Raw genomic sequence first — 144,179 nt, forward strand, 5'->3', positions numbered from 1 at the left:
TTTACAATAATACATTACCATTCTCAATCTAATCATTGACACTAAGAAATTACCATTCTCAATCTAATCATTGACACTAAGACATTACCATTCTTACTGTCATAATTGGCACTATGACATTACCATTCCCAATGTAAACATTGACTATAAGACATTACCATTCTCACTGTTATCATTGACACTAAGACATTACCATTCTTAATATAATCATTGATACTAAGACATTACCAGTGTCAATGAAATAATTGACAATAAGAAATTACAATTCTCAATCTAATCATTGACACTAAGACAATACTATTCTCAATCTAATGATTGACACAAACACATTACCATTCTCAATCTAATCATTGACACTAAGACATTTTCATTCTCAATCTAATCATTGACACTAAGACATTACCATTCTCAATGTAATCATTGACACTAACACATTACCATTTTCAAAGTCATCATTGACACTAAAACTTTACCATTCTTTATCTAATCATTGACACTAACACATTATAATTCTCTATCTAAATATTGACACTAAGACATTACCATTCTCAATCTAATCATTGACACTAAGACATTACCATTCTCAATGTAATCATTGACACTAACACATTACCATTTTCAAAGTCATCATTGACACTAAAACTTTACCATTCATAATCTTTTCATTGACACTAACACATTATAATTCTCAATCTAAACATTGACACTAAGACATTACCATTCTCAATCTAATCATTGACACTAAGACATTACCATTCTCAATGTAATCATTGACACTAACACATTACCATTTTCAAAGTCATCATTGACACTAAAACTTTACCATTCATAATCTTTTCATTGACACTAACACATTATAATTCTCAATCTAATTATTGACACTAAGACATTACCATTCTCAATGTAATCATTGACACTAAAACATTACCATTTTCAAAGTCATCATTGACACTAAAACTTTACCATTCTTAATCTAATCATTGACACTAGGTCATTACCATTTTTAATCTAATCATTGACTTAACATTCTTAATGTAATCATTGATACTAAGACAATACCATTCTCATTCTAATCATTGACACTAGGTCATTACCATTCTTAATCTAATCATTGACACTAAGACATTACCATTCTCAATCTAATCATTGACACTAAGACATTACCATTCTCAATCTAATCATTGACACTAACACATTACCATTCTCAAAAAAATCATTGACATAGCATTCTCAATGTAATCATTTCATTTCAATGTTATCATTGACACTAAGTCATTACCATTCTTAATCAAATCATGACACTAAGACATTACCATTCTCAATCTAATTATTGACGCTAAGGCATTACCATTCTCAATCTAATCATTGACAATAATAAATTACCATTCTTAATCTAATCATTGATATAACATTATTAATGTAATTGTTGACACTAAGACATTACCATTCTAAAGTCATCATTGACACTTAAATATTACCATTCTCAATCTCATCATTGACACTAAAACATTACCATTCTCAATCTAATCATTGACACTAAGATATTATTATTTTCAATCAAATCATTTACAATAATACATTACCATTCTCAATGTAATCATTGACACTAAGTAATTACCATTCTCAATCTAATCATTGACACTAAGAAATTACCATTCTCAATCTAATCATTGACACTAAAACATTACCATTCTTACTGTCATAATTGGCACTATGACATTACCATTCCCAATGTAAACATTGACTATAAGACATTACCATTCTCACTGTTATCATTGACACTAAGACATTACCATTCTTAATATAATCATTGATACTAAGACATTACCAGTGTCAATGAAATAATTGACAATAAGAAATTACAATTCTCAATCTAATCATTGAAACTAAGACAATACTATTCTCAATCTAATGATTGACACAAACACATTACCATTCTCAATCTAATCATTGACACTAAGACATTTTCATTCTCAATCTAATCATTGACACTAAGACATTACCATTCTCAATGTAATCATTGACACTAACACATTACCATTTTCAAAGTTATCATTGACACTAAAACTTTACCATTCATAATCTTTTCATTGACACTAACACATTATAATTCTCAATCTAATCATTGACACTAAGACATTACTATTCTCAATCTAATCATTGACACTAACACATTATCATTCTCAGTCTAATCATTTATACTAACACAATACCATTCTCAATCTTATTATTGACACAAACACATTACCATTCATAATCTTTTCATTGACACTAACACATTAAAATTCTCAATCTAATTATTGACACTAAGACATTACCATTTTCAATGTAATCATTGACACTAACACATTACCATTCTCAAAGTAATCATTGACATAGCATTCTTAATGTATTCATTGACAATAAGACGTTACCATTCTCAATGTAATCGTTCACACTAAAACATTACCATTCTCAATGTAATCATTGACACTTAGTCATTACCATTCTTAATCTAATCATTGACATATTATTCTTAATGTAATCATTGTCACTTAGACATTACCATTGTCAATGTAATAATTGACACTAAGTCATTACTATTCTCAATCTAATTATTGACACTAAAACAATACCATTCTCAATCTCATCATTGACACTAAAACATTACCATTCTAAATCTAATCATAGACACTAAGTCATTACCATTTTCAATCTTATCATTGAATTTAACACATTACCATTCTCAATATAATCATTGACACTAAATTATTACTATTCTCAATGTAATTATTGACACTTAAACATTACCATTCTTAATCTAATCATTGACACAAAGACATTACCATTCTCAATCTACTCATTGACACTAAGACATTACCATTCTTACTGTCATTATTGGCACTATGACATTACCATTCCCAATGTAAACATTGACTATAAGACATTACCATTCTCACTGTTATCATTGACACTAAGACATTACCATTCTTAATATAATCATTGACACTAGGTCATTACCATTTTTAATCTAATCATTGACATATTATTCTTAATGTAATCATTGTCACTTAGACATTACCATTGTCAATGTAATAATTGACACTAAGTCATTACCATTCTCAATCTAATTATTGAAACTAAAACATTACCATTCTCAATCTCATCATTGACACTAAAACATTACCATTCTCAATGTAATCATTGACACTAAAACATTACCATTCTTAATCTAATCCATGACACTTAGACATTACCATTCTCAATGTAATCTCTGACAAAATGACATTACCATTCTCAATGTAATCATTGACACTAAATCATTACCATTCTTAATCTAATCATTGACATAACATTCTTAATGTAATCATTGTCACTTAGACATTACCATTGTCAATGTAATAATTGATACTAAGTCATTACCATTCTCAATCTAATTATTGACACTAAAACATTACCATTCTCAATCTCATCATTGACACTAAAACATTACCATTCTCAATGTAATCATTGACACTAAGTCATTACCATTCTTAATCTAATCATTGACTTAACATTCTTAATGTAATCATTGACACTAAGACATTACCATTCTCAATCTAATCATTGACACTAGGTCATTACCATTCTTAATCTAATCATTGACAGTAAGACATTACCATTCTCAAAGTAATCATTGACATAGCATTCTCAATGTAATCATTGACACTAACACATTACTATTCTCAAAGTCATCATTGACACTAAGACATTACCATTCTCAATCTAATCATTGACACTAAGACATTACCATTCTCACTGTCATCATTGGCACTAAGACATTACTATTTTCAATGTAATCATTGACACTAAGACATTACCATTCTCAATCTAATCATTGACACTAGGTCATTACCATTCTTAATCTAATCATTGACACTAAGACATTACCATTCTCACTGTCATCATTGGCACTAAGACATTACTATTCTCAATGTAATCATTGACACTAAGACATTACCATTCTCAATGTAATTATTGACAATAAAACATTAACATTCTTAATCTTATCATTGACATAAAATTCTCAACATAACCATTGACACTTAGACATTACCATTCTTAATGTAATCATTGATACTAAGACATTAACAGTGTCAATGAAATAATTGACAATAAGAAATTACCATTCTCAATCTAATCATTGACACTAAGACAATACTATTCTTAATCTAATGATTGACACAAACACATTACCATTCTCAATCTAATCATTGACACTAAGACATTTTCATTATCAATCTAATCATTGACACTAAGACATTACCATTCTCAATGTAATCATTGACACTAACACATTACCATTTTCAAAGTCATCATTGACACTAAAACTTTACCATTCTTAATCTAATCATTGATACTAACACATTATAATTCTCTATCTAAAAATTGACACTAAAACATTACCATTCTCAATCTAATCATTGACACTAAGACATTACTATTCTCATTGTAATCATTGACACTAACACATTACCATTTTCAAAGTCATCATTGACACTAAAACTTTACCATTCATAATCTTTTCATTGACACTAACACATTATAATTCTCAATCTAATTATTGACACTAAGACATTACCATTCTCAATGTAATCATTGACACTAACACATTACCATTTTCAAAGTCATCATTGACACTAAAACTTTACCATTCTTAATCTAATCATTGACACTAGGTCATTACCATTTTTAATCTAATCATTGACTTAACATTCTTAATGTAATTATTGACACTAAGACATTACCATTCTCATTCTAATCATTGACACTAGGTCATTACCATTCTTAATCTAATCATTGACACTAAGACATTATCATTCTCAATCTAATCATTGACACTAAGACATTACCATTCTCAATCTAATTATTGACGCTAAGGCATTACCATTCTCAATCTAATCATTGACAATAATAAATTACCATTCTTAATCTAATCATTGATATAACATTATTAATGTAATTGTTGACACTAAGACATTACCATTCTAAAGTCATCATTGACACTTAAATATTACCATTCTCAATCTCATCATTGACACTAAAACATTACCATTCTCAATCTAATCATTGACACTAAGATATTATTATTTTCAATCAAATCATTTACAATAATACATTACCATTCTCAATGTTATCATTGACACTAAGTAATTACCATTCATAATCTTTTCATTGACACTAACACATTATAATTCTCAATCTAATTATTGACACTAAGACATTACCATTCTCAATGTAATCATTGACACTAAGACATTACCATTCTCAATGTAATCATTGACACTAACACATTACCATTTTCAAAGTCATCATTGACACTAAAACTTTACCATTCTTAATCTAATCATTGATACTAACACATTATAATTCTCTATCTAAAAATTGACACTAAAACATTACCATTCTCAATCTAATCATTGACACTAAGACATTACTATTCTCATTGTAATCATTGACACTAACACATTACCATTTTCAAAGTCATCATTGACACTAAAACTTTACCATTCATAATCTTTTCATTGACACTAACACATTATAATTCTCAATCTAATTATTGACACTAAGACATTACCATTCTTAATCAAATCATGACACTAAGACATTACCATTCTCAATCTAATTATTGACGCTAAGGCATTACCATTCTCAATCTAATCATTGACAATAATAAATTACCATTCTTAATCTAATCATTGATATAACATTATTAATGTAATTGTTGACACTAAGACATTACCATTCTAAAGTCATCATTGACACTTAAATATTACCATTCTCAATCTCATCATTGACACTAAAACATTACCATTCTCAATCTAATCATTGACACTAAGATATTATTATTTTCAATCAAATCATTTACAATAATACATTACCATTCTCAATGTTATCATTGACACTAAGTAATTACCATTCCTAATGTAATCATTGACACTAAAACATTACCATTCTCAATCTAATCATTGACACTAACACATTTCCATTTTCAATGTTATCATTGACACTAAGTCATTACCATTCTTAATCAAATCATGACTCTAAGACATTACCATTCTCAATCTAATTATTGACGCTAAGGCATTACCATTCTCAATCTAATCATTGACAATAATAAATTACCATTCTTAATCTAATCATTGATATAACATTATTAATGTAATTGTTGACACTAAGACATTACCATTCTAAAGTCATCATTGACACTTAAATATTACCATTCTCAATCTCATCATTGACACTAAAACATTACCATTCTCAATCTAATCATTGACACTAAGATATTATTATTTTCAATCAAATCATTTACAATAATACATTACCATTCTCAATGTTATCATTGACACTAAGTAATTACCATTCCTAATGTAATCATTGACACTAAAACATTACCATTCTCAATCTAATCATTGACACTAACACATTTCCATTTTCAATGTTATCATTGACACTAAGTCATTACCATTCTTAATCAAATCATGACACTAAGACATTACCATTCTCAATCTAATTATTGACGCTAAGGCATTACCATTCTCAATCTAATCATTGACAATAATAAATTACCATTCTTAATCTAATCATTGATATAACATTATTAATGTAATTGTTGACACTAAGACATTACCATTCTAAAGTCATCATTGACACTTAAATATTACCATTCTCAATCTCATCATTGACACTAAAACATTACCATTCTCAATCTAATCATTGACACTAAGATATTATTATTTTCAATCAAATCATTTACAATAATACATTACCATTCTCAATGTTATCATTGACACTAAGTAATTACCATTCCTAATGTAATCATTGACACTAAAACATTACCATTCTCAATCTAATCATTGACACTAACACATTTCCATTTTCAATGTTATCATTGACACTAAGTCATTACCATTCTTAATCAAATCATGACACTAAGACATTACCATTCTCAATCTAATTATTGACGCTAAGGCATTACCATTCTCAATCTAATCATTGACAATAATAAATTACCATTCTTAATCTAATCATTGATATAACATTATTAATGTAATTGTTGACACTAAGACATTACCATTCTAAAGTCATCATTGACACTTAAATATTACCATTCTCAATCTCATCATTGACACTAAAACATTACCATTCTCAATCTAATCATTGACACTAAGATATTATTATTTTCAATCAAATCATTTACAATAATACATTACCATTCTCAATGTTATCATTGACACTAAGTAATTACCATTCTCAATCTAATCATTGACACTAACAAATTACCATTCTCAATCTAATCATTGACACTAAGACATTACCATTCTTACTGTCATAATTGGCACTATGACATTACCATTCCCAATGTAAACATTGACTATAAGACATTACCATTCTCACTGTTATCATTGACACTAAGACATTACCATTCTTAATATAATCATTGATACTAAGACATTACCAGTGTCAATGAAATAATTGACAATAAGAAATTACAATTCTCAATCTAATCATTGACACTAAGACAATACTATTCTCAATCTAATGATTGACACAAACACATTACCATTCATAATCTTTTCATTGACACTAACACATTAAAATTCTCAATCTAATCATTGACACTAAGACATTACCATTCTTAATATAATCATTGATACTAAGACATTACCAGTGTCAATGAAATAATTGACACTAACACATTATCATTCTCAGTCTAATCATTTACACTAACACAATACCATTCTCAATCTTATTATTGACACAAACACATTACCATTCATAATCTTTTCATTGACACTAACACATTAAAATTCTCAATCTAATCATTGACACCAAGACATTACCATTCTCAATGTAATCATTGACACTAACACATTACCATTCTCAAAGTAATCATTGACATAGCATTCTTAATGTATTCATTGACAATAAGACGTTACCATTCTCAATGTAATCGTTCACACTAAAACATTACCATTCTCAATGTAATCATTGACACTTAGTCATTACCATTCTTAATCTAATCATTGACATATTATTCTTAATGTAATCATTGTCACTTAGACATTACCATTGTCAATGTAATAATTGACACTAAGTCATTACCATTCTCAATCTAATTATTGACACTAAGACATTACCATTCTCAATCTCATCATTGACACTAAAACATTACCATTCTAAATCTAATCATAGACACTAAGTCCTTACCATTTTCAATCTTATCATTAAATTTAACACATTACCATTCTCAATATAATCATTGACACTAAATTATTACTATTCTCAATGTAATCATTGACACTAAAACATTACCATTCTTAATCTAATCATTGACACAAAGACATTACCATTCTCAATCTACTCATTGACACTAAGACATTACCATTCTTACTGTCATTATTGGCACTATGACATTACCATTCCCAATGTAAACATTGACTATAAGACATTACCATTCTCACTGTTATCATTGACACTAAGACATTACCATTCTTAATATAATCATTGATACTAAGACATTACCAGTGTCAATGAAATAATTGACAATAAGAAATTACAATTTTAATCTAATCATTTACACTAAGACAATACTATTCTGAATCTAATGATTATCACACACATTACCATTCTCAATCTAATCATTGACACTAAGACATTACCATTCTCAATGTAATCATTGACACTAACACATTACCATTTTCAATGTAATCATTGACACTAAGTCATTACCATTCTCAATCTAATTATTGACACTAAAACATTACCATTCTCAATCTCATCATTGACACTAAAACTTTACCATTCTCAATGTAATCATTGACACTAAGTCATTACCATTCTTAATCTAATCATTGACTTAACATTCTTAATGTAATCATTGACACTAAGACATTACCATTCTCAATCTAATCATTGACACTAGGTCATTACCATTCTTAATCTAATCATTGACAGTAAGACATTACCATTCTCAATCTAATCATTGACACTAAGACATTACCATTCTCAAAGTAATCATTGACATAGCATTCTTAATGTAATCATTGACACTAACACATTACTATTCTCAAAGTCATCATTGACACTAAACATTACCATTCTCAATCTAATCATTGACACTAACACATTACCATTCTCAAAGTAATCATTGACATAGCATTCTCAATGTAATCATTGACAATAAGACATTAACATTCTCAATGTAATCATTGACACTAAAACATTACCATTCTCAATCTAATCATTGACACTAACACATTACCATTCTCAAAGTAATCATTGACATAGCATTCTCAATGTAATCATTGACAATAAGACATTAACATTCTCAATGTAATCATTGACACTAAAACATTACCATTCTTAATCAAATCATGACACTAAGACATTACCATTCTCAATCTAATCATTGACGCTAAGGCATTACCATTCTCAATCTAATCATTGACAATAATAAATTACCATTCTTAATCTAATCATTGATATAACATTATTAATGTAATTGTTGACACTAAGACATTACCATTCTAAAGTCATCATTGACACTTAAATATTACCATTCTCAATCTCATCATTGACACTAAAACATTACCATCTCAATCTAATCATTGACACTAAGATATTATTATTTTCAATCAAATCATTTACAATAATACATTACCATTCTCAATGTAATCATTGACACTAAGTAATTACCATTCTCAATCTAATCATTGACACTAAGAAATTACCATTCTCAATCTAATCATTGACACTAAGACATTACCATTCTTACTGTCATAATTGGCACTATGACATTACCATTCCCAATGTAAACATTGACTATAAGACATTACCATTCTCACTGTTATCATTGACACTAAGACATTACCATTCTTAATATAATCATTGATACTAAGACATTACCAGTGTCAATGAAATAATTGACAATAAGAAATTACAATTCTCAATCTAATCATTGACACTAAGACAATACTATTCTCAATCTAATGATTGACACAAACACATTACCATTCTCAATCTAATCATTGACACTAAGACATTTTCATTCTCAATCTAATCATTGACACTAAGACATTACCATTCTCAATGTAATCATTGACACTAACACATTACCATTTTCAAAGTCATCATTGACACTAAAACTTTACCATTCTTAATCTAATCATTGACACTAACACATTATAATTCTCTATCTAAACATTGACACTAAGACATTACCATTCTCAATCTAATCATTGACACTAAGACATTACCATTCTCAATGTAATCATTGACACTAACACATTACCATTTTCAAAGTCATCATTGACACTAAAACTTTACCATTCATAATCTTTTCATTGACACTAACACATTATAATTCTCAATCTAATTATTGACACTAAGACATTACCATTCTCAATGTAATCATTGACACTAAAACATTACCATTTTCAAAGTCATCATTGACACTAAAACTTTACCATTCTTAATCTAATCATTGACACTAGGTCATTACCATTTTTAATCTAATCATTGACTTAACATTCTTAATGTAATCATTGACACTAAGACATTACCATTCTCATTCTAATCATTGACACTAGGTCATTACCATTCTTAATCTAATCATTGACACTAAGACATTACCATTCTCAATCTAATCATTGACACTAACACATTACCATTCTCAAAGTAATCATTGACATAGCATTCTCAATGTAATCATTGACAATAAGACATTAACATTCTCAATGTAATCATTGACACTAAAACATTACCATCTCAATCTAATCATTGACACTAAGATATTATTATTTTCAATCAAATCATTTACAATAATACATTACCATTCTCAATGTTATCATTGACACTAAGTAATTACCATTCTCAATCTAATCATTGACACTAAGAAATTACCATTCTCAATCTAATCATTGACACTAAGACATTACCATTCTTACTGTCATAATTGGCACTATGACATTACCATTCCCAATGTAAACATTGACTATAAGACATTACCATTCTCACTGTTATCATTGACACTAAGACATTGCCATTCTTAATATAATCATTGATACTAAGACATTACCAGTGTCAATGAAATAATTGACAATAAGAAATTACAATTCTCAATCTAATCATTGACACTAAGACAATACTATTCTCAATCTAATGATTGACACAAACACATTACCATTCATAATCTTTTCATTGACACTAACACATTAAAATTCTCAATCTAATCATTGACACTAAGACATTACCATTCTTAATATAATCATTGATACTAAGACATTACCAGTGTCAATGAAATAATTGACAATAAGAAATTACAATTCTCAATCTAATCATTGACACTAAGACAATACTATTCTCAATCTAATGATTGACACAAACACATTACCATTCATAATCTTTTCATTGACACTAACACATTAAAATTCTCAATCTAATCATTGACACTAAGACATTACCATTCTTAATATAATCATTGATACTAAGACATTACCAGTGTCAATGAAATAATTGACAATAAGAAATTACAATTCTCAATCTAATCATTGACACTAAGACAATACTATTCTCAATCTAATGATTGACACAAACACATTACCATTCTCAATCTAATCATTGACACTAAAACATTTTCATTCTCAATCTAATCATTGACACTAAGACATTACCATTCTCAATGTAATCATTGACACTAACACATTACCATTTTCAAAGTCATCATTGACACTAAAATTTACCATTCTTAATCTAATCATTGACACTAACACATTATAATTCTCTATCTAAACATTGACACTAAGACATTACCATTCTCAATCTAATCATTGACACTAAGACATTACCATTCTCAATGTAATCATTGACACTAACACATTACCATTTTCAAAGTCATCATTGACACTAAAACTTTACCATTCATAATCTTTTCATTGACACTAACACATTATAATTCTCAATCTAATTATTGACACTAAGACATTACCATTCTCAATGTAATCATTGACACTAAAACATTACCATTTTCAAAGTCATCATTGACACTAAAACTTTACCATTCTTAATCTAATCATTGACACTAGGTCATTACCATTTTTAATCTAATCATTGACTTAACATTCTTAATGTAATCATTGACACTAAGACATTACCATTCTCATTCTAATCATTGACACTAGGTCATTACCATTCTTAATCTAATCATTGACACTAAGACATTACCATTCTCAATCTAATCATTGACACTAAGACATTACCATTCAAAATGTAATCATTGACACTAACACATTACCATTCTCAAAGTCATCATTGACACTAAAACTTTACCATTCTCAATCTAATCATTGACACTAACACATTACCATTCTCAGTCTAATCATTTACACTAACACAATACCATTCTCAATCTTATTATTTACACAAACACATTACCATTCATAATCTTATCATTGACACTAACACATTATAATTCTCAATCTAATCATTGACACTAACACATTACCATTCTCAATATAATCATTGACACTAAGTCATTACCATTCTCAATCTAATCATTGACACTAAGACATTACCATTCTCAATCTAATCATTGACACTAACTCATTACCATTTTCAATGTTTTCATTGACATAAGTCATTACCATGCTCAATCTAATCATTGACACTAAGACATTACCATTCTCAATCTAATCATTGACACTAAGACATTACCATTCAAAATGTAATCATTGACACTAAAACTTTACCATTCTTAATCCAATCATTGACACTAACACATTACCATTCTCAGTCTAATCATTTACACTAACACAATACCATTCTCAATGTAATCATTGACACTAACACATTACCATTCTCAAAGTAATCATTGACATAGCATTCTCAATGTAATCATTGACAAAAAGACATTACCATTCTGAATGTAATCATTGACACTAAAACATTACCATTCTCAATCTAATCATTGACACTAACACATTTCCATTTTCAATGTTATCATTGACACTAAGTCATTACCATTCTTAATCTAATCATTGACACTAAGTCATTATCATTCTTAATCTAATCATTGACATAACATTCTCAATGTATTTATTGACACTTAGACATTACCATTCTCAATGTAATCATTGACACTAAAACATTACCATTCTCAATGTAATCATTGACACTAAAACATTACCATTCTTAATCTAATCATTGACACTAAGACATTACCATTCTCAATGTAATCACTGACAAAAAGACATTACCATTCTCAATGTAATCATTGACACTAAGTCATTACCATTCTTAATCTAATCATTGACATATTATTCTTAATGTAAGCATTGTCTTTTAGACATTACCATTCTCAATCTAATCATTGACACTAAGTCATTACCATTCTTAATCTAATCATTGACATATTATTCTTAATCTAATCTTTGACACTAAGACATTACCATTCTCAATGTAATCATAGACAATAAGACATTACCATTCTCAATGTAATCATTTACACTAAGTCATTAACATTCTTAATCTAATCATTGACATAACATTCTCAATGTAATTATTGACACTTAGACATTACCATTCTCAATGTAATCATTGATACTAAAACATTACCAGTGTCAATGACATAATTGACAATAAGAAACTACCATTCTTAATCTAATCATTAACACTAAGACATTACCATTCTCAAAGTAATCATTGACATTACCATTCTGAATGTAATCATTGACACTAAAACATTACCATTCTCAATCTAATCATTGACACTAACACATTTCCATTTGCAATGTTATCATTGACACTAAGTTATTACCATTCTTAATCTAATCATTGACACTAAGTCATTACCATTCTTAATCTAATCATTGACATAACATTCTCAATGTATTTATTGACATATAGACATTACCAGATGTCTGTAATATCAGACCTATAAAATAGAAGAATGTCTATTGTATTAATATAAAAAATAAGGTTTAGTAACTAAATATATTACAAAATGCATTTTCTAGTGTGTGAAATGGACAGCTTACATGGATAATCATGAAATCAGAAAGGCTAATTTAGCACATTGCAATGACTTAGTGAGGAGATTTAAGTTGTTTTAGTGAGCTTAACTTTTTATATTAGAGATATTTTTAAAAAGAATGCTTAAATGTGTAATAATTAGTAAACTTTATCATTAATATTTTATATTCAATGCTTTGAGTCAGTTTATGGAATAGGCTTGCAACAGTAATAACCAAGCCAGATTGCATTATACAATCATATTTAAATAATGAGCAATGTATTATATTTTTATAAAGTCTTACATACTAGAACAAAAGTTTGGGTTTCCAAAGTATTGCAAAAAAAATTATTCAGTTTCTATATACAAGGTGGCCCAAGAGTAGGTTTACAGGTTTACCACCCCAAACTACCTAGTGTTTTTTTTATATACTATACTACATAAACTACTATTTGTTTATCAATCATACTACTGCTACAAGTGTTGATATTTACTTGCTACACTACTTGCTATTATTTACAACAGATACTAGTATTTGACCTATTGTATCTTTCATCATTTCATGCCTTATTCTAACTAAATACATTGTAATAAGAATTAAAGTAACACTGTAGAGAAACCTAAAACAAGGCTTTATTAAGCTAGAATGACACATGAACTGATGAAAGATACTAAGACAATAACACATTAAAACACATTCTCACAATGTTACACCAACATAAACAAGTATCAACTATTTTATCACAATGTAGCTATCATAGCTATCATGTTTACAATTAAAACTGATAATTTATACTCTGAGGAATGTTTTTATTGGTATTACTAAGCAAGTAGCTTCCACCATATGAAAGGTAGTTTAATAACTGTAAACTTATTTTTGGGTCACCCTGTATATCAACATCTGTAACAAGTCTTTCTGTAAAGCTTGCTAACCTGCTATTTCTATTATGTTTGGCTTTTATAGTAAAGATTTCAAGATTTGAACACTATACATGTATTTCTACTTAACATTGGTTTAAAGTACCGGTATATATATAATCCTTACCTGTGCAGTCTTGTGTTGCAATTGGTCTGTAATACCCAGTTTGGCATGAACATGAATAACTTCCTGGTGTGTTAACACACTTTTCATTCTTCAGACTATTGCAGCTACTGGTATTTGTACACTCATCTACATCATCATCACATGTTGGACCAGTCCATCCCTTGTTACAGAGACAAGTTCCATTTGTTTTGTCACAAGTTGAATGAAAGCTGTTACAGTTACACTGTTGGCTACAGTCTTTACCATAGAAGTTGTCACTGCAAGCTGTGGAGATACATATGAATCTTGTCACTAGTAATATTAATTGTGACAATTATTTAATCACTATTTCGAAGTCCGATTTCGAAGCTATACTAAAGAGCCAACAAGAAGCTTTTTAACACAAAACATTTAGTATAAACTTAGTAAAATAAAATAGATATGTTCTTGTACATATATTAATTTTTTAAAATAGCTTTTATATAGGCCCACATTCATGCTAATATGATGCTCGGAGTATTCATTTTTGGATCAGTGGGGAAGAGGGGATATGGGAGATGGTTTTCTGTGCTGCCTTTAGGCACTCAGTAAACACAGCTCAACTCGAGTTGGGTATCAAACCTCTAGCTCCTTTGCTATGTAGCTAAGCCAAGCTCTAGCTTACTTAGCCTCTTGTTTAAATATCCCACACTGAAATGTATTTAATCAAAATATAAATCATGTTAGTATTTAAATCTTTAATTCAATAATATACTAAATTCAACAGGATAATCACTATAAGTATGCACAGTGACCAGATTGCAATACTTTTGGTATTGAGACCAAATATAGTATCAGTACAACTCCTATGTTCAGCTCAAATGAAATGTTCATGTCAGGTATAAATATATATAGTTCGTCCATCGTGGTTCTATGATGATCACTTTGTCATCCAGGGGGCTGAGGGCTTTGCACAGGGGTTTTATGCTTCCTCATGTGGCTGGTGTGTCCTATGTGAGCCTGGAATGTTCAGCTGCACACTGGGTAGGTTTTTATCAAAATTGGTCTAACGGTTTTGATTTCTATTTGGGACATACATATATACATACGCCTTACTTTCTGCTTCATATTATAGATAGGCTATATAAGTAGTTATATTATAATAATTTATTCATTGTTATTAAAATTTTAAGGACGTGACAACTGTCTATAAATATTATTCTAAAATAAAGAAAATACTTTAAGAGACTATATGATACACTTACACTGGCAAATAATTCCATTGGCAGCCAAAGATTTACCAGGAGGGCAGGAACATATAACACTTGTATTGTCAGGTGTTTCACTGCACAGATCACTACAGGAACTAGAGCTGCACAAGTCTACATCTGATACAAATAATACAATTTCTATATAAAGACATCACTAAATATGAAATGAAAAAAAGAAATATATTAGAAACAAAAATAGTAAAACATTATTTAAACCTAAGCCTCAATCATTTTGCAGAAAATATTAAAAAAAAAAAAAAAACCTCTACAGGTTCTCAAATCACTGTTTAAAGCTTGTCCTTTAGGACAGAAACAAGTTTCATTGCCATTGACATTAATACACTGGTACTGACAAAGTGAACTGTTGGTGCACACACTGGTCACTGTGAACAAAAAAAGATTACCATCAGAATGAAACTCAAATTTTAAAATGACCTATCAATAAAGATGAATGGACAAGATATCCATTTTTAAAAATTGAGGTAATTATGATAAAAACCAAGAAAAAGTTCCCTTTAGAGATCTAATATCATAAAGATTAGAATATGTAGAGCTCATGGATTATCTGTGGTTGACAGTTAATGAAGTGGCCTGATCAGCACAATGATTCTTTTCTTCTCTTTCCCTAACATATCATGCACATCCTTTAGAACTCAAACTCAGTACAGTCTAAAAACCTGATTTAATGTATTTCTAAAGCAAGACTCATATTACAGATAAAAGCAGAGTGTTTTAGCTATTATCCATCGCATTTCCAAATCAATTACAATAATTAATAACATTCTTCATTTTGTAATTGCATATAAATGTTTAAAGGAATCAGTACTATTTCTTTTTTCAACTTCACTGCTACTAAGGAGCCAACATCTCATTCAAAGTCTCAACTATTATCTAATAAAAGCCAGCAAAATCGATTGTTTTTCACAAATAAGATAATCTTACCATCACATGTATATCCATCTCTGTTGAGGACATAGCCAGGTGTGCATGAACACCTGTAGTTGCCCAATGTGTTGATACATCTGTCTATTTGTCGAGCACATTCATTGATATCTGAGTACCAAAATACAGAAACACTAGATTAGATGCATGTTATCTTTTAGAGGATCTACTAACATAGATCATTATTAGACAAAAAAAAGTTACATTTTTCAAAACTAAACTAAACTTAACTAGTGAGTGTGCTGAACCACACTTCTTATAAATTACCAATCAAATTAAAACAAAGGCTATAAAATAAAAGGTATTTCCTACCATCACATGTGTTAGTTGATGCATTATAAGCAAATCCTTTATAACAGCCACAGCTGTAGCTACCAACAGAGTTCTGACATGTCTGCTGACAAGTGTTTAACCTTGGATCCAAACATTCATTGACATCTAAAGAGTTCAAGAAACATTTATGACATATCACACATAAAGTTACGGTACACTAAATAAATAAATAAAGGAACAATATGTTAATTAATTAATACAATTTGTTGAATGAACATTTAGGAAAAGTTTTCAAACATTCATAATAAGAGTTAACTACAATTATTATTATTTTTTTATGAAATGACATTGAACTATCTGTGGTATCTTACAACTAGATAAAAATTTGTTTTGATAATTTCTCTTAAATCTTTTTTTTAAGAAACAGTTCTTGTAAGAAAAAGTTCATATCAATTATTTTGTTTACTGACCTTCACACAATGTGCCATTAAGTCTGTAACCAGATTTGCAAACACATGAATCAGGACCTATAGGACTCACACAATCCTGTCTGTCATTACACTATAATTCCCCATTGGTACACTGGTTCACATCCACATCACAGAAAACTCCTAGGGTTGGGAAATAAGATGGAATAATTAGATCTAGTTCTTGGTAGATTTATTTAGTCGCATTTTAAGTGTTTTCTTGTGAGAAAAAAGTATTATTTATATGTTCATTAAATCTGATTTTACATTCATAACAATAAATAAAGGACAATAAAAAATACAATGAATCTTACATCACAATGTCATTGATTTGTTTTACAAGTTTTGGATGTTCCTTCAGATTTGAATATAATTACATCCTAGCCTAAACTCTTACAGAAATAAATAAGAATTTCTATCCAGAGCACAGAGTTAACATAGTATTATAATCTTGTATATACCTGTATATCCAGGTCTACAAATACATTCACTAACATTATCACATCTTAATGCTCCAGTAGAACAAGAACAAGATCTTGAACAATTGACTCCCCAAGTTGTGCTACTACAGTCTGTAAGCAGGAAACATTGGAATCAATGTCTTGAAACATTAAACACAACAAATTTATTTTATTTAAACAAGAAAATATATTTATATTACTTAAAAAAAAAAACCAAGCTTATATTAAGCATAGGTTTATCAATTAGTTTGGGTCAGTCATGTAATTAAAATCGTAATAGATCTAGACTAACAATAAAAAAGCATTTATAAAAAAAAAAGGAAAGGAGGAGAAGATGGAACTCATGGCTCAAGCCAACATGATAACCATTCTGCTAGTGGAGAGCTTATGAACACAAAAAATGTATAGTTATCTATTGTTTCTATAGTCTCGACCTATTTTTCAGGTTTGTGTTCACTCAGGCAATGACCTACAAAGTAGACTAATTCAGCTTATAACACCCCTTCAGCCAATTACAATTTATTTCCCTTGTTTGAGATACAAAACAAAATAATTAATTACCCATAGTTAATTAACTAATCGGTTAATTTTTTAAATTGATTCTTGTGTTGTCAGGTAAAAGAAATAAGCTTGATCCGAGATTGGGTATGGGAGAAATAACTTTTTACCAGAAAGACAGACAGAATGAGTTGATATAAGCTTTGTAAAAAAAATCAATATAACATAACAAGAAATGAAACATTTCTATTTAAAAAATCTCACAGATCACCAAAAAAAGCATTTGAAAGCATTTCCATAAGAGTTTTTAACCATTGTTTTATAAATAGTATTTAAGATTTGTTATACTATTGCAGTTGCGTCCATCATTGTCCAAACTTGACCCAGGGGGACATGAACAGCTGTATCCTGGTACTCTGTTAACACATCCAGACTTGAAGCTGCACAAGTTCTTTGTTGATACTTCACATTCATTGATGTCTGTAACCAAATTGTGACAGTGAATGTTAATTTCATTTTAAAACTTCCTATCCTAGAAAAGATTCCAGTTATACACTAATGTCATAATTAAGATAAACCTTACCTTCACATGTGTCTTTGCCAACTAGATTGTAACCATCAGCACAAAAACAATATGAAGTGTTCTGTTTAAAGTCTACTGTGCATCCTTGAGAGCAGTTCAGTTTCTCAAAATCACTGCATACATCTTTCACTGGAAGTGTCAAAAAAATTCATTAGCTTTTTATTTGAACATTATAATACTTAAAGTAACTATTTAAAAAAATAAAAGAAAAAAATGCAAGGTCAATGACACTAGCTCCAGCTTGAATAACCTGCCCAGTGTGCAGCCGAACATTATGGGCTCACATTGGTCTCACCAGCCACATGAGGAGGCAAAAAAAAAAAACCAGTGCAAAGCCCTCAGCCCCCCCCCCCCCCCCACCTGGATGACAAAAGTGGTCATCATCAAACCACAATGGACGAACTATATAAACAGAGAGAGAGAGAGAGAGAAAAAGAAAGTTGGAGTAGAGAAAGAGAGAGTCAGGGATAGATATACTTAATAATTACCTAGTAGACATGTTAGCCTATCATCATTTAATCTATACCCGTAGTTACAATCACAGTTGTATTTTCCAGGCACATCAACACAGATTTGTTGACATTGATGGTCCCCATTAGCACATTCATTGATATCTGAGGAGATTGTAACAGAGCAACTTGAGTTTTTTTTTTTTGGATTCAATGATTTCTAAAACATTTTATTAGCTCTAGAATTAATGTCTAAATTGATAATGAAGTTTATCAAGAAAATAAATCTGTGTCAATTATTTGATGTGGAACATACTAATGTAGTCCCCTTTATCATTTCTTGCATATCCAGGCTTACAGTTGCAGACATGACTACCAAAGTTATTGACACAATCTTCAATAAGTGGGTTGCAGTTGTTTAGGGCAGGATCAACACATTCATTTATATCTAAAACAAAATAGAATAGAAACAAATATAGCATTTTTAGGCAGTAGTGATAAATGTATACGTTGTTATATTTTTATAGTATTTGAGGAGATGAGACGTTGTTCCAGGAATGAGAAAAGAATTTTCTGTTCAACATAACTTTATAAGTTTCAGATGTTCCATCGGGCATTAAGATTATTATGTCTTAGTCCAAACCTCCTGCAGGATGGCGACAAGCAAATTTCGCACCTATGGCCATCATAACGACAATCCTAAACACATGCTACATACCAAGGCAGCCATCATCCTGGCTGATTATGTTAAGTGAAAGTAATCTCTTTAGATATACCTAAAGAATAGGGGTTAAAAAATGCTCTATTTTCTTTTGATTAATTTTCTGGATAGTAGTGACATGGGATAATGAGCTCAAGACAAGAATTTTTATGATTTAGGCATGTTATAATTTAAATTTCATGAAAATATTAATATCTATCATAATAATACTTTTTTTTTAATTTGGATTTTAAAATATCAACTACATATTGTCTAGATCTACTTCATTTTTAAATTCTATAATCAAAAAGGTTTTCTAAACATTAATTTGTTTTAAATAAAAATGGCATGCATTCACTTCTCTATCAAACAAAACATTTTCTGACAACAAACAAAAAAGTAATTGAAGTTTAATTATAACAGGGTAGTGAAATACTAATGAACAAAATGGATAATTTCAGCAAAATGTGAAAAATAATTACAAAGAGAAAGAGTTAAAGGAAGTATCAACAAATCTGTTTAAAGAAATAATTCATACAGCCCTAAATGACTTTTAAAAAAAAGGGAAAAAAAGCTTAAAAGACAACATCATTAGTAATGTAGTATTAGTAGTCAAAAGTACTGACCTTGACAAGTTCCATTTCTAACATATCCAATAGGGCAAACACAGGAATAGCTTCCCAAAGCATTAACACAAACATCACCAATCAAACAGTTGTCTGTCCTTAGTGTACACTCATCAATATCATTGTTGCAGTTGACTCCCTCCCAGCCTATGTCACATACACAGCCTCTGACAGGATCACATGTCCCGTGCCCACTACACTGACAGGATTGATTGCAGTTGACACCATAGAAGGACTTCTCACAAGCTGAAATGTGTAGACCTTTCTTATTAAGTAAAAAGCTTGACAGAAAAAAAAAAGCAATTTATTATCCTTGGATTTCAATGGAGTTAGCATGTAAGTTACTATTCATTAATATTTTGTTTGGTTAAAACCACACAGTTACTTTGAACATTTCCAGAAAACAGTGCTTGCCAACATCATCATAAATGTGTATTTTTATAGCAATTATAAATTTTACATTTTAAACACAGCATTTATCATGGGATGATAGCATTAATAAATGACTTTTATAAGACATTAGAGAACACTTATTGCAAATGTAAATAATTCTTCAAATTGAATTTTAAAAGCTTTTTTTTTTCTTTCCCAATAAAATGAAGAAAAAAAACAAACTTCAGAACAAATGGAAAGAGTGTTTTTATTTCTGCCAATATATTTGACTATTAATGTACTAAAATAAATGCCAACCTGTACAAGAAGTTCTATCTGCTCCTAGTTTAAAACCAGCATAACAGGAACAAGTAAATCTGCCATAAGTGTCTGTACAAATTTGACTACAGGGCTTCTTGGCAAGACTGCATTCATCTATATCTGAAGAGGAAGAGAGCTTTTTATTTTGTAATTGCAGTAAAGAATTCCAAATAATTTATTATCAATTTTGCAACATATAACATTGATCTTAAAAATATTCCTAAATTATTTTATGATGCTTACAAAAAGATAATATAAAGAAAAAGATGTATAAACCCTACATAAAACAAATTAAGAAATCAGAAATTACACTTAGTCTAATATATAAGAAAAGATCATATAAGAAATACATTTCTGATTGTTTTGTCATCTAATTTTGTATAATGCAAGAAAACTTATAATTGTATTTTATATTTACTTGTGCATGTTTTGTTATCTCCCTGAAGTGCAAACCCCACTTGACAATCACACCTTGCTATACCATTGTTAACAAAACATAGCTGGGAACAATTCAGGGCTTGGCACAGCTCTACATTACTTGAATCTGTAATTATTTTAGGTTGAGCAATATTAACAAGCAACTACAAGTATTATTCAATAATATATATATATATATATATATATATATATATATATATATATATATATAATGAATGTTTTTAATATGAAAGAATAAAATTACATTTGCAGTTAAATTTTGTTTTCTCTCTTTATCTTAGAAAGAATGCTTAGAATTATCGTAATAATGAAATGCTGAGCATTTTGTTAGTGGTGTGAAAATATGCACAAACATGTACATGCATGTTATAATATAAGACAAGTTAAGTTTGCCAAGTTTTTGAAGATCACAATAGATGTGAGCAACTCAAAATACAATATATTAGGGCCTTGAAGTTTTCAAAATTAGTACAAATCAATAAGCATCAAAAGAAAAAAAATATTTTATCTTCAGCTTACTTTTTTCACAAACTCCACTTTGGAGAGTATATCCATTGAAACAATTACAAGAGTAACTTCCAATTGCATTGACACAAGTTTGTGAGCAGTCATCTATGTTCTCTTCACATTCATTGATATCTAGCACAGAAAAAAATCAAACAGCCAAAATATGTGGTCCAAATAGATCTAGTTTACAATTTTACCACTATTAATTCATAGAAATAGAAAACAATACAAATGTTACCATCACAAATGCTTGTGTTGAGTGTATTCAATCTGAAACCAATGTTACAGCTACAAATGTAGGATCCAACAGTGTTTTCACATCCTTGTGGACATGTCAAATTATCTTTACATTCATTGATGTCTAAGAAACAGAATGTCAGAAATAGTAAAAACAATCATCATTTTCTTTCTATGAAAATTTTAAAAGCCCATAAATTTAATTACATGTTAGTTTGATTAATACAAATATTTGTCTTATAAACTTCCAGATTGTCAGAGTAGACCATCCATGTTTTTTTTAAAGATAACTACAAGGTACAAAAATTAGTTTATGTTTTAAAAATCATGTAAATGAATTAATTTTATATTTTAAGTTGATCACCGTCAAATTTCATTAGTGTGTTTGAGAGACTTAAAACCTCTCTTCCAAAAGCACTGGACATTTCCTGCAGTTGTGCACAGTGATAATAATAATCTTTATTATCCATAAGGAATTTTGTCTTACAAATTGAGCATTACACACAAAACATTATAACTATAGAAAACAAAATATACATTTTGTGAAATATTTTTATCAGATAGTTGAAATGTATTTAATGATTTGAATGCAAGGAGTTTTTGTGTCTGTTTGTCTTTGTAATGAGTGTCTCGTGATGGTAAAATGACAAAATCCTGACTCTAGGGTGCTTTTTATTTCTAAAATGTTTTTTCTTTCTTATGAATGTTTTTCACAAACAGATGCCCAAGTGTTGTTTTTTTTTTACCATTAACTTTACTAGCAGCATGCACATATATCAACATACAGGTAAAGAACATGTGGCTTCACAGACTTGTCATGTTTTAAGTTGATAACGTACTATTTAATCATTTAACACACGACATTTAACAAACAAAATTATAACTTAATATTATTGTTTCAAATTTTTAATAAGGGTAACAGATTACATAGAATTAAAACAAACATTTATCCCCCCCACACACAAAATACACATTTACTTATTTACAGATCATTATGATGGATTTAACAATTAGTGAAACTATTACACAAGACAAGTTCTACAAGAAAAAGAAGTATATAAATGGTGTTGATCACTTACCTATACATCTGCCCCCTTGCTCTTCAAATCCAACTGGACAAGGTCCACACACATAGCCTGTCTGATTCATACCTTGTTGTTCCGGTGTCAGGTCTGTACAGCTTTGACCCACAGCACAAGGATTAGCTCTACAGGCATTATAGTTCTCACTACAAAAATCTCCTGAAAACATATTTTTGAACAAGCATTAAGAAACCTGCAACTTCTTTCTCCTCTATAAGCAAAGGGATTTATTCTCTGCCCAGGTGGCTAGCATGTGTCCTGAGCTATCAAGTCTTTGTTTTTCCTGCACTTGGCATGACTTCACTTCTCCAGCCATACTTGTGGACCAATCATATCCATCCTGCATTTCCTCCTTCAACACTCTCCTACCACCATATTACACTTTATCTCCCTTTGTTTCCTTTGCAGCAATATCTCCTACTACCTTCATCTCCCAAACTACCAACCCAATTTTGCAACTCCTCCTTCCAATAACCTTTTCCCTTCCCTATCAAACCTTTCACCAGAAGAAGAGACAATATAATCCCATCAAACCTTTCACAAGAAGAAGAGACAATATAATCCCATCAAACCTTTCACAAGAAGAAGAGACAATATAATCCCATCAAACCTTTCACAAGAAGAAGAGACAATATAATCCCATCAAACCTTTCACCAGAAGAAGAGACAATATAATCCCATCAAACCTTTCACAAGAAGAGACAATAACACTAATTGCATCTCTCGATCAGTATATGTAAAGACAGCTCACTGTTGATATGTAATATGTAACATAAGTAGTCATAGTCTCTCTCTAACTGTTAAATATTATTAAAATCTAACAATACATTTTCATAGGCTATATTTTATTTTAGATGCATGGGAAGAATTTAAAATGATATTTCTTGTGCTGTAAACCCTTGATGTTAGATTTTGCTAAATGCTTGTGGCTCTCAATACTTTTATATAAAACATTTACTTACAATGAAATCATAGAACACATATAGCACAAACATTGTGATAGATAATGTGTGACTAGAGAAGATGATAGGTTGAAAAGTAGAATTTTTACAAAAGCAAGTAAAGTAGATCAAGTGCATTAGTATGTAAATCAATATTGATTCTATTTTGAGAAAATTATAACATTTAAATCAGCTTAAAAACTATTTCAAAATGTCATTAACACAAAAAAAAAGGTCACACTTATTTAAAACTTTTTTTGCTCTGTCTTATTGAATGACTAATTCAAGGTCCAATACTTCATAATGGTATATACAATGGTATGTCTGCACTTTTCAGAAAAACTATCACTTAAACAGCATTATTTAAATATAAGTAATGTGACAAATAGATTTCCTACAATGATCTTTTCTTATGTTGAAATCTGTCTATATATTATTGAATAATAATAATAATAATCACCTGTATAAGCAGGAAAACAGTTGCAGGCAAACAAAATTGAAGTATCAGAAACAGTAAGTACTCTGCTATTATCACACTGCCCATGTCCACTACAGTTGCTACATGTTGCAGTGGGTATAGTGATTATATTAGACTGGCCATCTTTGGAATCTACGGCATAGACTCTGTGAACAAAATTTACTTATATAGTTCTATATATTACAAACAAGATAGAAAAACATTATCAGAATATAAATGAAATTTTAAGATCCTATACAAGACTTACTGAATGGAAACAATGTTGCTAACATCAGGGCTGTAGGTAATAATACCATCACCCGATACACTGACTCTAGGTGATGGACTGACTAGTTTATAAGTGACATTGTCTTTATCTGCATCTGTTGCTACAACTCTTATGGCGTTTGTTCTGTTTTCTGTCACCTCCCACTGGCTGTCATTGTTCAAACTTTGATTCAAGTTGAGTACAGGTAAACTGTTTTCTAAAATTAAAATATACAATATTCAAGTATAATGATGTTAAATATTACATTTTAATAAGACTTAATCCTACCAGGCCTTAGCCCTTTAAACTGTCCCCTATGCCTGAGCTCTTTGAGACCAGGTAACGAAAAGTATAACATCTAATAACGAATCACAATTTTTCTAATTACTTAATCTCTCACTTCTTAGCAAAACTGTGACTCCTAATCAACTTTTGGTTGAGAGGCTAAGTGCGCTTGAACTGGGTTTGGCTACCTAGAAGGGGGCTTGAGGTTTGACACCCGACTCGAGCAGAGTTGTGTTTACTGAGCGCCTAAAGGCAGCACGGAAAAGAAACTCCTAGATACCCCCCCCCCTCCCACTGGTCCACAAATGAGATTGGACCAAAGTGCTCTGAGCATGCTATAAGCATGAAAGTAGCACTATATAAAAGCTATAAATATATATATATATATATATATATATGTTTCCAGTTGATGGTTATTGCAAAGCTTCAGAAATTTTTCATGTTACCTCTCACCATATGGGGACAGACACTAGCCCAAGGGTAAGCATGCTAATTGATGATTGGTTATTCTTAGATTGTGACACATTTTTTTTTTCATGTAATAATCAAGTACAGAAAAATAGGTAAAGTGGTCTGGTGGTGTTAATGCTTAATATTACATGTACTTATAACAAATATATATGACTGTCACATGCCCTAAAGACTGAAAGGGGAACTTTACTTACAATTTATAATAGCATATGGTTGTGTATTTATGTTCTTGTTGTGTGTTGTGAACTGATTTGTTCTTGTGTGTCAAAATGTCTTGGTGTCCAGGTCAGCTTGTGTGTGTATGTACTGTGTTATCGTGAACTGTTTTGTCATTCTTGTTCAATAAATTGTAGTCACCTAATGAAACACTACAAGAAGACATGTCTTGATCAAAGGCTTTATTGAACAAGAACGACAAAACAGTTCACATATTAAGTTTTAAAAAAATGAATAGAGTAGCCATTACATCTACATTGAGCACAAAATATTATTTTCAATAGTGATTGATTTTTGAGATCTTAGCTTTTAACAGAAAGACAAAAAAAAAATACAGGAAGCTTAAAAAAAAAGAAATATTTCTCTCTGTATATATATATAATGTATAGAAATGTGTGCCAACAAGCTACTTACTAAGAGATGCAACAGCAGCACTAGTCTCTAATTTTGTGTTCTTAGTGTTTTTAGCAAATTCATCATTTCCAGTTGCAATATAATCAAATTTACAAGCAACATTGGAAAAGCCACATTTAGCTTGAGCTGCTGCTAGTTTTACTTGATCAACTTCTTCTATAAACATTGGAACAAAATCTGGATGTCTGTAAGTAGCTGCAGTGTCCCCAAAATTGTAATCGAAGACAGTGTCGTTATCACTTACTTCCCCTGCGAAACATAAGACATCACACAAAATAATTACATCATTTTTCTTTGTTACTTTAAAAGATAATTTTACCAACAGACTCACAGGGAATATTTAAAATCTTAACACTGCATAAATTATATCAATTCTGCAATATGGAAGATTTATACAATTACTGTTTTAAAAAGGCGATTTAAAATGGTAAAGAAACACAGTTATACTAAAAAAAAAAAATTACAACAAAAAAACAACAACAAACTACACATTTCACCATGTTCATTTGATGGGCCATAACAAACTAATGATAAGTAAATAAGTTTATTATATATATATTAAATAGAATGTGCGATGGCAGAGAGGTTAAGCGCTTGGCTTCTGAACCTGGTGTCTTGGGTTCAGTGACGACTGGGATATAAAGCTTTTTAGGAGATTTTAAGGCTGCCCCTGAATCCACCCTAATCTAATGGGTACCTGACTTAAGTTGGGGTAAAGTAAAGGTGGTTGATCGTTGTGATGGCCACATGGCACCCTGCTTGTTAACGGTTGGCCAAAGAAACAGATGACTTTAACATCATCTATTCTATAGACTGAAAGGGGAACTTTACTAACATATTTTAAATAGCATATTAAGTTTTTAAAAAATGAATAAAGTAGCCAATACATCTACATTGAGCACAAAATATTATTTTCAATAGTGATTTTGATTTTTGAGATCTTAACTTTCAACAGAAAGACAAAAAAAAAATAACAATAGAGGAAGCTTTAAAAAAAAAAAGAAATATTTCTACAAGCTTACACATCTTTCCAAAGTTTTCAAATATTTTCCTCTCTGTGTTAGTCTGATTAGCTGTCAACACTGTACCATTCGGCAGGATAAAGTCATTGTTTGGATTCCCATCAAAGTTACCCAGAAGTCCTTGGGTTTGGTTTCGTAACTTAATGTCAGCTTGTACTGTGAACTCAAGACTTTGTAAACCCATAAATATTTTCAATGTTATACCTGGAAAACACAATATGTATATTGATTAAAATATAGCAACTCCTATTTAATTAGCTACCTATAAATGTAGCAAGGTTTGGAGCTCATATGTAACAACAGCTACAACTTTAAAGGATTACTGTAAAATAGAAACAATGGAATATATTGCTACCAGTTGTAAAGGATGCCACCAGTCTTGTTTTATTTCCACTATCTTCTCTCAAAATGACGAAATTCTTTAGAGTTTGCTTGAAGGCGGAGGTCTTATAGAAGTCAGTAGTGAAGTCTATAGTGTCAGCATAGATAATCATGGCTTAGAGAAAGAAAAAGAATACAATAACATTCAATATATTATAGAATGTAAAAAAGAGGGATAGAAATAATATTTACATAATTTTAAAACAAGCAATAGAAAAAAGAATACTTTTTTTAAAAACATTTTTTTTTTTTTTTAAACAAAGCTTATCCAAGGGAAAGAACTACTAATTACTGCCATTTATCTGAAAAATGGCATGTTTAAGTACTCTTTCTGTTATATAAAACAAAATAAATTAATTAGTACTAACTGATTAAGTAATTGGTTAACTTTTTGAATTGATTCGTGTATTGTCATCCACTATGAATAATTATGAAAAATTTCAACATGATCCAAGAATGTGAAATTGGAGAAAAAACATGTCAAAACATAATAAGGAAATTAAATCCATATATACATTCACATTTCTCAATAAGTAGCATTTATTCCCCTTATTTCAATAACACACAAGATAATTAATAATAATAATTATAATAACGTAATAATTAATTTACTAATTGGTTAATTTTTTTGAGTGATTCATGTCTTTTCAGGTACAATAAATAATTGTGCAAAGATTCAACTAGATCAGAGAATGGGAAATGGGAGAAAAAACAAGTTCAAACCTTTTACCAGACAGACAGAGTGAGCTGATATAAAGCTTTGTAAAAAAAAGAACATTAAGATGTTTAAAAGATATATTTAATTTTCTCACAAGTTTTCTTCAGGGAAAGTTCAACTTGTAATGTAGATGAGCGATTGTCCTCACTGACGGCGAAAGCTACAAACACTGTGGCATTGGTAAATGATTCATTCGATAGCGCTACACGATCCGTTCTTGCCTAGTTTGAGATTATATTTGAGAAATAAAAATAAAAGTAAACTTGTATGGAACTATTGATAAGTAGATCAGTAGTAATAAAGCCATATAAATATAGTGCTCTTAAGTTATATGAAAAGGTAGAAATAAATCAGCATTTCTAGACCATCAGATTTTTATATATTTACAAAAAAGTTTTTGTATATACAGAGAAGGATGAGTTGGAGCAAAATTTTTGGCACTCAGTCACTTTATTTTCTATTACTATACTAAAATTATAAAAATGTTTTATTTGCAGTCCATGAATGTGTGTCAATTTCATTTTATCTGGTTTTTTTCTGAGTTTTTATCTTCTGTCAATTCTTGGGTATGTGTATAATAATGTTGTAATTATTTGTAATTTTCATTTGCTATTATTGAGTTTTAATTCTGAAACTTCTAGGTAAAATTTCTCTTTTTTAAATGTAAACAGTGATTAAGATGACACAATTCAAACAAGAAGTATGAGATGTAGCTTCTATCAAATATAACCAAGAGAGAGGGAGAGAATGGAATAACTTCAATAAGATTAAATCTTATTTGTTTTATTACTATATTAACTTTTGACCATTGATAGTTTCTAACATAATTTGAAAGTACAATGATCAGGTGTGGTTAGGACTTAATCACACATTTACTTTTTATCCTAAGCCATGATGCTGTTCCTTTTACTATTTTTTCTGCATTCTGTTTTATTGCTCTAATCACTCCACAATGCAAAAAACAAAAGGCAGGCACCCCAAAGGCAGACCATGGTGGCTTGATGATGTAGAGGCAGATCTACAACAGCTAAAAGTCAAGGCATGGAGACGTAAAGCATAGGCTTGATCAGAACGGAGGGATGTGCTAAAGCAGACCAGGGCCCTCCATGGGCTGTAGCACCATTGGGATGGATGGATGATGGATCACTCCACAATAATTAATTGATGGTATTTACAAGACTTCTATTTATGACTTACAGTGGAATGAAAACTGATTTATTTTTTAGATTTTTATAAAATAAAAGGAAGCTTGCGAAACACTTTAAATTTTAACAATTTCTGATTTTCACAAGTATCCACTATTACAGACAATATTTCTCATACGAAAGAATTTTTAACATATCAAAACAAACAAACAAAAGCTTACCTGCATCATAAATTTTTCAGGAACATTAAGCATAATATACTCTGCCAATCCATTTAGTGTATACTCGTTATCATCCAATGTGTTAATGTGAGGATCACCAAATGAGGAAGCTGTAGTATAATTATTAGAAATTTTAAAAAAGCAATGACACTTTTTATGATGTTGAAAACACAATTTCAAAAAGAAGACATTAAAAAAAATTTAAGCAATACAACCACCAAATAATAAAGGTCATCTATGTAAGACAGCTGCAAGGGTGCCATTTGACCAGAGAAGCAACTAACCACTATTTATTTTCCACAACTAATGTCAGGTACTCAGATTTGGATTCACTCAGAAACATAATTCCGAAATTCAAAATCCCAATCTTCACCCAGATTTTAGCCAGAGATCCCATCAGGTTAGAAGTCAAGCACTTTACCACAAAGCCACCACATGCACCCCTACCAAATAACAGACAACTAAATACAGTTTGTGTACCAGGCTGTGAGTTTTTAACATGCTCAGGCAACAATAAAAAAAAAATAGAAATGGACAAGTGATTTGAGTGCTGGAACAAGTCTCAAAGAGCCTGTGGAGTTTGGGAGCACATGACTGCACTTCCTGTGATGGAGGCTGCATAAGCAAGCTATTATAGCACAGTGAGTGAAGGCCACTGTCCCATTGGTTCATATTTAGCACAGCTCAGTCCAAGAAGAAACCGTGTCTCATATTCTTCTTTACAGCCCAAGACCCTGTCTCAACAGGTCTGAAAAAAAATTCTCAACCTGCATGGTGACATACATGCAATATGTAAAACATCAGGGTTTTTGTAAGATAGGATTTGAAACTCTTAAGCTCTCACTCAAATGCAGTTTGATGATGATGATGAAATATAGTTTGAATTTTTAAAAGAGATAAGGCCTAAATAAAAAACTAGTATAAGTTGCAGCCTAAGTTTATTTTAAACAATAAAATAATGTAAAATTCTCACATTACCAGAGATAAAAGGTGAGTCTAAAGTACACCCAGGGTCAGGCCGAACTTTACTGTAGAGTTCACAAAGATCTGATTCCTGACAACACCAAATCTTGGGGGTTAAATCTTTCTCCAAAGACTGACGTCTGTTCTCTGGGAAAGGACTTTCTGTTAAAATGTTTCCAGAATCTGCTACACCAGAAACATAGAATGATTCTCTAGCAGCTTGTTGTGTTGCTTCCCAACTGTTACTAGTTGGGTTTTTATATTGGTAACAGCAAAGCTGAAAGTAATATTTCAGTTATTAACCAAAAAAAAAAATCATACTTCAAAACATTCATTAGATTAATTAATTTTTTTGGAAATATCTTCTTTTTAAAAAAAGATATTTAACCTATGTTATTTACCTTATAAATGGTTTGAAACTTAAGTCCTAAATTAAAAACTAAATTTCTAAAGATGTTTACTAGGAAGAAACAACATAATATGAAAAGTGACATACAGTATTTTGAAATCAAATCTATTTATTAAGAAATATCAATCTAACATCATCACTCACCCTGTTTAAAGAGTTATTTGGTAGTTCCCTTCTCTTGTAAATGGAAGATATTGCATAGCAGTAAATGTTGTCATTGCTTCTCTTTTCAACAAGTGTCCACTGGTAGTCCAGTCTCTCTAAACTACATGGGCATTTCAACAGTGACCTGATATTGTTTTGAAACTGTGTGTTACTAACAAGATACAAATTTTTGTAGTAAAAGTCTAGACAGTTTTGTGCTGAGTTTTCAGAAGCACCAACAATATCAATGTAAGTGCCTTCACGACCTGAAGAATATTATATAAAAAAAAGATATGATTAACAATTATAATACCTTCAAACAATAATTAGATTTTGATTAGATGTAGAATAAAAGACTTCTATTGGTGTTGCAGTATGTCAGGTATATGTTTGGGAGTCACAATAAAGAGAGGGGAGGAGTAAGCTACAAAGAAATGCTCAGAGACACTTAAGTTAAGGGCACATTTATTATTCCCTATGCTAGGAGGAATTATTTAAAGTGTATGGAACGAATTGCTTGAATCAGCCAGGAAAACCAATGATTTAGTAGTTTATTCACTAATTAACAAGCATAACTACACTGACATTGGTATGCATAAATTGTAATTATAGTCTTCTATGGAGGCATGTCTGTAATTTAAAAGTAAAGAAGCCTACATAGAACAATTTTTATGTTAATTTTTTTTTTTGTTAAATTCACCTAATAAATATTCCTTTTGGAATTTTTGTTTTAATTTTTGAGTTAATAAAAATAATGCAACAGCTTAAATGTTACTCTAATAATTAGTACTCATTGTGAATTTATGTCCAGTAGGAGATTAGCTGTAACTATTTTATTGACTTGAGTGCAACATAATTTTTAGTCATTATTTTTTATCAATATCATACATTCATATTTCAGTAGCAACAGTATGTAAATAGCAGCATATAATACAGTCATTATTTTTTTTAATTATTATCATACATTCATGTTTCACTTGTGATTGAAATTGAGACAATTTACCTGCTGTTCCAATATCAGAACCAAGACTAACTGTTTTTCTCGAAAATGTTAGTTTGTAATCTTTAAGGGCTTTGTCAGAGACATGTCCAACATAAATATTTCTATTTGGAACAAACTCCCATTTCATTCCACCTTTTTGGTACATTGATATAGCATAGCTTGTTGTACCATTACTGGCAATGATAGCTTGGAAAGTATTGACTTCTGTCTGTAATGCAAAAATAAAGTATAATAATCTATTTAAATAACAAAACAAAAATAAATAAATGTATCACCCAATGTAACACAATGTCACCAAGATGGTAATGGAAAAAGGCTTTTGAGCACTGATCATGCAACACAAGAAAACATCTTTAATTTTCTTTGATTGTTTATTTAATTTTAATTAGCATGTTTATAGTAAAGTACCCCTTTTCAGATCTTGTGATTTATGAAATTATAATATAGTTAATGGACCTCATTCACCAATCGTAAACAAACAACATTTAACCACGTGATTATCTATATCTTCTATACAAAGTAGGCTACATGCCATCTATAGTGGCTGTCACCTGATACATATTTTTTATTGTTTATCAATATTATGCCGTGGCTAAATGTGTTTATTTACGATTGGTGAATGAGGTCCATTAATATTATTTATACTATATTTTTATATTATATAATTATAATAATATAAGTTATATAGTACTTATACTACTTATAGAGTCCATACTTTATTAAATTATTATAGTATTAAATTATAGTTACACTACTAACTAGTTATAGATCTAGAAAATATAGTCATCTAGTCAGTAGATCTATGTTATACACATTATAAATAGTATTATACCATTTAGTCAGTTTAGTATAGATTTCTATAGATCTAGATCTATAATCTATTCAATCTAATCTATCTCTAGAGATCTATACATTATTATATTATACTAATTATAGATCTATTTTATATTAACCTTTTCACCACTAAACAGTTGTCAGAAACTATCTATCCCTAAGACAGGCTAAGAGAAGGGATATATAACTCTGTATCAGATATTTTAAAAAAATCAATTTTATGACTAAATTCACAGGAAAAAAATAATTAGATCTAATAAAACATAGCAAAAATGTCAAAAACATTCTTTTTATAATAGAAAAAAATAGACGTAGGGTTCACGTTCAGCATCATTGAATACTATTATGATAATCATTCACCGATTCATTCATGATTTCATCATGTTTAAAGTCATAAATAGGCCTGCAGAGCTCAAAAACATTAAAATATCACGTCATATAATTTAGATTATTTAGATTAGATCTAGATCTAGTTGCCTTCCAATCTCCCATTTCACTACACTAGATCTATTCTAACATATATTCAATACTGGATCTACTCATCTAGCATCAATTTTTTTATTCATTTTCACTACTAAAAAAAATTGGTCTCAAATTTGTCAAATGTTAATGAGACAAATTCAACAAATTTATACAAATTGCTACCCATATTGCTACTAGAAACTCTATATTAGTCTAGTTAACTCTAGTAACTAGTTCTAGATTTTTTCAAGATCTAGATCTAGAGTCTACTGTCTCTACTATCTACTAGAAATCTAGATCTAGATTTATTTATTATATAGTAATATAGATGTACTTATTATACACCTCTATACTCTATAGTTCTATAGGAGTCTAGTTAGTAGTCTAGTCAGAGTCAGACTAGTCTTAACTTAAGTGTCTTAAGTCTAAGTTAAGTCTACAGTCTACTACTACTACTAGAATTACTTACCCCAATCATTATTTATATCCATATTCTACAGCTGAAACATTAATATTCCCTTTACAATCTTATTCTATTAAAGCCTACACATAAGCCTAAATATGTTTCATTTTGAAGGCTAGCAAAGAAAAACGTAATTTTCAAAAAATGCATTCCAACATGCTGCACGCCTGCAGAATGCAGATATTTGAGATATTCATAAGCACCTAAAAATAGCTTCACTATCGCTCTTCTAGGTCAGAGCTAGTAAAGGTATAGACGTCTAAATAGTTATTTAAAAACTAGCAGTGCGTGCGTAAACGAAACAACCCAAAATCGGCGACTCTAATCGGCGCCTTCGACATAGCGGTCACGCTCTAGTTGTCTACCTACAGTGAAGTCCAGAAGGGCGTCGGCGCCGTAGGCGCCATTATCCCATTGGTGGTTAGAAAGGCTTTTATCTAACTACCAGGCCTGGACGTAGGGCTCTTCACCTCTGTCCTGTCTGAGGCAGGGGCGTAGCTAGGAATTATTCATCGATTGGGAGCCCGCGGGCTTGGCCTCTTTGGGGGCCCCTGCAGTTGCTTAATATTAAACTTTCAATGTAAAAAAACACTCATTTGGGGGCCCCCCTCAAGTGGGGACCCGGGGGGATTTTGAAATGCTCCCCCCTCCTACCCCCACTTTAGCTACGCCACTGGTCTGAGGGCTCCTAACGGTAGACGGCCATATCGATTGACTGGGCCAGACCGGACCGTGACGTGTACACAGCGCACCGTCCCCGTTCCTGGGCCCCACTCGCTACAAGTGGCCGAGAACAGTGCTAACTTGGGGAGCTTGTCTCATATTCCTATACTGTAACCGCCACTGTTCCGTGCAAGGACCGCCACTCCAGCTAACGGGACACTGATGACGGCCCCCTTGTGGAACGGCGTGACGGACTTTTCGGACTGGGTTCCGGGCGTTTTTTTCCATCCCAACCCCGAGTGAGAGAAAAAAACAACAACAAAAGCTCACCCAGGGAAGCCCGGCCGGGCCTGGTTCGCTACACGTAGACTATCTAGTTTCCATCACTAGACGTTTCCACCGGAGGGCCACGCTGAGGCGACGGGTAGCTGGAATTTCCTCCGGCTAGTTGACTACCAGTAGCGGCGTATCCCGGCCACTCTAGTTGTCAAATGGTTAAATATTGACTCTATAGCTTGCCATGTTTGTGTTTCAGACGTCAATAAGATAAACTTCTTGCGGAAGTAATCTTTTTTGTAATTCATATTTATAATTTTAAGTTCTCACTTTCTGGTCTTCGCTTTAAATGCTCTAAATTTTAAATTATCTTGAATTATGTAATTTGAGATCGATCTAAATAAGAAGGAATACTAATAAAACAAATATTGATCAATAGTCTAGGCCAGGCCCTAGACTATGCTGACATAGTTTAAACGTAGAATTTGTGTACGCTATTAACTTACCCACATTTTAACATGTTCAGATGATTCGTTTAAAAAGGATTTTTCATTGAAAAAGTCATTGTGATAGATAAATAGATAAACTTAGATACAGGAATTTAAGTTTGTAATGAACATATTGGTTTTCAGAATACGCACATAGATTTTTTTGAGTGATCTTGCTCCTCGTCAGCAATGCAAATTACCTGGAACAAAAAGGTCTTTCAGAAGTACTGGATACACTATCTGGACAAGAATCATCATCATCATCATCACTCATTTGAGTTCCTCATGGAACATAGGGCCTCGACAAAAACACGCCACTCTCCACGGTCTCTTGCTAGCTTTTTGATGGTGTCCCAGCTCTTCCCGGTCTTCTCTGCTTCTTCAAGTACATTGCGTCGCCATGTTCTTTTTGGTCTTCCTCTGCGTCTTGTTCCCTGGGGGTTCCACTCTAAGGCCTGCCTAGCTCTGTTGCTGGTATCTTTTCTAAGGGTGTGACCAATCCATCTCCACTTCCTCTCTAAGATCTGCATTTCTATATTTTTCTGTCCACTCATCTCCCACAGTTTGGTGTTTTCTACTTTGTCATACCAGTGTATTTTTAGGATATTTCTCAGGCATCTGTTGATGAAGGTCTGTATTTTTTTTTTTGTTGTAGCTTCAGTTGTTCTCCATGTTTCAGAACCATACAGTAGGACAGCCTTGACATTAGAGTTAAAGATTCTTAGTTTAGTCTTGTTTGAGATGTAAGGGGATTTCCAGGTTGGTTTTAGCTGTGTAAATGTCTGACGTGCTAGATTTATACGGCGTTTAATGTCTTCATCTGTTCCACCTGATATACTGACTACACTCCCAAGGTATATACAATTTTCTACTTGGTCTATTGTCTGAGAATCCAATACTATGTCTCCACTTTGTTTATTGTTTACTTTAAGTACTTTAGTTTTTTGGTGGTTTATTTTGAGGCCTACTCTTTTTCCTACTTCGCTTAAAGCTGTGACCTTTTCTTGCATATCCTGTAGTCTGTGTGATAATAGGGCTATGTCATCAGCGAATTCCAGATCTTCCAGCTTTTGTGTGAGAGTCCATTGGATTCCTTTCCCTGCGTTAGAGTAGGCTTCTTTTGTGACCCAATCCAGTACTAGAAGTAACAGGAGTGGTGAAAGAAGACATCCCTGTTTGACTCCTGTTGTGACTGGAAATTCCTCTGACAGCTTGCCACAGTGGGTTACTTGGCAGGTGAAACCATCATAAAGGTTCTTGATTATGGTTATTATTTTATTGGGGATCCCATAATGTCTCATTACAGTCCAGATAGATTCTCTGTCGACACTATCAAAAGCTTTACACTATCTGGACAAGAATAGGAACATAAAAATGGCAAAATATGAAAATACTTTTAAAAAGCTTTTCTAGGATATGGGGAAGAACTCCACATTCGCAACTATAAATTTCAATATTGTAAAAGGAAAGTTTCCCTTTCAGACCTTGCGATCTATGGGGCAGATGATGTTAAGGTCATCTGTTTCTATGGCCAACTTTTAACGAGCAGGGTGTCATGTGGCCAGCACAACGACCAACCGCCTTTACTTTCCCAAATTAAGTCAGGTCACCATTAGATTTGGGTGGACCGAAATTCAAAATCCCAGTCTTCACAAAGCCGAGCGCTTAACCAATATGCCACCACGCCCCCCTCCCCAGTACAAATTTGTTATTGATTCATGTATTTTCTTCGCCAAAGAATAATTGTGCTAAAGTTTCAACTTGATCCAAGAATGGGAATGGGAGAAATGACGTGTTCAAACTTTTTACCAGACAGACAAGATTTGGTATACGCTTTGTAAAAAACAGGTCTATTGTGTAAGTGATGTGGTTTTTTTTTTAAAGTTTCGGACACTTCTTTCGAAATGAAGATCATTCATTCCAGGCCAAACCTCATGCGTGACGTCGGGGGGATGACGTCATTGACGACGAGCATTGAAGTGCATATCGCTCAAACAGGCGGCCACCAGGGGCGTAGCTAGGAATTTTTCATCGTTGGGGGGCCCAGGGCTTGACCTCTTTTGAGGCCTCCGCATTTTGCGTAATATTTATTTTTTTTATATAAAAAACACACTAATTTGGGTGCCCTCCCTATGGGGGGGGGGTTCCGTGGGGATTTTCAAATACTCCACCTCCCCTTCCCCAATGGACCTCATTCACCAATCGTAAACAAGCAACATTTAGTCACGTGATCTTATTGATAAAACAACGGAAAAAACTGTCACGTGACAACCATCATGAATTAAACATAAGATCGTAAATTATATAGAAGAGATAGAGCGACACGTGCTAAATGTTGTTTGTTTACGATTGGTGAATGAGGTCCATTGTTTTACAAAGCTTATATAAACTCTGTCTGTCTGGTCAAAAAGTTTGTAGTTTTTTTTTCTAAAAGTTTTTTTTTTTTTATTTTCTTGTTCATATATTAATTTTTAAGCGATGGGAATTTCAAGTCACTGTCCACTGAAAGAAAACCTAGATAAAAGTCAGCGCTATTGTGTCTCTAGTGCAGTGTTTCCCAAACTTTTTCCTTAAAGGAACACTTCGCACGTTCTGAGTATTTAGCGAAACTTTTCGCTTATTTTTTTTTTACTTGGTGGCCTTAATATGGATTGCGTATGTGTGTGTGTGTGTTTATATTGTTACGATCATCTCTATCAGGCCTTTTGCAAACACTGCCAACAACACACATCTAAAACAACTTGACTACAAAAGCTTCAATAAACAAAGTGGCGGTTTAATGACAAATTACATCAACAACAGCCAATAAACACAATTGGCTACACTAACTGAAATGCTTTTCTTCACAACAGAACTGCCTAACTAATCCCTACAAGTCTATCTAGCTCGCACAGCTACATCTTCGAGGACTCTCAAGGTACTGCACAGTCTTTCTCTTGCTGTCTTGGACTCAACTGTCCTTTCTTTACACACCGAGTCTCTCCCCCGTAAAGGCTATCTGTCACATGACCTCATCACAGGTCATACTTGCGTGCACTAGCAGTACTGTCCCCTTATTCAACAGCCCTTGACCTGTGTGATTGGCATGATTAATGTATGTCAGTAGGCCGCACACAGATTAACCCTTTCAGTCCGCCACTAAAGTTACTACAATATGGTGATGGTGGGACTAGATAACTAGATTAACACATGTATTTGATAAGGACGTAATTATATTTTTGAGAAACGTCTGCAATTCATAAGATAAAATAAGAAGTATTCTTATAGCAACCCAATTCATTATAGTAGAAGTAAATAAGAGATTGTTACGTAAGACTTTGGTCCTTGTTTATAAGATGTCCGGCTAGATTAGGGTCACTATATACATGCAAGCCCAAGGAGCACAGAAAGAAGGACAAAGCCTTAAAAAGGAGAACAATGAAAATAAAACTTTATAGTTTTGGAACTTAGTTAATGAAACGTGTCATTCAATCTTAAATTGCAAAACAACTCATAGGTAGCCTACCCATTTCAGACCTTGCTATTGATAGGGAGGGGTAGATGATGTTAAAGCTCATCTATTTCAATGGCCGACTGTTTCAACGAGGGTTTTATATGACCAATACAACGGTCAACCGCCTTTACCTTCCCCAACTAATGTTAAGCACCCATTAGAGTTGGTTGGACTCAGCAGGGGCGTCCTAGGAATCCACGTAGAATGCAATTTTTCTGTTCTCTAAATGATTTGTGTACATCTGGTCACACACATGATTATATTTCACACCTATCTCCCATTAAATTCATCATTTGAGAGTGAGTTTATGTGATTAAAGCAGAAGATGTAAAGCAGTGGTTCCCAAACTGTTTTGTCTCGTAGACCCCTTGCCATTTTTTCTGGTTTTCGGTAGACCCATTGCTTAACTTGCAATTTTTTTGCAAATCCATAAACATTTTTTAAAAATAATTTCTAAATGTTGTTAGTTGAAGAGTGAAAATTTTAAACCTACATATGAAGTCATATAGAACTATTGCTGGCTGCCTGGTCGTGCGGTCTGCGCGCTGGACTGTCGTTCAAGATTTATCAATGGTCCAGGGTTCAAACCCTGCCCACTCCCATCTCCCTGCGGTAGGTTTGGACTAGGAAGTAATTATCTTCAACTCTCAAGAAACATCTGAAACATATAAAACAAACATTTATATTGAAATTTAAACCAATTTAAAAAAACAATTTATATGTATTGCTGGAATCACTAAACACACTGGAAATGTTTTTTTTTAAGGCTTATCCTCCGTTGCTATGAATATAATGCTTCATATAGGAATTTGTTGTTCTATGAAGTAGTCCTTCCAACATTAAATATTAATTAGTTAATTTTCTTGAAATATCATTGTAAAAGGTTTCGCAAAGAGCAGTTTCTTATGTATTCCTTGATTTTCACGTGTGGCACAAATATTGAATTTGCGGAACTGTTTTCATTAACCTTGGTTTGCTACCCACCTAGCAGACGGAAAACAGAACTCAAACCTTTGCTGCCTTGCAGCTATACCCAAACGTGGGAAAGGTTTTGTGGGTCACCCTGTGGAAAAATAAGGAGACGGCGTAGGCGACCATTAGGCAGTTTGTAGCACACAGCGCTAAACTATATCTAACCTCTTAATGTTGATCCCAAGCTGTATAGGCCTACCAGTGGTTTGGTTTGTTTCAATCATGTTTTTCGTAATAGTGGCTAGCCCTAATCACACTGCACACGTGAGTCGGTATGACTTCCCCCTCCCCTGCATTTTGATAAAATAATTGATGGTATTACCGCAATTGGGGGGAGGGGGGGGTTCTTGTAGTCTCCTTTGTTCAAATGTTCAGTGTGTTCACGTGTTATTAGTGTGTTGGCAGTCTTCTGTTAGTTTTTTTCTTTCTCTTCTTGTTCATGTTAATAAAATGGAATTGTATCTTAAACATTTTTGGTTGTAATGGGGTTGTTCCGAATCTCGATCTACTTTTCAAAAAGTCACGCTGTGGCGTGTTTACAGAGGCTAGGCCTTGTTATTTCCATTACTTTTCAACTGCTAATATCATAATATATAACATGCTAAAGTCAACTGAATAAATGTATGAATAGTTCAATTATTTTAAGCGTATTAAAGAAGGAACAACTGTTCCTACAATTAGTTTTTTTTTTTTGGTATATCTCAATGTCACTTTACCATTGAGATGTAGGCAGTATAAGCCAACTAGCCTCTGTCAAAAGTACTGATGCAACAAACGATAGCATATTTGGTCTAAACCCAGTTAATCTATTTGAATGGAAGTTCTTTTTTTTTAATTTTATTTTATTTATTTTATATTTTTTGTGAAATCTATATCCAATAAATCCAGAAATACGATGTTTACAAACGATCTTGCAAGATAAAAAAAGGCTGGTTGTAAACTACACACACACACACAAACACACACACGCGCGAATACATACCGGTATATATATATATATATATATATATATATATATATATATATATATATATATATATATATATATATATATATATATATAAGTAGTTGAATCATTGGCATTGTTATACCCTTTTTTTTATAAACTTCAGCTATTAGTTCAACTTTGTATTTCATATACCGATAGTTCCTGATATATTATGCATATCAATGACATAATAAGAATTATTAAAATGTGTGTTGTATAGGCCTACATGTATTAGGCCCTATAATGTTTTTGCATTTTTTAGAAATTCAGTAAGTTACTTTATACGAAATGTTACAGCAAAGTTTAAAAAATGCGTAGACGAAATAGATCTAAAGACATTGTAGGCCTACTTGGCAAGTAACAATGAAAGGATGGGGTAAGACAAATTTGGCCTGTGTTATAGTCGATCTATAATTATCCTTGACCTTCAGATGTGCTATTTAATCAACCCTAGTATGCACAAGGAGACGGCAGTCTTTTCATCATTATAGCAACTAGTCGACATATCGAGACACCGACTACACGCTAGACTAGGCCTATCTGACCAATCAACACAAACTAATGGTCAACTCTCCACCGTTTAGCGTTCTAGCCTGTTTATTTTAAGGCAGAAAGGGATGGGTGTGGATGAAAGTGTTACTGGTTTTTTTTCTAGGTTTGATCACCTGAATGCTCTGAGCATATAGCTTTAGTAATGTCAATGTATGACCTATATGACCTATAGACCAACGCTTCCAAACCATCTGTCAATTGTTTAACTATCTTTTTAAGTGAAATTATAAAAAGATGTATATCTTAGATTTTCCTATTATTAAAATATTAACAAATTATAGTTTGGCGCTAATCAATTAATTAAAAATTAAAACCACTAAATATTGTCATAAAACGCTTCAGATTCCCACTATAAACAAACAAAAACTAAGTACGGGGTGAGATGTAAACACAACCACGACGTGACTAGGAAGAAACACCCCATTAGATCATAAGTAATAATATGGTCTATCATCATTATCATCTTTCCTTTGCGTTCCTCATGGAACCTTGTTGATGTCCAAGAGCTGAGCCGAAGGCTCTTCGAGCTCTAAGTTTGAAAAAAAACCTGTTTGGACGACAAACAGTAAAAAAAAAAAAACTGTGAGAACACAGTTCTGTTTGAGAGAGACCCGAGTCAATGCCTATGTAAAACATTGCTGTTTCCAATGCCTTTGGCCCCGACGCATGCCTGGCTGCACATGGCCGAAGGCCGAGGGCACCGGGAGCCTCCGCCATTTTCCTTCGTTGTACCAAGCTAGCTGTGCGGGAACCGCCATTGATGTAACGGTCCCTTTGAGGAACAGCGCATGGATGTGGGACGTGTTCGTGGGGACTTTTTTACAACCCCGCCCGTACAATGGGTGGACTCTCGTCTACCCGTGGGCATCCCCACGGGAGTCTTGTGTTGCTACCCATTTAGCCTAGCCACTTCCTCTAATGGCCGTTTCCACGCGGGCGCCACGATGAGGCAGGGCAATGTTTGAACAATGATATGAAAGATTCTGGTTTCAAAAATAATTCCAATTTTATACCCTGCATTATGGATCATTGTACAAAGTTGTTGGCTGATTTCCCGTCTTTTATTTGGATACATTGCTGCCAAGAATCTCATGACATTAAAAAAAAAGGACTAGAAATTTGTGATCGTTGAAATTAGCGGTTGCTATTTATAAAAACATTGACCCGGACACAAATACACTCCTAAAATCTCGTGACAGTTATCCAAGTCATTATTTTAAAACTTACTTTTAACAAAAGTTACAATTTCATAAATCAATCCTTCCCTATACTTTTTTTTTCTACATTTTAAAATTATCTACTATGTAGTTCTGTAGCTTTGTCACTTTGAGATTCGAGGGCAAATTTTGACTATTCAAATGAGTCCCCGGATCAAAAAAGTTTGAGAACCTCTGTTATAGAGTATGAAAGGGATATTATTTTTTCTCTTTTATTTATTTTGGTTCTTGTTACTGGTAATGATTAGGTCTGTTGACAAATTGTTATACTTTAAATTATTATTACATAAATTGCAATATTAGCCTAGGCGCCCGAGTAATATATGTGTATGGGTGTATTTACTGTTTTATTATCGGTTTTAATGAGATACTTGTGTATGTGAATCGGCTGATCTGTAACTAAATCTAAGTTTGTACTTCATTGGGAAGTGTTGATATAGTCGTCGTTCACATTCAAGCAATCTAGAATGGTCAACCTATGTATCATCTCTTTCACATTTATATGTACTAACCGCTATCAGAATCATACTCTTTATCCAGTGTGTTGTTGCATTCACCCACACAAAGCCATTTGTCTACACAATACACTCAGCCCATCCGCATCTTTACACACGCCTTAAGGACCAGCACCCGAATTGCTCTTTCTTTTTAAAAGATGAAACGAAGTTTAAATAAAAACATTTGTAATACATGAAATGTCATTTGGCTTGGTTAATAACAAAACATGGATTGATAACTATAACAAAAATATTACTTTCTTTTTTCTTCACTTGAAAAAGAAAATGACTTGCTCCGCCTCCCCCATTTAGTCAAGAGCTCGCACCCCCTATCCCGAGCTCCGAATTTACGGCTGTGCTACACAAACTCACAAATATATTTATTTTTTTAAAACTAAAATTAGCACAATGAAATTTGCTTGAGAAATGAGATTCAATTTATTAGTATTCTTATTTCTATTCTCTACTATATGGCAAAGTTTTAGATCTAAGTATTATTTTTAAAGCGTGGATTTAAAGCTTAAGAAAAAAAAATGTAGGGGCCTCCACTAACTCAAATCTGGACATGCTTCTAAGAAAGTATAAAATTTTCGAGAAATTCTGGCTAGTCTTTCCAATGGTCTGTAAAGAGAAAGTAGCAATGTTAAATTAGTCTAGTTCTTGAAATATTGATAGTAAAATTACAGTTAAATTATAGTTAAGTTGTTTTCAGTTCATTTACATCGGTTATAAACTGAACAGTTTGCCCGTAGAGATAACAATAAAATAAGAAGACGTGTATGTCTATTGTAGACTGTGTGACTTAGAAGTAGTCATACAAACCGCTTAGTTTAACAGCTAGAGGTCATTCTTAATATGCACCAGGAATTTGTTTTTTCGAAGGATTTAAAATTTAAGTCGAATAGAATTCCTTTAACTGAGCGCCCTAAGTTAGTTTGGAAACATTCTTATACACATGTATTCCCTTTGCCCATTCCATTATTCTATAAATGAGATTGGACCCTAGTGCACTAAACATGTTATAACATTAAAAACGCGCAATGCAAAATTTTTGGTGTAGGTCTTTATAGAATAATACGTAATAGACATATTAAACAGTAGTGAGGGACGAGTCGATTATTTTTGAAGTTATCCTATTGTATAAACTGGCTTTTAGAGAAGAATTTATTTTAATTGTATAGTTTTCATCTTTGTGTGGAACTTCCTTCGTCACGTGGAACCTTGAGATCCCCGGATACAGTATGAAAAACACTATGTGAAATAACAGTGCTTGACTAGTCACCTTTTTTCAAGTTTAATGTACAACAACACAGCTAGTTTCTAAATGCTAGCCACGCGAGTGAAACTCGTGCACTAAAATCCTAGCCTATAGCACATGATAATAAAAACACGACCCAAAATACACGTGTCGACATGGCGACTTGAAACATTTGATTATATAAAATCATCACACACATGCGCATAAACACAAATACACACACACACACACACAGATACGAACAAATGAAATTATTTCTTATGAACAAAATCATGTTTTGGTTCTATGATGAACTAAGAGAGGCAGAACAAAAATTAATAATTGAAGAGACCAAGCAGTACACGTGCCCTAGACTGTTGGACCGCTGGGATACAACACATGATCTTTCGACCATCTTTCTCCATTCCTCTCTTTTGCCTTGGCTAGAATCTTTTTCAATTACAGGCCCGTCCATTCATTTACGTTGTCTTCCCAGAGTCCCATCGCTTTCTCTATCCGCTTTTTCCTTTTTTTATGGTACTGTTTAATAAAGGAAGGTCTTTGCAAGAAATGGGACCTTGTGATATGGCCATAAAGTTTAGTTTGAGTTGTTTTTTTTACAGTTGTAAGCAGGTTGTCTTGGGGTCCAATCGCCGTTGTGATCCTAATTCTTATCGGTTCTTTTGTGATGCTGTCTTTGTATGAGATGCCTAGGATCCTTGTATATTAAATATTTACCATCTCAATTTCATTGATAGGATCTTCCTCTCTAGTTCCGCAGTAGCGTCCAAGATTCACACACATAAGAATGTGGCAGTGACCAGGGAGCGTGTCGGTCTGAATTTTTTTTTGTTGAGGGCTATGCCTTTGTCTTTTTAAAGTTGTTTCGCGTTTTTCAGATGCAGATGCCATTTTTCTCCACATTTCTTCACATTCCTTCACATTCCCACATTAACATTCTTATCTTCACAATTTCATTTCCACATTCTTATATTCACATTCTCATATTAACATTCTTATCTCCATTTTTTCATCTCTACATTCTTATCTTCGCTTTCTAGTCTTAACATTCTTCACTCTACATTCGATGTTTTAGTATTAAACCAATAAAATGTGATTGAAAAGTTATTAACTTTTAATTTAATGTATTAACTGAACAAAATAAATAAGTATTTTAAAACATCATTAATAATGCAATGCAACGCGCACTCTGTTCAAACTCTTTCAGCATCTTTTGGGATTCGCGTAGGCCACCACACTTTGGAAAAACTGTGTTAGAAGAGACAATTTGCTGGTCGAGTCTAGATGAAACATTGAGGAATGTGGGAGGAATGTGTATGACCATTTCAAAAAGTGTAACAATTACAAAGTTGTTGTTTTTTTTTTTAGGGAGAGATCGTTGACCTTAATACCCTGTAGACTACACACGTTAGTCACGTGATTTAACTTTTATTACACTGTGCTAAACGAGGGAAATAGGGAAGATGATGACATTGACCTGATTCGTGTTGGGGTTGGAAAGTATCACATAACAAGAAAAAGAGAAAAAATCACTTACAAAAAAAAATAAAGCTTATATTTAGAATAATTTTATCAATTGTTTTGTATTAGTCATGTAATACAATTTGTAATAGATCTAGATTTTTCCAGACTAATAATAATAATAATTCTAAGCGATTAGAAATATATGTGAGAATTAACGTGTGCAGGCTTTTTACCAGACAGACAGAGTGAGTTGATATAAGCTTTAAAAAAAAAAGAGTTGACCTTCCATCTTTTAACAAAGACATCCAAGTAGCTACACATTTTTTTCAAATAAATTTACTAATATCTAAAGTTGCAAGGCAATAAAATATATGTTTGAGAAAATATCTATCAGCATTTAAGAAGGCCTTGTGTGTGTCTATGACATTCGACAAATATAATATAATAATACAATAGATCTATAATTTTCATTTGGGGAAAGTTCTATTTTTAGAGTTCGAACCAAGTTTCTTAATTTTTTTAAAGTATGACGTAGATAAATCAAAAGAGACTCGATCGGATAGGGAATTATCTAATTGGGAACAAGAATAGGCGCTAAAAATGGCATGTGTTAAATGAAAAGGGATTTTGTTTGACTTATTGTTACAAAACTTTTTTTTTTGCTGTTGGTGTACTTGTTGATGGTCTTGGCTACCACACTGACAGCGTGCTTGACCAACTCACCAGAAAGGAGGAGACGGCCGCAGTCTGGATCTCATAGATGTGATGGTGATGTGTTTGTTGTGGTGCGCCAAAGAGGTCATTGAGTTCATGAGGAGATATCATTTTTATTGCTTCACTCTTACGGTGTCTGTTTAGCTTTGACACGGCCTAGTCCATAGCTATATGACAGTCACTGGTACAGTTATATTTGTAAGGTGGTCCTTTCAAAGTAAGCCTATTTAAGAGCGGAGGCCCTTTGATTGAAGAACTATTCAAAATAGTGGTGACAACCACTGCTTGGTAGACGTCATTTATTTGTAGGCAGCATGAGTGAAAGAGGTACTTGCAAGACGGTTATCAACTTCTTAATGCATTGGTTCAGCAGTTACCTTCACATTTGTATTTTGTTTATTTATGTGAGACGTAGCTTCTTTAATGCTAAAAAGGAATACAAGACCTAGCTAACCCACCTAAATGTCTTTGAATTACTTCCTAAAACATGGGGTCTATTTTATTTTTAGAATGCACATTTCTTAAATGAAACGAAAAAAAGACATCACAACTAAATTCAATCATTTCTAGTTTATTAGCTTACAGGCCTATTAGTTTATAACAAGTCAAGTTCAATGCCTAGACACCCATCATTTATTAATGGGAAGCATTATTCAGATTGTCTTTAGAATAATCATAAAATATTTTAAAACCATATACACGCAATACGTAATAACCATTTGCAGCACTAATTGACAACAATAACAACTGAATCATAGTCCTACAAATAACAAGAAATAAAATGGCTGCCACTAGAATGATTGTAGGAATCAGGAGAACACAAAAGAGTTCTATTGTCAATGTACAAGTGTTTGAATGTAATAAAAAAATGGATTAGTAACAATTATGAATAATAACGTAATATAATATCATATACAAAACTGTTTTTTTTTTTTTAAATGTACTAATCACACAGCAAATTTAAAACTTAGTCAACAGGAAAGGCTTAAAAAAAAAAAACCGCCAAAAAGTGCTACCAAATATAATTTGTAAAAAATAAGTATTAAACAGATGTTCACTCAGCTTGTTTGCTTTCTTCAGACTTATAAAATGAGAAGCAAGACAAACTAAATGTAAATAAAACAAACCAAAAAGCAAACATAAAAAAAAATTAATTAGAGGTCCACAGAGGACATTTCTGTTCCCCTCCCCCCTTCCCCTAAAATTTAAACAACAGTAGTAGACATGGCAAAAATAAAACAATTGTTTCATGATTTTCCTGTCATTAATGTTTTGTATATTTGAGAGTGCCAAGTCAAACAAAAGCATAAAATAACATGAACTCTTTTCAATAAGAGGTAGAATCAAGGTGATAGTCCAGCCAGCGAAACCAATGTTTTGATGAAGCAAATTTTATCCAGCAAAACTTGAGTTTGTCTAATGAATGGAATAGTGACAAAACTATGTGGCCAAATTAAACAATTATAATCTGGACATGTAATACAAATGTCACTGGTAAACTTTAAGACCAGTTCCAGACAAACGAAGCAATGTGTGTGTTAAAATAAATAAAAGGATCTATACAAAGAAATAAACACTTACAAATGTATGAAAGAAGAGTAAAAAGACACAGAAAAACTGACATAAAAAATTCATTAGTAAAAATTAATAAGATATTGTAATATACAAAATTAAACTTTTTTTTTTCAGCTTATGCAGTAATAAATGTTTCTATGACAAAATATTTTTTTTCAGATAGAGAATAATTCCATTTAGAGATGATGACATAATGAAAATTGATCTATTAAAAAAACAAAACAAATTTAAGTCTTTTAAGTTTAATACTGATAGATAAAAATATGTATAATTGTCTTTTTTTTTTATAATAGAAAAGGGGAAAAAATCAAGATTTTAGTAACATCTCATTCTACCAAGAAGCAATTATTTTATAATAGAAAAGGGGAAAAAATCAAGATTTTAGTAACATCTCATTCTACCAAGAAGCAATTATTTCATACAGTTTGACTATTAGTTTTTGACAATCTTCTTAGCATTTCATACTGTGGTCAGGCCTAGGTGTACATGTTGATGGTAACTTTTTCGCTGTGTCTTGAGTATTCTAACAACTAATTTCAACTAACAAAATGAACACAGAGGCAATGCCAACAATATAATGAGACAATCAAGTGTGTTGGCGGTTCAAACATTTAATCTAATAATTTTTTTTTACTTTTTTTTTTTTTTTTTTTTTTTTTTTTTTTTTTTTTTTAGATAATTTTTTTTTTATTATTTTAGATAATTTTTTTTTTATTATTTTAGATAATTTTTTTTTTTTTTTTTTTTTTTTTTTTTTAAATTTTTTTTAGAGTTTTTTTTTTTTTTTTTTTTTTTTGGATAATTTTTTTTAGATATTTTTTTTTTTCTAAATTTTTTTTTTTTTTAATTTTTTTTAGATTTTTTTTTTTTTTAGATAAATATTTATTTTTTTTTTGGATAATTTTTTTTTAATTTTTTTTTTTTTTTTTTTTAATTTTTTTTAAATAATTTTTTTTTTTTTTAAATTTTTTTTAGATAATTTTTTTTTTTTCAATTTTTTTTAGATAAATTTTTTTTTATTATTTTAGATAATTTTTTTTTACATAATTTTTTTTTTTTTTTTTTGGATAATTTTTTTTAAAATTTTTTTTAGATAATTTTTTTTTTCATTTTTTTTTAGATAATTTTTTTTTTTCTAAATTTTTTTTTAATTTTTTTTTTTAATTATTTTAGATAATTTTGTTATTATTTTTTTTTTAATTATTTTAGATAAATTTTTTTTTTCTAATTTTTTTTAGATAATTTTTTTTAAATTTATTTTTCAATTTTTTTAGATAATTTTTTTTTTCTTTTTTTTTTAGATAATTTTTTTTTTTTTCTAAATTTTTTTAAGATAATTTTTTTTTTTTAAATTTTTTTTTAGATAAATTTTTTTTTTATTTTTTTTTTTTTATTTATTTTAGATAATTTTTTTTTTCTAAATTTTTTTAGATAATTTTTTTTTTTTAGATAATTTTTTTTTTCTAAATTTTTTTTTTTTTATTTTTTTTTAGATGAATTTTTTTTAATTTTTTTTTTTTTTAGATAATTTTTTTTTTTTAATTTTTTTTAGATAAATTTTATTTATTTTTTTTTTTAGATAATTTTTTTTTTTAATTTTTTTTAGATAAATTTTATTTATTTATTTTTTTTTTTAGATAATTTTTTTTTTATTTAGATAATTTTTTTTTTTAATTTTCTTTAAATTTTTTTTTTTTTAAATTATTTTAGATATTTTTTTTTTTTATTTTTTTAGATAATTTTTTTTAGATAAATTTTTTTTAGATAATTTTTTTTTTATTTATTTTTTTTTTTTATTATTTTAGATAATTTTTTTTTTTTTAAATTTTTTTTAGATAATTTTTTTTTTATTTATTTATTTATTTTTTAAAATTTTTTTTAGATAAAATTATTTTTTTTTTTTATTTTGTTATTCAATGTCACTAACCAAATAATTAAGTCCAAACTTTCTTGATAAACAAAACTTGACTGTCTCCAAAGACACTAGCATTATGAACTGTTTTCATTTCATATCAAACTCTTTTGTTTTTACTATGACATTATTGTCATTATATAAAACTTAATCAAAATACACAAAACAAAAACAAAAATAAACTTTTATCTGTGATATTGTAAACAAGTAAAGCCTAACAAGTCCTTTGACATATCACTATAGAAGTAGTGAATTCAGCACTAAATGTTAAGACACAACAAAGAGCTTAGCAATAAAATACTCATAAGGGGAGAATGTCCTAAAATTTGTGCTGATGTCAGAAATAGATGTCAGAAATAGATGATTCTAAATCAAAGAAAAAGAAACACCCAAAGAAAAATATCACATTCCATAGCTTAAATGTAAACAAGAAAAGGACGATATACCAAAAGTAAAGAAAGAGAAAAAAAAGTGAACAATGAGAGAAAATAAATATCTTTGTTTAGAAGTATCAGTTAATGCCTTTAGACAATAGAAGGAAGTTAGTGTATAAAAAAAAATTGGTCTCATTGGAGAGTCTGGTACAAAAACTTTTAAAACAAAGTGCAATGAGAGATAAAAACACGCAATTTCAGACAGCCAGGCACATCACTGTTGAATGTATAATTTGTAACATCTTGCCAATGTTGTAAGACTTGATACAATTAAAAATATTAATAGTATTAAAATTTTGTTGATGGTATAATTTCTGCTGTTGGAGCTGATCTCTGAGATTTGGTATTAATAATTACCAGACATATAAATTATTTCAGAAGTGAAGCCATTTAATAAATGACATATTGAATAGGATTCCCTAAGATGAAAGAAGTAATAAAACTACATAGTGGAGAAAGTGACTATAGAGATGGCCTACTTATAGGTCAATCACAATGAATTGAAGCTAGACTGAGTTTAGCATAAGGAAATAAATCATTAGTGCAAAAGTTAATTCACTTTAAAAATAAATTAAAATATATAGCAAGGAAATGAGCATCAAACACTTAGAAGCCTTTCTTCACAGGCCCACTTAGTTTTATTTCCAAATGTTCTCACAAACATCTGATGATTCTATCATTGGCTCTATCCCCACATGAAGTACCACCATTCAAAATCACTATATCACCACAGATGTAGTGGATACAGTACTAATTATTAAACTGATCTACAATGATTTTGGTAACTCATTGAAGTTTAAATATTATTGACTCCCCTGATAAAACTATATAAAAAAACGGGGGAGGGGGGTTAAGGGGGATTTTGGAAGGTAAATTTCATATGCACAAGATTCACATAGACTTGTTCAAATTGATTATTTATACTAGAAATAGAAAAATAGGTCCAGAGAAATGGAAAAATGTGTGAAAATCACTAATATTTGGAGCAGAATTTAACTAAATACATTTCAAAATTAGAATCTAAAGGTACTAATGTCCTTTGATCAAATCTCATTTAGATCAAAATAATTAATAATGTAATTTTTTTTAAAAACCTATTAAACAGTAAGCAGTTAGTTCAATTGAAACAGCTGGTAGTTTTAGAAAGGATGAGTTCATAGAACTGTTAGAATGGACATAAAACAACAAAAATAAAGTTTAAAAAAATACTGCTCATCCTCCTCCACACAATGCATCAATGGCCCAGGGTTAGCTTTGAAAAGTTATTCTAGACTTGTATAAACCATTGACAAATTTGATATAAAATGACAACTTTTGATTCATTGATTTAGTGTATGCTTTTATTTAGTTTAGATCAAGTTTCTATTGGCAGAAAATGCACCAATTTGCCATCATTATAATATGATTTTCCCTAATAGCAATGCATTTCACTTTTTCTATATGTGACAAGCATAATACAATCAGGATATGGTGAGGTGATGCTTACATAAACATTTAAAGTTTTACTATTAGTATAAGATAGTTAGAATCATGCCACACAAAAAAATATATATTCGCATCAATGAAAAGAAGATGAGCATAAGTAGGGAAATCAAAACTCTTTAGTCTTGATGTATCTGTGGCAATGATAGACAGTTTGTGTATGGTAGCCCAACTAATTGAATAGCTTATTCTAAGTGTAAAAATATACAATTAAAGTTTATTCTAAGTGGGAAGCGTGGTCGAGAGGCTAAGTACGCTTGAACTTGGCTTGGCTACCTATGAAGGGGGCTCCAGATGCGACACTCAACTAAGGCATAGTTGTGTTTACTGAGCGCCTAAAGGCAGCACGGAAAACCTTCTCACAGATACCCCCTCCCCCCTCACTGGATCACGAATGAGATTGGACCATAGCATTATGAGGATGCCATAGGCATGAAATTAGCGCTATAATAAAGCAATAATTTATTTATTTAAGTGTAAAGATATACAATTAAGACATTTTTCATAGAAATTCTGTTTCTCCTGACTTGCTGTAGTGGTGACGTCAATTGTTAAGTTTTTTAAATTTGAGATCAACAATCAGTGAGAATGAAAATCCTAATTGTTACATGACTTCAATTCAGATTTAAACGAATGCATTCCATAAAGGTCCTCATTTCTACAGATGGTGCACAATGATAAATGAAAATCCCTTTTTGTGCAATTGATGGTGGTCTCAGACCAAGAGCAGTGAAAACATTGGTTTGATGCACTGTTACATTTACCAAGTAATGCAATTCAAAGATGCTGTCTTTGCATTTTAAGATGATTTTGTTATAGTGAAATTTTGAATCCATGACGTCACAGGACTAGTTTACTGCTTGATTTAAACAAATGACGAAACAGCGTAAATGGTAGTCTATCCAACTTGATGGATGTCCAAACAAAACATTGTAAATGGTTGTCTAACCATCTGTATCGATGTCCGAATGATGTTTATCTAGCACAGTTCACTGAACAACTGAACAGACTAATTGTAAGTGATAGAACTGATGACTTGTCTGGAGGAAATAGAACTAAGAGAAGAACTACTACCAGTGCGTACTAGTTTCTAGAGATCTGGTTTTGTGTATAGTTGATGAGACAGTCATGTCAGAGCATTCATCAGAACTTGAACTATTTCTGTATCACATTTCTAAAATGAAATAAAAATATAGTTACTAAGTGAAGCAGAATTAGAGTTACTTAGAGCTAATAGTGAATAATAAAAAATATTTGACATTATTCATACTTTTTATACACATCTATTTGACTGCAAAATTACTTAAATTTTTCCAAGTTTACAGAGACAGCAGCTCATACATTATGACATATGGTTAACAAGTGTGTTAACCTCCCCCACCCTGCTGCTGATGAGGCAGATAATGAAAAAAAAAATACACATGAATTGACTGGCAGAAGAGACAGATGTGATTAAATATCCACTGTTGAATCTGCATAACATGTAGTTCGCAATCTTAGAGTTTTCTTGAATCAACTGTATCTGTAGGCCTCTCTGTCTGCAGCTGCACTTATTAGGCAAGATTCTACCATATTTGACAAGTGTGTCAACAAAAAAGCTTGCTTTGGCATTCATACTCTTCTGGCTTAACTAATAAAATGCAATGCCAGCATGTAAAACTGATAAGCTGCAGTGAATTCAGAAACAAAACAACATGAGATTCTGTAGACTCTAGCATACACTTGATTGGCTTTCTGTGAGTACAAGATCAACTACAGGGTGGCCATACTTTGTCATTTTTGCATTTAGAACAAAGATATGCTCTTGTACCTTAGTGAACTGATCACTCCATGTGACCCTCTAAGAGCCTTGCTTTGGGCTAAACACTTCTAGTTTTGCCAAGTTTCTTCCTCAAAAGTTGAGGTTTTTTTTTTCAGTGCATGCAAGCATTGACCTTAGACAAGCAACATGCTTCATTACACTCAAAAAGAAAATTTTGACTTGTCTGCTCAAACCTTTTAAAAAATTGGTTTGTCATTTTAACTTTTTTCTTTAAGCCATGTTATCACAACACCTTGAGCCTACATTATGTGTGTTAACAGCACTATAGAAATTGAAGATTTTTTTTTTTCAAATGATTTTGTTCTACTAGATGCGCGTCTTTCATGCAATAGATAAACCTTGGAGGTGTGAGGCCCCTAAAACCACAAAGCCCTTGGCAGTCACCTTGAACCATGCTGGGGCAGATGATATAAAGGTCACCTTGTTTCTATGACAGATGGTTAACAAGTGTGTGAAGTGACCAACTGTCTTCTGTTTAGAAGCGAAACACTCACTCTGCCACCATGCCCCCCCCCCCCACCTATACTTTAGCCCTCTTAATTTTCTTTTCTATAACCTGAGGCAGTGTTTGCTTTTAAACTCTCTAATTAGCTGCATGAATGTTTTCCTTCTTTTTCCCCACATTTCTTCTATTTTCTTTTGAGCAGTACGCTACAACAGACATAGCTGTACATCTCTTTAAGGAAAGTTTTCATGAAAGAGAAGTAGAGATGGCACAAGTTAGTATACCCCAACCTTTCACATTTTAACATGTGCTTTTACTTGAGGAAAAATATGCAGTATATGTTCCAGGCCATTTCAGTGTAGCCTCTTGATGTTCAAAGTTAATGCCTTTTTTTATTTTATTTAGTTTTTCAAATTTATTTATCGACAATTAGTTGGAATGGAAAGCAGGGCTGCCTGGTCACGTGGTATGCGCCCTGGACTGTTATTCCAATAATCCCTGGTTCAAACTTTGCCCGATGCCATACCCCATCATCCTGCAGGAGGTTAGGAAAATAATCTTCAAATCTGAAGGTACATCCAAAACAAATAGTTCCTACTTACTTCAAATATTCTGTCAGGGGAGTTGACTTTATTCTTCATCTTCCTGACAGTCTTCTCCCTGTCGGACAACCCATCAGGTATATTTGTAAACTTTGTCAGCTCTGCTTGTAAATTTTCTGCACTGCCCGTAGACAACAAGCCATTACCGCCACTGCCATCTTGATGACCAGAGCGATTGCTAGTCATGTCCTCCTCAGACAACACACCTTCAGAACTGAGAGTTGAGAGAGACTGGTGACAGGGAGGGTGGCTGCTTGATTCATCATCCTCACTAACATCTCCTTCTTTGGACCATGAATCTTCAGAGTGCTGTGGGGACAGTTCAAAATGGTGTGATCAAAACATACAGTTGTCATTTAGTTTGAAGTTATAATCAATGAATGCACTGTGGATGAACTTATTTTCTTAACATTTGTCTTTAAACCTAATCTAAATTTGTCTTTAAACCTAAAATCTCAGTTTTCTTCACAGATTTTATCTAAAGAGAAGAACTGACTACTAAGTAAGTATGGCTTCTTAGCAGTGTGGTCTGTGCTTTGGCTGTCATTACAATAGCCCTGGGTTCAAACCTGTCATCCTGCAGGATGTTTGAACTAGGAGGTAATATGCTAAATTTCTGAAGAAAACATTTAAAACAAAATCAACCCAAGACTTATAATTTATCTAAATTATGTTAAAGATTTTAAAAATATTTCATCAAATAATTTCCTGGCTCAGAAAGTGGTCAAAAAATTTCCTAAGTTGGCCCAGATTGTTAACAATTTGTCTAGTGCAATCCCAAGCTAGAGCTTATAAAAATAATGAATGATGATAACTAGAACAAAGTATTATGTGAATGAAAACTTACTTCACAGAAACTATCTGATATAAACTTTTCACAGGTAAATTATGAGTGAGTCTGGTGTGAATGTACATTTTGGTTTTCTATAGTTATAATGTTTTGTTTGAAGTAATGCACAAATTGTAAGACAAGTGTCTTTACAGATAACAAAGATTATTATTATTATTTCATATCCACTGTACATTGAACACTAAAACATTTGGCAAGAAAATATAGAATGTTTCATTTCTGACAATTTTTCTCACATAGCCAAATAATTGTGAGGTGGAAGGAAGCATCATCTTTAGGGTTTAATCCACAAAAGTGAAGGGGGGCAAGAGATCCTTTTTGATACCACCAGTTTGGAACCAACACATATGAGAAAGGCTCGACCCTTCAAAAGTCTTCAGAACAGGCAGCAGATCAACTCCAGCAGTAGCTCTAAATTCTGACAAACACAGCCCTTAAACCAGACAAGCATGCAAGAACCACAGCTCATTGTTTTCCCCAAACAACCACTAGCATATCACCAGTTAGCCTGCAGAGGCCAGCGACTGTAAGATGTTTCACAATGTTAGCTCTTTTCAAAACATTCAAGAGGGTAAACTCCCAAAAGTTACCAACTGGAGTTTGGCAGGCAATGTCCCCCATAGAGGAAGAAAGTAAATTTGCATACATTGCAAATACAATAATTATTCAAAGGAAGTATGTAATCGTTAAGATTTGTCATGTTCAAATGAAAGTTTCTAGATACATGTCTTATAAAGACTGCTTCTCCTCTTGTTTGGTGGGTGGTGGTGGTGGGGGGGGGGGGGGGGGGGAAGGGGCAAAGCCTACATACATTTGCAATAATTTGCCTTGATATCCCTGCTACAATTAAAAAGACATGGCAATGGATTTAAAATTTAACAAATTAATCTTGATTTCATATTTTCATAACTCATGAGGAGCATTTTCACCTTCAGTTTTTTTTATTTCAAGTGTTGTTGTTTTTTACAAACCAGATGAAATAAGAAAAATGATACAAACATACAAATCTATCATCTGTGATTTTTTAAGTATCCCACTAACAAACTATATAGGCTGAAGATTAAAATTCATATGAGGCTGTATAACCTTACAGACTTGAGTCTGTTTAATCTGACCGCACCAGGAAATGATCATTTTGGTGCTAATAACTGGCTGGTCCAATTACACGGTGACTGGTTATTTCATCCTGTCACTTTGGTCAGATCATTCTCAATTAAAAATGTTTTTAGTCATTGTATAATTTTGTTATTAAGGGTTTGCCTTTAAGCACTCATTTCATATAATATATAAATATTCTTATTTAGAATATTTTTTTTAATGTTTTGAACATGTTATTATAGTGTTTATAGTGTTCCCCCTATATATTGTAATGCAGGGTTTGTATTTAGTTATATAGTTTCTGTTTGTTGTAGGGATGTCAATATTATCCTGTGCATATTGCGTGATGTAATGACAAAAGGCCAAGGCATGGTGGAAGTGGGGAAAATCTTTTTAGAAATAGAAGTACAATTTGAATAATTATGATCAGGCCACTCTGCTCTCATAAATTATCATCAAAGGCCAAGTTGTGGTGGAAGTAGTGTAAATCTTTTGAGAGATGAGAATAGTTAGAATACTTATGACCATACCGCAGATAAAGTATCACCTGACTGCCATCTTTCACTTTATCTTTCTTTGTCAAACTTTTTTTCTCAAATATGTGCATGTCATTTCAAACCCTAATATATAACATTTTATTTATTCTAATAAATGCTGACTTCAAGACATATGCAACACTGGCCGAGAAATTAAGAACAGTGTACAGCAATAGGAATCAAAAGATCTTCTTCTGTACCTACTATCAATAGCCTATCTTTTTGATTTCAATTAAAAAGCAAAAACAATTTTTACATTGACATTATATTTTATTCTTATTTATTAATGTGTAATTATTATATTTATTATTATACTTATTATAATTATTATATTATAATGTGTAATAATAAAAATAAATATATGAAATATTGTTAATTTCATACTTTTTACAATTATAATTTGATGGATTAGAGAATGAAATGACTAGCGGATGAAATGACCATGGGATGAAGTGACCAGGGGATGAAGTGACCTGGAACCAATTAAATGATTATTCTATGTGATACAAGAACACTTTGGCACTTCAGTCCTGATTAGTGGACTGGTGTTTAACATTTGGTGCAATGAAATTTATATGGTTTATGTTTTTTATTATCAAGATGGGGATTATCACCGCTGACACTGTGTGGAATAAATACTTGAGTCATGATCAAACTACAACTTTGGAAGACTACCACTGACACAGTGTGGATCAAAGTAACAGGGAAGTCAGGATTTTACTAAGATCAGTGTAGATAAGACCTACACAACTACACAATAAAAATGGTCATTTAACATTGATACAATATTTTACTATACTAACCTTTGTATTTCTAAACTTCTTCGGAGTATTGGTCTTCTCTGGTGACTCATTTCTTTTTTCTATTCCACTTTGGAAACAGTTGGTCTCTAAATTTCCTAGCGTATTGTATCCTCTAATGTTTTTATAACTCCTTCCCTCCATCAAATCAGATTCACGAATCCTTCTGGAGGGGCTTCTATTCTTCTGTCGCCTCATATCCTGACTGATTGGGTAATTTAAATTTTCATTTGAGTCTTTTTCTTGCACCAGATTTGATTGATCCTCCAGTATGTCAGCAGGGGAGGTAACTGGTGAACAAGAACATGAACCTGACCCAGTTTCAGGTCAGGATTAGAGGTCAATATCCAGAGAGGATTTTTCACTCATAGTTTCCAAGTTCTGTTTTGGGCTGGACAGAGGGGATAGGTCACATGTGCTCTCCACATCTGCACTGACCTGGGATGAGCGTTTGCTGCTACAAGTAGCATCACTGCAACCACCATCACAGCCAAAGCAGACATCATTAATGTTATTGTCTTGATAGGATGAAGAGTTCTGTTTTGATGCTGGTAAGTGTTTACTTACAGGTGAGTGTTTTGAGATTGGTGAGTGCCTGGTGGCAGAAGTGGATGAGTTTCTGCAACAACACTCCTGACGTTTCTTAATGTTGTTTTCCATATGAGTTAACCTGGTCTCTTGGCCATCAGCTTCATTTTCACTTCGATACTCCCTGATTGCAGTGGCAGGTCTCAAAAATTTAAATGTCCCAGTATAGGGTGCATGGTCAGTAGGATGAAGCCCAGCAGGGTTAAGTTTGATGTTTGGGTGTCCAGTGATGCTTCATATGTAGATTGAGATTTGAGCAGAGGTAATGTCTTTCATAGACCCTCTGCTGTTATTCCGACGATGACGAGACTTCCTGGCATGCATTTTTGTAGGAGACGCAGGTACCAGCTCAGAGCTAGTTGTCATGCTCCCTTCTGTGTTTTTCATAGAGTCGGACCTAAAGTCAGAAGAGAAATAAAAAGTCTTTATTTTTATTATCTCATCTCCATCTCTTGTTATACATCTTTTAAAAACCACATATATATTCTAAAATTAATTTCTTGTTTTCTTTTCCTGAATACTATTTTCATATTGTGACATATACAAATTTAGGGTCAAACATTGATAGGTCTAATGGCAGGTCATTTATCTATACAAAACTCAGCCTGTGCATCTTAATACCATTTGGTGAAGATATTCTTTATGATTGCTAGTTAATATTTACTTAACAGTGTTATAGATTACAAGTCTTTCCAGTTCCTCAATTAATGACCCTTACTTTGACATTAGGTCTACCTTGTCATTTCCCTCTATAAGACTGTGCCTTGTCATTTCCCTTTTTGCCTATAAGTCTGTCTCTTTATTTCATTCTATACCTAAATTCTATCTTTTCATTTCTCTTTATGCTTTATGTCTACATGGCCAAGGATCCCTTGCAGTATGATAGTGGAGTGTGAGCTATAGATTGTGGATATAAAGATACACTCACACAACAAGAAAATTTACTTACGTCGTGACTTCAGACCCTGACCTATGTGTACGTTTTTTACCAAGTCGATCTAACTTTTCTTGAGCTTTTATGATTGGTCGAACAATACTCTTTCTATGTTTATTGTACAAAGTCAGTTGTTGTTCTCGTCTGATAAAAAAAAAATTTCATGATTAAAATTGAATGTTTGCCATGATACAAAATAATCATACAGAAAATATCAACATCATGCATAAGTAACAAGAGATAGTCTCAAAAAAAAAAATAATAATGAATGAAGAGCTGAAAATGATCCAAAATTATTTTATATAACTTTAAATCAATCTTGGGTTCAAAATTCATTTTTAGCATTGAACTTACCAATACTGGGCCTGATTTAAATAAGATATGCACTTCAAGGACCCAAAATCATGTAGTCATTTTTTTTTTCATATTTTAACCCAATAGCTTCTATTTCCGTTAGAAAAAAAAACTTTCAAGGCCCTTAGCAAAGAGGGATAACCTGAATTTAAAAAATCCTAAAAAATAGATATTTTGAAAAAATAATCAAACTTAAGATCTAATACTAAATAAACAAACAACTTTAAAAAATAGAACAATATGTTTAGTTTAAAAAAATATATACTTTTAATACCTTTAGAATATAAAAAAGCTTCAAAAATACTCATTTTATCAGGTGGGGGCTTATACACTAGGGTTTATGGGCCATTTCATTTGAAAAATTATTTAAACAATAAAAATCTTCCAGATTTTACTAAAAATAGAATCAATAATCTTCACAATGATTTATAGTCATGCTTGCAATGAGACTAGGAGAAATCTTCTATTTAAAAAAGTTTAAAGCAAGTAGGCCTATATTGAAAAAGGGGATTTTAGAAATGTTCTACAACAGTTTATGACAACAATGACAGGAGAAAACGTTTCAGATTGCAGAAGGAACTAATGGGTTAATTATAATAACAGTTTATCTTAGCATAAATTCTAATACAAAACAGAAAGTGTTTTACAAATTATATATTTTACATGTAAGGAATATTCTACCTTAAAAATAAGATAAATATTCAGCTAATTTTTTTTTTCCAATGTGCAATATTTATATTCCAATATTTGGGAAACACTTATTTAGATACATCTATAATAGAATATTCTGTGCTTATGCTGTGGTTCATACAAAACATCTATATCAATAGTAAAATAGTAAGGCTTTCCAAAGTGGTAGTATACGCAACATTAAAGTTACTTTACTTGTATCTAAATGTGTATCCATTGAAAAAGAACATTTACAACAAAAATTAACATAAATATAATATAAATAAATATAACTGATATATAATCTTAGTAAAATTTAATTGTACAATATAAAGTAATTTTATTAATACGGCCATAAGAAAGTTTTTAAAAAATTTTTTAAAAAAAAAGGGACCAGATATGTGACTGCTCCTTGTCAGCAATTTGTGGGAGAGAATTAGACTAAAGCTCATAGCCCAAGTCATCACATCACAAAGCCAAAGTGGAGCTGGATAGGACACACCTTGAGAAAACCAGCTACTGATGTTGCAAGGTAGACACTTGATTGGAATCCGCAAGGAAAGAGGAAAGTGGGCAGACCCATGCAAACCTGGAAGAGGTCAGGCATCAGTGAAGTTGAGGGTACTTGAATGACAGGTGAAGAAAGCTGCTCAGAACCGAGTTTGGTGGAGAGATGTGATTGCAGCCCTATGCTCCCCTGGGAGTGCACAGGAATAAGTCAAGTCCTTGTCAGCGAGTCCTTTTGTGATATAACCCACAGGTTGAGAAAACGGTACGTGACGTTTTGGCAACGGGACGTTTTGGCGCGAGCCGTTTTAGCGCGAGATATCATTTGACGATAATTTAATAAGCACGTAGCTTTTATAACAATGTTTATTTCACTCTACCATAATATTGTATGTATAGTATGAATTCTAACACCCTTCAGCGAATTTTTTTTTTTAATTATAAAGGTTTTGTTTATTTCATGAATATAGGTCTATAATAAGTCAGATTCCTGAATGGTAATGACATGCTATATGTGAGTTCTGCTAATCGCACTGGATGACATTTTTGGTGTTCATTCCAAAAGATTTTTGTTTTATTAGACATTTGTGTAATATACGAACTAGCTAAGTGTCACACTTTAATATATAACAAAAACCATGTTAACATCTAAAACTCTATTACGCTGAATGACAACAATAACTCCACACATAGTAAAGATCAAGACACGGAATGTGGTCAGTACAAACGGTCAGTACAAACTCTAACGTGAATCCACAAATATAAACAAACACTTTGGGCGACAATAGATAGAAACAAATTCACGACACTAAGATACTTTGAAAAGATATATTTTGAGAAATTGGGTAAGGGTGATTTGGGTGACACATCTCGCATTGACACAAATGAAGACAAGACCAGCACCGAGCACTGGTCGTTGGCGTCATGTGTCTGGCAATCATCTCATTGGGAATGGTCATTACATGTGACACCTATCCCGCCCCCTCTCTTCTGCTCACATTTCACTCCTTGTATATACTCTTTCCTCCACCCCTCCCCTCTCTCATGCGTAAAACCAATTCTAGCGACTTAGGCAAATAACCATGGTGTCTATGTATACTTAAAGTATTTTGAGAAACATGGTACATGTATTATATTTTTACTTATTATTAGCAAGTGTTTGGCATGTATGGCTGGAGATACCTTACAGTCATTAAATAAACAAATGTTAATGTAAACAAATAATTGCATTAATTTTTAGTCTATCATCGTTTCATTTTGTTTTTTATTTTTATTTTTAATTTTAAAGTATTATCTTAAAAAACTTTTTGAAAGTAAAAGTGTGCCTCTTAATAAACACACATACACAAGCCAAAATATTTATTAAAGAAAATGATGTGAAAAACAAACACACATTTACATTTAGTACGTGAAAAATATGTCTTAACACAAACACTCATGCAAAACATAGATATGAATAATTCTTTTAAAAGAAATAATACAATAAACGTACATAACGTATTTCGCGCCAAAACGTCCCATCACCAAAACGACCTTCGCGCCAAAACGGCTGCGCCAAAATGTCCTGCTTCGTGAGAAAAGCACCCCTAAAACATTGTAAAGCATGACTAACATTAACACCAAAGAACATGTCCTTACTTGATGAGCTCCTGTTCTCTCTTTTCCAGTTGCATCATACAAGCTGTTAATTCCATATACAAATTGTTAGCACACTCCAACTTGCTTTCATAATGCTCTCTGACATCTTGTGCATGTCTAAACAAAATAATTAACATATTGAAACATAATAGTTAACACTTCATAGCAACAAATAATGGAAATATCCAAATTTACTATATGTTTAGTCAAAGTCTATATAGATACAAGTCAGGGCATGAGATAATTAAAAATATAATTGTCAAGCTTATTATGTCTTACTTAAAAATAAAACAAAGTACTTAAAAGTCAAATGAAAAAAAAAATTCAGTTGCATAAATAAATGATCTTAATTTCATGAGAAAGAAAAAAAAAACAAATACTCTCCATACAAAATACCTTAACCCTTCTTTTCTTCTTTTTATAAGCTCTTCTTCTAGCTGCGGTAAGTTGGAACCTTCAGCTTTCATTTTTTGGAAATTTGCACGAATCTCTTTCCTCCTAATTTCCTAAGCAAAAAAAGGTTTAAATATTTTCTTATATTTTTTAATATATATATAGTAGAAGAAAAAAAAAGAAATAATGAAAAAATATTTAGATAGGAATTGGTTCACTTTAAGAACTAATGACATTAGAAGATAAGCCAGAGCTGGAACAGAAAGGAGTTAAATTTGCTTTTTTTTTTGCATTAGGTCAAATTATTTCAACGCCATTCATGGTCAGAATAAGAAGTTTGAATAGAGTCTGAAAGAAGGTCACCATTACTACCATATAGCAGCAGGGATACTTGCAGTGTAAAAGCTTTTCTCTCTCAGAGTGTAAAAGAAGGCTAGAAAATAAGAGGCTGTCTCTTTTTTTTTTATATGAAGAAAGCTTAGAAGCTTTGCATTGGTTGAAAAAAGTTTTTTTAATCATTCAAAGCACAAGTTCACTTCTGGCTCTAGCATTGCTATCACACAGCTACATTAAGTACAAAGCCAACTTCTGATGACAAACCAAGAGGCTGATACTAGAGTAATATCAATTCTTTGTACCCACCTAGGAGAAGGAAACTTCTGAATTGAAACCTCTGCTGCCTTGCAGCTATACCGAATCATGAGAAAGGTTTCGAGAGTTGACCCTGAGAAAAAATCAGGAGACTGCAACCACTGATACCAAACTGTATCAGCACTTGCCACTCCTTTGGATACATCAGCTGCATGGAGAGGAAAGCAATATCATTCTGACCACAGCTGATGCCCAGGCATTCATCTTATTTCAATGAGATGATCCATAGTTGCTTTGTGACTGAAAGAGGCCATGATGTATTAAATATGTACTGTTAAACGTTAAATGCCATAAAAAGACAAATTTTCTAGCAGAATATGACAAGTCAGGAAGCCATCTGCTCTTTGCTCAAATAATAATGTATATATATATATATGCATTATGCACAAAGGCAGGTTTTTCATCTGTATATTTTAATTGGGAAAATGAGAACACCTCAGATAATTTCTTAAGAGTTTCTTGTTGATAATGACAGAACCCATAGTGTCAATCAGTAAAGGACTTACTTGAGATTCAGAAAAGTCCTCCCGACTGAACCGAAGTAATTCAGCAGAGGCAATCTCAAGGTGCATGAGAATTTGTCTAAATGATGGTCTATTTCTGGGCTTTGCACTCCTGAAAAAAAGAAAAAGATATTTTCCATTAAAATAATTCTTTGGTGATGACCCTTTTTTTTTTTAAAGGAGTAGGTTGATGATTTATTTTTTAAATTTCATGTATATAGAGAGTGTGGTAACCTATGCATACAAATTTTTGCCAGTAAATACAAAGAAAAACATTTGAACAGTTTACATTAAGATATAAAATGTTGATTAGATTAAAAACCTGAATAATAGTTATAAATTAATGTAAAATATACTACAACAATGCAACGAAGATGATAACCAGTTCCCACTTCTTAAACTTTCCTCAAGATCTTACTGTGTAATGTTATTCCTTGATTTATTGTTTGTTTGTTTTAAGTGGATCCTGTTAATTTTTTAACATAATTATACCATAAGAGATTATTAAAGTACCCAGAGATCCAATCAACAGATCAACATAGCTTTATCTTTTTGGTATAAGGGGCAACTGCTATAGTCAAGGCTGTGAATTTTTTGCCTAATGTGTTTCAAATAATAAAGTCTGCTGTTGTGTAAATGTAAATCTTTCATAGTAACCTTTATTTCAATATATGTGGACTTAACTAAAACCTTTGACACTGTGAACAGAGAAAGTTTCTTGAAGATCATGTCAAATTATTATAAATGCACCCAAAAAAAAAATCATTAAACTATGGTGATGCTCTTTTGTTATATATATGTGTGGATTGTTCTTTCAGAATTGAAGATTACTACATCCTAGCCCAAATCTCCTGCAGGATAGTGGGGGATGGCAGCTGGCAGGGCTCAAACCTTGTCCATTGTTAGGACAGTTCAGAGCCCATGACCAAACAGTCCTCTCAATGGCATGAAAGCATGTGTCCAGGAGAGAAATTCATCAAATATTGATTTGCAAAACAGTATCCAATGGTTGCATATATACTTAACGAAAGTAATGTATGGAATAAATATAAGATTTAAATCCTATGACGTTGTTTCAATTCCAGACATCACAAAGTAGCTAATGATTGTTATGAAGGTTTAATTTACTCAAGAGGAATTATCTAATAGAAGATTGTATTAATTTAAAGTCTCGTATTAGTATTATTACTCACACAGACCTGCCTACCAAAAAAAGTCCAAATGCGTAACGCTGATGGTCAAAGTGCGTATTTTGGCACCACGATGCGTAACACTTACGCGATCCACTATTTTGTCATATATATATATATATATATATAATATTAGATCTACATGTCATGATTAGATCTACAATCTAAATCTAGATCAATACAACAATAGAGATGATATCTAGACTAGATCTATGTCTATATAATGAATATTATCTACTCTAGATCTGGGCTCAAGAGTATTACCAATGCTGTGGATCCACTACAAACGTAGCGCTACTCCAAACTTTCGTAGGCCTACCTTCATCCTTGATTGGCTTGATCTATTCTATACTAAGACTAAGAATCTAGTCTAGATCAAGACTAGATGGTAGTAGATGTTATTGATCTAGATCTAGTCAATCTAAATCATACTACAACTAAATTGGATCTAGATCTAGATTGTAGAGTAATGTAGAGAATCATGACATAACGTAATGAATAGCTAGAAAGCTGCTAGATCTATTCCTGTATAACATTAATAACAAGTTATCTAGATTCTAGATCTAGAATCCTAATCTAGACTAGATATCTACAATGTCACTCAATGTGTTTTGAATCGATAGCATTTCGATATTTTTTTCTATACAAATGAATACGAGAATCAGGGATTCAACATAATTAATTTCTACTAATGAACTTACAAAAAAAAAAAAAAAAGTCACGTTGGTGTATCAGCTAACTGACAGTACCAACCCGCCACTCCCCCACTCTCGCGTTCTTCATTTCTAGACTAAATCTAATTGCTTTTAAGAACCAATCAACGTATAGATCTAGACACAATGTGTTCCCCCACCTTTTCTGTTCCTCCCCCCCCCCCCAACCGTGACCTCCGTGACCCAACAGGACGGCTTAGCGTGACCTCCGTGACCGCTCGTAAGCTAGTCAGGAGGAGTAGGACACTAGAAAAAAAAAGGATACGAAATGCGTAACGCGATGGGTTAAATGCGTATTTGCGTACTGACGGTCATTTTTGGGAGATTTTGCGTAACGAATAAGCATTTTGCGTAACGGTAGGCAGGTCTGCTCACAGCTTAAATAGAATAAAATCTAATAAATTTTAGAAACAATATAAAAAAATCCCAATCAATAAAGTAAAAAAAAGTTTGTTGTACTCCTTTTCAGACCTTGTGATCTATAGAGCAGATGATGTAAGTATCATCTAATTCTATGGCCAACAGTTAACAAGGGTGTCAGGTGGCCAGCACAACAACCAACCAACCACATTTACTTTCCCCAACTAATGTCAAGTAGGCCTACCCATATGATTAGGGTTGGGTGGATTCAGAGGCGTCCTAAAAATCCAGTTCAGAAGTAAGTTCAAACACCAGCTTTTACTGAGATTTGAACCCAAAACCTCTTGGTTCAGAAGCCAAGCACATTTAAAAACTCAGCTACCACCCTGCTCAATTATAAAATGTCTAATAGATCTAATGAAAATTGCAATTTAAAAATTAATCTGCTATCATATTATCTAGACCTAGATCTTGGAGTATCCTGTCTAGTCTCTACTCTAGATTTTTCTACTAGATCTAGATCTAGAATCATTTAGATTACATTTCTACAACTAGACCAGACTTTAGACTAGTAATATTTAATTATGAGTATGAGGCTAGTAGTAGTACAACTACTCACAGTACTAGTAAGTAGTACTACTACTAGATCTACTTACTACTTAGACAGTATTTAGTTTATTTAGACCAGATGACTATAGAGTCTAGTAATAGATCAGATGATCTAACTAGATACATCTACCAGAATAAACCAGATTCATTTAAAATTTATTACCGAAATCGTCAGTTAATTACCGTCAGTTAGAATCTGTTTACTAATCTCAATTGCAAGAGAATCAACAGAATCATCTAGACTTGATATGGGAATTTGAAATCTATCAATTTTCCCTGAATTCTATGACAAACATTGAGTGTTGCCATTTCTTTTATTTTAGATCTAAATATTAATGTCACTGTTTTTGTTTACAATGAATCATGAAAGGAATCTACCTAGGAGTAGGACACTAGGTCTATTCGTGATTTCAAAACAAATGAGTTGACTGTATGTAAGCTTAAAAAGTTTTTTCTTTTTAAAAGCCACGAAATTAAACTAAATTATCAGTTACCAAGGATATTTTTCAATACATCAATAGGTTTTATTTAATTTAAAGATTAAACGTATTTTAATATCCCGAATTTCATTTTCTTTGTCAGTTTTCTGTAGATCTATTCTTCTTACATAGATTCTAGATGTATGGCGCAACTAGATCTAAATCCTCCCCACCCCCATTTTTTTTTCCGCGGAAACGCTTCAAAGACCAGCTTAGGCGTCAACTTTCCTTGGCTGACAGAAGAGAGCACCTGGTTGCATGCGGCCTCAGAACGAGACAGCTGGAGGTCACTTACGAAGGCAGCGGGATACACATTTTAAAACCAATAGAAAATCTGCTGTCGAGGACAAACGCAGACGGCGAAAAGAAAATCTAAATCGACCACCTGCGGACAATGGTTATGCTTTGCCTGGATGTGGCAAAATATGGGAATAACTGCATTCCTCACTGATCTTCGGACTCGAAGACTAGCCTTATTATTATTAGCAGGATGTCCAAAGAGTGGCCTTTTTTTCCTAGTGCAGCCAGCTTTGCTTTGGACGACCCTTTCTTTGTGCTCCCTTCAGTGCCTCTCGACTTTCGACCCATAAAAAATGTTTGGGATCTACCTTTGAGCTGCTTACAAAATTAGTGCTGAATGTAAAGAAAGGATCCTGTTTTGAAAATTTCGATTTCACCAATGCCCATTGTCCTTTTCTTTTTAAAGCTATATTATAGGCAGCATTACTTAGGGAATTTAGGTGCCCTTACTACCAAGGCATCAGCATGCCTACTTTTCAATGTTTACCTGCAAGTGTTTTATATTGTTACGAATCTCGCTATCCAGGCTCTCTTCAAACTGCACCACACGACACAACGAACTTAAAGAACCTCACAACTCAGGGCTCCAAAGTAAAAGTAGCAATTTAATTTCAAATACAATACAACACTGTACAGTTGGCAACAATATTACACAAACTGTCCAAAAACCTAGCCTTGCTCCGCCTGAATTCACACACCGTACTGTTTCTAACTTCGCCTAGTACTGGTCACATTGCGAGGTAACGTGAAGTCCAGTCTTTCTGACACACTCGCTCTTATATACTGTCTCTACTGGCCTTCTAGAATCGGATGGAACGTTCTTGACCACTCAGAATGATCACAATCGCCGTGACTTGCGTGCGTAATATTTACACACAGGTCGTTGCCGAACTAGCATGTACTGTCACTGGTCACAGTTGACCGCTCGTCCTGCGCTGGACTGGGGCGATTTGCGTCGCCTGACTACACACACACCACTACCCCCATCTGTTCCACCACCAGGTTTATAACAATATGCTTGTGAGTCTTGGACACTGACTGCAGAGCTAGAGAGGAGGATCCTAGCAATGGAATTGAGCTGCTACAGAAGGATCCTGGGTATCACATTTAAAACCGCATCACAAAGATATTAGAGGCAGGGATACTGCAGCGATTAGACCCCATGATGACCTGCTATCATAAAAAAACTTGAGCTAAAAATCTATGGCTATATTACAAAGTCTTCGAGGCTCGCTAAGACCTTCCTTCAGGGAACAGTACCAGGAAAAAGAAGAAGAGGCAGAAAGAAAGTGATGGAAAGATAAAGTACATAAAAGAATAGATGGGCCTGCCATTGAAAGAGGTTCTAAGGTAAAAGACTAGTGGAAAGGAGAAAGATGGTGAACAAATCTTGCATGGTGCCCCAATGGTCTAACAGAATAAGGGATAGGTAAAGAGGTTTTTCAGCAGCAGGTATCAAAACTCTCATGTTTCAAATTGACTTAAATCTTTTTACATGTTTTACAACTAAGAAATGAAAATGAAGATTTATCATTCCTTTTTGTAAAATAAATCACAAAAATTACTTGATATTTGTCTGCATTTAAATTTCTTGCTTTGTGGTTCAAATATTTAATTGGTGAAATGAGAACATTACTTTCTCATTATGATGTAGGTATGAAATTTCAAAACATAAATCCACTCAGGTCTAAGAGCTATTTGATCTTGATTATTCACACTGCACTGTCAACATAACCTACCCTGACATTCATTAACTATTAATCAGATATTAATTTCTTAACCTGAAGAGAAGCATGTTATTATTTTTTTTTAAAGCTAAATGATCAAGTTTTTTTTTAATCTCAAGATTAGCTTTAATAAAGTCAGTCTGAGGGAACTTAAATTGTGCTTAAGAAGGTATGATTGGCAGTTTCATAATGGTGGATTAATTCAAGTCTGGTCATCTATTTAAGAAAAATGAAACAACATAATGAGTTAAATATTTTGTATTTTATTCTCTATACCCATAACTGTTACATATGATCACTTACAATACATCAAACACACATTAAGATAAATAGACCACACAGTCCATGTTTTCTATGCTACTAACATTTGAGAAACAAATGACATCCCTATTTTGAAAGTCATTGACTCTGCACCAGGTGTTTTTAGCAATGAACTTATAAACATGTTTCTTGAATCTTAGCCACATTAAAATCAAATTAAGCATTATGCTCAGTCATTAAATAAAACATTATGTAGCACTGTCAGATGTTGATTACAATTAAGAACATACACAATAAAAAAAAGAGCAAAGTAAAAATGAAATGCTCTAAATGTGGTAAGTTTTAAAAATCTTCTATTATAACTGGGATACTTTTTAGATTTCTAGCACTCCATAAAACACTCTAAGTGCAAGGTGGAGTACAATGGAAGTCAATGAAGGATGAGAAATTTTTACCAACAGCATAGAACCAATGTCTTGCATACCCCACCAACAAGAGACAATGTTGATATCACAAAACAACATCAACATGTTAAGACAAACACTAACACACAAATATTATGTGAGTACATGACATCAATAAAGTAGTACAAATATTTTGAACTTTCAAAGACTAGGTGATCATTCACTTTTGATTTCATTTTTCACAACAGACAAGTTAAATTTTTTTTTGTGGCAAAAACAAAATGGTTAAATGTCTCCACCAGAAAAAAAAAATCAATTGATAAACCTTCAACAGCCTAAAAAATATAATTAATTAATGAATCTGTACATAAGTAAGTTTTGAAGTACTAATACAATACTTTAGGGGGACCATCACCAGTTGAAACAAATATCAAACCCATTAAATCTTACATTCTGATTAGTATAAGCAAATAGTATTTGAAAGAGATAGATACTGCTTTAAAAAAGTAAAGTTATTGACACAGTGCAGCATAGAAATCAAGAACCAAAGACTAAATCAAAAGCAGACAATGGATTGATGCACTAAACTAGCAGTAAACAGCTTGTTTATCAATGTTTTTTATTTATTTTAAAATTTTAGTTTTAATTCCAAAACTCTGCCTTAAAAGTTTAACTGTGTCTACCATGCTAATATCATTTCCTCTGAGTGTCTATAAATCTTTGCAGAAGTAACATCAAATGGGTTTGAGTATAAATATAACTATTACCAAGGAAAAAAATTCTGATCAACAGATTTAACTTGTGCTAATTTAAAATAAAAATTGGTTCAAATACATAAAAATCACACAAAAAATGATTAAGTTATAATTTCATATTAGTTCTTAGTACATGTATATAAAGTAAGAACTAAAAAAAATGTGGGTTGAAATCTACGTATGTATGCACTAGAACTTTATACCCTGAACATGTAGAAAATAAAAACAAAAACAACTCATAACATAGCCAAAAGATTGTATGTCATAAATATAAATATATGATAACCTCTTAAAATGTAATCAATTCATCTGAGGTGAAACAACAGTCAACAATCTTTAATTGAAATGATTTTCAGTTTCTGTGTCAAATTAAAATTATGTGATGCATTCAAAAGTTGCTAACATAAATAATTCTATTCAATATAACTGTAACTATATTTACAAAAAAATACATTTTTTTTCATTTAGGTTTTTAAATTTAAAATTATTTTTATATCATGACATTTTTATTTTGATTCATCAGAAATTAGCTAAAATGTGCTACTGATTTCAACTACCAGTGTTTGTATGTAAAATGCCACTAAATATTTTGATTGCACCAAATAGTAACACTTTGGAAAACAAACATTTGACTAAACAATTGAATTAACAAATAAACATTGTAATATGGCATAAAAAGTTGAGTGTCGAGAGATTTTAAACAAACCTTAACAAGATTTTAAAATAAAGAAATGCAATACATGAATGAGAGTCTAGTAGTCAATCTAAGGAAGTCATAGTTTTCAAACACATTACATAAAACTAGTAACAATTTGGACAATGTTACCATCTAACAAGTTTTTTTTTGTTTTTTAAATAAGATTTAATAATGACATGAGAAAGGGACCAGCAACATGGAAAGTTGTCTGGAACTCCATGTAGTCAAAAATGCTATAAAAAAACTACCCATATTATCCATATGAACATTTTAAAATTGTGCATAAAATGGCTAGTTTGCCAGGGTCACTAACACTAATGGTACGTTCACTAGATGAAATATAGCCAGCTTTAGAATTGAAGAAGGAAATGGTGGAACATAACAGGAATGTTGAATCATCACAACCAAGTGAGCAAACAATCATTTGGTAGCTAATTAAGTTTTGAGAATCATTGCAAAAAGAAAGTTGGCAGGCGTGTGCTTTGTAAATGACCTGGCATTATAACATCAAATCATTCATAAAATTAAAGAACAAAATATACTTATTAAATGATAATAATGCTGATAAATATTTTATTCAAAAGCAAACTTTCGACAAATATTAAACAAATTAATGAATTAAAATTTTTTATATCACATATTGAAATAAAAAGGTCAAATAGCCTTTGCTATCCAAAAAAAATCCAACATAGTAATCTTTTTTTCTTTTTTAGAATGACAAAAGCATTTTATAATTTTATTTTGAAAGTTTATGAGCTCAAAATCACTTAGTTATTGTAATACAACTTACAACTAATAACATGTAATATGGCTGCCTGGTCGTGCGGTTTGCACGCTGGACTGTCGTTTGGATTTATCGATGGTCCCAGGTTCAAACCCTGCCCGCTCTCATCCCCCGTCGTCCTGCGGGAGATTTGGACTAAGAAGTAAACTATCTTCAACTCTGAAGGAACATCCGAAATATGTAAAACATTTTACAAAACATTTTTTTTTACATGAGGTGGGTCTATGGTTAATTATGTGTTTATGAGATTTAGTTGGTATCAGATTCAACATGTAAACAAGTTTAAACCCTGACTGTAATGGCAGAATATTATGATATGACCAACTAATAACAAAGAAAAAAAAAGATTAATTTACACAATTTAGTCAGCCTTGAACTTGAGGCTATGCTTTATTCGTCTTGGGAGGTGTCAAATAGTCTTTATCATCTAAATCATCTGGGTCAACCTCATGATCACTTTCCTCAGTACTAAGTCTATCAAAGCCTTTATGAGAATTCCAAGTAAAGCCTTTAAGGTTAAAAACCTTTCCCTTCTTTCCATGTCCATAACATTTAAATTTTCCTAATGAAAAAAAAAAAAGAAAGAACAAATATTAAATTGTAGAAAACATCCAAATTTTAACAAAAAGAATTAAAAAAATTAAATGCCTGTTATGTTGTAAAGGTTTTTAAATGACCTGAATATATTATAAACCGCCCAATAATTTTTATTTCATTTTATAGTATTGATCATTAAACTAGAGGAAAGGATTAAAAATTCTGTAATTTAAAAATATAAAAAATGTTTGAAATTTCATTCAATCTAGCTAAAAACTAAAACTAAAAAAAAATTTATAACACCAGACTGATGTGCCCTGACAAGAAGTAGCAACAAGATGACTGGTACCACAAGTAAGATGCCAATTGATGACAGAGGGAGAGACATCACTGCTATATTTGATAGCCTCAGACAACTCTGTGGTATTGGTTTCACTCTGGTCCAATGGATTGCTGACAGTAACTGGCTCTGAGTACTTTCCTCAACTGTGGCATAAAATTGAATAAAGTTAAGGCATTGTAGCTTTTCCTAAGATGTCTACACAAATTACTTTTCACCTTATGAAACTAGGAAATTTCTTGAAAAATCTACACAGCTATTTGTAAACTTCAGTTGAGCCGAGGTAACTTATTTTACTTCTACCATTTTCTTTGCTCTAATAAAGAGTAAGCTAGTAGTTCACAATGACCACTCAATACGATAAATTCAATTATTGAAATGATTTTCTTTCTGTATTACAATCATCGCTTGCACTTCTAATCGGATTCAATTTGCTTTTACATGTCTCTAAGGAAAGTGATAAAATTATAGACAATAAAAGAGTCCAGGACATTTCATTCAGAGAGTAGTACAGATCACAAGTACATATTTAGATTAATACTGATGCAAACATTTTAACAGCCAATTATAAACTAATAACAGACTTTACAAATGAACATTCACATCAACATTCATTACCAGGTGAATGTGAAAGCAATCTTCCTTATTTACCTTTGTTATGCTGTGAACTTGACTGTACTGTAACAGGTCTGCTAAACTTCCAAACACTTTCAGGGTCCAATTCCCCTACATAGATGCTATGTGTTACTGTATCTGCTGCTACATAATGTGGGTTTTGCATGTTCTGAAAGATTGTGGAGATTTTAATGTAGTTTCCCACAAGGTCAATACATTCAAAACATTTTTACTTTGTAAAAGTTGAATAAGAATAAATAAATAAAACATAACTTTGATAAATTATGTTACAATGAGAGAGATTAGCTATTTGTAGTTAAACTAAGCTGAGTTTTGTTGTCACATGAAATAGAACTTTACATCTGGCACATTCCACATTTCCAACAAATCTCCAGTATTTATGTCTGATGTGAAACCCTGGACAGTTGTATCAATGGGGCCATCAAAAGCAGGACCATTCACAGCATACAGTAAACCTCCTATAGAACAAAAAATGAGCTGTTTGATAATGCAGCAAACTACTGACCAAAATCTACAATAAAATATTAATTGTGATATTGTCACATTTTTCTTTGTTTACAAAATAATGAAGTCTCATCTTCTATTAGCTATGTACCAGTAGAAACATAGTTTGAACTTTATAAAATGCTGATAAGGGGAAAAACCAACCAAGCTAAGCACATTTATGTAACCTAATTTATTTAGCTTAAAATCTTTATTTTGCTTAATTTTTTTTTTAAGTTCTGGATGTTCCTTCAGAACTAAACATAACTATGTTCTAACCCAAACCTCCTGCAGGATGACAGGGGATGGCAGTGTTCAAACTCAAAACAATCCTGATGAGTTCGAAGGGCATACCACAAAATGTGGCTATTGAATACAATTCATATGGTATCTGGTTTTATAGTTTTAAATTGTTATCATGAAACATGACTTGAAAATCATGCACATCAAACTAAGAATCAGATATATATTTAGGAAGTTACCTGCACCAAACTGAACATTCCTTTTCCCAAAGGACATCAAAAAAGTTCCATCTTTGGAAAATTTCAGAACTCTGCTATTACAGTACCTGTTTTACAAAAAGTAGGCTTGTAATAAAACAATCAAGATTTGATTATTTTTACATAATTCAAAATTCAAAATATATTTTTTAATGCCTAATCAGTATCAATGGACTCATTTATTTAAAGCAATATTTGCTGACACAATATATAATTACAATTAATTGCAAAGCCTAGTATTACCCATCAGATACAAAAAACTCTCCAGACATAAGAACAGCTACATCAGTAGGTTTACAAAAAAGATTTGTATCTTCACCATGTTGGAACTTCTGTCCTAGTGTCATTTTTTGTACAGTCTGACCTGGTGGTATTTTAAAAACCTAAAGAGAAACAAAATTATATTAATTTGTAGACCAAAAAAAAGTACAGTAGTGAAGGAAATCAATCTTACATAACTAAAACAAATTAATTATTTTGTTAAATTTTTTTCATCTGATATCAAGTGCTATAATATTCAGTGTTAGAATTCTTGTGTTTTTTTTAAAGCTTTTATGTTGTCAATAAGATCAATTCAATTTGTTTAACACATGTTGAGAAGAACAACAAAGAAATGTTTTACCTGATGCATTGCTACATCTGTTAACCAAATATTTCCTGGATGGTCCGCTGTAATACCATGAGGCATAAAATACCTGAAAATAATACAAGTTGGGTTGCAGTCATCATTCAGGTTATTGAAACAAAGTTTACAATATTTAAAAAATATATGATCCTAGAACTTGATCCTAAAATGTGATTTCTAGAGCTTCCTAAGCCTCTAATCTTTATGTATTGAAATTTTTCTAATGTGAAAGACATTGTTTGTTTTTATTTAATCTGACAAAATGAAACAAAAAAAAAGGGAAAACTAGACATGTTAAAGTCTCAATTATAAAATTATAATGGCAGGATAAATTGTTGATAGGATGGCTGTTAAAAATGTATTTGCTATTGTAAATTGCTAGATTGCAAGCATATATAGCCCCCCACCCCCAAAAAAAAGCATGCTTCTGGAAAAAGGATCTCCCCTAAGACTGCATAACATTCTAATCTCTAGCTTGTTATCTTAAAAGAAACTGTTCTTTAAATCATAAGCAGATAAAAATACTTTACCAGCACTGCCTCATCAGCAATTTAAAGCCCTCTGGGCAAGTGCCTGGAACAGGAAGGTGAAGGATATTGCTTCCCACTCCCCAGATGATAGCAGAAGAATCCACATCTTTGTAGGGTACTTCTTCTGTCAACAGTTCCCATAAGACAACACCATAAGACCTGTAATTTAAAGAGTAATATGACACTTAAGTAAATTCTTACAAGATTCTTTGAAAAAAACTTATGACAAGTTTCTTGATATGAGACAGTGACTAGGGTTAATGGCTTAAAACCATTTCTTTATCACTGCACTTAGTTAAAATAGGTGAGTCTTTGTTGTTGTTTTTTTAAATTATAGAGCAATTATATTTATGAGCGTTGTCAGATCAAAAACAAAACACAATCTAATAAAATACACAGAAAGTCACATTTCCCCATATGAATTTTTAAAAAGTGCTCTTCTTCCCTAGTGCCATTACAGCAAAGAACGAGTTGCCTAATCAACAAGGAAAACCAATAACTTAGCAAAGTAAGTCTTTAATGAACATGTAAAGCTTAACATATGGATATTTGTAAGATGTAAATATTCAAAAAAACTTTTCTAGTAAGATCAAAAGCAAAATATGTTTGATGCTAGTGTAAATTGATTAGAATTTTAGTTGGATTCTAGTGTAAGTTGGTGAAACTATTCTGTTTTTGTATTGATAATTGTTCATAAAAAGATGATCTATAAATTAGACATGGATTTGATGTACAAATATCCAATAATCTTTTAACTAATATGAATTTAAAAATCAGTAAATATAAAATTCTTTAGTTACTATATAGTAAACCTTGTTTGCATAAAAGTATAACATATGAAAAGGATTTCAGATATTCTAGGAAGCAAGTCTTCCATTACTGGAAGGGAAAAACATTCTCTTTTAAGTGCCTTGCTGAGAGGACAAGGATCTAAACAGATACGGAGTTTCCCAGATTTTTTAGTTGCAATCACATTCAACTGACCCAGTCAGTAAGTTTATTGTCGCTGCCTGGTTTTGGCTGTAGGCGTGATGACGCGAATGTTGTGTATGTTGCAGGTACCTCTTCTGGTACGGCTATAATGCTCTTCTTAACGATGTACTTTATTAAACGCACTAGATTTGCAAGTGCGCAACAACACTAGTATACTGAAGTCTCCAACGACAACATTTAGAATTGCTGATAAACACACTGGTAGCAGACATGAAGTTTATTACATATAAGATAAATTACAAAAGATATTGGCGACTTCAGCCGTCATAAAATATAAACCAATAAATACTGGCTGCTCATGCCATGTAGAATAAGTAATCACATCAATGAAATGTTCACAATATAAGTCCGAAGAAATCTCTCAAGTTAACATTAGATCAAATTCATTAAGGTACACATTACAAACAGAGTAAATCGTATATCCACTCTCTGCTGGAGTTCTTCACTAACTAACTAACATTGACCCTTATTTCAGAGTCCTTTAACTTATTCACATAACCTCGTGCTTGCCCGCACGGAATATTACAATAGGTGACTGAGTGTCACTTCATGTCACAGAGGTTCTAAAACTGGACTGTGACATACGCCCTACACTCCAAAAAGATTTTTGACCAAAAATCTTTGACAAGTATATTTTACATCAATATCACTGTACAAATATATATATGAGCTTAGTACCTTATTCCATGAAGTGCTGTAAGTTCACTTCAATTGCTCATATCATCTTATATAATCTTAGTAATTATGTATAACATCATATAAATTACTGAGTCCAAAATGTATAATCATTTATATACTTAATTCACTGAAAGCAAAATCACTGAAATGTCACACTAATTGTAATGAAAAGTACCTCCATCAAGTGTTAACAGCTTTATGCATACATTTGTACTGAAAAAAAAATTTGTACATGCAATCACATGCTAATCAATATAAAAAGGAAAAATATATAAGTTATTTCACATCCAATGTCATACTATAATTGTAGATGCACAACATTATCAATGTGTATCCTTTGACACACTGAGTAAATTTACTCAAAATGATTACTGAAAAAAAATTAATGTTTATTTACAACTGTAATGTGCTGTGTCAAAATATTATTCTAAGTTTTGCCATCATCAAAAAAGAAAAAAAATTCAGAGACATGTCAATCCAGTTCAAGGTTGACCTTGCATAAGACTACTATAAATAGTCTGAGTGTAGTATTGAAGTACAATAGTAAACAAATTTCCATGTTTATAAACATTCATTGTAGTATTCAGGTGTGTAAAAAATTTTAAACAATATTTACATCTGTGAGTTGTTTTGAAAAAAAAAATTCAGGTCAACAGTTCAAGTAGTTCACTGTTGTTTACATCTCATTGTTTACATTGCTGTGCATGATCAGTAATAAAATACAATATATACACACAAAATAAACACATCTGGTATTTGTCATATTACAAGTTGACAATAAAATACAATGAGCAAATAGATGATCTGTTATTGATCATAAGCATAAATGTCATCATGACCCAAAAGAAAAAGTGTAACAATAAAGTGTCATGACCTATTTGAAAAATGTGTAGAATGTTAATTTGACTTAGTTGACTACTGCTACTTGTTTCTAAGTGATTTGTACTGCTTATTTACTCTATCAGAATGTCCTGGCTGATGTGTTTAATGTTATTATTTTCACTTGCTTCATTTTCATGTATTATGTATCTGGATAGAAAGTCAGCTATTACATTTTCATTTCCTGGAATGCTTTGTAAATCAAATTTGTAATCTGAGAGAATGAGTGTCCATCTGTTTATCCTGTCATTTTTTAGCTCTTTTCTTTTTAGTGCCAGTAATGGTTTATGATCACACTTAATGCTAAAAAATCTTCCTAACAAGTAATTCTTGAGTTTTACAACTGACCATACAATGGCTAATAATTCTTTCTCAATCACTGAGTATTTTCTTTCTGTTTCAGACAGTGTTCTACTGATGTGTACTATTGGCTTAAAAAATGACTCCCTTTGCTGTAGTAAGCATGCCCCAATACCAGTGTTGGAGGCATCAGTGTATAGTGATAGTGTTGATGTTGGGTCAATACTGGCTAATTCTAGTTTCTCATTAAATTTATCTTTTAAGTTGCTTAATGCTAGTCTACTTTTTTCATCCATACAAATTGTGTTTCCATGCTTCTTTTTAGTAAATTCAACAAGGGGTTCAATTATCTGTGCATAATTTGGAATGAACTTTCTATAAAAGTTGCAAAGTCCTAATAATGATCTCATGTCTTTCTTAGTCCTAGGTTCTTTTATGTTTTTAATCTTTGTTAGGTTTGTTTCAGTGGGTGTAATTTTGTCATTGGTAATGCAATATCCTAAGAATTGGATTTCAGACTTGGCTAGGTTTAATTTCTTGGGGGCTAATGTCATGTTGTGTGTTCTTAGTCTTGAAAATATTTGCTCTAGTACATGAATGTGTTCCTGTTGTGAGTTGGTGAAAACACAAATGTCATCTACATTAGACAATACATTATTTATGCCTTCTAATAATTTTGACATGCATTTCTGAAATGTGGCTGTACTATTTATTAAGCCGAATGGCATGACATTCCAGACGTAGATACCTTCCAGGCCTGGCATAGTGCATTTGAATGCAGTATATTCCTTAGAGTCAGAGTCCATTTTAATCTGCCAAAAACCTCTGTTTAAGTCCATTGTTGTGAATAGGGATGATTTACTTAAAGTTGTAATTATACTGTCAGTGTCTGGTAGGGGTTCTGGGTCTATGATTGTGCATTTGTTTATTTCTCTAAAGTCACAGCAGATTCTTACTCCACTGTCTTTCTTTTTTACAATGACCATGGGTGATGCATATTTACATGTTTCTGATCTCTCTATCTTCCCATCTTTGATCAAGTTGGTCATTTCTGTTCTAACTAAGTCCACGTATGCTTTAGGAATACTATAGGCTTTTGTCTTAGTTGGTAGTGCTTTGTTGAGTTTTATTGTGTGTTCTATCAGATTGGTACATCCTAGCTTTTGTGTAATTACATCACTATATTTAACTGTCAAATTCTGTAACATATCATTTTCAATATTTGGACTACTGTTGTGTGTGGTGTTTATGGTGCTTGCTATATGTTCTTGTATGTTGTGTTTGGTTTCTACATCAAGTTCAATTATATCTGTGTCAGTTATTTGTCTCTTATCCAATTTTACAAGTTTATCAATATTGAGTTTGCATTCTCTACCATCTTTATCAATGATGTACACTTTGTTATTAATTCTCTCTATAACTTTAAATGGTCCCTCATTCTTATCTTTACAGTGTTTATTTTCTATCTTAACAAAAACTTGGTCACCTACATTTAGTGTTCTTAGTTTTCTATTTCTGTTTTTTATTTTCCTATGCCTTTCTAGATTTTTGTCCATGTTTATCTCTGCTAGTTTTATTCCTTGTCTAAGCTGTTGTTTGGTCTGAATTATCCAAGGATGGTACTGTTCTATGTTCTCTAAGTCTAACATGTTGTCGGCCCATAACTCTAACGGTCCTTTAGGTTTTCTGTTAAATACAAGCTCATAGGGGCTGAATTTGGTGGTTTCATGGATGCTAGTGTTGTAGGCAAATATAGCATAGCTAAGAGTCTGGTCCCAGGTACTCATTGAGTCTCTTTCTAGCTTATATATCATCTGTTTTACAGTTCTGTTCCATTTCTCTATGACTCCATTTCCCTGTGGTGAGTAGATAGTGCTATGGACTAGGCGGATGTTAGTCATTTCTGCAAATGCCTGGTTAAGGTGGGACTTAAAGTTTGATGCATTGTCTGACAGTAACTTATTAGGGAATCCAAATTTAAGAAAAAGTGTTTTTAAACAATTACATATGTCAATAGCCTTTATATCTTTTAGAGGAAATGCCTCTGCCCATCTAGTGGACATGTCAATGATACCCAAAATATATTTATTCCCTTTACTGCTGGTAGTTAGGGGTCCCATTATGTCCATGGCAATTTTGTGAGATTTATCTGATTTTTCTAATGGGGCTCTATTCACTGTTTTTTGTTTGGCACATTCTGTGCAACTGTTTACATAGTTCTTAATATCCTTTCCCATCTTTGGCCAGAAGAATTTGTTGGCTATCTTAGCATATACTTTTTTTTTCCTAAGTGTCCTGCTGTGGGGTCATCATGTGCCATATTTAATATTTTAGCTCTTAAAGTTTTAGGGATCAGGATTTGAAGTCTAGTACAGTTTTCTTTCCTGTTATATCTAATGGCTAAGTTGTTAATTTCTATATGGTGGTTATTTAAATTTATCTTATTATAATCTTTGCTTAAGAGGTCTTGTATTGTGGTTTCATTTTTCTGAATAGCTATTAGTTCCTCCCTAGTTATGCCTATTTCATTAAGTAATACAGTGGGGCATTCTATTTCTGGTGTTATTTTTTTGTGTGATCTGGTTTCAACTAATAAAGCCTCATGCTTGAATAGGGAATACTTTTGTCTATCTTCCGCCCATTGCATAACTTCTTCTAGTGTTGGATCTTTTACACCTTCTACATTGCCTATTATTAGATCTTGTGCTGGGGTGTCCATGACTATGGCTTCTAGTTCTCCTGTAATCCAGGGTGATTCTATTAGGACTTTAGCGGTCTTGCAAATATCAAATTTTTGTATGTTTGCATAGGTCACTTTTACTGTATCTTCTAGATACTGTCCTGGTTCAACTAAGGAGGCTTTAACTATTATTGCCGTGGCTCCACTGTCACGAATTGCTCCCACTTCTTTAGAGTTGACATAGGATGGGAAGACTTTTATTTTGGACTTATTTGATTGCATATAGGCTACATTTTCCTCTCTATGGGTGTTGGTGTTATTGCCATTGTTGTTTCTATTGTTTCTGTTTCCGCTATTGTAGTTGTTTGGGTGGTTGTTTGTGTGGTAGTTAAATTGGTCCCTTCTAGATTGCCTGTTGTTTCTGTTATAGCTATTGTGTTGGTAACTGTTTGCAAAATTGTGTAGTCTATATGGTCTATTATTGTAATTATTGTTGTGCTTGTAGCTGTTTGGGTTGTAGAAATTAGTGTAGCTTCTGTATCTGTAATTGTTACTGTAGTTTCTAGGAGCTTTGCATTGGTTTTTCACATGGCCTTTTCTCCCACAATTAAAACAAGTCTTGGTGTTAGACCATTTGAATTTATCATTGTTGTTGTTGTTGAATGTTGTTGCTGTGGCTACAAGTTGGTGTAGGTCTCTTTTGTCAATCGTGTGTCCAGGGTGACTGTCTTTAAATAAATTTAGATTCGTTATCAGTTCAGTCTCTGTCTTGATCTTTTTTTCTTTAAGGAAAGTAAATACTAAGTCTGTCACGTTGTTGAGGACATTGTCAATAAGTAGCATGTCTAGGATTTGTGTCGGGTCCTTGATGTCACATTTTGCTAGCTCTAACCATTTTATCATATTAGTCCTCATGTCGAATATTATTCTGTTGAAGTCCCCATCTTTTTTCAATTTAGTGTCCCTGAACAACTTACGATAGAAGTCTGAATTTTTCCCAAAGTGCTCTAGTAATCTAGTCTTTACTGCCGCATAGTCTTTCTTTTGGTCTACAGTTAAAGTGGAAATGATGTTGAGGGGTTCTCCCGACAAATTTGCTAGTAGGTGTTTGGCCATGTCCTCATTGTTAAGATTATAAGTTGAGGCAATATGCTCAAATTGGACCAAGTAGTTTTCAAGTGTTTCATCTTTTGAATTGTATTTATGGAATTTACAGATGAATGGCTTTGTTGTAGATTGTTGGGTTATAATGTTGGGATTTGTTTTGGCAGCTTCTAGTTTAGCTAACTCTACTTTGTCCTGGCTTTCTCTTTGTTTAGTTTCTAGTTCTTTTAATGTTTTCTGATGAGCTCTTTCAGCAGCTCTTTCTTCCCTATCTTTATCCTTTTCAGCCCTATCACTAATTTGTTTCTTTTCTTCCCTTTCCTCCCTTTCTTTCCTTTCAGCCTTTTCTAATTCTTTTTTGATAAATTCCTTTTTCTCATCCCCTTCTAGTTCCATGATTTTCACTAGCTCTAATATTTTGTCATAGGAAGACATGTTTAATGCTTTGTGTAGTTAATTAAGTGAGAAAAGAATGTACTGTGTTATCCTTATCAATACAGTGTGTGTCAATTATTTTACATGTGTGTATTATACAATAATAAAAAATTCAATCAATGGTTATAATGTAATGACAGAATGTAATGAGAATTGTCAAACAAATGTATCGATCTAGATCAAAATTTACTTATTAGTTACTCAATTATAAACTATTCAAATTCAATAGTCATAAATATCAACATATGTTATACATGTGTGCTGTTGTGCCAAAGTAAAATAGTAAAAAAAAATTTAAATTAGTAAAAGAAAGAAAAATATATGTACAGTATAAGTAAAAAGACAAACACAGAAACAATATAGGGAACAACACAGTCTGCTTTTAAAGAAATTAATAAAAAGTAGAAATGTGACAAGAGAAATACAGATATATGGATACAGGACTTTTAAACAAACAACAATATAGATACAGATTAAGTACACTGACAAAAATACAAACAAGACTCAACAGCTAAATAAATATTTTCCCACTATATTCTATGACCTCCGTACCAACAAGGAGAGCCTCAAACGCATTGGGCCTTATAGAGGTTAAAGAACAAATAGGATAGACCCTAATAGATCCTATTATTATGATAGATCATAAAATAGTCCCTCTCCAGCCACCCTTAAAAGAACACTTAGACAAATGAAATCAAAATATGGCTCCAAGAATGCCAAGAGTTATCAATTACTAACTCTACTAACAATCAAGTTTAATTACTGCTATATCAAAGCAAAATCCATGTACTTTATAATCATATGCATGTATTTAATTTGTTAATAATGACTTACGGACTCTTTTCTTGTTGACTAGTGTAGTTTAATCCTCATCTCTCTTGTAGCTTGTCAAATGCAAATACAGCTTGGGTGGTTCGCTAATAATCCATGTATAAGTAATCCAATTTAAGAATAATAATCCATGTATAAGTAATCCAATTTAAGAATACACGTCACTATGAGCATTAAAGTGGTAGTAGAAAAATAATCCAGTTCAATGCCATAAGATGGCTCGCATGCTCAAATTTACAGTTAATACAAGTTCTGTCAAGTACTCCAAGATAATAATCCACAAAATAATCCACAGTGGTTAGGAAGCTCACATATAGGTAATCCAAGATAATCACATACTAGGGGCTTCTGTTAGTTCAAATTAATATAATCCAGTTCTTGTAAAGATAGAACTTGTAAAGGTACTTGTATATCAGGCTATATATATAACTCCTCAGTAGCCCATTAATAACATAAAGTTAGGATATCCATCAGTATGCTGAAAAAAAAATATTGACCATAAGTAGGAGAATGTCTCAGCTGAGAGCTATTTCTCTACAAGACCTGAATGGTACGACCATGTCAAGGTGCGAGTGTGCCAATGATGAATAGTGGCGAGCACTAGTGATGAAGCGGTGTATCTGTCATAAAACAATGTCTTGAATGGTGTAGATCTTTCTTTCACACAGGTAAAGGTAGCTTTTGGAACAGGGTTGTCTTCTGCTCTTGGTTACACACAGGGTCACGGGTAGATCTAGGAACAGGGTTGATGTAGTTGAATGGATCTCAGCATGCAGATGTGGAATAGCTTTGGCAAAGCTATTTAGGTTACTTGAATGACTCGGTCTGCATGTAATGGCGTGACTGTTGTTGATGTCTGACTAGTTTATGATGACCTAGATCTAGTAGTTAGAGATGACCTGAATTTCAACGTGTGTTGGAATCTTGTCTAGCCAGTGGCGATCAGGCAAGTGCGTTCTGTGGCGTTTTGACACCGAGTTCAAATATAGATCTAGTGATGTTTTATGGCTTGCTTTATTACAGGTTGGACAGCAATGCCTTGTAAACACCTTGATTTCCTTGTAGATCTTGTGGGCAGGCTGGATTTGGTCCTTGTTTAGTTAGACGCCATCTTGAGAAAAAAGTACCAGTCTAAGGTGTAGTCTTGCGCTGTTTACTATAGAGGCGATTGAGATCCGTTGAGAACGTGCAGGTTCACTTGTCTTTTAAGACACCTTTACTGGCCACCAAATGTCGCTGCCTAGTTTTAGTTGTAGGCGTGACGACGTGAATGTGTCCGTGTATGTTGTAGGTACCTCTTCTGGTATGGCTATAATGCTCTTCTTAACGATGTACTTTATTAAACGCACTAGATTTGCAAGTGCGCAACAACACTAGTATACTGAAGTCTCCAACGACAACATTTAGAATTACTGATAAACACACTGGTAGCAGACATGAAGTTTATTATATATAAGATAAATTACAAAAGATATTGGTGACTTCAGCCGTCATAAAATATAAACCAATAAATACTGGCTGCTCATGCCATGTAGAATAAGTAATCACATTAATAAAATATTCACAATATAAGTCCGAAGGAATCTCTCAAGTTAACATTAGATCAAATTCATTAAGGTACACATTACAGACAGAGTAAATCGTACGTCCACTCTCTGCTGGAGTTCTTCACTAACTGCTTAACATTGACCCTTATTTCAGAGTCCTTTAACTTATTCACATAACCTCGTGCTTGCCCGCACGGAATATTACAATAGGTGACTGAGTGTCACTTCATGCCACAGAGGTTCTAAAACTGGTCTGTGACAGATATTACATATTTTACCCCATGCAGGACACAGTTCCTTTTTAAATGGGTGATTTTGTCCACAAAATTTACATTTGCGCTGTTTATGAGCAGCATTCTGTTGTAGAATATTTTTGCGAGACAAAACAGCAAACGCCTCATCCTGAGGTGGTGAGGCATCAGATGTACCTGTTTCTAGTACCTTTAGTTGCAAGTCAGCAGCTTCATTTGCCTTGCAGATTTCTATACAAGTCTTGAGTGTTAGTTTATGTTCTTGTAAGAGTTCTTTCTTTGTCCTTGTGTCTCTGATGCCAACAACTACCATTCGGTCACTTATTAATGACTCTTCCATATGGTTGCAAAAATTGCAAATTGCTCATCAAATGCACATATTATGTCTTGAACATTGTGCTTTGGTTTAAAGGTGATACTGTTGTATACTGCCAATGCCTCTGGGCAGATAGTGTGCAAGAACAGTGCTTTGGCATACTCTTCATCTATATCGTTTATTCTCTCTATAGTGCAATAGTTCAGCCACATTTGCTTGAAAAGCTTCCATTCCTCACACCCTTTCTTCACACTTAAAGGAGGTGGAGGGTTAATTCTTGGTTTAAAGTTAGTTTTACTTACAGTTTCCATTTTAGAACTTTTAGAAAGCTGCCTCCATGTTAAATTATCACAATACACTAACAATACTGATGTTTAAAATTTACACTCCATTTTTATTAATGTGAAACAAGGAGAGAACAACCAGCAGAGACTAATACACAGTGAATACACACAACTGACACACTTAAGAGTAAACCGTGAACATACTGAACAATAGAACAAGGTAGACTACAAGAAAACAAACAAACACACACACAACATACATAAACATAAATACACATATAAATGTAACAATGGCTACAATGTTGTAAGCCATAATAAAGCAGTGTAAAAAAGATTATATGACAATGAATTATTTTCTAAACTAAAGTATTTCAGAACAAAACCAGTGTAAGTGTGTGTATATTATAATATAGCAGTAAATTGCGCCTGTTTATGTTTCTATACTAGCATTAGAAAAACAAAGACTTACCAAGTAAAGCATTGGTTTCATTCAACTGAAAGGCTATGTTTGCATTCTCATGGAGCCCAAACATTTCTGGCTCATCTAAAAGTGGTAGAGATTCAATGTAAGCCTTGACAGTAGCCAATGTTTTCACAAGAGGTGGATAGTAAATACCTTTAAAAATAGTTAAAATTAAAAAATTATCTTCCATGGCACATACAGGAGATTTAATAATAAACAACAATTTTTTTTTTTAAAAAGACTTTCTTTCTTATGGGGCTGATGACTTCTTGTAAGAGCAATTACTTTGCTCTTAATTACTGATAATAAATCTTTTAAAAAGGAACAATTTTTACCCGCCCCAAGGCGCACCCCCCCCCCATACCTGAAAAATCCTTGTTAAGCACATGCATAAATCTAGTCAAGGTTAAGAAGTTACTCATCAGGGAACTCTTGTATGCTGATGATGCAGCTATTGTGACTGATTCTGATATTCAGCTACAGTCTCTGGTTGACAAACTATCTGCTGCTTGCCAGAAGTTCGGCTTAAACATCAGTCAAAGCAAAACTAAGATACTTGTCCAAAACACAAACACTGCACCTCAAGTAAGCATTAATGGCCAACCACTAGAAATTGTTGATCACTTTTGTTACCTTGGCTTCATCATATCCAGCAACACTCTACTGGATAAAGACATTAATAACAGGATAGCCAAGGCAATGGCCACCATGTCACGGTTGCAGAAAAGAGTCTGGGACAACATATTGCTGACTAACAGTACTAAAAAGCCCTAATCTACCGGACCTGTGTGTTGAGCACCTTGCTGTATGGAAGTGAAACATGGTCAACCTACTCATGGTCTAAGGCACATCTTTAAAATAAGGTGGCAAGATAAGATAACCAATGAAAAAGTGCTACGAAGAGCAGGGTGCCAGGACATCCGCTCTGTTATCAGCAGCAGACGCCTTGGCTGGCTTGGCTATGTTCGTAGAATGCCAGTAGGTCGACTTCCACAGGACATTCTGTATGGCGATCTAATAGAAGGCAGGAGAGCCGCTGGTCACCCAGTTTTACATTATACGGATGTATGCAAACGCGACATGAAGCTCTTCAAAATTGACACTAGCAGCTGGGAAGAGGTGGCACTGGATAGATCCACACGGAGAGAGCATAAAGGAAGGGTCACAGATTGCAGACGTCATACACAACAGAAGCAGAAAGAAGGGTGAAAATGCAACAGCGCATGGTGATTACATATGCCCAACCTGCGATCGCAGGTGTGTATCAAGGATTGGCCTCTTTAGTCACACAGGAAGTTGCAAAGGGAAAAGATCGTCTCTCTAGACGTAAAATGCCACAGGAAATCTAGTCAGAATATATAAAATTCAAGTTTGGTGATACAGACAGACATGGCAAAATTAAAAAAGAGTAACCTAGACTAGCATTTAATAGATCTAGATCTATGATCTACAAGGTTCTAGTTTGCAAAATATTCTATTAATTGAACTCTTTGATGGATGGCTGCCTGGTCATGTGGTTTGCACGCTGGACTGTCGTTCAGACTTATCGATGGTCTCAGGTTCAAACCCTGCCCACTCCCATCTGCCGTCGTCCTGCGGGAGGTTTGGACTAGGAAGTAATTATCTTCAACTCTGAAGGAACATCCGAAACATGTAAAACATTTTACAAACAAACATGAATATATGCAGGAATACTTTGCTGATGTATGTGTATTCAGGATATAGATTATCTAGACCTCCAGACCAAATTTAATTGTAAGATATTTATATTTTGAAAAATATAAAGGTCAAACCAGAGTTTTCAAGTGCGCCAATTAGCTGGTTATTCTTTTCCCCAAGTTATACTTAAATGGTCAAATTTGTAAGAAAATTGTTTAAGCAATTTTCAAGATCTGTGTCCACCCAAGTATTTGTTTTTTTACCCTATGAAGAATTTGCAAGCTGATAATTATAAACTAAAAACTTTCTCACCCTGACAAACACAACCAAATCAGTCTTATTCAGATCTACTTTTACTATGTTAAATCTTTGCTCAAGTTGCATAGGATTCTGAAGTCAGATTAGAATGGATTTATTCTAATTTGTTATAACAACTTCAATTCTAATAGATTACATCCCTCTCTATGACACGCATCTTACACAGGAATATAAACTTGATCAGTTTTAGCCTTTCTAAGCCCTGCATCATTTCTACAATCTATATAAAATGTTGATGTGCCAAAAACTATTGACTATAACAGAACCTTAACCTAATCTAATCCCTTTACAAAATGTTAGTAGAATATTTTTCTAACTTACTGATGAGAAAGCAATTTGGAATATTTGTATTTTACATTAAAATATGTTGATCTGTGTTAAGGACAATGTGTGTGTACTGACTGAAGTAATACTTGTACGAAGACTAAGATGCTACTTTTGAAGGTTGAATATGGTGTATAAAAGGAAAGTCACTACTGGTGAAAAAGGAAACCGGTCCATAATTTAGTTCTAGTTTGCAATCTGCTAATACACATTGACATATGCACCAAATAAATTGAATAGGACATAACTTCAAAACATACTTTATTTTGATTATACATTACAATTACCTGATTCCGAGTATTTATATTTTGGTTTTTAGGTTTCAGGTTTGAAAAATAAATTGTCCTTAAGACATCTTTCATCTTGGGCATCTGTAAAAGAAGTTTTTAAAAATTCAATTAATTGTGTTTTATACTGAAAAAAAAACAACACATAAATATCAGCAATCAGCTGCCTGGTCGTGCGGTTTGCGCGCTGGACTGTCGTTCGGATTTATCGACGGTCGAGGGTTCAAACCCTGCCCGCTCCCATCCCCCGTCGTCCTACGGGAGGTTTGGACTAGGAAGTAAACTATCTTCAACTCTGAAGGAACATCCGAAACATGTAAAACATTTTACAAACAAACAAACAATCTAAAATTTTGAAATTTTTGAATATTGATAAATTTGGAAATTATTGAATATTGATAAACTGTTAAGTCTTTGATGGATGTGTATAGTTTTAAAATTGTAGTGGTATTTTATTTTAAAATTTTTTTTTTTTTTGTTGCGTTTAAGAAAATGTGATAATCATTCTTACTTCTTATAAATAATTAAATGTGGGCCATCTTTGGTCTAATGACAAAAAAAGTTTGGTCTAGCTGGTATATAGTTGCTGATAAAATACTTTTCTCTCTAAACTCATTTTAGAAAGACAGGCCCATTTCTGTTACTTCTTTTATCCAGCTAGGTGCTTAAAGCCTGATATTGTAAGTCTATCTGCTGAGCAAAATCCATATAGAAAGTCTATAATCATGTTTGATATAGCATGCACTGTTATGTCATTATCACAAGTATAATCAAATTTTAAAAGAAAGAAGACAGTGTAAATATTTTAAAATAATATATTTTTTGTTTATACATACAGATAAGCATATGGCATGCATAAATCTAGTCAGAATATATTAAATTCTAGTTTGGTGATACAGACACAGACATGGCTACATTAAAAAAGAGTAGCCCAGAGTAGAGTAATGGATCTAGATCTATGATCAACAAGGTTCTAGTTTGCAAAATGTTCTTGAAAAAGTCTAAGTATTTATTTAACTCTTTGATGATACATGCTGATGTATGTGTATTCAAGATATAGAATGTAAAAACAACGAAGCCCAAACAGAATAAAAATGTAGAGATTGTTAACTAATTATAATGCAAATTTTTAAATAGCAGAATAGAGGTAAATGAGTTGCTCTTGTAACACTCTTGTTTAAAAAATGCTATATATTATTATGCAATAAAAAAAGTTTATGGATAGAGTGCTGATGAAAGATTGAGAAAACAATATTTGAATTCATTGAGCTGTATTTAGTGTGGTCTTTTTTTTTTTAATCTATTCTATGGTTAGATTAGATCTAGAATATAGATCTATAACTTATAACAGGAAAATTATTTTAGGTGTAGAATATTCTAGAATTTAAAGAATTTGATGTAGATGTAATTACTAATAATTACTAAGACTAAGGTCTAAATCTAGATCTAGATTATTCTAGATCTTAGATCTCATTCTATAGATCTAGTAGCCTTTACTATCATGCTATGATTTTAACGTATTTAAAAAAATCCTTTTCCTTTCTTAGAAACAGGTTAGTTTACTGTTAGATCTAGACTATAGACTATAGATCTAGTCAATCTAGAATCTAGATCTAGATGGTAGATCTAGCTCTTTATCTCCGTAATTATTTTCCACGTTCTGACGGAATTATTAATTTAATCCAATTGTAGTGCACTAACATGTTCTAATTATAATGGCATAACGTTTTTATTTACACTCATAGAATAATGAAATGTTTTTGATATTGAATTAAAGGAAAATGAATGTTCTTTTTAGATATTACAAAATCAAGTGCATAAATTAAAGTGTTATTGTTGTTGTTTTTTTGCTTTATGAAAAGTAAAAATAAAAATCTGAAAACTCACCATTGGACGACAAAAAATTTAATCCAAGTCACATAAGAAGATCATTTCTATTCCAAACTGAATTAAATGCTATTGTTTTATAATCCTTATTCATATTTTCATGAAATTGAACCACTAAAACAATAAAAAACTCATGGAGTACAAAACTGGAGCACATTATCCAAGGTCACCACCATAGAAAATTTATGAGAAAAAAACAAACAACTTGCAACATTAAGTTTCAGTAAGAAAATAATTACACTGCACATGATATCTTTCAAAAAGTAATTCATTGCTATTTATATAATATTTGCCTGAACAAAAAACAACTTCCATGTTTTAACTGTGGCAATAAAATTAATCCATATGGATGTGTGGGACGTAACGACAAGTCTAATCCCATCATTGTAGTCGTGGCCAGAAATGTATCAATTTCATAGTTAGAAACTGGTTTCCATTTTGTAAAAATGGATGCCCTGCGTACTGGAGTGTTTATTTTTATTATGTAGACTGCATAACTCTTTATTGCATCAACAAGATTATCAGATCTAGTAGAGTAAAGCTCAGTTGACTCAGAATCGAGTAAGCTCATGTTGACACCTATATATACCACATTGGCTGATGTAGATTAGTAGATATAGACTAATCTAGACTTATAATCTTATTGGAAGGAATATATGTTACTGTTTTAGTATGTATCTCTGCATTTTTCAAATTTGTTGAAACAGGCCAGAATCTAGAAATCTAGATGTATTCTTTGCGGTCTTTGCGCTAAGGCTAATACGTCTAGTTTTTAGGAGGGTCGTGGCAGGTTCATCAGCTTATGAACTATCAGATTCAGATCTAAAATCTAGATCTAGAATAATCTAGATCTAACAGTACTACTAGTTACTAAGACTAAGTTAGTAGTATAAGTATTAGACCAGTCACCAGTTATTAGACTATTAATTAATTTAAGTATTAACTATTACTCATTAAGAGTCATTAGTCATTATCATTAGACTCATTTCATTAGACTGATTAGTAACACTGAGTGACTGACACTAAAACTAAAACTAGTAAAACTATCACAATGAACAGTTAAAACAAATCACTGTTATCTGAATCAATAAGGTCTTTTAAATGTTGATCTGAATATAATTTAGATCTACAAGTTTTAGAGGATCGACCCATTTCCAAACATAAACAACAACAAAAAAAAAAAGACGACTTTCTGTAATATTAAACCCACGTTGAAGGAAGTAAACCGTGAACTCTTCTGCAAGCGGAAATCACGTAGATTTAGAATATAAGCATTTAAAATTATTAACCAAGAATAGGAACGAAACAAAGATGTTTAACTGCACCGACGACAATGTTGACGCTTAATCGGCTTTTACAAAAATGACCGACGCTATTATCGTCGCTTGGGAGATAAAGAGCTAGATCTAGAATCTAGATCTATAATTCTATATAGACTAGACCAGCGGTTCTCAACCTTTTTAGCTCCTCGACCCCCTAATCCAATTTTAAACTAGACGGCGACCCCAACCATACAATCTTTTTCGTTCATTGGCTGAGGTAAATGTGATTTACCTGATTAGATCATCTCCTTAGAAATATTTCATTCCGCAATGGCGTTACGATGCAATTAATCGACAGTAATTTCGGTTGTTGAAAAAGTATACTGCAACAACGAAGATGTGGTCCGCAACAAATATTTTCAAATAACAATTATAAAAGTGAAAAGAAAGAAGTAACTACCAATAAAAATCACGTCTACTTTCATTGATGATACATTCACTTAAGTGTCATTCGTATCTCCTGGCTATTTGTCAGTGTTCTTAGATCTATCTCTATTAGTATTACTCCCACTTTTTATTTTATTGATACTTGACGATCGTTTCATAATTTGTCCAGTAATAATATAATCTGAATGATTGTCCAAACCTACGTCATCTAAAAGTATAAATGTATTTCGACTATAGAACACATATGCTTGTTACAACACGTTAGAGCAGGGGTTCTCAACCTGTGGGTCGCCACCCCCTTGGGGGTCGATTGACCATTTGCCAGGGGTCGCCTAAGACCATCGAAAATATGGATTGTTATTGTCTACTCTTCTATTGCTGTATGTGTGTGTGGGGGGGGGGGGTCGCGGCAGAGTGGGGGATTGTAAAAAGGGGTCGCCGAACTTAAAAGGTTGAGAACCGCTGCGTTAGAGACACACAGAAATATATTTAAAAAAAAAACAACTTCCGATGAAAATAGCCCCCCATCCAAAAAAAATTATCTTAGGCGACCCCTCGCAAATAGTCATTCGACACCCAAAGGGGATGATTTAGCTCTAGATTTAGACATACAATACATCTAGATCTAGATTAAAAATCATTAAATGTAGCATTTGGCTCTGGATCTAGATTCTAAGAACATATCTAAATCTAGTATTATAGTATCTAGACTACTATAAATAGACTATCTAATCTAGATCTACGTATAGATTATAGTCTATATTAAGTATTTAGATCTAGATAATCCCGCCATCCCCTAGGCATTCGAGGACACATCAGTTTACCTGGTTGACCTAAAAACAAAACATGGGCTGCTCTATCTTACTCTAAGTATCTATAATCTATATAGTCTATATATATTAAACACAGTCAGTGTCTGACAAAAGAATAAGGCCCCAAAGTCAGTACTGAATATTTTTCCGGAGGGGGGGCTAAAAAGCTATGATAGCTTGTGAACTGTGTTACCTATACATCTAAATCTAGATAAATTCCGCCTTCTCCAAGCCACCTGGATGACCAAAAAAAAAAACGTATCTTCGAGCACGCTCAGTGTCTGTCGCACACACATACAAAAAGCATCAACGTACCAGCATGCTTAGTGTTTGTGACCTCATTAACGGCTTGACCTTAGCTACTTGGTCAATCAATAATTGGCTCCTCCCACTAGCATCATTGTTGTCAATAAAACTAGAGCAATGTTTTGGGGCTGTGTAGATGGCCTGGTTTATACCTGTGTGTTGCGCTTTCACTGAACTTTTTCTAGTGTGTCTTGACTTGGTCTGATGGCTGTGCGTGGATTGAGTCTTGAGATTTGTTACTTTACACTGAAAATGTGTGAATGTTGGAAAGTGGAAATGTGTAAGGAGAAAGGGGGTGTAAACAGAATAATAGAGTTTGTGTTTGAGAGTATTATTTTATCCATTTGTAATGACATTATTATCTGTTTCAAAGGAGTGTCTTTGCAACACATTGCGCTTTATGGCAATATATATATATTGAGAGAGAGAGAGAGAGAGCTGTGCTGGTAGGAGGTGCTAACAAAGGGGAAATGCGTGGTCTTTTTTTTTCAAGGACACACAGTTTTTTTTTATTCGAATTTTATTTTTAAAATCAGTAATAATTATACAGTTTAAGAATAAATAATTATCTTAGCGCGGTATTACTGATAGCTTATATTAGAATAGTCACTAGTAGATCTTAAATTTACAAAAATCCTACACACACGTAACTGCTGCACGCTAGATCCATTTTTTCAAAAATAGGGCGGGGTAAGACACACTTGACCTGTGTAAAAGTGTTGGCCTCCTTCAGTCGTACAACGACTAAGGTTATTCTCGCAGAACACTTTTTCATGTATATAACTGTGGAGCCCTATTGTGGAGAGACATTCCAGTCCACATTTTACGCAAGTTAAGGTGGCATATTTCGCTTTGTTGGTCTATCTAGATGAGCCGGACATTTTCGTATAGCACGCTTTTTTTTCCAGAGCTGAGGTCCATGATTTTTCACTGTCCATACATTTCTTGGTCACCATCTCTCTCCACGTAGTGCGTTCTAGGGCTATGTCTTCCCAGTATCAATTTTCACTGTTTTGAGGTCCCGTTTTATCTTATTTTATATAATACAGACGTTACTTAAAAAAAAAAGAAGATGATTACGTCATACACATCATGCATTAAGTCATGCATATTAACCAATGACCTAAATTCTGCCAAGTCACTGGTTTTCCTGGCTAGCTCAGGCAACCGTTTTATTACATCCAGATCTAGATTTTTCCTTGACAAATGTTATTTGTTCGCTACTCAATACAAGGCAGTCTTTTCATCATTTATAGCAACTAGTCAACGTATCGAGACATCGACTATACACGCTAGGCCTATCTGACCAATCCAACACACTAATGGTCTACTGTCCAACCTTTAGTGTTCAGTTTAGAGCAGAGAGGGAGGGATGTGGATGAAAGTGTTACATTTTTTCCCTAGGGCTGATTACCCGAATGCTCTGAGCATATAACTGTCTGTGTAGATCAATAAATCTAGATATCAATACGGCAAACTATAGGATCTATAGGCCAACGCTTTCGAACCATCTGTCAAATGTTTAGGCCTATCTATAATATATCTGTTTAAGTTGAAACTATAAAAACAAAGATTCTCCTGTTAGTAACAAAGTATAGTTTGGTGCTAATTAATTACTTAAAACCTCTAAATATTTTGAGGGAGGGATTGCGAGCCGATTTATTAATAAAGAATCCTGACAAAGACCGCGAACAAATACCAAGAATTTAGCGGAGTTGCTTTACAAGATTCACCAACCCCATTTTTAATTATTTTTTTTTTACACTCGCCTTCTAATTGTTTTAACTGCATTCTTCTTTCAAGCAACATTTCCTCCACTACTGCTAGCAAGCACTTATATAAACGCACTTTGTTGTGTTTCATATTATCGTTTAATGTTTTTGTATAGTTCCTTAAAATAGACACAATTTCTCTGCGAATCAAAAACGTCGGGTCAACCCACACATGGTTAATTTAAGAGCATGGTTCCACCCGAGTGGCTAAGAAGACTGCCCACAATGCAGATAGAAGTTGACTGTGTCACATTTGATGTCAAGGACACAAGGCGGGAGAGAAAATTTCCGAAACTTAAAAAGCTGATTAGTCCCTTTTGAATCTTTTGGAAAAGTATAATTACCACAGAATGAAAACCACGAATAAAGAATCGAGATGCCCCAATTTTTTTGACATGCTGATATTCGATTTAATGTTCGGTTCGGTCGGATCTAAAGTTCGGTTTCAAGTTTAGTTGGATTTTATGAAATTAAGCTATAGCAAAACTAAGTAATTGGGTTCAATGCAATTTATTTGTTAAAAAACTTGAAACTTCACACATACAATGATAAAACAAAACAAAAAAAAAACAACACACTAGCTATATCAAACCCGAAATATTCAAATTGCTGCAGTCAAATTACACATAGGATCGAAGCAGTAAAAGGGTTGACTATTGAAATAAAGTAGCTAATTAGTCTACTGTCAGTTTATCAATCAGGGCTGCATGTTGTATTTGAGAAATATCACTATTTTTATGTTTCAGGCTTAGATTAAGCCTTCGCTCACTGATTGTCAATGTACATTGAAAATACACTTCCACTGGCAGTAGGCCTATTTATGGCAGGAAGGGTTAGGTTTCAGCAATCAACTCAAGAAAACATTAAGATAGGGTGAATTGATATAAGCTATGTAAGAACACTTACAGTTACAAATGATGATACATAAATAAAGTAAGCTTAAAATAGTTTCTCAATTTTTTGAGATGACAAAATAGTTTTAATCGACTTTGATTTGTTTTGCCTTAAAAAAAAAGTGGTTTATTGTGCTGTTATTCATAATATGCGAATAGTAGAATATATGCATCTGTTTGGAACCCCTCAACTCAAAGAAAGTGAATAAACTGTAACAGACACAAAATAGAGCAGCGGGATTCATAACAAACGAATATTCTTGTTTGATTAGACAACACCTTTTGTAAAATCGCTAAATTTAGAAACCTTTAGGATAGAAGACTTAAAAGTAAGTGCTTTCCTTGTGCCAGGGGCGGACTGGCTTTAAGGGCAAACGGGCAAATGCCCGGTGGGCCGGCACCAAATGGGCCGGTCTGGTCGAGAGCCGGATATGGGGCCTTTATATGTTACCCGGACCTCGACCCAGGCAAGCTGTCAGGCGCATGCGGCCTCGCTGAAGTACGGCGGTTATCACAGCATTACGCCATATAGGGGGAAAACTCCGTAAAAAAAGGAAACCATTGCGACTTCTGTTGTAACGGTTACCGATTCTAGATCCTGCCCACACACACACCGAAAAAATCTTGACTACAACATGCTATTTGTGGACCGGTTTATATGGTAATGCCCTGGCCGATTTTGATACCCAGTCCACCCTTGCCTTGTGCTATTAGAGCATTGAATGGGTTATTTGAGTCAGCCAGGAAAACCAATGACTTAATGGCAGAATTCAAGTCATTGGATAACATGCATGACTAGATTGACACGCGTAAGATGTAATCATCATCTTTCTTTTTAAGTGACGTCAGTAATTTATAAGATGAGAATCAATGCCATCGTCAGAATCTTTTGCTCTCTTTGTAATGCAAATAATTTTCGAATTTATGTCTCGTGTCAATAATGTACTATAATAGAACAATAAGCATTTCACTGAGTGATTGATTGCCTAACTTTTAACTACTAATAAATTAATAATATACGTTAAAATACAAGAAAAGTAATATTTTTTCCCCACATTCAAAAAGGTGCCGGTACGCCGTATCGATGCCTTCCGTCACAAATAAAGCCCTGCGTATATAGATCTGTATATATATTGCTTTATATAGGCCTATACATAGAAAGAGAGACAGAGACATTTATACAGTATTATTATTTTTTCATTATTTGTAAGTTGTCTTTTTTATATTGACTTAGGCCTACATTTTTTAATAGATCTTTTCATGAAGTTGGATGTTCATGTCATTTCTTTTTTAGCTTCTAAGAAAAAGAATCTTACCTTTGCGTAATAAATAATCCAAACTTTGCATGTAATACCCGTATGATTATAATAATCCAATCTGTTAAAGAATCTAATTATTCCAATATCTGAACTTCACTGAAGCACATTTCTATAAAAAAAAGTAAATGATCGAAAAGAAATATGTGCGCGCATGAACTGCAATAACACGTCTGCTTTCACTAAAAATAGGTCAAACTTTTTTCCCGTGTCTGAAACAATTCATGTAAAAATCAAGCTAACACATTAAGAAACCCGGCCAATACAATGTTTGGTATCTCTCGCATGAATGACCTTTATTGTAAATTTACTATAAATATAGAATCTACTACCAAAAAACTACTACTACTAGAATCTACTACCAAAACATCTGACACATAGTGAGTACGCGATGGCGTGTGTAGGATACTATCTTGGATCGGATGCCTTCCAAGTTACTATTTTGAACCAACAGCATGAGTCTCAAAAGAAACAAATCAGATACAATGGTGACATATCAGCTTATTTCTCTGTAAAGAATGGCGTGATGCATGGCTGTATACTTGCTCCAAAGACTCCAACCATCTTTCGTCTTACCAAAAGATTGCCTTTGGCATACGGTCGTCCCCCGTACGATATACATGCCCTGCCCAACGTCGCTGTCAAACTATTATAAGCAATCCCTCTATCATGTCCATATCGCATTCACAAGAACATCGCTGCTTGTGATGCGGTCTTGCGACTCTTGCCAGCGTATGTTCCTGGAGGAGCGCAGACGTCATTGGGAAAAGCGTTCAATAAGTATCTGCTTTCTGTATAGTACCCATTTCTCCGATCTTTATAGAAGGGTAGGGAGAACCACTTCTTGGTAGACACTGATCTTTGTAGACAGCCAGGGCGATTTATTCCATTTCCGCCACACTCTCGCTTGGAGGCGTCCGAAAACATACAAAACATTGAAAAGGATCATTTTTTAAAAGACATAATAAATGAAAATGTATAATGATTCTAATACATTGAGCACCAAAATGCCCGGTGTCAAAACGTTCTGCTTCGCACGAGCCGAGGAATAATACTAACAATAAAACTGCAGTAAAAAAAAACAAAAACACACACACACAGATGTGACGAAGGCAGGGCATTTTCTTGAAAAAGCAGCAAGCTGAAAATTATCGTTACAGCAACCTTACGCTTAGGGCCTACTTAACAGACTTGAATCCACATATTGGGCATTGGCCAGGGAATACCCGGCATTTTGCGAAGTGGCCGGCCAAAGTAGAATAAACAATTTTAGTTACAAGTGATCGAGTAATGACCACACACCTGAACTGGCCAGTTTTAATTTTGGCCGATATGCCTGTATTATTTTAGTTTTACAATTATTCGAGGGTGTGAGGTCCTTTACAGCTGGTACGCTAAGCTTTTTTTTTTTTTTTTTTTACTGTTGTTTTTGTTCAGTCCCTCCTAAATTTCGTGACATTTTGTTTTTCTATTCGCTGCTTCGCTTTTTTTTTAAATTTCGTTCTTTATCAAAAGGACACTTTTGTATTCGAGGGCCTATTTTGAGTTGTAGGCATACAATTTTTCAAGCTGTTATCGCTTGTTGGAGTATCTTTTGTTACCCCAGTTGTTGTTTTTGTTTTGTTTTTGGACTGGTGGAACTTCCCTAATAGCCTCAGAGCTGTAGCCTATCTGTGTTTATTATTCTATTTTCTATATTTTCATTCATTGGCCTCCTTCAGTCGTAGAACGACTATGATTCATCTCAGAGCACACTTCCTCATGTGGCTGTGGAACCCTACTTTGGAGAGACACTTCCGTCCACAGATAGCGCAGGTTAAGGTGGCTTTTGCTTCGGTGGTAGAGGAGCTGGCCGTTTTTTCGGATTGTACGTTTTTCTCCCTGAGCTGAGACCCATGTACTTTCACTGTCCATAGCTTTCTTGGTCACTGTCTCTCTCTCCATCTGTTGCGGTCCAGAGCTATGTCTTCCCAATTGTCAGTATTGATGTTCACTGATTTGAGGTCACGTTTTATTACATCTATGTAACGGAGGTGGGGGCGACCAGTTTTTCTTGTGCCAGTCGCAAGTTGACCATACAGGATGACTTTCGAGATGCGTTTGTCCTCCATCCGGCGAACATGTCCAAGCCAGCGCAAACTGCGTTGTCTGAGGGCTGTAAAGATGCTGCGAATACCTGATCACGCAAGGATCTCAGTATTGCACACTTTTTCTTTCCATGTAACATTCAAGATCCTACGGAGACATCTCAAATGGAAGGAGTTCAGTTTTCTCTCTTGCTTTGCGTAGGTGGTCCATGATTCACTGCCATACAGCAGTGTACTCATAACGCATGCCTTGTAGACTTCCATTTTGGTCACCGTAGTTAGCTTATTGTTTTCCCAAAGTCTTGGTCTGAGTCTAGCGAAGGTCGAGGCAGCCTTTCCTATGCGTTTTTTTTTATCTCCTCTTCTAGAGACAGGTCATCTTTAATTGTGGATCCCAGATAGCAGAATTCATTTACGGCGTCCAGCTATATTTAAGCTTATCGATTTGTGTGTCGACACCCTGGTCATTGGAGTCCGTCATATTGAGGTCTGCAAAGCGTCCTATATGTGTGCCTCAAATTTATTCAGGCTATTCAGGGGTCTTTCAATGTATTAGTTTAATGTAAATTGTATCCTCGTAGATCCTTGTTTTTGTTACCTTTTGTGTGTGTGTGTGTGTGTAAGTTGAAGGTCATTATAACAAGGTCAGAGTCGCTTCCAAAGTCAGCTCCACGAAAACTTCTTGTATGAATGCTTGACTAAAACGCTAGCGCAGAACCTCAGATAAGATTTGTGTTAGTGGAGCCAGGAGGTCCTACGCAGGACTTTTGTGGAGATATCTACCTTCTACAAGTTTCATTACAGATCTACTTGAGAAGACCATATACACTATAAACGCTTACGTACAGTAGCTCATACACATATGTGATTCAATGTAGTTAAGACTGTCCAATTAAGCTTGTCGCAGTTAGTAATGTTGTTGAGTATTTTTGTAAAAATGAACACAATCAAATAGGCGATGACGTCATTCGTTGTATTAATATTTTATGTATTTTTTTTCCTTGTCGCATAGTCTTGTTGTGACGTAATTTATCAGCTCTTATTTTGATAGCATTTTCGTCATATTGTAATTGATAGACAAGTTGTACTTTTTTGTGGTCCTGAATGATTCATGTCTTTTTTTACTACTGGCCAGCCTGTGCCAATTGCCTTGGATTTTAGCCTATTAATTCTTGTTAGGACTATTTGACCCCTGTTTAGGGTGAGTTGTATTTTATATTGTACGATACTCTTTGAACGGATTCGTTCGTCTTTGTACTTTTAGACGTTAGAATCTGTTATTTATTTCAATAGGGTTTCACTGTTTTATTTTTATTTCATCGTTGGTTCAATACTGTGGATTCTGATACTACCCTGAACATTGTTGTCAGCATCTTTAATTGTCTGTATTGTTGGTTGGAAGTTAACGACAGTCCTTGTATGCTGCTATCATGATTTATGTTCGTAGACAGTTTCTATAGTACCTATTACAGAGACGAATCCATAGATTATCATAAGTTATGAAACTGTGATGTTGTTGACGTCAATGTTATCAAGCAACATAATATAAGATCTTTATACCTTTACCTATCACTTAGTCTAATTGACCGTTGCAAGATTCGTCGACCGTCTTTCTCCATTCCTCTCTGACTTTTGCCCAGATTAGGCGTTTAGTCGAATCTAGGCTTTTTTAAAATCTATTTTCTAGAGTATGACTCATGTTGCACTGACTAAAACTGACTTGAACTTTTTTTGTTTAGTATCCTACATTTTTACTTGCTAGATCTAAATTCTATATCTCTATTTATTAATTCTAAATCTAGACTTTTCTATTTTGATTATTATTATAAAACATGATTCTTAAAATGCAATCTATAGACTTGTAAAAATTTCAACAATCTTCACGCAAAAACAATAGATTTTTAAAGAACATTACATTTAGATGTTTACTTTCAGAAAAATGAATTATTTCTTTTATTAACATTTTGTATTTCTTTTTCTTGATTGTAGCCCTGTTTTGAATACAACTAGATCAACAACTTCTGAAACTCCAATAATACTACCTGCAAGTGCTGCTGAAAGAAAAATAACCCTAACAGCCTTTAAATTTACTACATAGATTCTAATGCTAACAACATCATTTAGATCTAGATGCTGCCTGAAGATTTCATGTCTGTGGCATTTTACCTCTCGAGAAAAGATTTTTTCCCTTTGCAACTTCTGGTGTGGCTAGAGAGGCCAATCCTTGAAACACAGCTGTAGTCACAGGTTGAGCACATGTAATCACCAGCCACCATTGCATTGTCACCTTTCTTCCTGCTGCTGTTGTGTATGGCATCTGCAATCCGAGACCATTCCTTTATGCTCGTCTCTCCATGTGGATCTATCCAGTGCCACCTTTTTCCCAGCCGCTAGTGTCGATTTTGAAGATGCACACTATGATAAACTCAATGCAGTTGAGTCCAATAATCTCCATGACCACATTGTTTCAACAAGAACCTGTGTGCATCACACATTGTAAGGGTCGAAATTGAAAAAAAAATATTTGTAAGCTATGTGTCAAAAATGCTCCTAATATTCAATGATGAGCTCTGACCAGGATAACAATCACACATTGTGTCCGGATGGCACTACATCTGGGTATCACTTCAAAATATCATAGCACGAGAGCAGCCATAACAAAAAGTACAACCAGACCATTACTATTATTATGGATACAGTGATGGTCAATACTGTTGTTGTGTTTTCAATAATAGTTTAATTGCTTTTTAGTTAGTTACAATGCTATTAATATTAAAAGGTATTTTTTATCATTTTTGTTTTTTATATTAGAGATAATGGTAGGCCATTATTTGCTACTAGTAGATTATGTAATTTGTTGAATGCTATTAAAGAGCTTCCATATAAAATATGTCTTAACATAATTCTTTAGTTTTTATTTCATAACACTATTACTACTATTAATAATAACACCTAAAAAACAAACTATCTACATTGGATTCTAAAAAAATAAATTATACTCACTATAGCTTTAAAAATATTTTACTTAGTTGTTTTTTTTACAGTGACCAATTAAGGTGTAAAATAATATACAATACAGTACTAAAAAAGACATTGTTATCTTGGCGTAAATAGGGCTGCTTCATTGAAGGATGTCTTTACTGCTAACTGTTGATCATTGTGCAGGCCATATGACACCCTGCTTATTAACTAAAGTGTGCTCCCAGATTCTGCAGGCTTTTCAGGACTTTGCTTATTTATTGTGCAATAGTAGATCATTAGCGGAACTAAGAACACTGATCTGGAAGCAGTCAGAAACTTGTTCTATATCAGCAGCATGTACATTCCTTTGATCTAAAAAAAAAATAATGATAAAATAATACAAATAAAAAATTATATTTTAAAATGCAAAATATAAAAAGGATAATGCAGAAGTTCAATGTAATATAAATGATGGTATCCATATCTTGAGTCCACTTCCCCATTAATGTTTAGTCAGCTACCCTTATGAAACTTTAAACTGCATCCTCTTTGAATGCCATCTACAAGACAAAGATGATAGTGCCTAACATTTGGTTTGGCAGTTTTTTGGATAGCAGTCAATCTTGGTACTGATGCCAAGGTGGCTGGCTGATGACATGACAACTATTAGCTGGTTCAACATTGTTTTTTTTAAATACATTGACAAAGTTTAGTTTGTCTTTCCATTTTTCTCTTTTCTAGAAGTCAGCATATTTTTATATTTCTATAAGTGCGAGGGAAGAGGCTTCTGCCAATGACAGATCTTTTTGGAGGCAGCTTGCTACCCAATGCGCCAGAGGGAGAGGATCTAAGTCTAAAAGTATAGTTATTGTTTATTGAGGGTTTGTTTTGCTGCTATACTTGCAACTATGTCCCTTGTATCGGTGGGCTGAAATCAATCACAACTGAATTTAATGTCTAGCTTTGTTTTAAAAACAAATTATTTTATATAAAACTTTTGAGGAGTACACATAATGGGTCCAAGAATATTGACTGATTTGGAAGGGTGGCTAACTTGGAGCTGTCTTCATATACACAGGAGCACCTGGCTGACAGCTGGTACATTGATGATAAAATAAGTTAGTTTGGGATTATCTGCGATAGAAAGTAAATGTACATAGTTATTTTAACCTGACCCTGTTTTCTAGTTTAATTGCATAGATAACTGAACCAATTAACAGCATCTAAAATTTGTTAAAATAGTAAAAGACTGATTTATAGCCAGTAACATATTCAGTTAACATTGACTAGCAAGAGTGTCATGTGCTAAGCATAATGACCTGCCACCTTTACTTTCAACAACAAATGTCAGGTACATATTAGGGCTCAGGGTCATTCTAGAAACTCCATCCCAATCTTCGAACCCAAGACCCTTAGATTCAGAAACCAAGCCCTTTAACAATCAGCCAACCTTTTGAGAAGAATACTGAAATTATTACGGTATAAACCTTATTCATTAAGCCAAAATATCAAACTACAGCCTATGAGAAACAAAAAAGTAAACAGATAGAACAAGAAATAAAAAGATGCACATGGGGATGCATTGGGCACACAATGGGAAGAACAGCAGACAACATTGCAAGACTGGACTGGAACCCAGAGAGGAAGAGAAAGTCTAGGAGACCCATGCAAACACGGATTAACCGGCAGACCAAGAAGGAAAGTTGGAAGGATGGAAATGGACCCAAGCAAGGAGAATAGCCCAGAACAGATTCAGAATGTGAAGCACTGATGCGGCAGCTCTATGCTCTGCTGGGAGTCAAAAAGTTTAAGTCAAGTCCTTTATCCTTAGTGATTAGAATGAAGCTGTATTCAAATGTAATCTTGGAAAACTTATTTTAAAAAAAAAAGGATAATAAAAAAAAAAGCTAATGACAACATTTTTAATTAGCATACTTAAATAAGTTTTTTGGTTAGGTAATTTTTATCTAATTTCTTATGTTGCCTATTTTTTGTTATTATGCATTCATTCAAAGATAGAAAGATCTATTTAAAATAGCTTTACCATAATCGTAGGCCAAAGGAACAGATGACTTTATATCATCTGCCCTATGGACCACAAGGTCTAAAAGGGGAACTATATCATAATGCTTTAAAAATTTACTTGCCATGAAGAAGAATAAAAACAGGCCATCTTTGCTGCAGTTCTTTGTTTTCTATCTGTTCCTAAAATATGGTTTCATTAAACTGTGTGCAGCTCCTAATTCTTGATCACCAGGAAATACTCTGCATCATTATCTGAAAAACATTTACAATTAATGACCTAGACAAAGAAGATTAGTGTAGATACTGGAACTGAAAGCTATTTTTTTATATAGTTTAATCAAATTAGCACTTGAAAAAAAGATTTAGTACAAAAAAAAATAATAATTAGAAAGTTAACTTAATTTCCTGAATTAACCTGTAAGTTTTAGCTAACCTATTATGTATTATCACATTCACCTATCCCTCAGTTGTTGGACCATTGGGGCATCACACATGATCTGTTGGCCATATTTTTCATTCCTGTCTGTAATATTATCCAAAAGAAAAAAATTTTGATGTAGACTTTAAGTTTTGCCTGTAACTCATAGGAGATTATTTCATTAGTCTATAAGCTGATCTAATTTAGAGAACTTGGTCTGCATCTTGATCAGAACAATTGTTAATGAGATAATGAAGGTATTCAGCTGACAAATAAAATATAATGTGTTTAAAGTCTTAGTGATAAGGGAATTCTAGCTAAACTAGTTTGGACACTACTGAATATATCTAGCTCTAGAAATCCTATAAGAAGAGAAATATACCAACTTCAAAAAGTAATTACAAAAATATGTGGACAATGTTTGACATGCCAGTTCTACAGACTAGCTGGATTTCACTAAAGCTGCACCATGTAACAATATATATAGAATCTTAAATTCTACCAAGTCTTGGTTTTACTGACAACCAGTCGACAAATGCAGTTAAGAATAATTAAACCTGTAGCTTGTCTTTATTAAATTCAAAAGAGCATTTTGACCCACTTCAAATACCTAGGAGCTATTGTCTCAGATGAGGGAATGAAACCTGAATTACTGGCCTGAATATCACAGTCCACAGCAGCCCTTTCAAAACTTAAAATAATATGGAAAGACAAAGGCTTAGCCCTCAGCACCAAAATCAGACTGATGCGCTCTCTGGTCATGGCCACATTTTTATATGCTTGTGAGTCTTGGACGCTGACTGCAAAGCTAGAGAGGAGGATCCTAGCAATGGAATTGAAATTCTACACAAGAATCCTAGGTATTACAACAGAAGAATCCTAGGTATTACATTCAGAGACCATATCACAAACCAAGAGACTAAAGACAGGGTTACTGCAGTGATTGGACCCCATGATGACCTGCAAACTATTGTAAGAAAATGCAAGCTTAAAATCTATGGCCATATTGCAAGATCTTCGGGGCTCACAAAGACCTTCCTTTAGGGAACAGTACCAGGAAAAAAAGAAGAGGCAGACAGAGAAAGTGATGGGAGGATAACATAAAAGAATGAACAGGTCTGCCATTGAAAGAGGTTCTAACTAAGGCAAAAGACAGAGAGGAATGGAGAAAAATGGTCGACAAGTCTTGCATGGTGCCCCAACGGTCCCATAGACTAAGGGATAGGTAAAGGTAAAGTAATGCATAGAACACTTTGACACATAAGAAATGTTAAGTCTAATTATAAACTATTTATGTAGTTTTGTTTACCCAGAGAGTGGTTCAAAGAAGCATCAATGTTTTGGATAACTAAAGTCTTTAATAAAAATAAACTTGCTATTGACATGGTAGTTATCAGATGTCAAAGGATTCACCTGCTGTTCAGTGCTTGTATTGATTTGATCTTCCAGAATGATTCTTTAATGACTCCTTGATTCCACCGAGGACTAGTACTGTAACTCAACAACACTGTAAGTGTTGAAAACTGTCCTCACGTGAGCTTCACTCTTTGGTTCAAGCTAAAACACTTTGGTTCAATCTATAACATTATAAATAAACTTACATCAGATTAGTACATTTTCCTTAAATGAACTTTTATTTATACTTATATACTACTTCTTCTTTCTAGCCAGCTTTTCGCTGCTGAGCTCAGAGCTCTTTTGCAGACTGTGCCAAGGAAAAATAGTGTCTTCAGTTGTTTAGCACTGCCATACAGGGTGTTGGTTATGTTGGTTTGAAATGTTACTAGGGTCTGCCTAAGGTGGATTAGGAAGTGGCATTCAAAGAGGATGTGGTTTACAGTTTCATAAGGGTGGGTGCAGTGTCTACAAAGAGGTAGGTGAGTGGGATTTATCTTGTTAAGATGGTAATTTAACAGAGGTGTTTGTCCTGTTCTTAGTTGGAAGGTTGTAGATTGCTCTTTGCAGGGGAAGAAGTTAATATTGTCCAGTTTGTTTGGCATGGTCATTTCTTTGTACATGGCTCTGCCTGTGTTTCCTGATGCCCATTGGTAGAACCACTCCTCTTTGTGATTGTTGACTAGCATTGATCTTAGGGTGAGGTAGTTAACAGGTTGTTCCATAGTGATCCTGCCATACTTACACTTAATGGAGTTTTATTAAAATCATTTATTGAAATATCTCTTAAATTGCACATAATAAAAAAAAAGAAGCCACTTACTAGTTGTCATGTTACTGCTTAGATTAATAGTTTGAATAGAGATTGTTGGATTTTGATAAGAATTATTGTTTTAGAGATTCCTTTTATCTTCATCGCTAATCTTAACTTTGTTCTCTATTGAATCGGGAGCAAAACAAACTCTGGACTCTCTTCCACTCTATTTTCTCATTTTACTGGCATCATGTCCCTGGGGAAATTTAAAAAAAAAAAAATTAATTTCAGCTCAATCTCAATGATCAAGGTCAATATATGAAAAAAAATCCCTCTGGTCCTAATCCAATGATTCCCATGTTCATTTCATCAAAATCTATCAAATACTTTCAAGTCTTTGAAGTAGTAGTAAAAATTCTACTTGGTCATTGGAGACAATTACAAGATTCCCATTGTTATTTCTGTGCTGTCAGATTATTACCATTGTCAAAAGTATTCATTATATTCATCTAGATTATAATAAAATGATGACATGCAAAATGTTTTCAGAGTTGAAGATAATTACTTCCTAGTCCAAACCTCCTGCAGGAGGATGGGGAATGGGAGCGGGCAGGGTTTGAACCCAGGATCATCGATAAATCTGAATGACAGTCCAGCATGCAAACCACACGACTAGGCAGACCATCCTGGTGTTTTAAGGTGTCATAAATAATACTGCTAGTGATAATTAGTTGCTAATACAAAATAATATTTTCCTTAGCAGCATTTTCAAAATATTCAAAAAACCTTTGGATGCTATTTGTTGATGCAATTTTGATATGTGACTCCAAAAAGCTAACCCAATCTTAAATGTATTCTTAAGTTATACTAAGTTATATGTAGAGGGCTGCCTGGTTGTGTGGTATGTGCTCTGGACTGTCATCATGATAATTACAAGTTTGAACTCTACCCGCTGCCATCCTCCAAGTCCTGTGGGAGGTTTGGACTTGAATGTAATAATCTTCATTTCTAAAGGAAGTTTCAAAACAAAACAAGGGAGTCACAAATTAATGTTAATTAATGCTATAAAAAAAATGAATGAATTAAAAATAAGAAAAATAAATAAATTTTATTGCAAAAATGTTTAGTCTCCCTGTAAACATATCATGTAGAATTGAGTGACAAGAATTGAATGCTAACTTTGAACACACTCCATTTGACTTTTGTTCCCCCATTGAAGTCTCAGTGTGGTTTCCTCCATCCCAAAATTGTCTTCATGTAGTTCATGTCTCCTGTTGAAAAACCATTTCTTCAGTTTGTAAAATAACATATACACAATTCCTATGATTTCATCATTGTAAAACTAACCTACACTCCATAATATTATGTAATGTCTAGATAGGTTGGCATGAGAGTTTATGTTAGAAAGATGATCATCATGGTCATGCTAGTTGGCAGTTAGGAATTGTCAGAAAACTCTTCACTTGAAAAACTAATCTCTATTAGTGGTCATAGTTCAGAGTGCAAAAAGGGACAGGGCTAAGCAATAAGCAAACAGTTTAAGTATACTATCCACTTCAATGAGGCCATGAGATGGTTTACATTTATATTTCTGAAATGTATGCTGTTCATGATTGCTAACATTTTTATTATAGTATAAATAAACTAAACAAAGCTTGTAAAGTGGGCTTAAACTATAAATCTAGGTAGAACCCAGGTCATTTATGTAAATAAGAAACACAGGTTGACCTTGAACTGTTCTTTAAGGTACACATGAGTTAGCTTGGTAATGATTTGGACTCATTATTATTATAGTTTATTCTACAACTATTTTCAAAATCCTGGATCCATTGGTGTAATGGACAGGTAAAGTCAATTGTTTAATTTTGTAAGCAAACTATGGTGGTGAACTTTGTCAAAATGCCTTAGAGAAGTCAAAATAAAATGATGTTTGCTCACTATTATCTAAGTCTTTGAAAAGTCATCAATTAGACCTATTAAGAGTTACACATGACCTAGATTTCCTAAAACCATGTTGTCATAGAGTAAGGACATTATGTTAATCTAAGTAATTATGATGTTCCTACACATTATGTGTTCTAGTATTTTACATGTGATGCTGATGAGTGATACTGGTCTGCAGTTTATCTACTTTGCTACTCTACCCTGATAATTTGATGCCTGAAAAAGCATTTTGAACACTGGTGCTAGTTCTTTGAGTAATCTAGCTTGAATACCATCAAATCCAGGTGGTTATTTGTTAGCTAATAGTTTTGGATCACTTTTCTTGTGTGTGTGTGTATCCTTCTACAAACAAAGAGAGTAAAGTAACATTTTAAGATGATTATAAAATTTCAGCCACTTCCAAATACCATTTTTCACATATATTTCATATGAAGAAGATGGTGGAGCTCTAATGCTCATCTTCTGGAATTGCTGAATGAAGAAAGACTAAAAGACTTTATTTTCAAGCCTAAATTATGACATATCAAATGATGGGAAAAAAAACAAACTAAGACATACTCAGAGACGAAAAAATATTAATTAGTTGTAGGGAAATTTTCCCTCAGGATTCATTTACTAAATAGTATAGTGATGGCTGAATGTAATAAAAAAAATATGAATAAATTTAAAATATTTTTAGAAATCTTCTTTGTAAATTATGATTCACCCTATAATTATGCTGTCACAGTCTCGGTTGACATTGCCTGTTATATGTTCACCTCGGGTTAAGAGGGTAAAAAGACACATGAAACTCCTGATGTAGAAACAGGAAGTAAGGACTAAATTGACTTTTAGTTCAGTCAGTAGTATCTTTTGGTCCAGTCTGCACGGTAGTGACTTAGAGAGTCGAGTAGTAATTTTGAGTTAAGTAGTATCTTTTGGGCAGTCGAAGCCAGTGGTCACTTGAGACAGTATATATATTTCTAGTAGATAATGTTCTGTAGTATTGAAGTATTTGCTACCCGAAGTGATGTGGACTTGTAGTCTATTCTGAAAACTTAACATGTTGAATATACATGATACTGCTGTTATGCGGATGTGATAATGTCTTGTATTGGATTATGTAACTGCCAAGGAGTGCAGTATAATTATTGTCATCAAATAAACTTTATATTTTGCCTGCCAAAGTGGATTTAAGTCAGTCTGTAATATCTATGTTTGTCATGTGTGACTCCAGGAAGCACAAACCCAGCATTCCATGACATTTGCATTAATAGTAACCAGTCTTATGTGTAATATTATAATACTACGTCAACACACACTTAATGCTGACATATGCATGGTTCTTAATTTGAAATAGATTTATGCATGAGTGCAAACTCTCAACCATAGTTAATGGCTTGTATAACATTTTTTAAAATGACTTTGCTATTTAATCCTCATTATTGTAAATTATTGCATTTAATATTCTTTTAAGTTTACTGTTTAGAGCTATCCTGATATTGTGTGAACTCATCTTTCAGGGGGCCCAGGCCTAACCCCAAGAGGTCTTTTAATATGTAAAAACACAACCCTAACACTAAGCATATCCTTGCAATGTTTGTTTAGGTCTTTATCACAACTCACCCTAGCCCTAGAGTGTTCATGGTAGTGAGATCTTCTTCTACAGAAATGGATCTTTATTGTTGTCTGACATCATAGATATTATTCCTTTATTGACTGGATGTGATGGAACAGACCCTGAGTAATACAATGAAGAATGATTAGGACTTACTTCTGGTTTCTGAACAGTGATTATCATTAAATTTTTAACACTTTCATATATTTTTTTCATTCAAGTAAGGTTAACCCAATTAAGAAAGCCTAATGAACTTATTTTTTTTTTTTGTAACAAAGTTCTAGAATAACTGCATAACTTCACCTCTGGCACTGCCTTAATGATTTTAACTTCTTTACAGAGAGCAACAAGGTATTTACCTTGGAGTTTTTGTCTCAGATGAAGAAACCAAAACCGGAACTACTGGCCAGAATTGCCTAGACAACAGCAGCACTTGCAAAACTCAAAACAATCTGGACAAACAAAGGCATAGCCCTTGACACTAAAATCAGACTGATGTTGTTACGGCCACATTCCTTATATGAATGCGAATATTGGATGCTGACTGCAGATCTAGAGAAAGGGATCCTAGCAATGGAGCTAAGATGCTACAGAAAGATCTTCAGTATCACCTAACTTATCTTATCTTATATGATGACCTGCTAACCACTGTCAAAAAAAAGTAAACTCAAACTCTATGGCCAGGTCTTCCAGGCCCGCTAAGACTTTCCTTCAGGAAAAAAATACCAGAAAAAGAAGAAAACGGAAGACAGAGGAAGCGATGGGAAGACATCAAAGAATGGACAGGCCTGTCATTGAATGAAATTCTATCCAAAGCAAAGGACATAGAGGAATGGAGAAAGACATTTGACAGATCTTGTTAGGTGTCCCAATGGTTGAACAGACTAAGGGGTAGGTGAAGGTGATGAAGAGAACACACAACTCAATACTTTGAGCATCAAGCCATTGATCTCTTCAAATTGTCTCAAAAATTGAAATGATGCTTTTTTGTAATATAATCACTGATTCACACACATGTACTCACATAACTAAGTAGCTTTTGTTTACCCATCTTACTATCATTATTGTTTTAAAAAGATACAAATTATTTTGTTTTCTATACATACATTCCTATTTCTTAGGCAAACTTTTGCATTTATAAAACAATTATTTTTTAGATAGACATAATGAAAGACAGACAAACATACCCATACATGTTTAGCCAGCAGAAAAACATCTTTCTCTATAATTGTAGTCTGGCTGCAAGTCATTCATACATTGAGTATAGTTGATAGATAACTTCTTTAGTGTCTTGTAAATCTGTGCATAGCAAACAAACAAAAAATATTTGTAGAATCATAGTAGTTACACATAATCTCGATTTTTTAACTGAGTAAAGTAGGATTTAATTTGTAGAATTCAAAGTATACCATCTTGATCCTTTCTCTTTCTCCTCAAACTTCATTTTGTGTACATATCTGAGGGCATGTGATGCATGATTACCTGATTAGGGAATAAATTCAAAAGATAACATTGCAATGTCTGTGAAGATTTACCATTTCTAAATACAACAGCAAACATTCATCTTAAAAAATATTATGGTGTTAATTTCTATAAACGATATTTAGACAAAATACAAAAAATATTCAAATAAAGTTAAGTTTCTATGTAGTGAATGGATGTTTTACCCACTTAATGTTTATTTGACATAGTGTCCATGTTCAATTAAAATTTTATTTACCAACAGTGCTATTTTAGTAACAGTAATAAACAAACTTACCGATTGATAAGAAATACATTCCTAAGACCACAGCTATAGGTGTTGGAAAGATATCAAAAGGTATTGAGAGTGTTGTCCCTTGCTCTATGAAAGAAATCCAAAGCTTGGCTCTGGCAAACTTCCACACACAGTCTTCACTTTTCTGAAAAACATACAACTTAGTAAATAGATGGCAACATAATGGAGAAAATGCAACAATCAATAATCTGTTGTACCACAACAATGATAAATATCTAGCAGTCATAATCAAACATCATCCATAGCTAATGGGAGGGAGACTCAAATCATTGAATCTTTTGCCCTCCACCAATAGTGAGAATTCTAGCAATTTTAAAAACTTTTCCAACTATAATGAATCCTTGAAAATAAAGAGCTGGCAATGCAAAGACCAACAAAATAAAGTCAACTACATTAGAGTTACCTGTGACAAAGTTTATGTGCAAGGTCCATTTTTTGGTTAATATCACATTAGTGAATATTGTTCTTTTAGTAAAGTAAAACTTATTACCAATAGCCAACAGGGCTTTAAAAGGGGGCATCAGTATTGGAGATGACCTGCTAACTATAGTAAAAAAACGTAAGCTAAAAATCTATGGCCACATTACAAGGTCTTAGGGGCCGGCAAAGACTATGTGGTCAAGACATTTTCAAAATAGTTATAATGCGAAAAAAAAAAATGAATTGATCGAAATCAATCTTAAGGAGAATAAAATAGAACCACATAAAAAGTCCTCATTGGTCGGCATTCTATTTTTATGTAAGTGTAACTCTTATTCATTGATAATCATTTTTGTTTAGAAGTTAATAGAACTAAGCACCTTAACACACTGCAGCTAGTTCGGAGGCATAGTGGCTGAGCAGTACATCGCTTTGCTGGTGAACCGGGGTCCCGATTCAAATCCTGATGAAGACTGGGGTTTTTAATTTTAGGATCTTTGGGCACCTACCCAGCTCTAATGAGTACCTGACTTTAGTTGGGGAAAGTAAAGGTGGTTGGTCATTGTGCTAGCCAAATGACACCCTCATTAACTATGGGCCACAGAAACAGACAACCTTTACATCATCTTCCCTATAGATTGCAAGGTCTGAAAGGCGAGCTTTATTTTACCTTTACTTTACTTTACTATGGATATAATTCAATTAATTTCACAAGCTGTCTGTATATTATATGCTTCTCTAGTGGTTGTGCAGAGTAGAGTTAGAACTACTTACTCAACTTACAATTACTGGTTAATTGAAAACTTATGAATGGGTTAACTAGAACTAGCTGCAGTGTGTTAAGGTGCTTAGTTCTATTAACTTCTAAACGGTGAAGATCACACTTGATAAAGCAATTCCAGTATTATATTAATGATAGATTGTAGAATATTAGCATTCTGAAATGAAGCTTCCCAATCAAACTGTATAAAGGCAGATTAAATAAATACAATCTATATCTAGTCATACACAAAATACATTGAAGTGACAGTAATAAAGTCTAAACTATACAAAAGATTAGATACAGAAAACAGCAAGGCTCTTAAAAATGGTACCTCAATTCCTGTATAATAGAACACAGTAAACCAAGTGTCCCTCTTATTTAATTATATAGGTTACATACGTTTATTCAAAAAATAGATAATTATGTCTTTCTAATTACGAATTTCATGTGTCAGTCTAGTCATGCATGTTAATCAGTGACTTAAACTCTGCTAAGTAATTGTTTTTCCCAGCTGATTCATGAAACGAACTACACGCTCATTTAAACTATACTATTCTTAACAACACTCTTCATATAGCTATTTCTACAAGAGAGGTCATTAGTACTATCAAAGCAAAGATGGACTGGCTTAATGGGCATTCTGGCAAATGTTCAAATGCCTGATGGGTAGACACTACAACTGGACCAGTGGACCACTGAATAGGCCCTTTGAATGATATTAAGGCCTGTTTAAGTTTTTAATATTTTTTGTAAAAGGTGTCCTTTTACCTTTTTAAAGATCTTTTTATAAAATGTACAGTGTATACTAGCCTTATACACATTTTTGATAATGATAGAATGGATTATATGATATGGCCTAAATTCAAAATATTAGGTGCATATAAGGACTGTAGTGCATCTTACGGCAAGGTGCAGGGCATAGTAGGCCTATTATTTTCGGTATTGTACTGTACTACAGTTCAGTGACTGTACTGTTAATAAAGTACAATACATTTTAATCAAACATTTAGAAAAAAATCTAGTCTTGATAAAAAAAAAAGCAATTACTTTTGTGATTTAATAACTCATATCTACGGTCTACGTTATTATTTAAATTTAGACTATTTATTATACTAGATCTAGACAATCTTAGTCAATCTAGTAACTAGTCTAGATCTAGATCTAATTCTAATCAAGTCTAATGTTTAGTTATTTCAATGAAATCAATGCAATGATGTAAAATCATAAAAAATCTATACACAAAAAGTACAATAATCAAGTTATATTTAATACTGGTACTTCTCATTTGTTGAACAAAAGAACGTCATTTAACCTCGTTCTTCTTTCGACATAGATTCTATCTAAAAAAGGAAAGAAAATACAATCATAACAATGTGAGCCACCATAGTCCATACTGATGCTTTTACCGTTGTCAACAATAATATTACGGTGTATAAGCAAAAAGTCCCCTGAGAAATGCTGAGAATGATGTACAACTATAAACCTAGATCTAGAACAGGGGTTCTCAACCTGTGGTCGCGACCCCTTTGGACGTCAAATGACCATTTCACCATCAGAAAATTTGATTTTTTTTGGGGGGGGGGGGGAGGATTTATAATTTTTATCGCTAGTTTTTTTTGTTCTTATGTGTTGTAACATTTTTGTACCACAGTGGATATAGATTTATATTGCAAATTATAGAGATGGGACATTACTCAAATAGCATTATTACCAAATAAATTTAGAAACGATCGTCAAGTTTCAATTTTTAAAAAAAGTGGCGGTGACAAATATAATAATAAGGCTAGTCTTCGAGTCTGAATTTTAAGATTAGTGAGGAATGCAGTATTTCCCTAGACATACTCACAATAGTCTCAGAGTCTAAGTCTAGACTTTAACTTGTCTAGGAATAGAGTGTCACTAGAGTACTGCTAGAGCCTAGTAGCTAGAGCTACTAGTTCACTAGATATTATATTTTCTCTAGATTTAGTTAGGTCTAGCGGCAGTCTAGCCTAAACCTAAATCCAAATTACTCTAGATTTAGTTCTAGATCTAGATCTTGAAATTTGATCTAGACACTAATTTAGTAATGATAGAAGACTAGCCCTAGCTAGAATCATCTACTTGATCTAGAGTAGAGTCTTGCATTTTTTAAAATACGTTTTTTATAATTAGATCTAAAATCTAGATTTAATTAGATCTAGACTTTAAAAGTAGAATATTATTTTTTTTTTTTAGACCTATATCTGATAATAGATTATAATAGATAATCTACTTTTGATCTACGCTGCTTCTGCCCAGGGACTAGTCACTAGAGTTGACTAGAGTGACTAGACTCTAGTAACTCTACTAGTAACTAGATCTAGTAGTGACTAGACCTACCTAGTCGGCTAGTGACTAGTGGTAGAAAGATTGTAACTACTGTAAGATTCTAACTAAATATTCAAATTATCTAGATCTTATAGTTAATAATCATTGACATCGATCTATCATTATCATCTACTGAGATGATCTAGACTAGACTTAGACTATATAATAATATATACTAAATATAGATCTAACTATCATCATCATGATTATTCATACGACGATGATACGGTAACGGTTATTTCGCATTTTGTTTCATTTTCGGGTAAATACGTTCAACTTCTAAAATCATTTTAAAATGTAGAAATAGATCTAGAATCTAGATCTCTAGACTTGATTTAGCCTCTAGGTCTGGTTTCCTGGTTTCAATTTTTATGCCGGCAGATCAAACTTATTAGAATTAGATCTTACTAAATTAGGCGTCTCAGGCCGGGGCCTTACTGATTTGTTTCTAAATTTTGTTTACGTTTTTGATAAAAAGCGAAAGTTCGGGAAAAAAGCGCATGCGCCGTAACTTAAGAATTGTAACTTCCTGTCTTTCTTTGAATTCGACTTATTAAGTTTTAGTTTGAAAGATCAAAACGTGAATGTGAAAAAAAAAAAAAAAAGTCCTATACCGAGCCGGCAATCAGTCGTACTGGCATTTGCCGGCAAGCTTTTTTTTTTTACTTCGATTTTGCCGGCATGCCGGATAGCTGGCGATCTTGCATCCATGACAAATTTTTTTGTTATGGTTGGGGGTCGCCTCCTAGTGAAAAGTTGTGTTAGGGGGTCGCGGAGCTAAAAAGGTTAAGAACCGCTGATCTAGAGTGAGAATATAGACTATAACTACTTCTGATAACTTAAACTCACTAAACCTGTAGCATAAAAATAAATGACAAACCTAGATCTAGTCAATTAATTGTTTCTTCTACAATAATAAGGCTTCTCTTCGAGTCCGAAGATTAACGAGGAATGCATATTTCCCGTGGCTATAATACGCATTTATTGTCAGCATAATCTAGACTACTATCTGACCTAGGTCAATATAAAGAATGACGAGCGCTATAAAACAAGTAGATCTAGATTTCCAAGGGTACGCTATTCTGCCTCAAAGTGGCACACTGGGTGGAAACGATTACTTAAGGAAGTAATTAGGCTAAATGAATAGCAAAACAAAACTCTTGTGGGAGTGAAGGGAATGCGAGAGCTTTCCCATTGCACGGTGCGGAGTTGAAAGTTTCCACGTCCCTGTCGATAATCCATGTGCCGTTCCTCAAGGAACCGTTACAATAATGGCGAGTCCTGCACGGTTAGCTTGGTAAAACATAGGGAAATGGCGGGGTGTTCCCGGTTTGCTCGGCCTTCGGCCATGTATTCTAGTCCATGCGATCGGAAACAGCAATGTCTTACATAGGCATTGACTTGGACCTCTTTCAGACAGAACGGTTTGTTCAAGCAGGCTTCGGCTCAACTCTTTTGACAATCACAAGGATCTAGATTTCATTTTCTATACCCACACCATTCGGACACGCAAGTCAAATTGAATAAAGTTTCTCGATCTGTCAATGATGTCACAATTAAAATTCTACATTGTAAAATCATAGATTGTTTCTTGATTAAATTTGAATTAAGCTATAGGCCTAAAAAAAAAAACTCGTCTTTTTATATTTTTTTTATCAATTTATCATGTTCCGTCAAAATAATATTATGAAAGAAATTTTGAGAAATATTGAAATGAGCAGAGTAGTTAAGTAATCCTATCAGACCTTGTGGTCTATTTTGGGCTAATGTTGAAAAGGTTATATGTTTCTATGGCCGACGGTTAACTAGAATGTCATGTGGCCAGCACAACGATCAAGTTCTGCCATGTTACATGCTACATGTAATGCCCTCGAGGGGACAACTCTAGAATAGTTCTGCCATGTTACACGCTACATGTAATGCCCTCGAGGGGACAACTCTAGAATAGTTCTGCCATGTTACACGCTACATGTAATGCCCTCGAGGGGACAACTCTAGAATAGTTCTGCCATGTTACACGCTACATGTAATGCCCTCGAGGGGACACCTCTAGAATAGTTCTGCCATGTTACACGCTACATGTAAAGCCCTAGAGGGGACAACTCTAGAATGTTCTGCCATGTTACACGCTACATGTAATGCCCTCGAGGGGACAACTCTAGAATTTTCTGCCATGTTACACGCTTCATGCAATGCCCTCGAGGGGACACCTCTAGAATAGTTCTGCCATGTTACACGCTACATGTAATGCCCTCGAGTGGACAACTCTAGAATGTTCTGCCATGTTACACGCTTCATGTAATGCCTTCGAGGGGACAACTCTAGAATGTCCTGCCATGTTACACGCTTCATGTAATGCCCTCGAGGGGACAACTCTAGAATAGTTCTGCCATGTTACACGCTACATGTAATGCCCTCTAGGGGACAACTCCAGAATAGTTCTGCCATGTTACACGCTACATGTAACGCCCTCGAGGTGACACCTCAAGAATAGTTCTGCCATGTTACACGCTACATGTAATGTCCTCGAGGGGACACCTCTAGAATAGTTCTGCCATGTTACACGCTACATGTAATGCCCTAGAGGGGACAACTCTAGAATGTTCTGCCGTGTTACACGCTTCATGTAATGCACTCGAGGGGACAACTCTAGAATAGTTCTGCCATGTTACACGCTACATGTAATGCCCTCGAGGGGACACCTCTAGAATAGTTCTGCCATGTTACACGCTACATGTAATGCCCTCGAGTGGACAACTCTAGAATGTTCTGCCATGTTACACGCTTCATGTAATGCCCTCGAGGGGACAACTCTAGAATAGTTCTGCCATGTTACACGCTACATGTAATGCCCTCGAGGGGACAACTCTAGAATGTTCTGCCATGTTACACGCTTCATGTAATGCCCTCGAGGGGACAACTCTAGAATAGTTCTGCCATGTTACACGCTACATGTAATGCCCTCGAGGGGACAACTCCAGAATAGTTCTGCCATGTTACACGCTACATGTAATGCTCTCGAGGGGATAACTCTAGAATTTTCTGCCATGTTACACGCTTCATGTAATGCCCTCGAGGGGACACCTCTAGAATGTTCTGCCATGTTACACGCTTCATGTAATGCCCTCGAGGGGACACCTCTAGAATAGTTCTGCCATGTTACACGCTACATGTAATGCCCTCGAGGGGACAACTCTAGAATAGTTCTGCCATGTTACACGCTACATGTAATGCTCTCGAGGGGACACCTCCAGAATAGTTCTGCCATGTTACACGCTACATTTAATGCCCTCGAGGTGACACCTTTAGAATAGTTCTGCCATGTTACACGCTACATGTAATGCCCTCGAGGGGACAACTCTAGAATGTTCTGCCATGTTACACGCTTCATGTAATGCCCTCGAGGGGACACCTCTAGAATGTTCTGCCATGTTACACGCTTCATGCAATGCCCTCGAGGGGACAACTCTAGAATAGTTCTGCCATGTCACACGCTACATGTAATGCCCTCGAGGGGACACCTCCAGAATAGTTCTGCCATGTTACACGCTACATGTAATGCCCTCGAGGTGACACCTGAAGAATAGTTCTGCCATGTTACACGCTACATGTAATGCCCTCGAGGGACACCTCTAGAATAGTTCTGCCATGTTACACGCTACATGTAATGCCCTTGAGGGGACAACTCTAGAATGTTCTGCCATGTTACACGCTACATGCTATGCCCTCGAGGTGACACCTCTAGAATAGTTCTGCCATGTTACACGCTACAAACGGTTCGAGATGTGTAAAGAGAAGACAAATCCGTAACAGTGCAAGTTATATTTCACAACGAGGATGTCTACATACATACATAGCTATTGCAGGTGAACAAAATCAATGGGCAAACTGCCTTTACGTTTTCCTACTTAAGTCAGGTACCCATTTTGAGATGGCTGGACTCAGGGGCGTCCTAAAAATAAAAAAAATTCAAATAGTCTACCATTCTTTTCTGGTATTTGAACCTGGGACCTCGATTCGAAAGTCAAGCCCATGACCGTTCGGCCGTCACATCCTCCCCTCCCCTCTTCCAAAGAGCAGAGTAATATGTTTCAAGAGTTGATATTTCGCTTTCAAAACTTAATATAATTAAAAGAGGCCAATACGAGATGCGCATGTTACATTTTAGCAGGTCTATATTCTATTTCTTGGTCTACAATTCTAGAATAATTAGAAATCTACTTGATTAGTAGTAGGTGGGACTTAACTGTTGTAGCCTAATATGGTGTTCTAAAGTAAAAAAAATAAAAATAAAGTTCCCTTTTAGATCTTGCAATCTATTGAGCAGATGATGTAAAGGTAATCTGTTTCTCTGGCCCATGGTTAACAATAAGGGTGTCATGCGGGCAGCACAACAACCAACTGAAATGACTTTTCCCCAACTATTGTCAGGTACTTCTATAAGAGTTGGGCGGAATCAGGCTAAATAGTAGTAAAGCATTCAAACTTTATTATAGCGGTAAAATATTTCCACTTTATAATAGCAAGTGCTTGAATACTTTATATTATGTCTTTGGCAGCATACACATAGCTTCAGAAAGAATGGTCAATTTCAATTGGAGAAACAGAGGAGTGATTTTTAATTCAATATTTATAGTCAATATTTTATAACTATTTAATCTACTGTGCACCTTTTATATTAGTAGAATATGTAACTAAACATGAACAGAATTAACTACAACATTAAATTGTCTGCTTGTATGTTTATATATTCAATAATAGCTGTAAATAGAAAATTGTTAAGTATTTAAAGACCAGTAGTTCTTCAGTTACAAAAAATATTCCTTACATATTTAGTTTAAAATTTGTGCTCTGTGTATTATTGCTTCTTAAGTTTTTACCATTTACCTGCACCTGTACCAACTGTATTTGGTTATACTATTATTTATATGAATGTAGAATGACTTATTTAAAGAATCACGACACATAACCTATGATAAAAGCAGCACTAAGCTACCAAGGTTATTGAGAGAAGAGTAAAAAAGTAAAGTTCTCCTTTCAGACCTTGCAATCTATAGGACAGATGACCTTTATATCATATATGTGGCCTATATATGTGGCCCACGGTTAACAAGGGTGTCATGTGGCCAGCACTATGACTAATCTCCTTTACTTTCACCAACTAATGTCAGGTACCCATTAGAGTTGGGTGGACTCAAGAGGTGCCCAAAGATACTGAAATAAAAAATCACAGAGAAGAAAATATGAAGAAATATAGACATGTCCCTTGTAGAACTCAAACCACTAAACTGACACGGCACCATTGTCTCGCCGTGACCAGGTATCATTCTAACACTCTCTGTCCCGCACTCCAAAAAAAAAAAAGCATTTGCATACAGATAACTTTTTTGAAGTGCTAGTAATTAGATTAATGACACAAATGAGCTACCTTAGTGCTGCTATCATTATATGTTACAGTGTTACAGGTTATATTTATTTATAATTTGTTTTAGCACTCAAAGCTTCAATGTTCATTAATGTTTTGCGAGAACCGTGATCACATTTAGATGACCACAGTAGATGTTGAGATGAGATCTGTATACTACTAAATTGTTCGTCCAGTTTTGTTGTTAATCATTTTGACTAAGTCTACACTAGAAACTCTCTAGACTTAAAGACACATAGTGCAAGGAAATGGAACACAAAATGCATGCACACAGTTAAAATAACAACATAAACAGAAGAAGACATAAACCAGACTTGTCGATTTTTTAAATTTTAAAACTCAAAGTAAAAATAAAAGACTTAAGTATATAGGTAAGTGTTACTGAACTGTTCTAGGACTAAATATTAACCCATTTATGCCAAAGGTTGCAATGTGTTGAGTATTTTTCTGCATGAAATTCACATATGTTTTGTAGAAAAAATTTAAGAAACATGAATTGGAAGAGAACAAAAAAGCTGTATCCTCTTCCATTTTTGAGTTATGAGTTGCTCCAAAATTAGAACTCTAAGCAATCCACTACAACAATAAATAAAAGTATTACCTGCTGCTGAGTGTGATTTCACAAATAAGGTAACATATTATTCATAACAAAATGTTTTGTTTTTATAACATTGCGCACACTGTGCTTTTCAGGTTATCATAACATGATTCATTGTTGTGCTGTTGAGAATGTCTTTCTTTTCCGCCTAGGTCAGAAGGCTGGCCATGGTTCTTTAAACAATAACATGCAATAAGTCACCAACTCCAGAAGATCCACAAGCTTCTTATAATGTGTTTTATGTAAATGCCATTTATTTTGAGAAACAAGTTCAAAACATAACAATGAAGAACTTGATTATCATTTCCAAGGAATGATGCCTAATATTTTCATCAATGTTTTTATCAGCTCTGTCTACATCTCCAATGAAATGCTTTTAGACTCTAATAATGTTTAGCTGCTGTACTTGGATTTTCTTTTTTAGTTTTTTTTTTTTAAATAATTGATAGAACACTGGGGATAAACAACACCTTCATGGACAACACTTATCATAGCATCTGCAAACAATGTTGCCCTTGCCATCAATTAGATTTTATAATTAATTGTAAAGAAGCAATTATACATAAAACAATGAATCATAATCTTCAAATACAAAAACAAACCCTAATAAAATACTCAGAGGCACAAAGATAAAGACACATTCCTTGTTCCATATGCTATGACAAATTTATACAAATACGCCTTCTTCCCTAATGCTATTAGAGCAGACCTGCCTACCAAAAAAAGTCCAAATGCGTAACACTTACGGTCAAAATGCGTATTTTGGCACCAGAATGCGTAACACTTACGCAATCCACTATTTTGTCATATATATATATATATATATATAATATTAGATGTCATGATTAGATCTACGATCTAAATCTAGATCATTAGAGATGATATCTAGACTAGATCTGGAACTATGTCTAAGACTTTATGTCTATATAATGAATATAATCTACTCTAGATCTAGGCTCAAGAGTGTTACCGATGCCGTGGATCCGCTACAAACGTAGACCGTAGGTCTATTCTATACTAAGACTAAGAATCTAGCCTAGATCTAGACTATATGGTAGTTATCGATCTAGATCTAGTCAATCTAAATTTTAAATCATACTAAAACTAATTTCTACTAATGAACTTACAAAAAAAAAAAAGTCACGTTGGTGTTTCAGCTAACTGACGGTACCAACCTGGTACCAACCCGCTACTCCCTCACTCTCGCGTTCTTCATTTCTAGACATCTAATTGCTATTTAGAACCAATCAACGTATAGATCTGGGCACATTGTGTTCACCCCACCTTTTCTGTTTCCCCTCTCTCCCCACAGGCGGGCTTAGCGTGACCTCCTTGACCGCTTGTAAGCTAGTCTAGAGAGGAGAAAAAAAAAAAGGATAACGCGACGGGTTAAAAGCGTATTTGCGTACTGGCGGTCATTTTTGGGAGATTTTGCGTAACGAATACGCATTTTGCGTAACGGTAGGCAGGTCTGTTAGAGCATGGAATGAGTTGCCTGAGCTAGCCAGGAAAACCAGTGACTTGGCAGAATTTAGGTCATTGGTTAATATGCATGACTAGATTGACTAGGGACACGCGTAGGACATAATCATTTTCTTTTTGAAGTAACATCTGTATTTTATTTAAGATCAAATAATGTGGCTCTTTCTACTTTCTTGAGCACAGCATATGGCAATTTGTCAATGCGATACTTCTAACTATACCTGTTGCTTCATTGAACTGGGCAAAACCAAAAGTGAAATGCTAGTGAAAAAGGTATTAAACACAAAATAGTATTATCCAATAAACTGCAGAACAAGAATCGCACTGACATTGTAATCTTCATAATTATTATCTGGGCATTTTTACAAATATTGCTGAGACCAGAAAAAGAAAAATAGACTCCTAGACTGGTTAAACCAGACCAACTTGAAGCTAAAATGAATGGTCTTATACAAATAAATTGTTTGCACCCATGACAATCATGTTAATGTACCATGGATAATTTAATCAAGGCTGAAATATAATAGATCTATATTTTACTTGAATTAAATTTTCTGTATTGAGTTCATTAAGTTCTTTTATGGGAGGTCACAGATTAGAAAATTTGCATTTTCAGTGTCATACAAGTTTAAAACTATGGTTACAAAGCGATCAGGTCTCATTGCAACACTTAAACATTATGTGCTTCTGTTCTTCATCCCCAGAGAGATTCTACAGGTTTAAAAGGAATAGCTATTATTAGTGATACTGGATTTGCCTGGATACTGGAACATACAAAATTAGAAGCCTATAACTAATCCAACAATCATAACTTTTCACAGCATCAGTATTACAGAAATAATAGATCAAAAAATTTTTTAGTACTTGACATAAGTTCAGAAAAGTTATTTTCATTAACCTTCATAGGTTTCAAAAATGTTCAGAAAATGTTCATTACTTTTTTACAAGGCTGCAGAACACCAATCTCTGCAATGCTGTGACTACCACTGTGTGTAAGGGGTATCCCATGAAAGCTTATTTGAATAAAAAAAGCACATTCCCGTGGTGGACTAGAACAGTAGGATATAAATAAGTACCAAGGGGGTCGGTGTTCCAATAATGGATCACTTGGCATAAATGGGTTATTGCCAAAACATACAAGAGGAAGTAGATATGCATACAAATAACAACAACATGAATACTAAAAAACAGTCAAAGTCTATGTGAAAGTACTTCAACATACAGAATTAACTCCACAGTTCTGAATACTACAATGTTTGAATTAAAAAAAAATATTTTTTTGTAGGACTTGTATAACAAAAAATGCCTTTCAATGTTTAGTGTATAACAAAAAATGCCTTTCAATGTTTAGAACACAATGTGGCATCAAATTTATGTTTTGAACACAATATGGTGTTACAATGTAAGTGATAATACACAATATTAAAAAAGTCAAATGTTAAAAAAAACAACTATAATAACACTGTAAAACTTTTAAAATACAACACTTGTAAATGCAATTTAAAAAATGTCAAAAAGATAAACTCATATTTGCTAAAGCTTTAACCACAAGAGCATTACCCAACAATCAACATTACATTGGCATCATTAAGAAATGTCATCAGTTAGTAGAACTGTGCTTTACCTATCAAATTATTATTATCAAGAGTTTTTCATTAGGATATTTGCCAGTTCCATAGTACTTACATTCTATAAAAAATCTCTCCAGCCAGAAATGACCTCTGGTGAGAGTTTACTGAAAGCTGTCCATATTTTAACCTTGAACTTGATGATGACGCCCAGACTACATGAAACTATTCAGGGCCTAAGCCTTGGCTCAGTCAGTTAAAGGCTTATGTCTTTGCTACCCATCAAGAGACTAAAGTAGATGTGAGTGAAAAATTCAACAAGTTGTACACAAACACCTGTGTATTCATTATAGTTGTGCTTCTTTTAGGAGTGGACTGACCCTTCTCCTTGTCACCTTGTTTTCTGCTCCAATGCTTGTACACACTGGAGAGGCCACTTGGGAGTCACACACATTGATGCTGGTTGAAGGACAGAGCTGAAATAGTCAACCAATAATGAATTGTTTGCTAAACATTTTCTATTCATCATCAATAGCATTGTACAAGTTTGTAATTCAAATAAATTTATTATAGTTAACTCTTTCAGTCAGTAAATAGAGATTGTAGCATTAAGTAAATTGGGAATGTTTTCATTAAATCAATAAGTAATAATTACCTTCAATCAAAAAGGAATGTTCATAATAAGAAAACAAAACTTATTTTAGAAGACCTGTCTTCTTTGATTTGTTTTACATGTTTTCAAAAGGAGTAAAAAAAAAATAAGTTCCATTGTTTTTTTTAAATCTAGCACTCATTAGCTAAATAAGAGAAAAACAATCACTCTATAAGTTGTATAAAGGAGGTATTGTCTTTTTAAAAAAGTATTTTTAATGTTTTTATTTTAAATTTGTTTGGCTTAAAATTCTCAGAAATACTTTATTTTTCTTTATTCTTTTCATTCTATGTTTAGGTTTTATATATCTAAAAAAAACAACTTTTAATTTGTGTCCCAATAAACAAATGTAACCTTGGTGACATGAATGCTAAACAACTACTCACACAATGTCCCCAACAAGGAGTTAACAGTTAGACGCTGGCTTGGTGATGACATAGGCTGCCCATCATGGAGTAGCCTTCAGACCTGAAATATATATAAACTGAACTTACAAACAATGTCTAAAAGTCCTCTGACTTAATAATTCTCTTTTTGTTGAAAAAAAAAGACAGTTGATAATGATTGCTTTGACACATAGTCAGATTCTACTTTCATGTGTGATGTATGTGGCAAGAATGCCTCTCAAGAATAGGGCATAATAACCACCGCAAGAACTGCTCCTAAAGATGAGCCAAAATCAATTTATGACTGAAGGCAGCCAACGAAGAAAAAAATGAAATTTGTAACCAATATCATATTTTAAGCTCTGATTTGATCAAAATTATTAACAGAAGTATTTTGGTCTTTAACTCATTGTTTCTGATTTTGTTATCCATCATTGTAGTTCTCAGCAAAAACACATTTCAATTAGAATAATACATTAAAAAAAAAGAAAAATGAAACAAATTCGAACCATGTCTAGTTCATGAGCTTAGGGGATATTTTATTTTTACAAAAGAGATTTAACATCTTATCTTCTTATCTTAACATTAACAACCATCAGGGTTGGCCTAAGGCAAAGGCAAACTAGGCCTAGGGTCTCCAATTGGTGGGGTTCTCACATAGGACTCTGAAAAATTGTTTTTTTTTTAATGAAGATATGTCGATAATTGTCCTCAATGTTATTAATGTTTTAATAAATTGCATAATTTTTTTTTTCACTTATTATTTTTTTGTTTTATTTGGGCTAACAAATCCCTATGCCTAGGGTCTCCAATTGTCTCATGCTTGCTATTATAAATGACTAGTTTTCATTAAAAAAGAAAGAAGCAAAAACTTGGCTTATTTTTAAACTTTTTGTATGACTCCATAAGATGTGCAAACAGGTTAATTTTGCAGACGTTATATTTATGAGGCATGGATACAATAACAAAAAAATATATCAATACTAATACAGCTTTTACATTTCAAGAAATATAAGAAGATGAAAAAAGACTTTAACACAAGTCTTTATTAACTGAGGTGGAAGGGATAATGGGAGTTATATAAAAAAGTTAACCAGGATAAATGTAATGGGCAATGCTGATGAGCAAAATTGAGCATTGGTAGCTTCTACCATCTGATATAGAAACTTGACTATTAGCCAAATAGAACACTAAGATACTATCAAAGAAGAAAATTAAAAGGTACACCACACTCAGCTCCATAAATAAAAGGTACACCACATTCAGATCCAGAAATAAAAGGAATTCTACTCTCAGATTCAGAAATAAAAGGAACTCTACTCTCAGATCAAGAAATAAAAGGAACTCTACTTTCAGATCCAGAAATAAAAGGAACTCTACTCTCAGATCAAGAAATAAAAGGAACTCTACTTTCAGATCCAGAAATAAAAGGAACTCTACTCTCAGATCCAGAAATAAAAGGAACTCTACTCTCAGATTCAGAAATAAAAGGAACTCTACTCTCAGATTCAGAAATAAAAGGAACTCTACTTTCAGATCCAGAAATAAAAGGACTCTACTTTAAGATCCAGAAATAGAAGGTATCCTACTCTCAAACCCACTTACTGTTTATTGTGAAATGCCATGGAAAGAGACTGAGCTAGTTTCAGAGTCATTTTGTTGAAGTCCACTACTTGTGGAGGACATGGCACAAGATAAAACAGTTTTTTACATGAAAAGAAGGTAGTGAAAGAACAGGACTAAATTTAAAGACTTTAAATAAAAGCATTAATAAATGTTAATTTATGGGTATGATGCTAAATAATTCTGGACATATTTTTGTTTTTGTTATTAAATAATTTGGTCTTCATTATTTTTTTGTTCTAAAAAAATTCATGCCTTCCACTAGAACAGCCAAACCTACTCAAATACTTAGATCCACAATGATAGAGGCCCATATCTTACTCCATAGGCTAGGTCCTACAAGTGCTTCTTCTTCCCTAGTGCCAGTAGAGAATGGAATGGCTTGAATCAGCCAGTACAGGAAACCCAACCACTTAGCAGAGTTTAAGTCACAGATTAACATAAATGACTAGAAATGTGATGAATGTAATTATCTTCTTTTTTGAGATAACATCTGTAATCTATACAATATGATGTAAATCACTACAGTCTGTAAATGTCAAGCAGAGATTAAGAGTATTACTAAATAAGAAGGTTAATTAACTTAGGACATTTTATGAGCCTAAGAGACAGTCTCTGGATTTATCCTAACTTAATCAACTTGACATACTTTTAGATCAATTATTTCAGACCTTTGAAAGCTTTGAAATTGATCCGATTCTTTTTTATTTTCTTGTCTATGTGTTGATTCTTTTAGCAATCTTTAAATCTGATGACAATAATTTATAATTATTAATTTGATATTTACCTGTGTTTAACTGTTGTGGTCAGCTTTATGTCCAGAAGAACTTGAATCATATACCTTTAGGTTGTCCACTGACTGGGTTCTGTAGATAGCAAATGGTACTTGCCTACCTGTCGACATAAGTCTTCGTACAGGTGACCATACATCTGGTACTTCCTGACAGTAGCTTTCTTCACTAGAATCTGGGGATAAAAAGGTCAGGGATTTTATAAAATATATTCAGGCATGACAGATAACAGCCATGGACCTAGAGTTGTTGTTTTTTAAATTTGAATCAGAAAATTTCCTAATCTCAGGATTCCCTTTGAGTATTTTTTTGTTGAAGAAATTAAAGACGGATCATTATGTTGATCAAATGTCACCTACATCAGTAACAGGTTAAATAGCTAGCTAGGGAAACTGTAGGCATAGTTAGTCAAATTAATAAAACATCGTTATAAATGATTTGCATAACCACAAGGACGGAAGAATTGATGACGCGCGGTGGTTGAGTGCATAAGCACTAGGGTCCTGGGTTTGAATCCCAGTGAAGACTGGGAGTTAGAATTTTGGGCACTCATGAGTCCACACAACTCTGATGGGTACCTGACTTCAGTTAGGAAAAGTAGAGGCGGTTGGTGCTGGTCACATGACATCCTGCTCTTTAACCATCATCTGCCCTATAGATCACAAGGTCTAAAAGGGGGGAACAATAAATAAGTCATCCCATCTCCAGTAGAACAACCTTGATGCCACCTCCAGAGAGAGTTAAGTATATTAAAACTACAAAAATAAGGAATTTAGAAGGAAAAATAAGTGCCCCTTTCAATTAATAAATGACTAATGCTATATATAGTAACTTTGACTTTGAATAGTCATAAAGAATATTGGTTAAGCTAATTTTTATATAATGTAGGTTTGAAAATATTTCATTGGTTGAATTCAAACTTGAATTTTATTTCAAAATGTATGCAGCCTTTGAGTTTGTTTATAGTTCAATTACTCATCACCGCGGAAGCGCATAACATATATCACAGTACTGTAGTCTGGACTACTGTCTTTTAATATTGCCATGTCTGGATCTGCATCATCAAGCTAGAATTTTATACACTCTAGATTAATACTTGGGCTTAACCAGGATTTGTTTAGGTCAGAGTGAATAGAATAAACAAGAAATAGACTCATCTGAGTCACAAGAAAGACAATGCCTATTCCAAAAATATCAACGTCTAGTCTTTCACCTCAGAATCAGACACAACAGAATGAGACTACATATGTTTCAGAAGCTAAAAATTGGAACTATCAAAATCTGCCCATGTGGAGTATCACCAGAGAATGCTGATCATGTCCTTCAAAACTGCATACTTTATCAAGAGGCCCAATCAAGACACTAGCCCCAAAACACCCCTATAGAAAGAAAACTATACAGAGAACTCCCTGATTTTGAAACCATTGCGCGGTTCATCTCACATATTGGTCTAGTCATCTGAACACTCCAACATAATAATGAGAACAAGGAAGAAGTTTTGGTGATGTGCATTGAGGGGGGGAGGGGTAAATTGTACTTTTAAAAAATCTATAACTCATTAGTTATTAACTTGGGGGAGTTACCACCTTCTACCAAGCGCGTCCCCAGGTGGCGGATAGAGGAAAGACCCTTAGATATAAGGGTTAGCTGTGAATAGCAAATAAACAGCCGCGGACCAACTGGTTTGCAGTCATGGAGGATGAGATGAAGTATTCCAGTGGTTAGAATATTTACTAAAAACATCTCAGAAATCCATGGAAATGATTGCAAAAAGCGAGTATAGGGTGCTCTAACTCTAAACCCGGGTAGATGAAACTTGTTAGCTAGGGATAGCAGTTCATCTAGGAGAGAAAACTCAGAAAATAAACACCTGCTGCCTTGCAGATGATCTTGGATGATCAAAGACTATGGGAGCACACCCAGAAAAAAAAGCAGGCTGAAGTCGGAGTCAATGGGCCTCCTGGCGCATAACACATTGACACGCAACTTCATCTATGTTGGAGTTCAGTAACCATTCTAATAGATGTGGCGTCCTGCCTGTGGAATCCCGCCGCGCAGGTAGGGGGCCGGGCTCTCCGCCTCGAAGGAGCAGGGACAAGAAAGTAAATACTACTGGCCAACACTCCAAGACCAAAAGTCTAAAAATCTTAAATGGAACGCAGAGGGCATCCAAAAGAAAAAAGAAGCTCTAAAAATATTTCTGCATGAGAAAGAAATTGATGTAGCTTGCATCCAAGAAACTCATTTGAACAGTAATCTTCGTTTCTCCATTAGAGGCTACACCTGCATCAGACAAGATAGAGAAATCAGACCCAAAGGAGGAATCCAAACCCTCATTAAAAATGACATCCCTACCACAGACATAACTATGCCCAACTCCTCAGAATCAGAAATAATGGGAACTAAGCTAATTCTCCCAGATAGAAATATTAATCTATTTAACTGCTACTTCCCACCAGACAAGGAAATAGAGATTGACCACATACAAATACCTGACCAAGAAGACTGTCTAATCTTAGGAGATATGAATAGTCACTCTCAGAGCTGGGGATACCCAGACCTAAATGCCAGGGGAGAAGAAATTGAAGAATGGCAAGCAGAGAACAGACTTATCTTGCTTAATAAACCTGAGGATAAACCAACCTTTTTCTCAAGAGCCTGGCTAACATCAACCACTCCAGATCTAGCCTTTGCAACTGACAACTTATCCAAAAAGTGCACAAGAGAAGTTGCAGACCAGCTAGCCACCAGTGACCACAGACCCATATTGATCAGTATCGATACCTTCTTCAAAATATCAACTCCACCATCCCCAGATGGAACTACAAAAATCCAACTGGCACCTATTCTCAAAGCTCACAGACCTATACACAACTTCAATAAACTGCAAATCAAATCAGGTTAATAAGTCATTCTTAGCTTTCTCCAAAGCAATCCTCCTAGCAGCTAAGGAATCAATTCCCAGAGGAGCAAGAAAAGATTATATCCCCAACTGGTCTGATCACCTTCAACAACTCCACACTGCCACTATTGAAGCCAGAAACACAGTAGAAAATAACCCTTGTATAGAAAATAACATAAATCTAAAAGCAGCTAACGCAGTTTTCAGGAAAAATTACCTTTCCGCCATGAGGAAAAGTTGGAATGAAAAAAAAGAACAACTAAACGTAGATAGAGACGGCCACAAACTCTGGCGTATAGCCAAATGTCTCAACCAGGAAGAAAACAGAACAACTCCTATAGTAAAAGAAAAGGACAACAAACCCCTGAAAGGCCAAGAAGCAGGAAATGAATTCATTAAGTTTTTCCAAAGCGTAGGACAAATACAAATTAATGAAAGTAGAAATAAAGATGTAAGCTCAGAAATACAAGATAAAATTAAAGAAAACAATCCAGCTTACTCCTTGGGAACGACCACTAATCTTAAAATGAAGGAACTAGATGAATCCCTAAAAGTCCTCAAACCAAAACAAGCCCCGAGCCCAGACAAAATATCTAATGACATGCTTCTTAACTTGGGTCCTCAAGCCAAAAGAAAACTGCTACAAATATTCAATGCTAGCTGGAAATCTGGCAGAATTCCAAACATCTGGAAAAAAGCCATTATGATACCTATACTAAAGCACCGCAAACCAAGAAATAAACTGGATAGCTACTGTCCCATCAGCCTCACTAGCTGTACTTGCAAACTGATGGAAAGAGTGATAAATAGAAGGCTGACATGGATCCTTGAGTCAAATAACCTACTCACTGAAGCCCAGGCTGGCTTTAGAAAAGGCAGATCAACAGAAGATAAAATCGCCTTCATCACACAAGAAATAGAAGACGGCTTTCAAGAAAAGAAACCAACAACAATTGTGTGGGTTGACTTAGAAAAAGCATTTGACAAAGTCTGGGAACAAGGTCTCTTGCTCAAGCTAATCCAGCATCACATATCCCACAGAATGTACAACTGGATAAAGGAATATCTAAATAATAGAAAAGTCTTAGTTTGCATGCAAGGACAAAGAAGCCACACAGTGGGTATAAAAAATGGCGTCCCCCAAGGAGGAGTCCTATCCCCAACACTGTTCCTAATATTCATAAACGATCTAAATCAAAACCTACCAAGAAAAGTTAAAAGCAGCATGTATGCAGATGACCTTGCCTTAATTAGCACAGAAGAATATGTAGGAACATCGAAATTTCGATTACAGGATGCTCTCGATAAACTCAATAATTGGTCCAAAGACTGGGGCATGTCCATTAACACAAAAAAGACAACATATACCATATTCTCACTGTCAACAAAACAACAAACAATAAAATTAACATTAGATAAGGAAGCTTTAGAAAAAAATGACAGCCCTACATATCTTGCAGTCACCTATGACCCGAGACTAACCTGGAAAAACCAAATAGATAAAACACAGAGTAAAGGCATCCGGAGACTATCCCTCTTGAAAAAATTAGCTGGCACAGATTGGGGAGCTAATCACAACATCCTGAAAAAGACTTATACCAGTTATGTAAGACATGTACTAGAATATGGTGCCACAGCATGGGGCTCAGCAGCCCAAACCAACCTAAGAAAAATAGACAAGGTTCAAAATATTGGTCAAAGGATAATGACAGGAGCAATCAAAACAACACCCATAAGAGCTATGGAGGAAACCGCTGCCCTGATCTCTCTGGATGAAAGAAGAGAAATAAAAATCCTTTCCCAATTCATTAAATTGGAAACCTTGGAGAGGCACCCACTCAGAACAAAAATACATAAAACTGGCACAAAAAAACATCTCAAAAGGAACAATTTCATACAGGAATCTCTAAACCTAAAAAAGAAACACCAACTTGAAAAAATTACTCTGGAATCCTGGATACACTATAATGAATCTCCACCCTGGGACGAAAGCCCTCTTCCTACTATAAGGGACCATATTGAAAACATAAAAAGAAAATCTGATTACAGACCAACAGAGGAAATAAAGAACTGTTTTCTACATACCAATTACCCTAGCAATCAGTGGATCAGAGTTTACACGGATGGCTCATCCCATAAAGCCACCACAAATGGAGGAGCTGGAATACTTATCGAATGGCCAGATGGAGATAAACTAGAAAATTCCATTGCAACTGGAAAGCTCTCTGACAGTCACAGAGCAGAAAGGGAAGCACTAGCTGCTACCATGCTAGCAAATCATCCAAGTTCCCCTCACAGTCAGATTGTCTTGCTAACCGATGCAAAAACAACCCTCCAAAGCTTGCAAAACTCTGATTCCTCTTATATTAAAAACCTCAGAACAGCACTTACAAAGCTCAACAACAACAGCAAAAAAACTGTTATTCAATGGATACCAGCCCATATACAACTAGAAGGAAATAAGAAGGCTGACACACTCGCCAAGAGTGGGAGAACTAACTCTCAAATAAACTCTGCACTTTATCCAGAAGAAATGAAGAAATTAATTGTAAACAAAATAAATGAGAAATGGACGAGCTCTCATCCAAATCACAAGAAAGATGAAGCTTACTATAAGCTATCCCGACAAGACCAACGTCTAATCTTTCTCAGGACCGGACACAACAGAATGCGACAACACATGCACCGGAAGCTCAAAATTGGAGCCAGTGAAATCTGCCCATGTGGAGTATCACCAGAGAATGCCGACCACATCCTCCAAAACTGCTCTCTTTACCAAGAGGCCCATATAAGACATTGGCCCCAAATCACCCCAATAGAAAAAAAACTATATGGAGAGCTCCCTGATTTGGAAACCACTGCGCAGTTCATCTCATGTATTGGTCTAGTCATATGAACACTCCAACATAACAATGAGAACGATGAAGAAGAAGAAGAATTAGTTATTAAGAGTTACGAGCAAAGTAATCATTCTTACAAAAAGTTGTCAGCTTCATAAAGGAGGAATTGTCTTTTTTTTTTTTTTAAACTTTTTTTTATGTTACTTGCATACTTAGAATGAGAACAATAAACTGACCTAGACAAGAATAGTGAAAGAAAGAGGGACAGAAGGAAAAAACAAGAGAGACTTAGAGTGAGGACAATGGAAAATTCAAGCTAAACTAAGCAACAAGACCTAAAAGACAGTGGTCTATGTCTAGCAGAATAGAACAAACTAAATGTTGATGACTAGCGTGTGCCTGTGATAAGTCAGCTACTGGAAATAAAAAACAGACTAGCAGCAAACACCTAAACCTTTTGCAACTCAACACAACAGAACTCCAACACATACTCAAGAAGCATGATATACACATAGCGCTATTGCAAGAAACACTACTGCCCAAGAAAAAAATAAACATCACAGGCTACACACAGTACAGATGCCTTTGCACCAAATGCCAGGGAATTATGACCCTCATAAGAAACGACACACAAGCCACAGTAAAACAAATACAGAACACTACAGATATCGACATGCAGGAAATACTTCTATGGAGAGGAGGAACAAAGTACACCATCAAAAACTACTATTGCCCACCATCATCAACAGCAGAAATAGACATACAACTACCACACTACACAAGGACAATAATAGCTGGTGACGTCAATGCACACACACCTTCCCTAGGCTATCCACACTACAACAAGCGTGGCAAAGAAATATAGGATGTAACAAATGCCTCTAACCTACAACTTCTGCAAAACAAAACTTCACCTCCAACTTTCCTCCACAGAGCACACAACACAACTAGCAGACCTGACCTAACTTTTATCTCTACAGACATTACCGACTCTTCTAAAATAGAAGTACTTGAAGACATAGGTAGTGACCACAGGCCTATACTCCTCAATATTGGAACGCCAGGTAGATACCAATCCAACAAAACAACTAGATGGAACTATAAAAAAGCTAACTGGGCAGCTTTTTCACAAGAAACAGACACAAGACTATCAAGCATAATTGACACAGACGTCAAATCAACCTACACAACTATAGTCTCCAACATCTTACAAGCAGCAAAAAAACACATCCCTCGAGGCCAAGTTAAGAAATACAAACCTTTTTGGACACCTGAATTAGATAAATTAGTAAAAGAAAGAAACATGGCCAGGAAGACTATAGAAAAAAAACCTACTAGAGAGAACAAGACAACCTACAACAAATTGACAGGGCTTATAAGATACAAAATTAAAACAGAAAAAAAGAAAAAGTGGATCACAACATGCGAACAACTAGATCTAAACAAGGATGGTCAAAAGGCCTGGACCCTTCTGCACCGGTTAGCAGGAAAGAAACAAATAACAAACCCCCAACCTATAAAAGGCACTGACGACATAACAGAAAACCTTAAAAAGGCTGAAACCTTCAATAAATATTTTGCCAGCATTAACAAGTCAAAGCCAAGAAAACAACTGGACCAGGCCTTCAGTAATATCTTAAAGAAAGAAGAAAAAGCTCCAACAGTCAACTGTCAGATCTGTGACACTCCCTTCACTCTACATGAGCTCAATACTGCCCTAAAAAGCCTCAAGTCAAGAAAATCCCCTGGACCCGATAAAATAACAAATGAAATGATTCGGGGACTAGGACCACAGGCCCAAAACTGTATACTTAACTTTATCAACCATACATGGAAAACTGGAGACATACCACAGGAATGGAGAACTGCAAACATAATACCCATTTTAAAGAAAAATAAACCACCTGGAGACTCAAAAAGTTATAGACCAATATCTCTAACATCCAACATTGGCAAAATGGCAGAAAAAATTATCAATAACCGACTTTATTGGTGGCTAGAAAGTACTTGCTCACTCCACAATGCACAAGCTGGCTTCAGGAAAGCAAGTAGAACAGAAGATCACCTCTTTCGTTTTATCCAGGACACAGTAGAAGGGTTTCATGAAAACAAGCACACTACAGCAGTATTTATAGATTTGCAGCAAGCCTATGATAGAGTGTAGAGAAAAGGTCTATTTTTGAAGATGAAAAAAATGGACATCCATGGAAAAATGTACAGCTGGATCAGGGCATTCTTAAAAAACAGAACCATCCAAACCAGATTCGAAGGTGTCATCTCTAGTAAAAAAAGTTTGGAAGAAGGACTACCACAAGGTTCAGCCCTTAGCTGCACTCTCTTTCTGACCTTTTAATTTGGACTACAGAGAAATATCCAGTGCTGACTAGATCCAAACTAAATAGAGCCCTCACAACTATCTCCACATATTCAAAATTATGGAAAATGGAAATAAACAAAGAAAAGTCAGTTTATTCAATCTTTAGCCACAGCAACAAAACAGCAAAAAGAAACTACATCCTAAAAATAGACTCTCAGCTAATAAATAAAGAAGAAAATCCAACATATCTTGGTGTAAAACTAGACCAAAGACTGTCTCTAAAACACTTTATGTCAGATTTAAAAGAAAAGGCATCACAAAGATTAAACATAATAAAACACCTAGCAGGAACATCCTGGGGAGCTGAAAAGAAAACCTTAAGACAGTTATACACTGGATATGTCAGATCTGTAATGGATAACTGTCTCTCCATACAAGTAGCTGCCAACAAAACCTATCAATCATCATTAGATACAATCCAAAACCAAGCCTTGCAGCTAATTAGTGGAGGTATGAGAACTACTCCCACAGCAGCCTGTGAAATAGACTCCAATATTGAACCTCTTAAGTTAAGGCGCAACAGAGCAGCATTAGAAGCTATTGAGAGATACAGAAGGTTGGAGGAAATATAGGAAAAACAACCAAAAAAAAGCAAAGGACTCTGATCCAACTTACTGACGAACTAGCCCTAAAACACCACCTACCCAATAACAGAGAAAAAATTACCAGGTTTTCAAACATTACACCCGGACTAAACTACAAACAACCAACCATCAAAACACATTTACTAAATAACACCTTAACAAAAGAATCAAATCCACTGGAGCTCAAAGTAGGCACGCTTGAAACAATCGAAAGCTATCAAAAAACAGCTTTCCATATTTATACAGACGGATCGGCTTTCAAAGCTACCATCAATGCTGGTCTTGGTGCCTTCCTGGTCTTCCCTAAAAATAAACACTTTGAGATAAGCGCACCCTGTGGAGATTACTGCTCAAACTTCCAAGCCAAAATTGAGGCAATTACCATAGCACTTCAGACAGTGGAAAACCAATTATATGAAGGAGTGCAACCACCATCAGATATTGTTGTCTTTACAGACTCCTAATCTACTCTGCAAGCACTTAACAGCAGCACCTCAAACAGCCCAAGAGAGTTGACAACACTCATTGTGATAATCCACCAGATGATATCAAAATTAAATATCAATATCACACTACAGTGGATCCCTGGACACATTGGCATCATGGGAAATGAAAAGGCAGATAAGCTATCAAAGGCAGGTTCATCTATGGAACAACCAGATAGACCTGTTAACTACCTCACCCTAAGGTCAATGTTAGTCAACAATCACAAAGAGGAGTGGCTCAACCAATGGGCATCAGGAAACACAGGCAGAGCCATGTACAGAGAAATGACTACGCCTAACAAACTGGACAGTATTAACTTCCTCCCCGCAAAGAACAACCTACAATCTTCCAACTAAGAACAGGACACACACCACCATTAAATTACCACCTGAAAAAATAAACTCCACACAACTACCCCTTTGCAGACACTGCGCCCACCCCTTTGAAACCGTAAACCATATCCTCTTTGAATGCCCCTCCCTAATCCACCTTAGGCAGACACTACTTCCACTACAGCCCAACATAACCAACAGCACACTTTTTTTCCTTGGCAAAGTCTGCAAAAGAGCTCACAGCTCAGCAGCAATAAAGCTGGCTAGAAGAAGAAGAATGTGAAAAGTGAAATAGAACTAACAGTATTGAGATATGTGCCTGTAAATGTGCAGCTATTTAATAAGCTTTGTTTATTTTTAATTTTGCTTGTTACATTTCTTTCTTATTAGAGGCTCAATGTATTGAGAAACTATATTGTGATCTTATATTTCTGTATTACAACATTGTTTCTTTATAAAATCAACTTGTCAGGATGTAACCTTATAAATTGAGAGCTTTAATTCATTCTTCTTCTAGCCACATTTTTGTTGCTGAGCTTTAAGCTCTTTAGCTGCCCACTTTTCCTCATTTAGACCTTGTGATCTATAAGACAGATGATGTATAGGTCATCTGTTTCTGTGGCCCACAGTTAATGAGGGTATCATGTGGCCAGCACAATGACCAATGGCCTTTACATTTCCCCAACTATTTCCAGGTACCCATTACAGTTTTGTTGACTCAGGAGCGCCCTTAAAATCCTGAAATTAAAAACCCAGTCATCACTCAGATTCAAACTCGAGACCCCTCAGTTTGAAAGCCAAGTGCTTTACCACTTAGTCACCACAACCTGTCCCATAGAAAAAAATGTGCTGTTTACTTTTTAGCTGTTCTACACTGCCATACAGTCTTGGTTATTTTGTGGTAATTGGTTCTGTCTGCGATGAATTAACTTCTGTGAAATTTCCTTTATTAATTCACTTTTTGTGTTTATTATATTTCTAAGTAAAAAGAGAGAATGGTGCCAGATCATGTCTCAGTGGTTCAAGTGTAGTTACATAAATAATTTAGTGCTCTTGCCACTAGTCTGGAGCATAAAATTGAAAAAATTTCAGTAACTCAATGAAGTCTCATACAAACTAGAAAATCTTGATGAATTTTATTTTTATTTAATGTACATAATCCAGCTCAGGCTTTAGAACAGTCACAAAAACAGTGTTTCTTGTTTTAAACACCAAAGAGTTGTTTTTTTTAATATTTGGCATGTTCAATAGAAGTGGAAGAAAGAGAGAAAGAAAAATATTGTGGGGTAATAGGTTGAACAAATTTGCTTCTTTAATTCTTAGTTATTTTTTTGTTGCCAGTTTCAACGTGACGCTAAATGCTGAAACAATGAACAATGCATACATATAGCATATGTGAAGCACTAGGGTCCACATTTTTATAAGAGAAATTAGTGAATTATATAAACACAATGAGGGACTGTAACAAGCAGGGCAATAACCAGTAACCCCAGAAACAGTCTTTATATATGCAATATATATATGCATCATTCAGTTTCGAAGAGAGACTGCAATCTGTGTTTTCAGTTAACCAGGAGATTATTGCAAGCTTCATTCAAAGACCAATGTCTGAGTACCACTCATGGAATCAAAGTTTTAGACAGTCGTACTTACATGAGGTTGAGTGAAGAAACATGAAGTCAATCTTAAAAAGAAATTTAAAACAAAAATCTAACATAAAATGGAAAAAAATCTTACAGTCTGTACTTTGTCTTGTGTTAAACGAACAGCCAAAAGAAGCAAGCAAAAGCTTCATCAGCTTGACACCACATCAGGTCCACATCTTTTAGTGCTGATCCCTTGATGTACATGACTCTATCAGACCTCTATTAGAAGACTTGCTTTCTGGTTTCCAACTCACAGGAACACAGCAGAATTACATCTCTATTCTTGAAAAAAAAAAAGGTATATAAGGTTAAGCATTCTGATAGCTGAATTGAACATTTTTAAGTTTCTTGGGTTAAATTTTTTCTTTACAACTAATCAAGTTTTCAGTCCAATTTCTTTTGAAATATAGACAAATGGTCAACATCTTAACAAACTATATTTATTACAACTGTTTCTTATTGCTTTAAACTCAAATCTCAAAAGTGAAGTTTAGGAGATAGATACTTGCAATCTATGAGAGATGATATAAAGCTTCTTCTGTTTATGTGGTAATGGTTAACAAGGGTGTCATGTGGCCAGCAAAATGACCAACTTATTTCAGGTACCCATTAGAATTAGGTGGATACCCCCTTTTGCCAGCACTGCTGAGGAAATGTATGTATTCCTATTCATTTTTTATTGATAAATTCTTAAAGTACAATGAGTAAAGAAGTGAATACACTTAAAATAAAACCAAAACCTTCCACTTTAATTTTTGGCCTAAAGTGACACTTTTTGTCACCAGTACTGGAGAAACACTCATATTATATATATAAATATAACATATAGTTCGTCCATCGTGGTTCGATGATGACCACTTTGTCATCCAGGGGGCTGAGGGCTTTGCACTGGGGTTTTATGCCTCCTCATGTGGCTGGTGAGACCTATGTGAGCCCGGAATGTTCGGACGCACACTGGGCAGGTTATTCCAGCTGGAGCCAGTGTCGTTTGCCTTGCTTTTCTTTTCTGGCGTTTTTCTTCTGCCAGCGTTGTTCTTTTTTTCTTAGCAACCTGTGCGCCAGTTTTCACAGCGCGACGCCATGATGCTCTGTCATGTGCCTCTGTCTCCCAGGTGCCTGGGTCTATGCTGAACGCCTTCAGAGAAGCTTTGAGGGTGCCCCTGAAGCGCTTTCTTTGACCACCTTGCAAGCGCTTTCCTTCGCTTAGTTGGCCATTCAAGGGATGCGGTGGTCTTCCATTCTGTAGATGTGACCTGCCCATCGCAGCTGGGACTGCATCAGGATTGTGTGGATGCTTTGCAGACACACTCTTAGAAGAACTTCTGTATCTGGTATTTTGTCTTGCAATTTGACATTTAGTATTTTTCTGACATGTCATGTGGAAGTGGTTCAGTTTCTTTGCATGTTTACTGTACACTGTCCATGTTTCTGAGGCATAGAGCAATGTAGGGAGGATGACAGCTCTATAGACCCCTAGCTTTGTGTTTGGGGTGATGCCACGTCTGTTCCAGACAGTTTTAGACAGTCTGCCATAGGATGCACTGGCCTTGGCGATACGCAGATCGATTTCACTATCGATTTTTCCATTCCTGGAGAGTGTGCTGCCAAGATATGTGAATTTGTCCACTGCGTTTATATCCTGTCCATTTATAGTGATGCTTGGATCCAAGTAGGCTTTCCCAGGAGCAGGTAGATATAAGACTTCAGTCTTGTTCGTATTGATGGTAAGGCCAAAGTCTGAGCATGCTCTTGAGAAGTCACTGACGATGCTCTGCAGATCGTTTTCAGAGCAGGCATTTAGGGCACAGTCGTCAGCAAATAGCAAGTCTCTGATTACTGCTGCATTTGTTTTTGATTTTGCTTTAAGCCGCCTCGGGTTGAATAGGCCACCATCAAATCTGTATGATATATTTATCCCGTTGTTTTCTCTATTTGTGAATGCATCTGTCAGCATAGCAGAGAACATGATACTGAACAAAATAGGTGATAGGACACAGCCTTGTTTTACCCCGTTTGATACTTCGAAGGGCTTATATATATATATATATGTTCCATCAAAAGACAAGATAATTACTTTGCAATTCTTATGTCAATCTAGTCGTGCAAGTCAATCAGTGAATTACTCTGCTAAGTCATTGGTTTCCCTTGCTGATTCAGGCAACCCATATGAGGTAGGCATTAGAGTTTAGTGGACTCTAAGGCATCCTTGATTCCAGAAGTTCAAAACACAGTCTTCACCTGTATTTGAACTCAAGATCCCTCAGTTTGGAAGCCAAGCATTTTACGACTCAGCACCCATGCTCCCAGGTATGTTTGTAACTAATTTTTATAACATTGTTCCCTGGTCATATGTTATGCACTCTGGGATCCCCACCACCCTAGAGGAGGTTTGGATTACTACATAAACTTCATTTTTCAAGGAACATAAAAAAAAAACTTTAAAAGAAACACTTTTTTTGATAACTAAAATCAAAATTTTCAACTAATTAATTAATTAATTTATTGCTTTTATATAGTGCAACTTTCATGCATATAGCATGCTCAGAGCGCTTTGGCTCAATCTCATTTGTGG

At 33.7% G+C, this 144,179-nt stretch overlaps 5 protein-coding genes and 2 long non-coding RNA genes across 24 annotated transcripts; 1 reads left to right on the top strand and 6 right to left on the bottom strand.

Annotated features, from left to right (window-relative positions):
• Window positions 1-15,018: 15,018 nt before the first annotated feature.
• Window positions 15,019-20,123, bottom strand: LOC129927239 (signal peptide, CUB and EGF-like domain-containing protein 1). Its single transcript, XM_056035238.1, has 9 exons — window positions 20,054-20,123; window positions 19,528-19,656; window positions 19,293-19,424; window positions 17,989-18,045; window positions 17,558-17,683; window positions 17,246-17,356; window positions 16,567-16,686; window positions 16,298-16,420; window positions 15,019-15,338 (listed from the first exon to the last, which is right to left on the bottom strand). The coding sequence occupies exons 1-9, from the start codon at window positions 20,121-20,123 to the stop codon at window positions 15,034-15,036; spliced, it is 1,173 nt and encodes a 390-aa protein (XP_055891213.1). The 3' UTR covers window positions 15,019-15,033.
• Window positions 20,124-20,272: 149 nt separating this feature from the next.
• Window positions 20,273-59,428, bottom strand: LOC106059773 (mucin-like protein). Its single transcript, XM_056018504.1, has 19 exons — window positions 59,218-59,428; window positions 55,931-56,239; window positions 33,318-33,525; window positions 32,315-32,580; window positions 31,777-32,038; window positions 30,799-30,908; window positions 29,527-29,653; window positions 28,689-28,829; window positions 28,334-28,537; window positions 27,312-27,560; window positions 25,926-26,142; window positions 25,661-25,824; window positions 24,257-24,418; window positions 23,179-23,301; window positions 22,953-23,072; window positions 22,414-22,539; window positions 21,993-22,115; window positions 21,303-21,548; window positions 20,273-20,424 (listed from the first exon to the last, which is right to left on the bottom strand). The coding sequence occupies exons 1-19, from the start codon at window positions 59,410-59,412 to the stop codon at window positions 20,273-20,275; spliced, it is 3,504 nt and encodes a 1,167-aa protein (XP_055874479.1). The 5' UTR covers window positions 59,413-59,428.
• A 119-nt stretch (window positions 59,429-59,547) lies between these two features.
• LOC129927466 (uncharacterized) lies at window positions 59,548-60,017 on the bottom strand. The gene has a single exon (XM_056036885.1). It carries the CDS (start codon window positions 59,872-59,874, stop codon window positions 59,548-59,550), a length of 327 nt encoding a protein of 108 aa, XP_055892860.1. The 5' UTR covers window positions 59,875-60,017.
• On the bottom strand, window positions 60,017-70,142 carry LOC129927433 (mitogen-activated protein kinase kinase kinase 13-like). Of its 3 annotated transcripts, none has more exons than XM_056036775.1 (6): window positions 69,590-70,142; window positions 65,455-65,563; window positions 64,301-64,410; window positions 63,905-64,021; window positions 60,752-60,880; window positions 60,017-60,199 (listed from the first exon to the last, which is right to left on the bottom strand). In XM_056036775.1, the coding sequence occupies exons 2-6, from the start codon at window positions 65,518-65,520 to the stop codon at window positions 60,037-60,039; spliced, it is 585 nt and encodes a 194-aa protein (XP_055892750.1). In that variant the 5' UTR covers window positions 65,521-65,563; window positions 69,590-70,142; the 3' UTR covers window positions 60,017-60,036. The 3 variants fall into 3 exon arrangements, with proteins under 3 accessions (XP_055892750.1, XP_055892687.1, XP_055892608.1); XM_056036712.1 differs by lacking the exon at window positions 69,590-70,142 and adding an exon at window positions 68,507-68,706; XM_056036633.1 differs by lacking the exon at window positions 69,590-70,142 and adding an exon at window positions 68,487-68,706.
• Window positions 70,143-71,076: 934 nt separating this feature from the next.
• On the bottom strand, window positions 71,077-99,446 carry LOC129927298 (peptidyl-glycine alpha-amidating monooxygenase B-like). 12 transcript variants are annotated; one of them, XM_056035909.1, is made up of 12 exons: window positions 95,332-95,441; window positions 92,618-92,731; window positions 90,731-90,814; window positions 88,149-88,295; window positions 77,382-77,540; window positions 76,849-76,921; window positions 76,470-76,609; window positions 76,209-76,294; window positions 75,583-75,701; window positions 75,259-75,391; window positions 74,617-74,753; window positions 71,077-74,292 (listed from the first exon to the last, which is right to left on the bottom strand). In XM_056035909.1, the coding sequence occupies exons 5-12, from the start codon at window positions 77,393-77,395 to the stop codon at window positions 74,158-74,160; spliced, it is 837 nt and encodes a 278-aa protein (XP_055891884.1). In that variant the 5' UTR covers window positions 77,396-77,540; window positions 88,149-88,295; window positions 90,731-90,814; window positions 92,618-92,731; window positions 95,332-95,441; the 3' UTR covers window positions 71,077-74,157. The 12 variants fall into 12 exon arrangements, with proteins under 12 accessions (XP_055891884.1, XP_055891949.1, XP_055891807.1 ...); XM_056035974.1 differs by lacking the exon at window positions 95,332-95,441 and adding an exon at window positions 94,340-94,704; XM_056035832.1 differs by lacking the exon at window positions 95,332-95,441 and adding an exon at window positions 93,828-94,147.
• LOC129927595 (uncharacterized) lies at window positions 93,027-104,300 on the top strand. Of its 2 annotated transcripts, none has more exons than XR_008779195.1 (2): window positions 93,027-93,178; window positions 103,502-104,300. It is a non-coding gene; the product is annotated as an uncharacterized LOC129927595 (long non-coding RNA). The 2 variants fall into 2 exon arrangements; XR_008779202.1 differs by lacking the exon at window positions 93,027-93,178 and adding an exon at window positions 102,279-102,713.
• A 2,320-nt stretch (window positions 104,301-106,620) lies between these two features.
• On the bottom strand, window positions 106,621-119,004 carry LOC129927498 (uncharacterized). Of its 4 annotated transcripts, none has more exons than XR_008779118.1 (11): window positions 118,324-119,004; window positions 114,366-114,507; window positions 114,016-114,088; window positions 113,794-113,905; window positions 112,966-113,058; window positions 112,615-112,728; window positions 110,245-110,336; window positions 109,135-109,321; window positions 108,330-108,493; window positions 106,932-107,021; window positions 106,621-106,750 (listed from the first exon to the last, which is right to left on the bottom strand). It is a non-coding gene; the product is annotated as an uncharacterized LOC129927498 (long non-coding RNA). The 4 variants fall into 4 exon arrangements; XR_008779160.1 differs by lacking the exon at window positions 118,324-119,004 and adding an exon at window positions 117,928-118,317; XR_008779170.1 differs by lacking the exon at window positions 118,324-119,004 and adding an exon at window positions 117,413-117,859.
• Between the last annotated feature and the right edge of the window lie 25,175 nt (window positions 119,005-144,179).

This window comes from Biomphalaria glabrata, chromosome 1 (assembly GCF_947242115.1).
Source record: "Biomphalaria glabrata chromosome 1, xgBioGlab47.1, whole genome shotgun sequence".
NCBI classification, from domain to species: domain Eukaryota; kingdom Metazoa; phylum Mollusca; class Gastropoda; family Planorbidae; genus Biomphalaria; species Biomphalaria glabrata.

Excerpts from the sequence above, each read along its gene's own strand:
- LOC129927239 (XM_056035238.1), bottom strand. The coding sequence starts at position 20,123 with ATGGGGACCATCAATGTCAACAAATCTGTGTTGATGTGCCTGGAAAAT. Across the intron at positions 18,046-19,292 it reads TGATGGACGCAACTGCAATA|GTCCTGATTCATGTGTTTGC; the intron begins GTATAACAAATC and ends TGAGTCCTATAG. Across the intron at positions 16,421-16,566 it reads TGATTTGAGAACCTGTAGAG|ATGTAGACTTGTGCAGCTCT; the intron begins GTTTTTTTTTTT and ends TATTTGTATCAG.
- LOC106059773 (XM_056018504.1), bottom strand. The coding sequence starts at position 59,412 with ATGAGGCGACAGAAGAATAGAAGCCCCTCCAGAAGGATTCGTGAATCT. Across the intron at positions 56,240-59,217 it reads AGAAGTTTAGAAATACAAAG|CACTCTGAAGATTCATGGTC; the intron begins GTTAGTATAGTA and ends CTGTCCCCACAG. Across the intron at positions 22,116-22,413 it reads AGATAACAAAACATGCACAA|ATATAGATGAATGCAGTCTT; the intron begins GTAAATATAAAA and ends CTTCCTCTTCAG.
- LOC129927466 (XM_056036885.1), bottom strand. The coding sequence starts at position 59,874 with ATGGAAAACAACATTAAGAAACGTCAGGAGTGTTGTTGCAGAAACTCA.
- LOC129927433 (XM_056036775.1), bottom strand. The coding sequence starts at position 65,520 with ATGCACCTTGAGATTGCCTCTGCTGAATTACTTCGGTTCAGTCGGGAG. Across the intron at positions 60,881-63,904 it reads AGAGAACAGGAGCTCATCAA|ACGAGAACAACAACTGACTT; the intron begins GTAAGGACATGT and ends TTTTTTTATCAG. Across the intron at positions 60,200-60,751 it reads TCAGGGTCTGAAGTCACGAC|GTCCGACTCTATGAAAAACA; the intron begins GTAAGTAAATTT and ends TTCTGACTTTAG.
- LOC129927298 (XM_056036326.1), bottom strand. Across the intron at positions 75,702-76,208 it reads GAATGTTCAGTTTGGTGCAG|GAGGTTTACTGTATGCTGTG; the intron begins GTAACTTCCTAA and ends TTTGTTCTATAG. Across the intron at positions 74,293-74,616 it reads CAATTGGCATCTTACTTGTG|GAAAATTTAAATGTTATGGA; the intron begins GTACCAGTCATC and ends TTTTTTCATTAG.